Genomic DNA, 144,179 nt, shown 5'->3' with positions numbered 1-144,179 from the left:
GTAGAGGGTAGACATGAGATTTGAGCCCAGGTCTTCCAGGCTCCAAATTCCCTATTGTCATCCTGTTACATTGTCTGCTGTGAATTAAACACACTGATCTACACATACGGGCTTCCCAGGTGGCGCTAGTGGTAAAGAACCCCACTGCCAACACAGGAGACATAAGAGATGGGGATTCGACCCCTGGTCAGGAAGATCCCCTGGAGGAAGGCATGGCAACCCACTCCAGCATTCTTACCTGGAGAATCCCCATGGACAGAGGAGCCTGGTGGGCTACATCCATAGGGTCGCAAAGAGTCAGACACGACTGAAGTGACTTAGCACACACACACACATGCATCCGCACTTTAAAAATTCATTCATAAGCTGTTCTACGTGAGTTTATTTTCCAAATCACTCGTTTACTTATATTTTAGTTTTTCAAAATGTAGCTTTACCATTTTAGATGGAAATACTTCTAGAATGATTGAAAGACTACTCTTCCTTCCTGAGAACAATTACTGAGTACAAGTTTAAACTTTTTGTGATGATACAGTGTCATTATTATAACAACCTATCAGACTATTATGACTATCACTTAGAAAGCTCTATTATAAAATGGCTCTGGCCGCCCACTCTCTCCCCATTCACCCATCAGGCTCCCAGCTCTCGCCAGTGTTTGTCTCTTGCAGCCTTCCCCTGCTTCCGTCTGCTTTATCAATGATTCTCAGCATCAGTGAGGCAGTAATTATCTGGGAAGTTTGCTAGCCACTCTGATATCAGGACTCCACCTGAGAGATGCTGTAGGTCTGGGGTGAGGCTTAGAATCTCCCAATTTTAACAGGCTCCCCAAGAATATGCTGATGCAGGTGGTCTGAGAATCACACTGAAAATATATTAGGCTGTGGGCTGAAAACCAAGTTACTCAATCATTAATCTATTTAGCACATGTTTCCCAGACAAGGCATGAGTTTTGAGACATGGAGGTGAGACACACTGACCTCTCCACCCTGGAGGGTTTACAGTCTAGTGAGCTGACAATCCTTACAAGCAGTCATAGAGGCTGGGCTACGAGATGTAAGAAGTTTGCAAATGAAAGGGCTCTTAATCCATCAAGGGTGGCTTTGCTATGGCACAAACCACACAGCCCACGTTTGAAAAAGTGGGTTCCTGTTCCTGAAGCAGGAAGGTCACTCTAGGCAGAGGGAACAGAACTTGCAAAGCCAGGGGTACAAAGGGAGCCCGAAAACCAGAAGGATGTGCAAGTGGCAGGATACTGAGATCCTGTGAGATGAGACCAGGCTGGAACTGAACGAGAACTGGTCCTACCAGTGTGGGCTCTGAGAGGAAGGTGGGAGTGTATCCTGAAGGTGACCGGGAGCAAAGGAAAGGCTTTCCTCCATACTAAGGCACCATTAAAGCTCAGTTTTAGAAAAACCAAGTGTCTCCAGCTCCTTCATCTGGCTCTGTGCCCCTAAGCTCTGAGTCCCTTACTAGCTCAGAACCTCTTACTTAGAGCATTTTTGACCCAAGTGTGATCAGGCTTCCCCAGGCTTCCCAGGTGATGCTAGCGATAATGAACCCACCTGCCAATGACACAGGTTCAATCTCCAGGTTGGGAAGATCCCCTGGAGGAGGAAATGGCAACCCACTCCAGTATTCTTGCCTGGAGAATCCCATGGACAGAAGAGCCTGGCGGGCTACGATCCATGGGGTCACAAAGAGTAGGACACGACTGAAGCAATTTAGCATGCATGCACGAAGTATGGTCAGGCCTGTAAGCTTGGATATCTGGTCATCAACCATAATGACGTCAATGCTCACAATATAGAGGCCTTTTCTATAACAATTTTCCAGTCATCATCTTAAACATGTGCTAGTGTGTGTGTACAAGTACATGAGTGTGTGGATGTATAAATATACTAGGTGTGTCTCCAAAGTCCTGCCTGTGCTCTCATTTTCCCCAGAAAATGTAGGACCTGGACCCACCTTAGTCCTTGGAATGTCTTCCCAAGCCCCAGCTACCATCGTCAAGTGCTGTCAAGGTCACCATGACCCCACACTTCCATTTGGGTAAAATGGCCCACAGAACACTTCCCAGGAGAGTCTGGCACCAAATGCCAACAAGCAGCAGAAGAGTCCCATGACCAGCACTCACCCAGCCACCTGACGGAAGCTTCTCAGCCACGGCTTCAGTCACCCCGTGGCCTTTCAGCATGATTGCTTCCAGACCGGGGGCCCCCCAGAGTCAAGCAGCTCCCAGTGTCTCCACTGCTGCTTTCTTCTCCCCTCCCTATCCCCCCGAGCCTGAGTTCTCTGATGCTAAGTCCAAGCCTTCCTGGAAAACTGAGAAAGCTTCCCAGCCTGGACCCTCACAGCCTGCGTGCCTCTACATCTGTCAGTCATCAGCCCACTTCCCTTCCAATAACTTGCGCCCCTCCTTCTCTTCCTGCAGCCATGAAGCTGAGTATACTGCATTAATGATCATCATTATTTACTGGGGCAACGTCTGTGACACAAGAGAAAAGGCGCTTGGGGTGTTTCTCAGTTCCTCACAAACACGGTACTACAGATACCAGATGAGTGGGTTTTTTTCTCTACAGCAAGCACTCCTTTGAAAAGAGCTCTTACAGTCAACTCACCTCTCTCTAGTGGGAGCTAGTGTGGATGCCAGAGGAGACGGGGTCAGGCCCACGAGACTACCTCCCACTTCAGACACCATCCCCAAGTAGTAGGTCCCCCAAGTAGAAGGTTGCTCCCAACTTCTGTCTGATGTGGCTATAAATTGGAGGTTCTTATTCCCACCTGCTTAGATTTGATCCTTCGTTAGAACAGCCCACAAGACCCAGGGGGAAACTGACTTACATTTGCTAGTTTATTATGTAATAAAGGAACAATAAAGGATCAAGATGAACAGCTAGATAAAGAGGTCTGGAAGAATTCTGAGCACAGGGGCATCTGTTCTCACAGATCTGGGATCCATCACCCTCCCAGCCTGTGGGTATAGTCACCAACCTGCACACACTGAAAACTTCAGACTCCACACCATGGGGATTTTGTAAAGGCTTCATCACCAAGGTATGACCCATTATTCACTCCAATTCCAGCCTCTCGCCTGGGTTCTATCCCTGGGTTGGGAAGGTCCCTTGGAGAAGGGAATGGCTACCCACTCCCAGACCAGAATTCTGGTCTGGAGAATTCCATGGACTGTATAGTCGCAAAGAGTCGGACATGACTGAGCGACTTTAACCTCACTCCCCTCTCCAGAAAATAGCTAGTGAGGTTAAAATTTCCAAGCTTCCAAGCATGGCTGTGTCCTGCTAGTGATCAGCCCCAGGAGCCCATTAAAAAACACCTCTTGAGAGTAAAAAACATTCCTATGAACCGAGGAAAGCCCAGAGCACTTGGGAGCTCTCAGTTAGACTCTCCTCTCACTCAGGAAATCATATAGGTCTTAGGAGTTCTGTGTCGGGGACTGTGGCCAAGACTAAAATGTAAGAACAAAAGACTCTTCTAATACCCTTATTTATAGGGGTTTTAGAAGCTGTGTCAGAAATGGCGGGCAGAGAACAATGTAAATATTTCTTATTTCTTCCCTATGCTGGGGTCATTTAATACATTATCATTTAATTTAAATCTCAAGGCAGTCTGCAAAAAAGCATTATTATCCTCATTTTACAGAAGTTAAAACTGAAGCAGAATGATTCAATTACTTGCTCATAATCACTCGGTACCGTGGAGTATAGCTGGGATTCAAATGCAAGGTTGAAAGCTGGCCCCCACTGTAACCCTGTACCTTCAGCCTTTTTGCCAAAAGAATATTTGTACTTTGCCTTTCTGTGCACTGAGTACTGATGTCAAAGTTTTCAACATTTGGACTCATCTCTCTATATGTTATTCTATCCCCAGGATAACAGTGACCACCCCAGTGCTTCCCAGGGATCTATAGACACTTCAACAAATACACACATTTCTGAACCCGGAGACTTGTGAACCCCTTTTAATCCTGCATGTACCATAGACATCACTTGTGTAATGGCAAAGATGAAAACATAGCAACAATGGAAAGGATGTAGAAATGTCAAGTTCAGTTTTTGAAGTTGAAATGTTTATTAATACCATTCGGGAACTGGCTGTTAAATATGACCACGGAGGAAGGAAAAATCCCTCTTGTCTTCCGCCCTTCAAAGTCCCTCTGTGCCACAGCTGTGAAGTTTCAAGGAGGCGAGCGGGGGCGGGAGCGCCGCGCAGAAGACATTTCAAAGATGGAATCCGGCGCAGGAATGAGGCAGTGTGGTCCCAGCGGGTGATGCGCGGTCTTTCTTCCTAATTGAATCCTCCTGTTTGTCATGTTCAGCCTCCCAGCGTTCCTTTTGGACCCTCTACCAACCAGCCCCTCAAGAATGCAAAAAAAAAAAAAAAAAGAATATCTAGAGCCCTTGATAAGATACATATTGAGGGAGCTTCTTCCAGTGTTAAACACACTCACATTTTATAATGAAGGACCCTCTAGAAACAGATTTTAAATGGGCAGGCGCAGGCTCAGAAAGGGTGGAGCAGAGGAATTGCCCCTGGGGGTAACTTTAAGCTCCGTTTCTTTCTGTTCTCTGGTTGTAAATCACTTCACCATTCCAGGATGGTTCGTGGCACCTTTCACAGTATCTGAATAAACCGTAACTTACTAGAATGTCAGTCGGGTTTACTGATGCTCCTTTTTAAAGATTCTAACTAGGAAACATACAGGAGGCTTTCATTCACCAGCACAAGCCCATGTGCTCAGTCGTGTTCAACTCTTTGTGACCCCATGGACTGTAGCCCGCCAGGCTCCTCCATCCATGGGATTTTCCGGGCAAGAATGCTGCAGTGGGTTGCCATTTCCTCCCCCAGGGATTTTCCTGACCCAGGGATCGAACCCATGTATCCTGCAGCTCCTGCATTGCAGGCAGTTGCTGTACCATCTGAACAACCAGGGAAGCCATCATTCACCAACACTGAAGGGCAAATTTATTTAATCAATGTGCTTCCATCTCACACATGGCTCTGAGCAATCAGTCGAAACCATAGAGTTTAAGGAAGAAGGAATTCTAGGAGGGAGGGAGGAAGGGAAGAGGAAAAGGCACTAAGCTCAGAAAGAGAAGGAAAGATTCCTGAGATGGACACTGAGCAATCTCAGAAGGTAGATGTCTGTGTCAGAAGGTGATATTCTCTAGTGTAGGAAGGGTGAGATGAGAGTCCAGGAGGGGAGTTGTGGATGCAATCCATACTCCAGACTTTTCTAAGCTGGTGGCTTTGAACTCACGAGAGAATGGGCAGTCTGGCCTAAAGGACTCAAACCAGCGTAAACATGGAATTCAAGACACAGAGGTATAAACAGTACTTCTTTCAAATACAAGCTCTGAGCTCTTGGTTTGGGGTCCAAGAGGCTACATGTGAATACTCGCTAGGCTTTATAGTCGAAATGTGATATCCAGCAAAAACTAAAAACTGTGTGCCTCGGTGTTCTCATCTGTAACATGGGAATGAGATTATCTTCTTCGTAGGATTAGGTGATGATTCTGAGGTCTCCTTGTAAGCCGGTGGCAGAGGTGGAATTAGAAGAGCGATCTCATCATTCCTGGTCTGTTGTATATTCTCTGTATGCATGTGTGTGTGTGTCTACACCTGTGTGCAGTTGTGTGATATCACCTTCAGACAACTCTCCTGTATGAAATGACAGCTTCACACAACTTGACGACGTGATGCTACATTCTCCAAATCTCCATTCCTGCCTGCGTACCTAAAGCACATCAGGTGAACTTGCTTAGTACAAAACACTCTTTTTTAATTCTTGAGACTATGGCCAGATGGTATGAACAGCTGAACCTCCTTAGAAAAATTGTTAAGAAAAGGCAGAGAAATAGAAGAATACAAAAATAAGTGTCTAACTTTCAGGAGAGGAAACAAAAATTGTGCAGAAGCGAGTAACAACTATGCACTAAAAAACAAATTGTTGGAATTCAACTTGATAGGGACGAGTATTCAGAACAGGCTGTATTGACAATGCTTGAGGTACCAGAATGAGTGATAAGCAAAACTGCAGGTGAAGGAAATGCACAGAAATCTGGCAGTACGGCTAGTACATGATAGAGAGACACGGTCAAGCTCTTCGCAGGTGAATGAACATGACGGGGATTCCTTCATTCCTGATTATCACTGTTTCTCCTGAGTATATTTGCCACATCAAATCTGGTTTTGTTTTTCAAAATCAATTTTTCTAGGAATGCCTATGCTTTGGTGTCCCTAATACATGGGAAATATTGAATGTGAAGAAAAAAGTGAAATCAGATGTTTAAAGGGTGTGAGAGTCAACATTTGCCCAGCACCTGCCAGATGCCAAGCAACATGCCAGGGGGCAACCAGAACGTTTCAAACCCTCTAATTCTCACAAGTTCTACAGCATCACCTGCATTGTCCAGGTGGGAAGACTGAGGTTCCAAAAGGTTAAGTTGGTTGCTCAAGATGAAGGGATGAAGTAGAGTTTATATTCTTCAAGGTTGTATGATGCTAAAGCTCAGTATTCATTTATTTAAAAAGACAGTTTAATCATTTTCACAAAATTGATAAAGATAATTCTGAAGGAACTTTGCTCGGGGCTCTGTTATCTTCCTTCTCAAAATTATCTCAACCTCACCATTTCCTTATTTTGCCTAGTCTCTCTGAGCTCCTTACAGCGGTGGGAAGTCTGCCTGGAGGGCTCTGTTCCAGCATCCTCCTCCCACATTACCTCCACGTTCGCTGAGAAGTTCAAGTGCACAGACGAGCCTCGGGCAGTACAAGAGGTCAGCGATCCATCAGCCAAACCGTGTGTTCCAACAGCCCATGTCTCCAGGTACAGCACTGGCACGGGAACAAGTGCTAATTACTCCACCTCCAGCATCCTTCAGAAACAGCAGGGACCCGGCTGAAAACCAGCCAGGGCAGCCTGATCAGCTCCACAGCTACAGAAGTTCTTGCTCGGAGGAAGTCGTGGGGGGCACAGTGCTGGGGGGCGGTGAGCGGATGCCTGTGCGTGGGGGGGCGGCAGAACTCCAGTCTGGAAATGCATCTGCCCACAAGAAGCTCATCCGTCTCTCTGGTCTCCTTTCCTCTCTCTTCTCTCTTCTTTTTTTCCTGTTCATTTTCTCTTCCCCCTGTCTCTTCTTTGCATCTTTTATTTACAGCTTCCTTATATCCTTCTCTACAAGTTCTCTTTCTCCCTACTTCCTTCCTTCCTTTCTTCCTTCTTTTCTTCTACCTTTTTGTTTGCCTTCTTGCCTTCTGCTGCCCCACAACTAGATGCACAATATGTTATATAGTTATACGAAAATAAAATAAAACCTAATCATATATATATATATATACACATACATGATATCCTGAAGATCTTGGTTTCCTAGAAGCTGTGTCCTGCTCTCTCTTCTGATTCTGGAAAAGACTGAGGTCTCTCAATCTCCGAGTTAGGGAAAATCTCAGAGAACATCTGGTTCACTACCCCGTGGATGCAGGAGTCACATGGGTGATACACTCAATGGGTGTTCTCCAAATAGTTGCCGGGACCTCCTATCTTGTGGAGAAGAGTGGAGAAGATGAAGGGCCTGGGAAGCTCAGCACAGCGCCTGTGTCATCCTGGAAGAGTGGACACTCAACTGAAAGCAGCGAGCTCTAAGGGAAGCCTTTGTTGAAAATGACTTGAATCCTTAGGGAAACTGAGATATGAACATCGTAATGGCCAAGTGGCCTGTGCATATTGAGTGGTGCTGGTTTTCTGTAGGGTGTCATGATACTTGAGCAAGACATTGCTATGGAAGAGTCCCTGAGGAGGCCTTTGCACAGCCCTCATCTTCTAGAGAAATAGAACAATAAACGTATGCATCAGTTAGTCCAGAACTAGGACTAGAACCCAAATCTTTTGATGATAATTGCTCTCTTACCCCATTGCACTCAGCTCTCTCTATCTACAAAAAGCAAGCTGGTCTTTCTGGGAGATTTGGCTGCAGATCAACCACAAGGATACATCTCAGTAATTCTCCTCTGCTATCTCATACATCCTGTCTCCTCCTCCATCCTCACCTTGTCTCTCCCTGACCTCCATCACCTACTTAGTCCCCATGCTTATCCTAGCTAATGACTCAGAAATACCAGTGACATATGGTGTCCTTCCTGGTCTTGTGGCCAGATCCTTGTCCTGGAGAAGAAGAAAGAACACAACACTAGAACAAAGAGACAAGAGGCATTCCCTGTCCGCACCAGCATGGAATTCCAGAACGAACACTAGCACCAGGACTCCAGCTGCCCTTCTGGGAAGTGCTGAGACATAGGATGCTGTTCTTGGTAAGTCACAGTGGTCGTAGGAGGCAGCATTGGTCTATAAAGACTCTACATCCCCAGATGGATAGGCCTGGATGCAAGTTAGAGATCCTTCACCCTAACCCGTCTCTGAACTGAAAACCAAAGCCCAGAGAGGGAAAAGACTTCCCAAAAGTCACACATCATTTACCTATAAATCTGAACTAAAATCAAAGCCCTCGTTTCATTGTTTTCTCAGAGCACCCACCGTTGTGTGAGACACAGAAGAGTACTCAGTAAATGCTGGTTTTCTTTCATCTTTTTCCCCCTTCTCCATCCCTTGTTCCTTCATCTCCTTCCTTCTCATCAGAGTAAAATAATTTATAAGCACTTAGTGCTTCTTTTCCTGGGATTTTTTCCAAATTTGGTTAGATTTATAGATCTATAATTTTCTGTTTCCATTTATGTCTATAAATGCACTCAAAGGGGTTCTGGAATCCTTTCTTTGTCCCTCTTTTCCTCCCTCCCCAGACAGGGTGGGGGAGAACCTAAACAAATGACTTCCTAAAGTTTCCTCAAATCCTGGTGAGTTTCCCAGGGCTCCCTGCAAGCTGGAAGGAGAATGGTGGAAGCAGGCGCCCTCCTGGTCCTGCCGCAACTCCCATGCTGCTGACATTGCCTGGATGTGGTCCTGGGAAAGCACAGGACAGGCAGATAAGAGCTGGGGAAGTTGAAGGTGGCAGGAAGAGCAGCCCCCATCCTCATGGCTCAGTCTAGCTTCCTGAATATGAAATGTGCAATTGGATTTGCCAAAGACAAAGAAGTAACATTTGTTATAAATTCCAGCACCTCGAAGCTGTATAAAACCTCAGTGCTGGACCAGAGAGCAATCATTTTCTCCTCTCCATCCAGAGATGACTTTCAGGGGCTCTTTTCCTCTGGGGACTCGAGGAGGGGAGGGGAAAGGAGATGTCAAGTGGCAGGTGCAGGGTGAGAAACACAGAGCCTTGAGGTCTGAGATCCTCGAGTCCCATTCCATTCTGTCACCCTCCAGCTGAATGACTCTAGCCTAGGCAGTCAACTGGCTTTAGTGCCCCAGGTCCACTACTCACAACTGAGTGACCTTGGGCAAGCTATTTAGCTTGGCAAATCTCCTGACATGTGTAATGAGTATGATGACACCTACTTGGCAGAATTGTGATCAAGATTAGAAATGACTAGCACAGAGTCATTGTAGAGGTCCTGATTATTATTCTGATCACTATCAAAGAGAAAGGAGGGGCACTTCAAATATTCCTCCACTGAAGTGGGATTCCTCTGTGTCAAACACTCTTACAGGCAGCTCAGCAATGGCAGAGTGATCCCTTAGCTTCAGCCTCAGAACTTACTGGATCTGAGTTGTGTGTCTGGAAGGAAGCACCCAGAATGCTCACCAGATGGGTGTTGTATAAATAGCATCTTTGCCATGCTGTTGTTACTGCCCAAATTCCCTTACCAAGAACTAGGTTATGTCTGCACGTCTCTGTGCCCAAACCCCTCCCCCTGGCTGGCCTGGCCCCTGATTACCACTGGACAGGTCCCCATCTGTGGGTTCAGGGACCCTGTGAGCAGTGGGTAGATTCTTGGCACCTGCCCCCTCTACCATCTATTCAATCAAAAGAGAGCAGCACCAAGGATCTGGCAACAACCGGAGCCCCTTCCAAGCCTCCAGGCGCGGCTCCATCTGGCGGAGCGTCTTCTGTCTGGGACGCGACCACCCACGCCATATCTTCCCATCCAACTGTCGGGCTCTGGGTGATTCAGCTTCTGCTTCAATTCTGCAGGATCCACTCTGCTCTGAGGGATGGATGGCCTGTCTGATGAGTGAGCAGGAAGTGTGGGCTGGGTAGCACCTCCGTCTGAGGCTCCAGGAGAGCCTACTCACATCCGAGATGTCAGGGAAAATTCTCTCCTATCATTATTTTTAGCCTTATTAGCTCTGCGTTATCTTGGAGAGGCAAAGCACAGAGAAACACAAAAAGAGGGAGTCAGCTTGGCTCCTTGTTCTGATTTTGTCGCTCAGGAACTGTGTGACCTGGATTCGCTTTTACCTTTCTAGGACTGGGTTTCCTCATCGGTACAACAAAATATACATCTTTCTCAGTTTATGATGGTGTTCCATCCTGTCCTGAGAAGTGTATCATAAGTTGAAAATATTATAAGTAAAATTATAAGAAAATATTATAAATGTATTTCCTCTACCTGACCTAGCAAATATCATAGCTTAACTATGAAAGTGTAAGTCCCTCAGACATGTCCGACTCTTTGCAACCCCATGGACTTTAGCGCAACAGGCTCCTCTGTCCATGGAATTATCTAGGCAAGAATACTGCAGTGGATTGCCATTCTCATCTCCAGGGGATCTTCCCAACCCAAAGATCAAACCTCAGTCTCCTGCGTTATAGGCGGATTCTTTACTGCCTGAGCCACTTTACTGAGAAGCCTAGCCTGCCTGATATGTGGTTAGACATTTTCATTTGCCAACAGGTGGGCCAACTCACCTAACACAAACCTATTTTATAATGAAGTGTTCGAATAGCTCCTGCACCTGATGACTACTGTACTAAAGGGAAAAACAGAATGATTCTCTGGGTCCAGATGGCTGGAAGTGGTCACCAACTGGGGCGGGCTGACCTCAAAGCCCAGGCTCATGACTGTGTGGTGACTGGGAGCCAACGTTCACTGCCACTGCCAGCATCACCAGGCAGTGTCATCCTACATATTGCTAGCCCAAGAAAGATCAAAATTCAAAGTACAGTTTCTACTGAATGCATCACTTTTGCACCATGTAAAATTTAAAAATACTAAGTTGAACCATCGTCAGTCAGGGACTATCTCTGTAATGCTGTGGAAGTATTCATCTCTACATGGAAGGCTCGAAAGAGGTGATGGTGGTGGTGGTTTGGTTGCTAAGTCGTGTCCGACTCTTGTGACTCCATGGACTGTAGCCTGCCAAGCTCCTCTGCCCATGGGAATCCTTGGAGTGGGTTGCCATTTCCTTCTCCAAAAGAGGTGATAACAGAGGTGAAAGAGCGTTGTCAACTATAAACCAACGTTTAATTATCATAAACTTACTAATCCCCTAGTGAAAGATACTATCCTTTTTATCCTACAGCTGTTCCTTTTAGATGTCACCTTCTTATGAATTGGAGGCAGGAACTGGGACAAGGGCTTGGGAAGTTGGGAGACAAGAGAGGGTTGATTTATCTCAAAGTAAATGGGGGTCTCACTCAAAATGTTTGTTGTTGTTGTTCATTCACTCAGTCGTGTCTGACTCTGCAACTCCATGGACTGAAGCACACCAGGCTTCCCTGTCCTTCACCATCTACTGGAGTTTGCTCAAACTCATGTCCACTGAGTCAGTGATGCCATCCAATCAACTTCAAAATGTTTGGAGTTTGCTAAACTAAATCCATTCTTTCCCATCTTTTTTGGTTCCTACTCTTGCAGCATTTTTCTTTGAGGAGACTCTGAGAGTGGATCCTTTGCCAGACACAAATTCCAGAGATACAACAAGGTGAAATGACCAGAGAGTCAAAAAAAAAGAACTTGGAGATAATATAACCTTTATTCTACGGATGGGAAAGCTGATACTCAGGAAGCTAGGATATCCTGTTCAGGTCAAAAATCAATAAGTGGAAACTTTTTGAAAGTCCAGCGGTTAAGACTCCACACTTCCAATGCAGAGGGTGTGGGTTCAATCCCTAGTCAAGGAACTAGGGTCCCACATGCCTGCAAAGTGGCCCCCACAATTTTCTTTTTAAGTTTAAAAAATTTAGTAAGTGGTGTAGCCTGGGTTCAACTCAATTGTGTATGGCTCCAAAGATCATTCTGTTTTCATTATACCATTCTGAGCAACTATGGTACCATTGGCAGGTGTATGATGCCATGAAAAAATATTTTTTTCTTATATGAAGATTCTTGGAGTAAGGAATAATTAATTCACCATGAAAGGTCTTTATTCTAAAACCACCTCCCTAGTCTAAGGTTAGGAGAAGGGAATGGCACCCCACTCCAGTATTCCTGCCTGGAAAATCCCATGGATGGAGGAGCCTGTTAGGCTGCAGTCCATGGGGTCGCTGAGAGTTGGACACGACTCAGCGACTTCACTTTCACTTTTCACTTTCATGCATTGGAGAAGGAAATGGCAACCCACTCCAGTGTTCTTGCCTGGAGAATCCCAGGGATGCGGGAGCCTGGTGGGCTAGCGTCTATAGAGTCACACAGAGTCGGACACGACTGAAGTGACTTAGCAGCACCAGCTGCAGTCTAAGGTTTTGTTTTCTGACATTAAGACTCTATTACTGAGATGATTTTTCTGATGTTAATCCCTCCTCTTTCCTATTTAAATGTTCTTGCAACTCTGTCAGCTCCTGGACTTCCCAGGTGGCTCAGTGGTAAAGATTCTGCCTCTGCAAGGCAGGAGATACACGTTCAATCCCTGAGTAGGGAAGATCCCCTGGAGAAGGAAACGGCTGCCCACTCCAGTATTCTTGCCTGGGAAATCCTGTGGATAGAAGAGGCTGGTGGACTACAGTCTGTGGGGTCGCAAAAGAGTCAAACACGACTTAGCGACTGAACCAGAACAACTCCATCAGGTCAGTATCTCCAGGACACACGGCAAATTCTTAAGCCCCTTGTAGAATCTATCACTTACATTTCATTCCACCTAACTTTCCTCTGCTTTGTCCAAAGTTCACCCAAGCAAATTTGATCTCTGTTCTTATTCACTGAGATGCCAGTAGCAATGGGGGCAGGGAGTAAAAAGGACACAGCCTTTGGAGTCACAAGATCCGGGCTCAGCTCCCAACTCTGCCATGAATAGTCTGTGAACTTGAGCACGGTCATAGAGGTCTTTGAGCCTCTGTTTCTTTGTGTCTAAAATGAGAACGCTGACATTGACCCTACAAGCTTGATGGAAGCTTAAGTGATGTGATTTATTACTGACAGCCTAGGGAAGTGAAATGCATTTGATTGTTATCAGCATAGAGGGCAATCTGCAAATAGGCTTCTGATACAGAATTAGCTTCTTTGTTATATTGATATCCCCAGCTTTCTTGAGACATAATTGACATATAACACTGTATGAGTTTAAAGTGTCCAACAAAATGATTTTGATATGTGTATGTATTGCAAATAAATAAATTTAGTTAACATCCATTGCTCACATAGTTATCATTTATGTGTGTGTGGTGAAAAATGTTACATTTTACTCTTTTTGAAACTTTGAAGTATGCAATACAGTATGGTTAACTATAGCCTTCATGCTGTAGCTTAGATCCTTGCAAACCTCCAGATACAGGCGCTTTTCCTTTAAAGAAAGAATCATGTCAAATGACTTCGATCCTGCAGCCTTCAAATCATCTCTTTGGAAATGATCATCTTTCAGGCAGATGCTTGTTGTCCCTTAAACTCTAAAGTGTAAATCAATTCAGTCTCGGACCTGTCTGCTTGCAATCAAGCCATCACTTTTCTCCTTCTCCTCCTTTTTCCTGTACAATTTGTTTCTCTTTTCTAATGAAGTTTCCCTCCTGATATTAGCTGTTCAGAGCCCAAGAATACAACACTTGGAATGAGATTTTGTGAATCCATGCTGGGAAATGTGGGCCCTGTGTCAAGAATGAGTGCCTCCAGCTCAGTCTAGACTATAGAGCGAGGCTCCAAGGGGAAGCAGTGGTAGAGATGCTGCCTGACTCATTAAACTCTTGGGCCTGGACCCAGGCTTGGAGCAGGCAGCAAGCATGTTGTCGGCAGTGATCTCCAGCTGGCGGAACCCTGAGCCGGATGACTTGACCGAGGCCGGCTTTTGTCTCTAGTTTCTTCAAATTTTTCATTTGTGTGGCATCATAGGGAGCTCTGTTTTTCTCAGCGTGGCCCCCCTGGAAGACTTAGACAAAAGAGGGGAAGCCCTGTTCTTGCCAGATTCTTCATATCACCTGCCTAGTCTTTAAGTTCTGAGCACACACCTCCATCTCCCTGCCAGAAGTCTGATATCTGCTAGAGTTCACTGAACTCATTCTGGCTTCCTCGGGAGTCTTGGGGAGAAAGTCTGTGCAATTTCTTTTTGACATGAGGGTAGTAGAAGGTCAGGAAGACAGTTCTAATTACCATGTCTGCCACCTTAGGCTAAAGACCAGACTTCCCCGAGGAAATACATAATAATGTTGCATTTAATTGAATCCAAGATGCCATTATGTAAGCCCTTCTAAGAAAGAAAAAAAAATGCTGCCAATTAGACTGGCACACTGTTGACAATGAAACGCATCCTGGATTCAGAGATGTTAGACGGTTGGGGGTGGGGGTGGGGGGAGTGTCCTAGAGCAAACAAAATGTAGCACCTATCTCAGAAGACTTTCTGCGAAGATTAATTAAGACCATGCAACTGAAAGTGTTTTGGAAACTGTCAAGTACCATAGACACACTATTCAGCCCAGAGGTCAGTCCACTGGCCCAAACTCCAGTGATACCATATCCTGGCTGTTTAACCTCGGACAACTTCTCCTACCCTGGTGGGTCTCAGTTTTATTCTCTGTAGAATGGACACAGTGATTCCGGTTCTGCTTCCCCTGCAAATGTAACATCCTAAGTATATACAGGGCATGTTTATGCTCAATTTTTTTATTTATCTGAAATTCAGATGTCACTGGGTATCGTATATTTTTATTTGCTAAATCTGGTGACCCTAAGGAAGACAATAGGGATCAACAGATGTCAGATGGAAGACTTTCTGAGTCAGAGGGATAAGACCTGGGAATTTTCAGAAGGTCACATTAAAGGTGAATGAATGGTGATCTGAAAATAGAGATTCTCACCAGTTTCCCATGGGGGTGGTGGTTGGGTCTGGGAGGTAATATATGCATGATGGGTGAGGGGCATCTGGGAGACAGCAGAGACAAATAGACACTGAAGGCTTAAAGCTGGGGTGGCAAGAACATACAGACGGTGCTCAGATGGTGTCTTATGAAAAGCCAAGAGCAAGTCACCAAATGCATGTCTTTCTTTAAAAAAAAAAGCAAAGAAGTGAAGATGACTAAGTGAGTAATAGCCGCAGGAAGAGAACCCAAGTTGCACTGAGTTAAGAACATGTTCCAATGTTTTTCAATAAATGGAGGAAAAGCTGCAAATTATTCATTTGTTATTTTTGTAAGATTTTCAAATCTGTGATTTTTTTTCCTGTTTTGTCTCCAGTTTTTGTATCCACAAAAATATTTCTCCTCCTTCGTAAGTGACTTCTTTTTGCAAATGCAGTCTCAAACCACACCAAAATTGCAAATGTAAAGTTTGTTTCTCTCCTCTCAGGTCCCTGCTGGATAGACTCCCAGGTCAGCTCTGGGCTTAATACTACTCCCTTGTTCCAAGGAGAAGGCAGCACTTGTGTGCTGTTTGGTTTGTTTGGACTTTAGAAGCTGCTAAATTCGGGTCTTTGATATTTGACCGTGTTTCTGAGCTATTGAAATAGACTTGGGTTTTCGTCAGTAAGAACTGAATGGCATTCGTGTTTTCTCAGAACACACTCAGACCAGTGATTGAGGTGCCTGGGGTTACGATTCCTGGTTTACCAGTGGGGAGACTGAGTCCCAGGCCTGTGATGCAGCAGCCCACACCCTTGCCCTGGGTGGATGACAGCTGAATGCAGGCGCTGGTCCCCTCCTTCCCCACTAGCTGTCTTGCCACTTCAGTTAAAAACCATATGGGCCTCCATTGCCTTATTGAGGAAACACGATGAATATATACTTTATGCAAGATTATTCGTGAGGATCATATGAAATAATATGTATGAAAGGGTATTGTAAACTGCCAAACGGTATCTAAGTATTAGCAGTTCTTACATATTTAGCTTATTGGCAGAACCGGAAGAATTTCAGTCATCTTAGATGGAATCTTCATTCCTGTTTTCTAAACGCTGCTGCTGCTGCTGCTAAGTCGCTTCAGTCGTGTCCAACTCTGTGCGACCCCATAGACGGCAGCCCACCAGGCTCCCCCATCCCTGGGATTCTCCAGGCAAGAACACTGGAGTGGGTTGCCATTTCCTTCTCCAATGCATGAAAGTGAAGTTGCTCAGTTGTGTCCGACTCTTAGCTACCCCATGGACTGCAGCCCACCAGGCTCCTCCGTCCATGGGATTTTCCAGGCAAGAGTACTGGTGTGGGGTGCCATTGCCTTCTCCAGTTTTCTAAATAATGTACCCTTATTTAGGGAAGAAGAACCAATTTTCCAATGTTAAGTCTCACTCTCACAATAGAAATCTCCAGCCCTTTCTCCAGGGGCAGGAAAAGCCAACCTTGACTTTGGGATGTCCTCTTACAAAGTAGGGTAGGGGCAACAAGTCTCTTTGGTAACTGACAGAAGCAGGTGTATGTCATACAGGGAAGCAATGAGAAAAAAGAGCTTCAAGGAAACTTAGGATCTTTCATTGCTTTCTGTGTATTGTGGAAGAGGATTATTCATAAAAAGAAAACTGCTAAGAGCAAGAAATTATTCAAAATCTTTCTCAGCAAAATGTAAGTTTTGTTCAGAAAAGCAAGGATGTTCTGGCAATAGAGAGTTTACTGCCAATTAATGGGACCAATTTCCAAAAGCTACATGTGGAAAACAATATTGTCACTCAGTCTTCAAACAGGCATAGTTTTCTAGAATCTGTATTTTTAAAAATATAATCTAGATAAGGACATGTAGAGCCAGAAGAAATCTTGATATTCACATAAATCCATTCTTGTACTTTGCAGATTTTGAAAATGAAGTCTAAGAAGGGATTTTGATGGGGCCATGGAGCAAATAAAGACAGAGCCAGAAACAGAACTTCAGACTGCCTGCCTCTCAGGATCATTAATTTTCAGGTTCACCAAACTCTTTTTGCCTTTTTGCGGAATTTGCATGCAATCTCCTACCTGGAAAATAGGGTTAGGGTTATTTGCCTCACTTGTTCATATGACAATAAGGGCAGTAACAATGCACCCAGCATCACCACTGTTGACATCAAAATTTCCAAAACTGACTTCTTTCTTAATGAAACTGACCTAATTTTCATTGGCTCTTATGGTTCCCATCTTCTTACTGAGATCAGAAGGAAATAGTTCCCTCTGAAGAGAAGATGATTACGGCTGGTCCTTTCTATTAGCTCAGAAGCATCATTTGGTCCTGAGCATGTCCTTCTTTCCTCAGCCCTCTCTGGCTCTCTTAGCAGCATGATGCCATCATTTGAATGACATCTTCAAAAGATGCTGACTGTATGCATTTTCCACAAAAGGCTTAAAAAAGAACCATCAGGATTGTAGAGATTTGGTAGGAGGATTATTTGCTGGCTTAAAAAAATTTTTTTTAATTGTTTAAACTACACGAATGCCTTACAGACAAAAGTGTCTATAACAAACTAAACTCAGATTTCAGTAATAGAAGAAAGTTTGTTACCCCTTGGCAACTAGATTCTCATATTAGACAATGAGAATCATGCACCCATTTTTCCTTTTTTTTTTCCTTTGCCTAGAGCTCTAGAAACTTAAAGCTAACATTTTATTCTTAATTGTGGATGTCTTCTCCCAGCTAAGGCATCTAGAAACAGTGTTATGATCACCCCCCTTTTGCCTTTTATCTTGAGTTCAAGGGTTTGAGTTTCATCTTTCTTATATATATTTTGAGTTGCCTAGAATCATATTTTTGTAATTAGTCAATATTAAAAACAGAGAAGGCAATGGCAACCCATGCCAGTATTCCTGCCTGGAGAATCCCGTGGATGGAGGAGCCTGGTGGGCTGCAGTCACAGGGTCCCTGAGAGTCGGACAGGATTGAGAGATTTCACTTTCACTTTTCACTTTCATACATTGGAGAAGGGAAATGGCAACCCACTCCAGTGTTCTTGCCTGGAGAATCCCAGGGACGGGGGAGCCTGGTGGGCTGCCATCTATGAGGTCGCACAGAGTCGGGCATGACTGAAGCGACTTAGCAGCAGCAGCAGCAATATTAAAAGGAAAATATAATTAAAGGAGAAAGTGATAGGTTAACAAAGAATTTATCTGTATCAACTTAAAGATAAAGGAAGGGTCTAATAGACTTTGCCGCCTTTGCCTTGGTCTCTCCACCTGCACATTCTCCTTCTTTCTTTCTGTGAACTATTCCGCTGTTCTCTTTGATGCTGGTGGAACTGTCAATCATAGCTCCAACCGTCTCCTCAGGGTCAGCACCTGAGTATCCATGAACAATCAAGAGTATCCTTATGCCCTGGCTCCACTGATTTGTTGAACCTTTGCTAAGTCACTTCAGTCGTGTCCGACTCTTCGTGACCCCATAGACGGCAGCCCACCAGGCTCCCCGGTCCTTGGGACTCTCCAGGCAAGAACACTGGAGTGGGTTGTCATTTCCTTCTCCAATGCATGAAAGTGAAAAGTGAAAGGGAAGTCGCTCAGTCATGTCCGACTCTTAGCGACCCCATGGACTGCAGCCTACCAGACTCCTCCATCCATGGGATTTTCCAGGCAAGAGTACTGGAGTGGGGTGCCATTGCCTTCTCCAGATTTGTTGAACCTAGACAGATCCAAAAGTATGCTTCTCAGGGATGGCTATGTGGATATTTAGAGAGGACATGTTTTCTCCCTATAGATCGTGAGCTTCCAAAGGCCGATTATCTGCTATTTATGGAGGTAGCTTATGACTAATGAAGCCAAACAGAGGGGCTTCCCTAGTGGTCCAGTGGTTAAGACTTTGCCTTTCAAGGAAGAGGGAGTGGGTTCAATGACTGGTTGGGGAGCTAAGATCTCACATGCCTCGAGGCCAAAAAAACAGAACATAAACAACAGAAGCAATAACAAATTCAACAAAGAGTTTAAGAAAAACTTTTTAAAAGGCCAAGCAGAGATAAGCTGTGTGGAGAGTTAAGGAAAGAGAGGAAGAGAGACCAAACTCTGATGTTCTTATTCAAGTTCTTGGATCTGAACTGATCTGAAGCCAAACAGAGAAGGGCTCACCCTGCCAATGTTTGAGTTACCCGACCAGCTGAACCTCAAATTTGATGTCCAAAAATTTCCAATACATTCTATTGTTTCTGTTCTCAAGATAATGTCAGTTGAGCTTTTTCACTTACAGCTGAAGATTTTTGAATAAGAGGAGGAAGCAGCATGAATCAACTTAGTGGAAGAATCAAAAGAAGCCTGTCTTCAAGTGAAATCTTACCAGAAGCCCCAATGTAGAGAGGATATGGCTTGTAGAGACATGTTTGTAGCTGATAAGGGGATGGAGAAGAGCAGAGATGTGACTTCAGCAGGATCCTACCTGCAGCCTCAAGGAAACCTTGAGCCATCTCTGTGACATCTGAACACACCAAGTAACCAATTGTAAAACTACCTGTGTAGCTTAGACCCCAGAGCTCACGAGATTATAAACTCAGTGACCACAGGGATGGTATTTGTCTTATTCTCCTCCATATCTCAGTGTCTAATACAGTGACTGGGGAATCAGTACACAAATATTTTCTATGCAGAATATTTTTTTATGTAGAATAAATGATGTAGTTATTTTTTATTTGTGTCTCCTCAATTAACTGCTATAATCCCCTTCTTCCGTACAAATTTCTTCCAGAGCTGCTGAGAGGTTCAATTGGAACACAATATGCAGAGTATCTAACAAGATTCCTTCTTCCACCGATTTCCTCCAAAACTCTCTGAACGTCTGTTGCATTTAGTGGAATACACGCCAGACTTGGAATCAGGAGCCTTGTATTTTAGGTCTATTACGGTACGGTTGTATGCAAGCCCCTCTCCTCTTGGAGCCTTCCGTCAAATGAGGGGGCTGAGTTAGCTGAGCCCTCAGCTCCCTTTCAAGTCTCCCATTCCACAGCCGAGTGTGGAGCAGGATATTGATGACTCACTTAGCTGGATAAACAAGCTCTCGCAATGTGCAGTCTGCTAAAGTAATGAGCAATGTGCGGAACTCTTTCTAAACTGAAAAAATTTTCACACCAGACAGAGTCCAAAACCTCTGAGGGTTAAATGAGGGGAACTATAATACTAAGCAGATGAATCCTCAAAATAAGATTGCAACACCTCCTGGCGCTCCCATCCCTGTTTCCATAGGGTCTCTCCTGAGTGATTTAGCTGCCATGCCTGGGGACACCTGAGGTCACCTCCAGCCTGGCCCCACCCCACCCAGCCCAGCACACCCTTTGCACTGAGCCGCAAAAAGGAACACAGACTCCCTTCCAAGGCCTCCCAGGGAGTCCATGGGTGGACTCATTCGCTGCCAGTTGGTCATCACACTTCCTTTCTCTTTCCTCTAAGCAAATGTTGATCCCCGAGGTTCCTAGGGTTCATAGGAAGAGAATTAAGATAGGGAGTCCCGAACTGGCCATCTGATGATAAAAAGAAGCCACACTGCATCTTTTGCATGTACTACCCCTGTGGCGATCACTGTAGAGGTATGAAGTAGGTAATATCAGCCTCCAGTTACAGATGAAGAAACAAACACAGATTAAGTAACTCACCCGCTATCACTGCTTCAATAGGGTGAAACCAGATTCGAGCACAGAGCTTCTTACTACACTTCTGTGTTTTCAACTCCTATTATGCCTATAGGCACGTGAAATTGTTTTCCTTTAGTAAATGTGAGCAAGTAAGCTTTTTGAAAACCAAGATGAAACTCTTTTCTCCAGCTGGTACAGTACTGAGTGTGTAAACTGTGAGTCTTGGTGAAAGCAGGTCATTCATGGGGTGAGACCTGGGAGCCAGAAGGAAAAAGGGCCCCAGTGCATGAAGTTCTGTTTCACTCTCTGAGCAGATGGTCTGGGATGGGACCTGCTGTAGACATTCCTGAGCTGATTCAACCCAATCAGAGCTGTCCTTCTGGGTTCTTCTGCAACAGGAGCCTTACAAAACTAGAGGTGGAGGCCCAGCTCTCTGCAAATCCAATAGCAAGAGTCATTCATAACCCCATCTGGCAGAAGTTTTAATCCTAGGAAATCAATCAAAGCTTACATCTAAAGCTTTTTTTTTTTTTTTTTTTTGGTGAGTCTTCTCAGATGGCCTCAGCCCCATGTAAATCCCTTCATTGTAAGTTATGCCACCATGTCAGTGCCCAGTACATACTCCATGGAACTTTTAGTGGCTTGAGATGGAACTGGGCAAGATCTGTATCTATGTCTGTGACAAAATTGATCCAAAAAAATATTGCTTACATCACTTTATAACATATAAGGGAAAAAGTTATCTTCAGAGTTTGATAGCAGGAAAAGTGTCTTTTTGCTGACTAATGAATAGAGCTTCTCAGGTTGGGGCTAGTGATAAAGAACCTGCCTGCCAATGCAGGAGAGGTAAGAGATGCAAGTTCAATCCCTGGGTTGGGAAGATCCCCTGGAGAAGGAAATGGCAACCCACTCCAGTATTCTTGTCTGGAGAATCCCATGGACAGAGGAGCCTTGTGGGCTGTGATCCATGGGGTCACAAAGAGTCGGACATAACTGAGCTACTGAGCACACATGCATGAATACATACTATTTACTCAGACATGATGCATTTTATAATCAATTGTGTTTAGCTTTGGACATTAGCAGTCAGAAATATACCACAGGATATTTCTACATGTGTAGATATAATTGTTGTTGTTGTTTAGTTGCTAAGTCATGTCTGATTCTTTTGCCACCCTATGAACTGTAGCCTGCCAGGCTCCCCTGCCCTTGGAATTTCCCAGGCAAGCAACTGGAGTGAGTTGCCATTTCCTCCTCCAGAGGATCTTCCTGACCCAGGGATCGAACCTGAGTCTCCCACACTGGCAGGCGGGTTCTTTACCACCGAGCTACCAGGGAAGCCAGTATATATAGTATATATGCATGTATATAGGGACTCCTAGTGGCTCAGCAGTAAAGAACATGCCTACCAATGCAGGAGACACGGGTTTGATCACTGGGTCAGGAAGATCCCCTGGAGAGGGAAATGACAACCCACTCTAGTAATCTTGCCTGGGAAATCTTATGGACAGAGGAGCCTGATGGGCTACAGTTCATGGGGTCACAAAAAGTTGGACACGATGGAGCAAGCATGCACAGTAGCAGAGTGGTGGCGTATTTATGGTGTATATTGATGGGCCTTCTGATGACTCTGCCTAAAAATTCTCATCTACCTTTTTTGCCTTCACATATTCTTTCTCATTCTTCAGGACTCTCATGGGCCATATTCTTTCTCAGTGAGTCCTTCACCTCCCCTGAGGCTGGATTAGCTGGCCTTGTAACTCCTCAAGTTCACCTCCATCCCAACAGCGCTCAGTGGGCATTGCAACGGCCCAGTCTTATCAGCTTCCCCGTCATGCATTGAGTTCCTTATGGGAGAGAATAATCTGTCCTTCAAGTCTGTGTTTCTGGACAAAGCAGAATGCAGACAAAGTTATCAGGAATATTTGCTGATTTAACACCTGACTGAATAAATACACAAAGGCAGGAATGGAGAGAGAAGGGAAAGGAGAGATGGGAAAAGTGAAGATAAAAGGACAGATTAAATTCATGTTTGATCCTAAAGATAATCACCTTAGATTTTTACTTAGAAAAGTTAAAGTTATTCACTTTTTACTCCTTTATCCTTTTGTTCTTTGGTTTCTATCCTTAAAGCTGTATATAATTATTTCCTCAAGGAAGAAGTAGAGTAGCATAAGTAAATTTATAGATATAATATTATAAGCATATAAATATAAATTTGCAAGTATAAGATCTCTGTGGAATGACTGAGCTATAATAATACCAATACAACTGACAGCTTTGCAAACCCTGGGAATTTCCACAGCACTGGACTCACACAGATGTGAGTTGTTGGCCCATCTGTATGGTGGGAGGCAAGTGGGCTGCAAGGAAAGTGAGTCAGTAAGCTTCTTGGAGAACCAATAAAGTCTTTCTTACATGAGAGATGTAACTTCCAAGCTCTTCTTCCTGAGAAAGGCATTTGTAAGCCAGTGGGAATGCTGATGCCTTTAAGAGGTCCCATATCAATACGTCATAAGCTTCCCAGGTGGCTCAGTGGTAAAGAATCTACCTGCCAATGCAGGAGACACAGGAAACTCAGATGCGATTCTTGGGTCAGCAAGATCCTCTGGAGGAGGAAATGGCAATCCACTCCAGTACTCTTGCCTGGAAAATCCCATGGATAGAGGAGCCTGGCAGGTGACAGTCCCTGGGGTCACACAGAGTGGGACATGACTGAGTGACTGAACACACCAGCAGAATATGTAATAGAGAAGCAGTACTGCTCAGGAAGCCTTGTATTCTAGATTTCAGTCCCTTCAGTGGTATGGCAGTGGTGGTGGTTTAGACGCTAAGCCATGTTCAACTCTTGTGACCCCATGGACTATACCCTCCAGCCTCCTCTGTCCATGGGATTCTTCAGGCAAGAATACTGGAGTGGGCTGCCATTTCCTTCTCCATTCACTGGTGTAAAGAGTTAAAATATTCAGTCAGATCAGGGATGTAGGACTTTGCTTTCTAGCCCAGCTGCCAGCTGGATTCAGTATATTACAAAGCCTCCTATGTAATAAAGAAAATGGTAATTTTTAGAAAGGATGCTTTCTCAGGCTCGCTGGTTATTTCTTGCTGTCCTCTCCCCTTATTATCCTCCCCTCCTGGGCAAAATCATCTCGCCTGTGAGATTCACATTAGACTCCTGTGCTCTGAACCTAAGACGCGTCTCTCTGGTTTGGCCCTGAGAGCATCTCTGACCTGTCTTCTTTCATTCAACACACATCTGATGACTACTGACTGTTCTTGGACCCACATGGGCCACTGGGAATAAAGAGACACATTAGAAGGAACCCTGCCTTCCCAGAGACCACAGTCCAGAGTGGAGCAGGGCTCCTGGGCAGGGTGGGTGTTCAACCACTGCTCTCTGAAAGAGGTGACCCCAGGGCTGTGTCTTGAAGGATGATGTCTTGAAAACAGCTAGAATGTTTCAGCCCCTCCTTGACCTTCAGTGGCCTTCCTCCCCCATACAAATGGGGAACCAGACTGGATGATTCTTAAGTTTCTTTGCCCACCAAGTAGCAGTATGTAAAGATAGAACCTGTACAGTGGAAGGCATATAAAAGAAATGTGTTCATGTTAATAATTAATAAGGAACTTATATTTTAAGTATGCCTTTAAGATATTACATTTTCAGAGCCAAGAAGCTTCCTAGTTCTCTGATCATTCCTCACTAAGAAGAAATAAATTCTGCCTTCCAAGTGAAGGGCACATCCTCCCTGGAACATTCCACCCGGAGTATGGAGAAACAGAAGACTAGATCCTTAGGCTGGCTTCTCCTCCTCTGGGAAAGAAGCAGCAATCTATGGGGCTAGACAGGCTCTGAAGTTCTGGATTCCCTTCCACCCTTGCTGTGGAGGCAGATGCTTGGGGCTCTAGAGGAATCTGGAAAGGCGGTCTGGGAGGACTTCTGGGGTCGGGGGACCTGAGAGAAGTGCCTGAGGAGGAGCCCCCCCACCGCCTCAGGAACACTGCTGATACTCTGCTTCTGGCCCCAGCACCCTGTTCCCAGAGTGCCCTAGGAAGCTGAGATGGGGGGCGAGGTCAGTTCTGGGACACTGATTAGCATCCTTGCATAGGAAGGACAGTGCGATTGCACTGCAATTCAGAGGGACAACGGAAAGTTGAGGGTAGTTAACAATTTAAAACTGAGTGTGAAGACCAGAGGGCCTCTTTGGTAGCTTACAAAGAAGGTCATGCTTTCAGTGGGAAAACAGGAAAGGCTCAAAACTCAGGATGTAATACTTAGTGTAGAGCTTCAGACAATCGAGTATACGGCCAAGACAGCTCTGTTATACCAAAGTCAAGGCCTTGGTTGGGGAAATCTGGATCCCCTTGTACACCTTGGTGAATCCCCCCCAAAGATTTTGGCTCCCCAGAAATCTGATGCCTCAGAATCTGAAAGCACTCACTCCTATTAAGAGCTAATACCGCTCCTGTGTGGGAAGATACTGCAAGACAACAGAGTCCACTTTCGGATCCCAAGTCAGTAATTTGAGTTAAGTATTTGCATGACCCGTAACCCATATAAGTATATACTATCACCATTTCCTAAACATTTCAAAGATCTTTGGTCACATGATAAAATTAACACAGAAATCCAGAAACTCAAAGTGCCATCATGGCTCCATATAGCATCTGATAAGAAAGAAATGGACCTACATTCCAAAACAGCTCGAATAATCAGCCAGAAAGTCTTGGTGGGAATAGGTATTTGCAGTCTTGAATTTTACAGATTCTTGATCAGGGGATTAGAGCACAAAATTACATAAGGAAAACTTTGTTGACTTGGGGACACGCTCCTTGGTTAAATGATTTACTATCTGTTGTATGGAGAAGGCAATGGCACCCCACTCCAGGACTCTTGCCTGGAAAATCCCAGGGACTGGGGAGCCTGGTGGGCTGCCATCCATGGGGTCGCACAGACTCGGACACAACTGAAGCGACTTAGCAGCAGCAGCACCAGTGGGCAGAATATTGGTCCCCACCCCCAAGATGTCCAAGTCCTAATCCTTAGAATTCGGTGAACTTGTCAGTTCACAAGGCAAAAGGGAATTAAGGTTCCAGATGGAATTAGAATTGCTAATCAGCTGACCTTGAAATATGGTGATTATCCTGGATTATCCAAGTGGGTTCAGTGTAATTATGGAGGTCCTTAAAAGTAGAAGTTGAGGGAGGCAGAAAAAGGTCAGAGAAAGAGATGCAATGATGTGGGTAGAGAGACCTTGTGATCCTGGGGGAGGGGAGCTACCAGCTGAGGCTCTAAAAGCTGGAAAAGGCAGTGAAGTGGATTCTCCCAAAGCCTCCGGAAAAGAAAGGAGCACTCCATCATCTTGGTTTTAACCTAGTGAGGCCTGTGTTTGAGAGCTAACCCACAGAACTATGAGATAGATGATACATTTGTATTGTTTTAAACCTCTAAGCTTATGATAATTTCTTACAGCAGATGGAGAACCCTGACACCACTACAAGAAGGATCCTAGGGATGATATCCATATGCCTTTAGGAGATTTCCCAGAAAACTGGGGAAAGCAACGGCCAACACTGAGCCAGGCTAACTACCTGAATTAGTGAAGAAACAGCAGAGAAAGGGATTAAAATCACAGGGACGACAACATGCTGGAACAGATGTATTATGTGAGGCCAGGAGACCCACCCAAGGATTAAGTTTCATGGTAGCTTAAAGGTCACCAAGGCCATCAGGAATGTACTGGTGAGAGACAGCACCAAGAAGTTCAGTGCTGGCTCTTGGCAGAGGTCACAGCTAAGGAAGAGGGGTTGCTATGGAGACGGCTTGCAAGTAGCAATGGGATGATGAGGCCCTGAAGCAGTAAAGGTAAAATGTTAACAACTAATTGCCAAAATCAAAAGGCCAGAATTACCACGGAGTCCTCAGTGCATTAGAAAGGAAGTTAAGAATGATCAGGAGACTAACGGTAATAAAATGACTAAAATAAAGTGTCATATGCTTTGTCCAGTTTCAGATAAGGTAAGGAAACTGGAAGGAAGTTTTCAGACTCAGGCTTTTTGGCAATTAAGGGAGCTGATTTCTCAGGAGAAAGGACCTTGCGGCAGCAAAACAAGTGTATGTTATACAGGCAAACTTCGTTTTTTTGTGCTCTTTGTGTTATTATGTTTCACAAATATTGCATTTTATCAACTGAAGCTTTGCAGTGGCCCTGAGTCAAGCGAGTCTATCAGAGCATTTGCCCCCTTCATATCCCTGTGTCTCATTTTGGTAATTCTCACAATATTTCAAACTTTTTAAAATTATAGTTATATTTCTTGTTGGACTTCCCTGGTGGCTCAGACAGTAAAGAATCTGCCTGCAATGCAGGAGAGCTGGGTTCGATCCCTGAGTTGGGAGGACACAGCAACCCACTCCAGTATTCTTGCCTGGAGAATCTCATAGAGAAGCCTGGTGGGCTATAGTCCATGGGGTCGCAAAGAGTAGGACATGACTGAGCGACCAAGCACAGCACGTATTTGTTGCAGTGATCTGTGATCAGTGATCTTTGATGTTGCTACTATAGCTTGCTAGAGGCTCAGATGATACTTAGCATAGTTTAGCAATAAAGCCTTTTTAAATTAAGGTACCATATATATTTTTTGACATAATAATATGGTATACTTAATAGACTGCAGTAGAGTGTAAATATACTTCCCTGGTGGCTCAGATGGTAAAGAACCCACCTGCCAATGCAGGAGACCTGGGTTCAATCCCTGGGCTGGAGATGGCACCCCACTCCAGTATTCTTGCCTGCAGAATCCCATGGAGAAAGGAGCCTGGCAGGCTACAGCCCATGAGGTCGCAAATAGTCGGACATGATACTCCGCATAGCGCATAGTGTAAACATAACTGTTACATGCACTGGAAAAGCAAAAAATGTGAGTGACTCAGTTTATTGTGACATTTACTTAATTGTGGTGGTCTGGAACAGAACACATACTATCTCCAATAAATGTCCATAATGATTCCCCAGGACTTTCCTAAAGGGGCCTGCAGTCACTTACTTAGGTGGCTGTTGCTGAGGAAACAGGAATACCTGGCCATTTCGAAGACCTTTGAACACAAGGTAGGATTGACACCAAGACCCAGAAACCCAGAAGGTCATGATGGCTCCACATTAGACTGGAGACGTGGGGGTCAGGTAATGAATGGAGTCCTTGGCCACTTCACGTTGGGTCCATTGGGTTTGCAGGCATACCTGGCCATCATGTCCCCATCCCCCAAAGGTATAACTGAGTTTGATGAAGCAAAGGTATAACTGAGTTTGACTAAGCACATATGATAACTCCCACACTGGATCTCGATGTATGGGATAAGAACCAGCAGGGAGGAAGCAAAGGGGTCTTCTGAAACTGGTTTCCCACCTATTCCACTCCTGTCTGGAGAATAAAATAACAAACAGTATCACAGTCCTCAGGCAGAGGGGGTAATTAGTGCCACCGAACAGAGTCCGATGGTCCCACTCAGATTTCCATTCAGTACGGCAGTCTGCTTCCTACAGAACCAGAGGGACCCTGGGGAGTGCCTACAGACCACCACAAGCTCAACCAATCATGAGCCTCAATCAGAGATGCTTTACCGGTTGTCATATTGCTACAAGAGCAGATTCATATGGCCTTGGATACGTACTACGTGGCCATTGATTTGATAAATGTGATCTTTTTCATCCATATCATGAAAGACAGAAAAAACAGTTGGCCCTGAGGTGAAATGGACAACAACATACAATCACAGTTGATCCAGAGTCATATTAATGCTATTGCCTTCTTTCAGAACATAGTCTGAGGAGAGCAGAGCCGTCTGGACCTCCCACAGGGCATCTTGTTCATCCATTACCTAGATAGCATTATGATCAGGAAGGATGAGCAAGGGTTGGCTAGCCTTATTAAGGTGCGTGTAATGTTAAAGGGTGAGAGATACACCTTATGAAGATTCAGGGCCCTGCCACATCACCAAAGTTTTCAAAGATCCAATGGTTAGGAACGTCATCTTCAAAGAAAAATTACCAATGGCTCCGTCATTCATCCTGTGCTTACGAGAAGAAAGCATAGTGTCTTCTAGGTCTTCATGTAGAGGTAAGGTGTTGACAGCTCATCACGGGATGAATTAAGAAGAGTTATGATGATGTCTTGGAGGATCTTGCAGGCGTGGTCTGGGCTAAGGGTGTAAGAGATTAAGGCCTTAAGAATATAATTGAGGAGGCTCAGCCTGATGGTTCAGCCTCCTTTCTTCTTTCTCCCTCAAGTCTCTACCTACTTCTCAGCTTCACCTGAGGTCTCAGAACACCGGTTCCTGGATCAAGAGCGAAGAGAGGACCTCGGAGGAGTCGCCTCATTGATAGAGCAGCTGTGCCTTGGGTTGGGAACCTCAGGGGCCACCCTCCACTGCTGCTGACTCACCTAGTTGAGTCCTATTTTGCCTTCACCCTTAAAGCCACCTTAGAATGTTCATTTTAGTGCCTACAAGATGTAACATTGCTCAGGCCATCTGTCCTTATAAAAGCACATGCAGACTACTTTACAGCTTACACAGCATGGAAACTAATGAGAGATTAGTTATCCCCACAGTAATCCTTTGTTCCTACTTCACATATGAAGACTGAGATTCAACAAGTGACTTGTCATAGATCACACAGGAGACAAGGGACAGATTTTGTAAACCAAAACCTTCTAATTCCAAACTCTGTTTGTTTTTTTTTTAATTACATCTGTGCATGCTAAGTCATTTCAGTTGTGTGTGACTCTGTGTGATCCTATGGAATGTAGTAGCTCACCATGCTTCTCTGTCCATAGGATTCTCCAGGCAAGAATACTGGAGTGCATTGCCATTTCCTCCTCCAAGAGATCTTCCCAACCCAGAACCAACTTCTCATCTGTTGTTGTTTGCTGTTCAGTTGCTCAGTCATGTCTGATTCTTTGGGACTGCATGGACTGCAGTATGCCAGGCCTCCCTGTCCTTCACCAACTCCCAGAGCTTGCTCAAACTCATGTCCATGGAGTCAATGATGCCATCCAACCATCTCATCCTCTGTCATACCCTTCTCCTCCTGCCTTCAATCTTTCCCAGCATCAGGGTCTTTTCCAACGAGTCAGCTCTTCACATCAGATGACCAAAGTATAGGAGCTTCAGCTTCAGCATCAGTCCTTCCATTTCCTCTAGATGTCCGTAATTCAAAAACTTCCACACTGTTGGTGAGTAGTTTCTTTCCCTTTCTTTAAACTGAAGTATAGTTGATTTACAGTGTTGTGCTGGTTTCAAGTGTACAACAAAGCCATTCGATTACACACACACACACACACACACACTCTTTTTCAGATTTCTTTCTATTAGAGGTTGTATGCCTGCATGCTAAGTCACTTCAGTCCTGTCTGACTCTGTGCAATTCTATGGACTGTAGCAATCCAGGGTCCTCTGTCCATGAGATTCTCCAGGTGAGAATACTGGAGTGAGTTGCCATCATCTCCTCCAGGGGGTCTTTCCAACCCAGGAATTGAACCTGTGTCTCTTATGTCTCCTGCATTGGCAGGAGTGTTCTTTACCATTAGTGCCACCTGGGAAGCCCCTCATTATAGGTTATGACAAAATAATTAATATAGTTCCCTGTGCTACAGCTCCTTGTTGTTCCATGTTCCTATCTATTTTTCACATAGTACTATGCATAGTAGTGTGTATCTGTTAATCCCAAACTCCTATTTTATCCCTCCTCCCTCCCCCTAGAAGTTTCTTTTTTAGAAATGAAAGATATGCCCTTGAAAGTTTTCTGTCTGTCCACATCTGGTTGAATTGTGATTAAGTTCAGGGAAAGGTGTAAACTTCATTCAGCCTCAGTGATACTCTCAACCCTTCTGTAGTCCCTTACCTCTGAGATCTGCCAGAAAACATTCTCCAAGTGGTGGGAGGGGAGAGGCGGGTGCTGGTCACAACTCCCAGGCTTTAATATTCAGGTCTCTGAGCTGAAAGGCTTCAAGGTTTCCTCTGACAGCATGGAGTGGCTTTGGAGACTGTGAAACCAGGGTTCAAACAGAAGACTTGACATTAACTGGATGGCATCATTCAGTTTATCTCTTAGAGGCTCACTTGACTCATCTGTAAAACTTGCTGCCTATCTTGAAAGGCTTATCAATAGATTGAATAGGTGGTGTGTGTTCCTGTTTCCTCCTTCCCTTTGTCTCTAATTTGTTTCAAAGTTTGGTTTCTGGTAGTGTTAGTATAGATACAGACATAGATTAACAGATATAGACATACACACCCAAGGACTCAAGGTCATAGAAACAACAGACCCAACAGGAACCATCCATGGGCTTAGCAAGGGACTCCATCTCCAAAGCTGAGTTGTATGTGTGTGTGTGCTCAGTCGCTTCAGTTGTGCCAGACTCTTTGCGACCCAATAGACTGTAGCCTGCCAGGCTCTTCTGTCCATGGAATTCTCCAGGCCGGAATACGGGAGTGGGTAGCCATTCCCTTCTCCAGAGGATCTTCCTGATCCAGGGATGAAACCTGGGTCTCCTGCATTGCAGGCAGATTCTTTACTGTCTGAGAACCATTTACCTGGGAGTTACCTGGCCTTTATCTGCTATTACAACACTGGACAATTACCTGACTTGTAAATACGGAAGTATCTAAAGGCAGAGGTGATGAGTAACAAAACTTTGGCTTAGACATTTGATATCTTGATATACATATAATTCATAATTATTTCAGAGGATCATCTGATACCCATGAAATAAGGGTCACTATGTTAGTCACTGGAGAAGGCAATGGCACCCCACTGCAGTACTCTTGCCTGGAAAATCCCATGGATGGAGGAGCCTGGTAGGCTGCAGTCCATGGGGTCGCAAAGAGTTGGACACGACTGAGCCACTTCACTTTCACTTTTCACTTTCATGCACTGGAGAAGGAAATGGCAACCCACTCCAGTATTCTTGCCTAGAGAATCCCAGGGATGGGGGAGCCTGGTGGGCTGCCGTCTATGGGGTCGCACAGAGTCGGACACGACTGAAGCGACTTAGCAGCAGCAGCAGGTTAGTCACAGAGGAGAATGGACTGAGTTAGGGGAAAAGGCCACTGCAAAGGACCTAAGGTCAAGTGAAAGGAGCTGTGGGAATAATAAACCCCCTGAAGTTTTTAAGGGATGACCCACAAACCCAGCTCATTCATACATTGGTCCTGCAGTTGAGTCCAGTACCCACTCTCAGTGTGGACTCTGGGAATGCCTTTGACTTCTCTGGAACTTGGTTGCTTTACCAAAGCTGTGTTGGCAATTCTTACTCAAGAGCTAGACTTCACAATAATTCTCAAGCGCATCTGGAAGCCGAAACTTCATCCTCCTCCCTGTACGTCTTCGTGAGAAGTAGACACGTATAAGACTGTGAAAGCTGGAGCTGCTTTGGTTGTGGCAGGGGAGGGGCCTCAGTGGGTCCTTGTCACCTCTTTTTGATGGCACTTGATAAATTCTTGACTCCAGGGCCATCCCTAGTTGTAAGAACTCCACCTCATTATGCCCTTGGCTGCTATTACCACAGTCTCCGGGTCAGCCTGGCTCAGGACTAAGCCTCTGACCTGCCTCACCTCATCTCAGTTAATCCTCACAACACCCTTGGTCCTTATAAAAGTGATTTACCCGGTCATGGCTAATGGAAGGGTGAGGACACAGAGCCTGGTTCACTATCCCCGCAGCCTCCGCCTTCACTCCCAGTGGCCTGGGCCCTGGCCCTGCCCCAGGACTGGGTTAAGTAGCAAAGGCATGTAGTGTCTATCCCCAAAGGCAAGCTTGAATAAAGATTTCTGCTGTCTAAGGCTTGAAATGTTAAGAAAAAGGAAGCTTGCTGATTCTGGGTCCCTACCACGGTGGAAGCTTTCATCTAGAGGCTGGAAGTGTGTGTGCCAACAACTCTCTCCCCCCAGCAACCACGCATGGGGAGGTTTGACAGAACGCAATTCAAACAGGCACTCATTAGGCAGCAGGCCCACTTCTGCTTAATCACAGGCAGTGAAAGAGCAAAGAATTTGGATCAGCCTTTCTGGGTCCTAGCAAAAGCCACTTGTGGTGGGCTCCAGTCCTTGCAAAGGCTGTTTTCTAATGATGCACCCCTTAGAAGGGCTGGAAATAAATTTAGCAGCATATAGAGGCCCTCAGCATGGGCTTCCCATGCTGATAACCCCCCCAGGGACAGGGGTGCCTGGTGGGCTGCCATCTATGGGGTCGCACAGAGTCGGACACGACTGAAGCGACTTAGCAGCAGCAGCATGGGCTTCCCAGGTGGCGTTAGTGGTAAAGAATCCCCCTGCCAGTGCAGGAGACACAAGAGACACCAGTTCAATCCCTGGCTCGAGAAGATCAAATTAAACATCAATGAACCATTGTTTACTGAACACTCACCATGTGCCAGGCACAGGGCCAGGTGCTGCTGGGGATACAGAGGTGAATGTCACTGGATGATAAGCACTTTGTGAATTTAGAAGATGGGTCCAGCCATCTAGAAAGCCTCCTCTTCTGCCATGTCCTTCCAAATGCCACAAAACCACACCTTTGCAAGGACTTTGATGAACTCCATCCATAGCTTGGCACTGAGGACTAGATTCTTCTCTCGCACAGTTCCCTCTGCTTAGAGTAGTACTGTTTCTCTTCCTTCAATACCCAAAGCCATGTCCATCTGGACTGATTCAGCGGCCACCCCTTCCAGGACACAAACTGACAGCTTTAGTCAGGTGGGGGCGCCCAACCCGTGGGCTGCCATGAACCTGTTTACCCACCACTCGATGCTGCCTACTGTCTTTGTCTGTTTCCCCAACCTGCACTGAAATGACAGGAGGCACCTACTAAATGCTTCAGGATTGAATTGACCCTCTTTGGGCTGGAGGTACATCTCTTAAATCACGTCTACAGTGCATAGTGTTGCTGAGAGAGCCCACCTATCTCTGATAACCCTAACACATGGATCTTTGACCTAGAGAAAGGCTGCTGGCAGGACAGTCACTTCTGGGAGCCAGGTGGTCTCCTCCTTGATGATTTCCAATCAGGTTTGCAGGGGAATCCTGTTTTTCTTGGGGAATCATGTGGAATCCTGCATTATTTGAGACCGAGGTAAGCCTCATTCCTCCAGTTACTTTTACAGTTGCCCTCAGAACCTCTGGGCTTTAAAATCTTAGAGAGCACAGCCGGCTTGGGATTCACTGGACTTGGGGTTCACTCCTCACTCACCTAAAGGTGGTTTCACGTCGGGTTATAAACTGTCTGGGCTGATTTCCTCACCTGTAATAGGAACATAATTCATACCTGCGAAGTGTGAATACAGTGAGATATTCCATCTAAATCGGCCAGCACACGCCCACACCAGGTACAATGCTTTGCACACATAGTGATAGTGATTCACTCACAAAGGAGGGTTGACCTTAGAGAATGGGGGAGTTCCCGGCTGGTGGGAGGTTTGAGGTTGAGGCTGGTGGGCCTCAAATCCCAGACAGCAGAAAAATCATCATTTGCCAGACCCCACGAGTTTAGTTAAATACGCACAATTTTATTGATTGAAGAGATTAGGACAAAAACATTAAACCGAATACAGGACAAAGCACCAGAGGCCATAGATTCCCACCATGCATGTCACCAATCTTTCCTCCAACAAGGTACTTAAAAAATAAGGGAGAGGGAAGAAAAACAGGTCCTTCTTTACTCAGCCCCATCTTCAGAATGTAAAAAACCCTCTCTCCTTTTTTATCTCCTGTTACCAAAATAGAATCCAGAGCAAATCCATGGCCTCCTTGTCTCCTGACGATGAATGGTTAAGCCGCCCTCCTGGGAATGAGGCCGGGCTCCTGCTAAGTAGGAATAGAGCATCCAAGGTCTGCACATACATGCCACATACTATAATGAAGCACAGATTCAAGTAACATTTACATACTAGAGTCCACGTGTCACCTACCCAAAAACATGACCATTTCACAAAACATATACAGGCAGTAAAATCCGAACAACTGAGGTACTGGAAACACAAATATTGATGCCGAAAGAGTTCTGTATCATACAGCAATATAGAAAAGCCATAACAGAAAAAAAAAAAGAAAAGAAAAACATTTGCCACTCAAAATCAAATAAAGCTATCTAGAAAAGCCAAATAAAAGGTTATTTCAGGGACAGAAATACCCAAACAAAGAAAAAAATATATATATAAATGTTAACTACAGCATGTAACATGTTACCCAAGTTAACCCGTAATTGAAGTACTGGCTTAATACATCACAATGTGACATTTTCCTTAATAAATAGAAGAGTTCTTGAAAAATACAAAGGTGCATATGGGGATAGAGAGCTGTTTTTTTTTTTGTTGTTTTTTGTTTTTAATATCATCCTAGCTTTCAGCTTATTTTCCTTCCTGCTGTCTCAACTGAGGGTTTTTGTCCAAACCAGAGGGCCTCCCAAGCTACAAGGATTCATATTCTATAAAGAAAATGCAATAGCTGCCCTGTATTTCATACATGTGGGACAACCTGCTTCATTTCATGAGTTGCCAATAAAGCAAAGACAAAATGTTTAGTTGAGATCAGAGTGTTACAAGAGCTTCAGACTCCAACAGCATCTGGAATCTCACTCCATCACTAACATCTCAGCAAACAGGCATGCCTGTGATGCAGCCCTCGTCATTCACCAGCAAAAAAAAAAAAATTAAAAAAATAATAATAATAAAATTAAAGAGTTGACTTTCTCTTTTCCTTTCATTTTTCTTTCTTTAAACTATGATAGCAATGATGCTTCTGGAAGTTTGACTTCTAAGAGCTTCCTGCCACAAACCAATTGACAGAAAACAGAATACTGGGTTAAAGGACAGGTTTGTTTTTTTTCCCCCCACTTCAGGGAGCAAAGCACTAAACGTGTCATTTCCTGACCAGGATATTCAATAGTTTATTTAGAAGAAATGAGTTGAAGAGCGCAATTAGGAGACACAAACTGGACTTTTATTTTCTTTTAGTTTTAGCACCCAGGTTTCACATCAGTCTGTTGTGCACCGAATTTTTTTTTAATGAACCCCATGAATTATCAGATAGGTGGCTGGCTTGTTTAAAAAGAAAATTAAAAACAAAAAACCCTTGGCCAATGGTACCTTCCCTGAATCATGACAAGAAGTTAAATGCTAACAGTGCGATGCCAAGATGTGTGTTTGAGGCAGAGTTTTGATTCTATCAAGATTTGCAACTATTTGGAACAAAATGGAAAGGGGGATAGGCGGAAGCAGCCCAGCTGACAGGGGTGGTCTCCCGGGGGGCTCCGTCGGGCGAGAGAAGCTCCAGGGGGCTCCTGCCCACCCGACAGGACCCTGGAGCCCGCCTCCATCCCGCGTCTCTGGCCCCCATGCTACATGTTCAGTCAGCTCCTTGACGGTTTTCCTTCTTTGAACCAAGAAGCCTGTGAGTGTCCGTGTCCCTCTTGCTACCAAGCCAGGCGATACGTGTTCCCTGGAAGAACTCCTCTCCGCTGCCCTCTCTCTCGCTTCTGGTACCTGCTAAGTCCCCGTGGGGCATGAGCTCAGTTAAAGAAAGGGTCCAAGGTCTCCTCCATGTTGACATCTGGCACCAGCTGATCAGACACTTCCTTAGCACCATATCCTGAATTCGAGACGCTAAAATCTGTAGAAAACCAAGGATGGTCCAGAATCTCCTGGGAGGTCAGCCGCTCCGAGGGCTCCCGCCGCAGGATGCTCCGGATGAGGCACTTGGCCTTGGGCGACAGAGTCTCTGGAATGTTGAACTGGCCACGCCGGATCTTGCTGAAGAGGGAACTGGGCTCAATGTCATGGAAAGGGTACCGCCCAACCAGCATGGTGTAGAGCATCACTCCCAGGCTCCACACGTCAGCTGCTTTGCCCGAGTAGCTGCCATTGGTGTTCAAGATCTCTGGGCTGACATACGCCGGGCAGCCGTGCTTGTCGGAGAGCGAATCGTCATCTCCCCGCAGAATATAGGCGTCTTCCAGGCTTTCCAGCTTGACCCGAGTCCTGCAAGAAAGGGAGCAAAACACGAGCTTGTAAGGATGCTCTGAGCCCCAGGAAACCCACCATTATGCCGCAGCTTCCGTTTGAACGTTTCCAAAGACTCGTATTCATTCACTGAACCAGCCAAACACTGTTTACTGGGCACCTTCTAGGTGGCGAGACCCTGTTCCAGAGCTGGGGAGCCAGGAGGCAAAGAATTTGCCTGAAACTTTCGACCCACTGAGGGGACTGAAACCTTCAGCAGGTAGATAAATCACAAATAGATGATTACCACCTCAACATAGTCAGGAAGGAACAAGAGCTTAAAAGTCACACAGGGGTAATGCTGTGTGATGAGGAATTCACAAGATTTGCACTCAGATCCAACCAGCTGGGAAACTCACACAATCTCTGTCCATAGCTTCCGGCAAACTTGTGACTAACATAATACAACACAGGAGCCAGGGTCTTTCATACAACAGTTTTGCTTCCTTTCAACACTCCTTTACTTAGACATAGAGGATTTTCCTAACCCATTTTACAGAGAAGAACACGGATGCTCAGAGAATTTAAGTAACTTACCCAAAGCCATCTGGTTGGGAAACAGAGAAAAGTTGACCTCACATCCTCCTAAGTCAACGTGGTGCTCTCTCCACACCAAAATGCCTCTCTTAGGACACAGGCAGAGCCAGAAAACGTTCCCTAGAAATGCATTCCATCACTTTGTCCATCCAGAGCCAACATTCTCATCTTCTTTCCAAGCCCACCCTCTTCCCAAGATTTCCTGTTGAAGCTGTGTCCTGTCCCACCCATCACACTCCTAGGGTCTGGCCCTGGACCTAATATGCATGTGACTTGGGTTACCTAGATTCTCCACCTGGGCCACACATATGTGATTTTGCCTCACATGGGTACATGAGTTGTGTGTGTGTGAATCTTCTCCCCGTCGGTTAAGGACCACCGAGCTCACTGATGAATGCAGGACCCTCTTGGGTATGATGGAGAAGAACAGAGGTATAGAAATCTCGCATTAAACTCAGTCTCCGGAGCCTAGCACTCAGGGTTACACAGAAGGGCTTGATATCACCATTAAGTACCAAATAAATATATGCTCAGTACCCCCAAGCTCCTAGCTTTGCATTCCTTCCTTATTCCAGAGACCTCTGAAGAATCTCTGTGCCCCTGCCTTGTTGCTCTCTGAGTGCAAAGTTAGGTGTTATTACCTTTCAGTGCCTAAAACCAACACCCTCCTCCATTCTCCTGGCCAGAATGCCACCACTGGAAAGTTCCTGCAGTTCCCAGGCCCCATCAACTCAATTAATCCCATTCCATCACACAGATGACGCCATGCATGGAACCTGAGGCAGGGAGGAGGGGCTGGAGTTAGGGGTTGGGACCACACGGATGGTGCTGATGAGCACCTAGGAGGTCAGTGGCATCCCTATCCATTGTTTCTTTCATCGCTGAAGTGCCCACCAAAGCATCGCCCCTGTTGCCCTGAGGTGTCATGAGGCACAAATGAGGAGAGAATAGGAGAATTGGAGAAGGCACAATAAGGCTTCAGTCTTAAATCAGAGTTTATGACCAGGTCCATCCACTACTGTTTCTCTTTCTTTCTCCAACTCTAGGTCTTAGCCTTGCAGGACTGTCACCACAGCTCCTCAGAGAGCCACAGAAGGGAGGTGAGGCTCAAATTAATCCAAGGAGAACTGCTGGGAGCTGCATAGAGCAAAAGGTCGGCTAAAACCCTGCATGGATTCTCAGACGCCATATTTGAAGTCCAGGAGTTTCCAAGACCAAAGGGTGACTGACTTCTTCCCTGTTCTCATTTCCATCAACAAGGAAAACATAGTTGCAATCACTGGAAAAGGTACTAGACTAGGAGCTAGGGGAGCAGAGTCCAGGCCAGACTACATCTCTTACCTGCTGTGTGGCTGTGAGTGAGTCACTAGACTTCTCTGTTCTCAACCTTAAAGCAGAGTGTTGAACAGGACAGTCTTTTTTTATTACTATTATTTTAATTTTTTAAATTGTGGTATAATGTATGTAATAAAGAAAACTGAGCACCAAAGAATTGATGCTTTTGAACTGTGGTGTTGGAGAAGACTCTTGAGAGTCCCTTGGACTGCAAGCAGATCCAACCAGTCCATCCTGGAGGAAATCAGTCCTGAATATTCACTGGAAGGACAAATGCTGAAGCTGAAACTTCAATACTTTGGCCACCTAATGCGAAGAACTGACTCACTAGAAAAGACTCTGATGCTGGGAAAGATTGAAGGAGAAGGAGAAGGGGATGACAGAGGATGAGATGGTTGGATGGCTTACTGACTCAACGGACATGAGTTTGAGCAAGCTCTGCAAGTTGGTGATGGACGGGGAGGCCTGGTGTGCTACGGTCCATGGGGTTGCAAAGAGCCAGACTAAGTGACTGAACTGAACTGAGTGAATATATATAAGATACAATTTACTATTTTAACCATTTTAAGTTTACAGTTCAGTAGCAGTAAGTATTGATATATGCACACAGTTGTGTATCCATCTGGACAAGACAGTCCTGAAGTCTCTGCTAGTTTTAACATTCTGGGCTTCTATGCAGTACATTGCAACACATCTTCTTTATCTGCTCGCCCATATTCTATTTATAATCTGTAGTGTATGTGCCCTTCTCGTCCCCCTTTAGTCGATCTGTAAAAATAGGAAGGGTCTGGATGTGTTGATCCGGAATTGAGTGGATTAAAAGCAAATCTCTTCTTCCTTTTGCTTCTTCTAATCTAAGGTGGCAGGTGGTGCTGACTCACACGAGCCTCACTAGATGGTTGAGGACTGGAGGTGAGCCGGTAAAACCCACGGGGTGGAGAGGACGGGGCACAAACCACAGGCCCAGGTGGGTTCTCACCACAGGTTCCCCTGCCCCACCCTCACCAGCAGCTGCTCCTGCCCAGCTTCGGGACCCACCAGGCTCTCCACCTTCAAGTTCACAGCCTGGGCAGCAGAGTAGCTGCGGGGATAATCATCCCACTGGAAATAATAATAATAAGCCCTCACATCTGTATGACAAGGGGTGACAGTCCAGTGGAATGAGATTTGGAATCAGATTTGGGTTTGGAGCTGGGTTTCTCTGCCAAAACCCTCCAATGCCATCTCAGCTCTTTCAAGTGGGTGCCCATCTTCACCAAGGTTTCGGCCAAGCGGCCCCTCTCCCTTCCAGCCCCTGTACCATTCTTCACAGATACCAACCAACGACAGTCCTTCCTGGGGCCTCTGCACACAACCCCCACCTCCAGCCCCTTGTCCAGAATGGTCTTCTGTAAGACTCAGTTTTTGCAGGTCTTTGCTTAAATGCACTTTATTAAAGAGAACTTGCCTGACCCTCCTGTTTCAAAGGAGCACTCCCACACCACAATGCCATATCCCCTTCATTATCATCTGGAACTGTAGGTACTTACATGTCTACAGTTCTACGTGTATACTCTAGGTGTTATGATACCAGTGGTCATTTCAGGGTCATCCCCCACCTCCAGGGGCCCTTGGGCAGGTGGCTGGTCACTCTGAGTATAAAAAACACCACCAGTGCTTCCTGCGGTAACTCCAGCCCCTAGACTATTTTTTTTTTTTTTTGTACCTGGCACCCAACAGACACTCAGTCCCTGAATCCAAGAATGAAAGGGACCGTCAAGCTGTAGACCCCAGGAGTATCTGTGTGCAACCTTTAAAGGAACAATGGCCCCTGCTTTGGGTAAAGGAGGAAAACTTTCCTAGGAGTAAGTGGAGGAAAAGTGAAGACTATATGGAGGGCCGGCTTTATAAATTATTGGTACAATATCTCAGGTGCCTTTGGAGTAAGGCTGGGAGGGAGCTTTGGCTTCTTTCGGAAGACAGACTTAACTACCTCAAGCAGTTCATGCTAAGCCAACCCTAAAGCCATTTTTCATTATCATTCCTTCCCAGTCACAACCCTAGATTCTGACTTTCTCCTTCACCCATCATCCCCACACCCCCTCCTACGGGCAGCAGTGACCCCACTTTCATCCTCATCCCTCTTCTAGAACCCTCCTCCACATCACAGACAAGACCCACGCCTAAGGTCTCCATCTTGTCAATTAACCCCTTTCCCGGAGTTCACGTCTCTCCTCCGCCTACTCAAAAAAAGGGCTTGGAAGCCATGCAAACACCTCATGAATTTGAGTGCTATTAACATAGAAATAAAAAGGCACCCACGTGCTGCTGATTTCCGCTGCCCCTAGGCTGATCCACGGGCCACTTCATCCCCCTGCCTTCAGAGGCTGAGCCTCCAGCTGGGAGGGTCTGGAGCTGTGGTCACATCGGGTTCAGTGTGGCCTGTGGTGACACAGCCACAAGGAAGCCAGGCCAGATCAAGGTCTTAAAGCCAGAGACCTGGGTTCGAATTTTGGCTTAGGCAAAAATACTAAGTACAAAATACCAAACACCGTCTATGCATTGAAGCGTGAGTGGGTATCTACATATATTTTCTCTTCAAAATATATAAAGTCAATTTCCAAGGCAAGAATTATTCTTCCTTTGCGTGGACACTGAACGTAATGCTCAGAGAGGGTAGGTCAGCTCCTCTGGCGGGAAGGCTAGCTAAAGGCCGAGTGCTCGCCTCTCGCTGGGCTGGGAGCTCAGGTCAGCCACCATCACGTTAGCAACTGGAGGAGGAAACCAACCCAGGCTGGCTGGGTCAGCGAGGGGCCTTCAAGGCGGGCAGCACGCATGCGCCCCAGGGTCAGGAAGCCGGCTTCTTCTGCGCAACCGTGCAGGAATCCCCCAGGGGTAGGAAGAAGCCTAGGAAAGGATGGGGAGGAAATGCAGCAGTTCAGGCATTCTTCTGACCTTGCCTGCCTCTGGGAACATCCTGAACTTGTTTACATCACTCCCAGGCAAGGGTCGAGGCAAGAAGTCTGGATTACATCTATAAACAAGGACCTTCCGGGGTGCCCCCAGGTCGCGGGCCCGAGCTGGGCTAGAATTCCAACTCTGGTCCCCACCGATGCACGACACAACTACAGGGCCCTTCAGAAAGTCTCTGGGGCTCGGCTTCCCCCACCCCTGGGCATGGGGGGCGGGCCTCACCCTCTCCTCTCAGGAATGTTGCGGGAAGGCTTGGCAGAGCGCCGGCACCTGTCAGAGTGGGAGGAAGTGAATGAAAACAGTCATTCAGCTTCTGAGGTCCCTTGATCAATCTGGGCTTTAGGAATTTCCAGGCAGAGAAATCGATTTTCATGAAACTCAGCAGGAACATCGGTGACGGTCTGAGTTATTCAAATGAAACCACGCACTGTAGATTCATACAAGTCATACCCATAGTCTCAGTTTTTGTGAAGATTGTAAATCAAACAGTGCAAGTATAGTATCTATCAAAGAACCTAGCACAGTAAATCTGCAAAAAATGGTGGAAACTCTAACTGACCTCCTTATAAGCTCTCCCCCTCCTTTCAGCCCCAAAACCTAGAGGGAAGATAGATGAATAAGCCACAGGCAGAATGAAATGGATGTGAATTCTGTGCCCCATTCCTTCCCAAGCCTTTGCACTTTTTTTCCCCTCTTGCCTAGAATGTTCTTCCCACAAATATGTGCCCAGCTCACTCCTGCTCACATTATTCAGTACCAGGTTGATCAGAATGGGCTTCGTGGAGGTACAGTCTAGAGATGGCACACAGAGAATACGGAGAATGGTAGATATCTGTGTGACCAAAGAGCTGCAAATGAGAGTGGTTATCTCCTGCAGCTTCTTGGAGGAGGGAGCCCTGAGTCACAGGCCCCAGGGAGGGTTGATCTGGCCAACAAGCTGCCATCTCTGTGTGCATTCAGCAACCTGTCCATGGTGTAGGCGGGAAAAGCCTGCTTTGCTTGCAACCTCTGAATGAACAAGGCTTACGGGGGGCAGCCTGTGTTGAAGGAGCAAGCCCAGCCCAGTATCAGGGCTACGTACTCAGATGCTGAGCCAGGTGAGGAAGCCAGAACCAGCAGGGTGCATGAGGTTCCACGCCCCACCCCCATGGAGCAGCAGCACCAGCCTTGAAAGCTCTGACCCGATGTCCTACCCACACTCCCCGGAGGCTTGAGTGGCTCTCTCTGGGTCACTAAATCGACCTCAGCTTCAGTTTCTCTTCTATAAAATGAGAACCAGTCGTGTGTGTGTGTGTGTGTGTGTGTGTGTATGCTCAGTCATGTCTCACTCTCTTGTGACCCCATGGACTGCAGCCCGCCAGGCTCCTCCGTCCGTGGAAGTGGGTTGCCACTTTCTCTTCCAGCGGATCTTCCCAACCCAGGGATCAAACCTGTGTCTCCTGAAGTGGCAGGTGAGTTCCTTACCACTGTGCCACCTGAGAAGCCCAAGAACCAATCATACATGGCCTACAAAGGGCTCTTCCGGCTTCAGAATTCCTGATTTTATAACTTTCCTTTAACTCTTAACCTATAGGGACTACAACCCTTCCTATCTAACATCCTGACACTAATCTAGTATTTATATACTAATAACAATAGCAACCACGAATTAAACAGCTACAAAACACTGAGATTATTTTTGGTCTACATGTTTATTTTTCATAACAAAACTGAAAGGCAAATATTATGATATGTGCTTACTTCCTAAAGATTAAGGAAACTGAGGCACAGAGAATGAAATGTTTTAGGTCACACATGGAATAACTGAAACAACTGAGCTCTGATCCACGTCACGAGGATTCTAATGCCAGTGCCCCTCCAAAAGACACCCTGGTGCCAATATCACAGATTTACTCAGTGTAAAGAGGACTAAGCATAGTAGAATTGATGCCTTCAAACTGTGGCATTGGAGAAGACTCTTGAGAGTCCCTTGGACAGCGAGGAGGTCCAACCAGTCAATCCTAAAGGAAATCAATCCTGAATATTCACTGGAAGGACTGATGCTAAAGCTGAAGCTCCAGTACTCTGGCCACCTGATGGGAAGAACCGACTCATTGGAAAAGACCCTGATGCTGGGAAAGATTGAAGGCAGGAGAAGGGGACAACACAGGACGAGATGGTTGGATGGCATCACCAACTCGATGGACAGGAGTTTGAGCAAGCTCCAGGAGATGGTAAAGGAAAGGGAAACAGCATGCTGCAGTCCATGGGGTCACAAGAGTCAGACCGAACAACAAAAGACAAAGTAATTTTTAAAGGAAGACCCTGGGTTTATGGAGACAGATATGGCCCCAGGTTTATTTAGCACTGGATCACATACAAAACCATTACAATACACGATCTAAGTGCTCTAGCTCATGAAGTGGATGGTGGTGGCAGGACCTGCCCATTTATTAGATGGAAAGCTGAGGTACAAAAGCAGATGTGACTTGTCCAAGACCACCTGGCTAGTGAGTGGCTGAGCTGGGTAGCTCAGATGGTAAAGCATCTGCCTACAATGCAGGACACCCGGATTCGATCCCTGGGTCGGGAAGATCCCCTGGAGAAAGAAATTGGCAACCTACTCCAGTATTCTTGCCTGGAAATTCTTACGGATGGAGGAGTCTGGTGGGCTACAGTCCGTGGGTTCACAAAGAATCGGACACAACTGAGCGACTTCACTTCGCTTCACTTTTCAACCTCCATGTTCTGTGCTTCACCCAAAATATGAAAAAAAGGCATACACAAGCCAATCAGGCTTGGCTTTTAAACCCTGAACCCCACCCTGGGCTCCCAACAGGAAGAGATCAGGACAGGGTGGGCCAGGTGGGGTCAGGCTGGGAGTTCAGCCAGATCAAGTGGGCTTGGCCTGGACGGGAAGTCCGGGGGCCTGAGGTCAGTGGAATCCAGAAGTCACCAAAGGCCATTCAGTGGGGTGGGTCCAAACAGGAGAAGGATCAAGGGCGAAAGGTTAGCTGCAGCCAGGTCTGACCTTGCTCTGGCCGCTACTGCAAAGCTACCCTTGGCTGCCAGGCCAGGGTCTCAGCTGGAATTACTGCTGGGAGGCCAGAGGAAGGCTCCACCCACCCACCCACCAACCCACCCACCCCAGCAGCATGGGCTGCATTGTGCTAGCCTGGCAGGCACCACGGGGACTCCACAGGCCACTAAACTGCCCAATAAATCATCACTGCTCAGAGCCTCTGCTTCCTGTGTGTATGGATCTTTCCAGCAGTCACCTCTGAGCGCCACTGATGCCCCAGGTCCCGCTGACTCAGGGAACAGACCCAGCACTTTAGGTCGAGCTGCTCACAAATTAGCCAGAGAACAGCAGGCAAACAGTAAGGGAGCCACTCAGGGTTGGGTAAGAGAAGTCAAAGGGGAAGGGGACCCAGGGGAAGTCTGGTAAGTTCCAGAAAGCAGTATATCCTCTGATTGCCTTACAACACCATCCCACACTCTGCACTGGTTATACAGAGAAATGTGCAGTTGGAAAGATAAAGCCACCTGCTGAGAAACAGCACAGTTGGGAGGAGGAACCCAAGCCGACTCTAGCAGACAGTTGTTTCCACGGCACCGGCTACCCAGCCAGGATGCAAAAGCCCCTGAAACCTACATGCAGGTGCACGTCCGTGCCCGACTCATCAGGGCCACGGTGGGAACAGGGAAGCCAGTCCACCTCCAAGACTTTCCCGCAACCCCACCCCCGCCCTGCAGGAGGACCCCACACCGAGGCAGCCAGCCTTCCATTGTCATAAGAACAGCCAGGAACTCCAAGGGAGGTGGTGCAGCTGGGACTCCTCGTCGAAACTCTATCCACCTCTCACTGCTCTGCGCCAAGACCTGGATCCCTGAGGTTCCCTCGAACCCAAGTCAATCAACTGTGCCTCTCAGGAAAGCTTCCCAGGTGGCCATCTCACTCCACGCTGGACCGCACTGCCCCGTTTGCTCACCCAGCCCAGATCCTTCCAGGGAGAGCCAGGCACCCCTAGGTGCTGCTCCTGCCTTTTTTGCCCAGGATGATTCAGGGCCCAGAACATTCCTCTCCATGCCTCATTGGTGGGGCAGGGCAGGGTTCAGGCCAGTCCCTCCAACCCCTCCATCCCCACCCCCAGCAGCACTGGGCCACCCAGGTTGGGGGTTTCACTTCTGGCTTCCCCACGTGGTCTAGGCAGAGACTGAACAAATTCGGGGAGTCGGAAGTCTGAGTTCTGTTCTTGGTTGTGTCACTTACACCTTACAGAACTTTGAGGAAGGGCTTTCCCTTCCTGGTAAAGCCCCTTCCCCTCTTAGCCCTCCCTCTTAATTCTACGGCCTGGGTCGCGATTCAGCTTCAGCATCCTGAAGTCCACGTCTGTCCCCAGTCTGTCCTTCACACGCACATCCAGAATCACAACCTGACCTGTCCCTGCCGTGTCTAGAGAAAACCTTAAATGGCTCCTGCTGAGCTTCAGATCAAGTTCAAGGTCCCAGCCTGTCTGTGTGTGCTCATATCCAACTCTTTGCGAACCCATGAACTGTAGCCCACCAGGCTCCTCTGTCCATGGAATTCTCCAGCAAGAGTGGGTTGCCATTTCCTTCTCCAGGGGCTCTTCCTGACCCAGTGATCGAACCCAAGTCTCCCGCATTGGCAGGAGGACTCTCTACAACTGTGCCACCTGGAAAGTCCTCAAGGTCCCAGACGTGAGACCGTGGCCCTAGACCCTCTTCACCTTCATCTCCAGCCCCACCTCACAATACCCTCCCCGAGCAGTCCCTCCTTACCCACTGCTGGCACTTTCTGGACCTTTCCCCTTCCCTCCTGCATCTCTCGGAACTACCCTGTGGGGAGCCCAGCCCCTCCCTAACGCAGTCCTCCTCTACAGCCCACTCCATTGTTGGGGTACCCTCTTCCTGCTCCCAGATAGCTCTCTAATGCACAGCCTTCCTCTCAGATGTGGTGTTAAAAATAACCACTGCACTGTGTCTTCCATTAGGTGAGGACTCTCTGCTATTAAGTCTTGCATCCCCAATACTGAGCACTGTAAGTAGTGCCATGACAGGTGCTTAATACACGTTTGCAAGATAGTGTGATCCCCATGTGTCCAACGCTCTCAGCTCCAACACGTGGTCTAGCACTCAGAGCATCTACGCATGACTCTGCTTAACAACTGCAATATCTAGAATCCAGAGAAATTTCAGAGAGACTGGATTCGTCTGTGGTTTAGAGAAATTGCCAAGAGCATTGGCTAAGGGATGTTTGAAATGTGTTTCCATCCACTGTCTTCTACCATCAGTCTATTTAGGGGGGTTTTCTTATAATATTTATGACTCCAGGATATATGGGGCTAGTCATATTCCCACTGAGTCAACTGTCACACATTCACTAAGTATGTATAATGCTAAGTCCTAGGCTAGGTATGAGGGATGAAAAGATAAATGGACCCCAGCTTACAGTCCTGTAGAGGAACCTAAACCCACTCCATAAAGTGGAAGGGCAGGATGTACAAGGACTGCCTGTGAGGTTTGCTTAACTGGTGGCCGAGTCTACCTCTGCCAAGACCGCTCTGGGAAAACCAAAGACTGAGCTTCACTTAGACTCCAGTCAGCCAAGTCCTTGTGGGTTCACTTGTTGCCTAGCTGCATAAGAAAATTCCTTCTATGGGTCCAGTACAAGGGTGGCACTTTACCTGGCATTTAGCTTCTGTAGCTAACGTGGCATTTGAGAACGTAAGCTTGGGGGCCAGGTCTCTTTCTCTGGGTACCACCCCCAGATTTGCACTGATTGGCTGTACAACCCCAGGCCACAATTTCCTCATCTGTATAATGGTGATACACATAGCAGGACCTGAAATCAAATAGCTTGATTTAAATCAAATAACTTGATTTAAATACAGTAATTCTACCCCTCTAGGTCATCACAGAGGACCAGAATGGGCTTCCTGTGATATACAGAAGCTTCCTGCTAGTTATCTATTTTACAAGTATAGTGTATATTATGTCAATGTTACTCTCTCAATTTGTTCTACCCTCTCCTTCCCCCAGAGGGAGGGAGGCTCTGCAGGGAGGGGGATATATATATATATATGTATATATATATGTATATGTAAAACATTATGACTCATTTGAGTTGATGTATGGCAGATGTCACCACGGCACTGTAAAACAGTTATCTTCCAATAAAAAAAAAGTAAATACATAAATAATTATAGTAATTAATTTGGATAAAATTCGTTCATTTATGTGTTTTGGTTAGAACAGGGCCTGGTACATGGTGGATCCTAATTATTTCACTAAAATGTAAGTCCCGTGAGAGCAGGGCTTCTGTTCCATCCAGTATTTCAGTATGTCCAGCACCTAGACTAGTGCCAGGCACATATAATGCCTTGTACTCCAAAAATATTTGTTGAACAAATAAACAAATCTCCAGCTTGTTGCAATATGAGGCTCAAAGCTACAGAGGATTATGGAGAGCAGTAATGACAGGTATCCTAAGTCCCTGAAGTATATCTGTGCTGGATACTCTAGGTTCATTATCCCCAGTCCATGTCAGAGAAGGCAAGCCAAGGGCAAAAGGCCAAATGGAGGAATCAAAAAAATCTCACCACTGAGCTCTCTGCTCCACTTGCTTGTGGTTCCCAATCTAGCCCGTCAGGTAATTTATTAAGCCCCAATACCCTAGCCAGAAACCCTGCTGAAGAATACCTACTATTTAGTCTATCTTTAAGCACAGAACCTTGAGGAAGTCCTCCCCTCTAATCATGACCTGAAGCCCTTCATAAATAAAAAGACACCTACCACAGACATAAATAATGGTGTCTTAAGTAAATGTCACTTTTGCATAAATCATTAATTCAAAATGGGAATGATGGGTTTATCTGTTACTTGACGTGGACCTTTGAAAACAGTTCTCTTTAAAAGGTGTCTACGATGATGAAAGAAAAAGTGTTAGTCGCTCAGTCGTGTCTGACTCTTTGTGACCATGGACTCTGTAGCCATGGTCCAGTCCAGCCTCCTCCATCCAAGGAATTCTCCAGGCAAGAATAGTGGAGTGGGTAGCCATTCCCTTCTCCAGGGGATCTTCCCAACCCAGGGATCGAACCCGGGTCTCCCACAATGCAGGCATATTCTTTACTATCTGAGCTACCAGGGAAGCCCATCTACAATGATACAACATTATAATTCAACTGTATTTCAATAAATAATAGTTTTTTAAAAAGGTGTCTACAAGGGAGATTTGTAAGTCTCAGTCTTTCTGGGCTCCCACCTGGGCAATGACTGAGATGATCATTAAATGAATACATTCCCTGCCTCTCTCACTCTGACATGAGAATCCAATCTGAGCTGCTCCTGGTCCATAAAAGGAATTCTCATTCACTCAATGCCCACCAGGCTCTGGGAACAGTGCACAAGAGACAGCCTCCGACCTCGATGAGTTCCCTGACTAGGAGATGAGGACAGTCTGGAGATGCTCATGGACAGTAAGAGGAGAGCAAGAAACACGCTGTAACAGATCCAAGTGTGAGCACTCCTGACACGTCCTGAGAAGAGTGAAAGGGGAGGAGCTTTCCCAAAGGATGGACAGTGCCTGATTACATCCAAGGGGTCAACATGAACAAGAGAATTCTAGGAGCTCCATCGCCTTTAAAGCAGAATGGCAATTCTCCTAAAATTCAACAAACCTACAACTCAATGGATGCGTGGGAGTACAAGCTCAGTCGTGTCCGACTCTTTTGCAATCCCATGGACTGTATCCCTCCAGGCTCCTCTGTCTGTGAAATTCTCCAGGCAAGAATATTGGAGTGGGCTGCCATTTCCTCCTCCAGGGGATCTTCCTGACCCACGGATCAAACCTGAGTTTCCTGCATTGCATGCAGATTCTTTACCACATGAGTCGTCAGGGAAGCCCACAACTTAATATATATTGCTATTAATGAAAGAAAGCAGAGTCTGGTCTCCAGGACTCCAATGCCTTGCCCTCTGTACTTTATTAGATATGGGAGTATCTCTGGAGCCAAGAAAAACCTTAAAGATCTAAAGGGAGAACTAATACACATACTAACATCTGCCTGGGGAAGGGAGCACTGACTTCGTCTGGTGTGGCAGGGAAGAGGCCTTCCCCCTGCAGGGAGGTGCAAGTCCCCCTGTGCCCCTGAAGAGGGCTTTTGTTCCAGGGAAATACTGCCCCTCATCCCCCGGGTTCTTACACAGGGTCCCAGTTCCCCTCCAGCAGAAGCAGGCACTGATCAGCTTCCACAAAGCAGAGGAAATGAGACCTGTGACGTCAAGAGATAAAGATCTTCAAACCAAAGAAGAAACATGTTCAGAAGCCGTCTCGTTCACATGGGGGTATTTCTGGGCAAAAAATGTCAACACCGAATTGTGGTTGGGGGCAGGGAGCTGGGTTTGGGGAGGGAGGGTGGCAAGGAGCCCTGTTCCAAGGGACAGGCAAGATTCGGCTGGCAAACAGGGACTGTTGTAGGCACCATGTTCCCCCACCTCCCTACATGCTTCAGGGGGCCCCCCTGCAGCCACAGCTTGCAGCAGCTTAAAGTGCTCTTCAAGTTCTAGGTCAGCAGGCTGGCCCGCTGTCACCCAGAGGCCCAGACATGAATCAAGTCCAGGAGAGGTTAAGAGCAGCGGATGGCCAACTGTGCACCAAGCAACAGGTTCACTTTCGTTAATTCATTTAATTTCGTGAGCCAAGTCTTCCCGTTATGATGAGCCAATGGGGCAGAAGAGGTTAGGTAACTTGTCAACGTTAAACTGACTAAGAAGTGCAAGTGAAAAAGACTGGAATCCAGAGAGGGGTGGACTCCAGCGGAGCAATCAGCCTTGTCCCTTAGAGGCTGGGATTGAAATCCGGGGCCTCAAGGAGACCTGACCAGGAGACCCCTTTAATCCCAGAGCAGGATGAGAGGGGCTGGAGAACATGGGCACAGCTTCTGGGAGTTCTCAGATTAGAGGCTTCAGTCCTGCTCAGATTTTACTACATCACATGTACTACATTTACTACACACAGACCATCTCAGATTTTACTATAGGAACTGGGGATGCAAAGGGTGTGTCCAGGGTGAGTTCAGTTAGGGTAGGGCTTTAACGTCCTCAAAACACAGTGTGGCTAAGGCTCAGCCCTAAAGAAACATCCCGGCCCAGAGGAGAGGCAGCAAAACAGGGGTGGGAGCACCGTGGCCGGTCCAGGCCCGGAGGGGTGGAATCCGCCCTTCTCTCCCACCCTGCCAGGGCCCTTGTCCACCTTCCCTTTCTGACTGCTTGTGAACCGCTTAGCCCTTCTGAGCAGCAGGTTCCACACCACGTGTACTTGACCTGTCAGTTGCCCTCCTAATAGGCATCCAGCGATTATAATTAAACAAAGGAGAGGGGAGGATATGGCTTAAATCTAACCTTTCTATCCCAAAGGATCAACCTTCAGGGACAAGGTTGCTACATTCTCCATTCTCTGGGAACTGCTCTCCCATAAAGTGAGTGAAAGTCGCTCAGTCATGTCCAACTCTTTGCGACCCCATGGACTATACAGTCCATGGAATTCTCCAGGTCAGAATACTGGAGTGGGTAGCCATTCCCTTCTCTGGAGGATCTTCCCAATCCAGGGGATTGAACCTAGGTCTCCTGGGTTCAATTGCAGGCAGAGCCCTAAAGAATTGCAGGCAGATTCTTTACCAGCTGAGCCACCAAGGAAACCCAAGAACACTGGAGTGGGTAGCCTATCCCTTCTCTATCGGATCTTCCCGAGCCAGGAATCAAACTGGGGTCTCCTGCATTGCAGGCGGATTCTTTACCAACTGAGCTACCAGGGAAGCTCTCCCATATGGGTATCATTTTATCAATGACTCTAAGTAGTTGGTGTGCTCAATCGTGTCTGACTCTTTGTGACCCCATGGACTGTAGCCCTCCAGGCTCCTCTGTCCATGGAATCTTCCAGGCAAGAATACTGGAGCAGGCTGCCGTTTCCCTCTCCAGCGGATCTTCCCAACCCAGGGACTGAACCCACATCTCTTACATCTCCTGCATTGGTAGGCAGGTTCTTTACCACTAGCGCCACCTGGGAAGCCCCATGGATGACTCCAGGACCAGCTACTGACTGTGAGCGTCTGCCCTGCCTGTGAGTCACAGGATCATCTAACTCTCATAACCACCCTCTAGGGATGCAACTATTATTTCTGCTTTGAGGAAAGTGCAGCACAGAAGTATGAAATGACTTAATCAGGTAGTTAACAAGTGGTAGACTCAGAATTTGAATCTAGTTCAAATAGAATAAACAGGACTTCCCTGGTGGTACAGTGTATAAAAATCTGCCTGCCAATGCAGAGGACATGGGTTCGATCCCTGGTCTGAGAATATTCCACATGCCAAGAAGCAACCAAGCTCAGCACCACAACTACCGAACCTGCATACTGCGATTACAGTAGCCATGAGCCTAGAGGCCATGCTCTGCAACAAGAGAAGCCACTGCAATGAGAAGCCCGTGCATTGCAAAAACAAACAAACAAAAGAGCAGCCCAGCAGCAACAAAGACCCAGCGCAGCCAATAAGTAAATAAAGTAACAGGAAACAAATAAAACAGGAGCAGAAGAATCTGAGGTGCAGCGGATTCAACCCAGAGGCAGAAGGCACCCTAGCATTAAGTCTTCATAGAATAGCAGGTGTCATCCATGTATAATGTGTGCAAAATCACTAGTAGGAAGCTGAACTTAAGGGTGATGACAGTTCTATTAAGCATGTTTCCATGGATGGCCACGGGCTTGAGAGTTACAGATGGTTTAGAATGGGAAATCTGTGCATAAGAAGTCAACCCAGAGTCAGGTCTCTCTCTGAACCACCTGTCGTTCACTCTTTGCGACCCCACGGACTGCAGCACGCGCCTTCCCTGTCCTTCACTATCTCCCGGAGTTTGCTCAAACTCGTGTTCATTGAGTCAGTGATGCCATTCAACCTCTCATCCTCTGTCATCCCCTTCTCCTCCTTCCCTCAATCTTTCCCAGCATCAGGGTCTTTTCCAATGAGTCGGCTGTTTGCATCAGCCAATTTCACTATGTAATGCTTTCCCCTTTGATCACTTTCAAGATCATCAAAGAACAAGAAGCACATCCTTGAGAGAGAGAGACTGATGGAGACGAGTGCAAAAGAGATGTCTGGTGACTTGAAGCTTAATAAAGCAGTGCTTCCTAAGGTCTCTTCTATGCAACCCCCACCCCGGGCACCACAGAACCAATGCCTTAATAATCAGAAAACAGATCCAGATTCCACTGTTTTAAGTTTTCAAAGTCTTTCAAATCAACGCATTGTTTCTCATACCTCCACGTTGTCATGAGAGGAGGAAATGTTCGTCCTATTGAAATACCTATTCATTAGGTCCTATTGATTGGGACCAAAAGTGAAGGTCACAAGCAGCAAGGCCCAGAAGAGATCCCAGAGCCCCTGGATCCTGTCCCTCTCGGAAATACAGGCATGGTCGCCATACAGCCACCATGCAGGCCAACGAAGAGTCTACCATGAAACTCAGTGGCCCCTGGGAACTAGAACATCCTGAGTGACAAAACCAGCCTTACAGTCCAAAATAGAGAGGTTAAAGCCCAAACAAGATGAAAGAAGGCTGCTAAGCATTATTCATCTTTTACCAAAAGTTGATGGTTGGGTGATAATGAGAAAGGTCCTATTGCCTACTGATGAAAACATAGAAGATGTCCTTGAAAAGGAAAGCAACCTTCTCAAAGCAAATCCACTGGGGCCTCCCCGGGGATCAGGGCAGAGAAAGAGCTCTGGAAGGAAATGACAGGATTTCTAGGCTGCCTCCATCATCAGACTGACTGTGGGATCTTGAGCAAGGTCACCTATTGCTGTGCGGCCCATTGCCTCCCCTATGGCTGGGGCAAAGGGTTCTCCTTTCTCTATGGCCCCTTGAGGGGCAGGGCTGCTCTGACTCAGGTTCTCAGATACGGTGGCAACAGACGATGGCCAGCTTCTTACCTGCCACTTACACTGTCTTTTTCAGAAGGAAAATGCTCTTCAAAGTTAAAAAGGATTGAGTTTTTTTAAAATTAATTTTTGTTGGAGTAGATTTGCTTTACAGTGTTGTGTTAGTTTCTGCTATGCCGCAAAGTGAATCAGCTATACACATACACATATCCCCTCTTTGGAGTTCCTTTCCATTCAGAGTTCCATGTGCTATACAATGGCTCACATCAGTTATCTATTTTGTACATAGTATCAACAATGTATATACATATCAATCCCAATGGCTCAATTCATCCCCCTGCCCCCACCTCAGGACTGAACGTTGACACCACCTTTGAGCGTGACACCACCTGCTTCTGTGGTGTCCTAGCTTCACATTCACACCAGATACTTCTTTCTAGTTCTTTCTAGAAAGGGTCACACTCTTCTGCATGAGCCAAATGTAACTCCAGACCAAGCATCAGAGCCCTGCAGGGCTCATGTTAGAAGTTTCTTATGTGTGACCATTTCTTCCTCGGCCCCTGTGACATCAAGGACTCTGGCTTTGCCATCACGTACGAATTATCTTACACATTTCCCCATAAAGGACAAGCCATCCTGGGGGAAAAGTTCACACCCTCAAACGTGAGGTCAGTGAAAGTGAAAGTCGCTGAGTCGTGTCCGACTCTTTGCAACCCCATGGACTATACAGTCCATGGAATTCTCCAGGCCAGAAGGCTGGAGTGGGTAGCCTTTCCCTTCTCCAGGGGATCTTCCCAACAGACTCAGCCCATATTTGCTTCCAGAAGAGCTGTGGGCTCTTGGACAAGCACCCTTACCTCTGGGGCTCTGCTCACTGATGGCAAAACGAACAGGTTGAAGTACAGAATCTCTAACGCCGACTTCTGCTCCCATAGCCTGTGACCCGGGAACGTCCAATCTACTCGGACCCACCGGACGCATCTATATCTACCCACGGCTGTGCTACGACCTGACGGGCTACCACCCCACATCCTAGCCAATATGCCTGCAATTCCTCTCTAAAGAGACACAATCAAAGATGATGCTTAAAAATGAGGATCCCCAAGAGAGAGGGCATTGATTGTCCTGAATCCCTGTGGTGGCCAAATGAATTTCTTGAGAGTTGACTTAACAGAGAATGGGTCTTCTAACTTTGAGACTTCTCCAGCTACACTTCGGAGCCCTCATCTACCCAATGACACGCTAATACTCACCTCTCCAACCTGCAAAGAGAATTAAGTGTTGAAAGATAACCTTATAGTAGGCTCTTCCGTGTGTACGTGTTCAGTCGCTCAGTGGTGTCCAACTCTTTTCGACCCCACGGACTGTAGCCCGCCAGATTCCTTTGTCCAGGGGATTTCCCAGGCACGAATACTGGAGTGGGTTGCCATTTCCTCCTCCAGGGGATCTTCTTAACCCATGGATCGAACCTGTGTCTCTCGTGTCTCCTGCATTGAAGGTGGATTCTTTACCACTGAGCCACCATGGAAGGTTCTTAAATAGGTCACTAAATAATATCTCTTATTTTTTAGTTAGTTATTAGATCTTCAAGGAAGATAGAACACTGAAGGGCAAAAAGGATATCTCTGTCAGTATCTTGCTGGAGTCAGGTGTATATCTTTCAGTCAGGTGTATATGAGAATATTCAAAGTGGCACATACTTGAGTGTTTGAACTCAGGAAGACCTTAGAGCCAGTGCAACAGAGTCAGGACAAGAAAAGGATGAGGAACTTGAGGCCAAGGGGAAGGGACCAATCTAAGGTCACAGAGAGGAGAAAGGGCAAAAATAGGATGAGGACCTGGGTCTCCAGGATCCAAGGGCAGATGGAGGTAAGCAGAAAGAGAAAGAGAACCATCACTCCCACACTCTAGATCTTCAAATAGTGCCCCCACCTTCTTTAGCTTGTTAATGAGGGTAAAAGCCATCCACTGTCAGAGACCAGGATTTTAATCACCACAGAGGCCCATGGTACTCCCTTATGGGTAAAAATATGGAACAATAACCAACTTCTGTGGGTCTGGGAAATCCAGTGGCCCTCTGCACTTTGTCTACTCTGCTGGATTATAAATGCTCGTGAAATTATTCCATTCGGACTAAGTAACCACAGGCCCTTTGACCTGGGCTAATCCTCAAATGCTTCCCAGACGTTTACTGCCAGATTATCTCGGACCACAAAGATAGAAAAGCCAGAGCACACATCACTAGATCTCCCTCATTTGGATGCCATCAGGCTTCCATAAGCAATCACCTAAAAACATCACAGGCCACTGGGATAGATGGGCTAATCTAACTGGAAGATGGAAAGGTTTGACAGCAAATCTGTACCAGACGCATAAAAGGTACTTGCAGAATGTTTGCTGGGCCAGTGAATGAATGATGCACACTAGCTTTGTAGTCAGATGGTCCTGAATAGGACTGTGACAATGGAACCTTCATTTCACTAAACACTTTGCTAATAGGAGACAGGAAAGCCCAAGGCAGTCACAAGAATTCCATGACATCACGTATGTAGAGCCCCTGCAGTAATTCTTGGAATAGTCAGCAATGAATATGCATCAGTTGCTTCCACTCCTCTAAAAAAGCACATTATTAAAAAGAAAAAAAAAAAGGAACTTGAAAGAGGTTTTACAATCAAAGTCAGCTGGAGCAGAAAGCAGGGTCCCAATGGGGGTCTGCTAAACATGATGTAATGACTTAATGGAAGGACCATGAATGAAGCCCAGATGCCCAGCCTCCTGTCCAGCTGTCTCTTAAAACAACCAAGACTTTCATATAGCCAGGCACGTGCCCAGGCAGGTTCCTCACCTGGAACGCCGGTCCCTCCCATATCACCTACAACACATTCAGCTTGGCTCCAAATTCACCTCTCCTATAAAAACTTTCCTGACTCTTCAAGTCCTTGTTAGAACTGACACCCCAGACCCCAGTTCCCATCTGACCCAGCACATACCTGTATGTGGGCCAGTAACACTTCCTTTATTAGGTCATTGACTAGCTAATGCATCTTGATATTCACAGTCCTGAGACTTGTGATTCAAACTTAGGAACAGACTTAGAGAGTATCTCTTGAATGAATGAATGATAAACAACTGATGCCAGGCATGGACACTACCAAAGGCAGAATTTTCAAAAGTTTGCCTTATTCACGCTGAAAGTGCCACAGAGGCTGGCAGCCACCTTCAGAGTTCATGACACCAAAACAAAATTAATTACGGGATCACAGAATATCCTGGCACTTGTGAGCCTCTGATAACCATCTCTTAGAGGAGCAGCAAACCGCTTCTCAGGGGCACTTAAAAGACTGCAGTATTTCTCCCTTTGTCCTTCCACAGTCCCTCCTCCTCACCTAGACGACAGGCAGCCCAAGAATGTCCATTCCAACCTCTCCGCAAGCTGCTCTGAGCAGCCTGGCATAGCACAAGGGCCTGGACAGGAAGGAGACTCACCTTTCTTCGTCCTTAAAGATGAATTTCCGAAGCTTGAGGTCCCGGAGCACCAGCCCCCCGTCGTGGCAGTGGGCCACGGCCGAGGCAATCTGGTAGAAGAGCCTGGCCGCCTCCTCCTCCCTCAGCTTCTTGCAGGTGCGGACAAAGGAATGCATGTCCCCATAGCTCCGCTCAAAGAACACATAGGCTTTGGTCTCCCCCAGGATAATTTCGGTGATTTGGTTGATGTTGCTGTGGGCAGACAGGCAAAAGCAGGGGGCCAGGGACTCCTGGTAGCAGCTGATATCAAACACCTAGGGCAGGATGAACAATATCAAGAGTCAGAGATGCCTCCTATACAACCAGATCACAGAATGCGGATGAGTCCCGTAGACACGGGTGGAACTTGAACCCCTGACTGGCCCTGCCTCCCAGCTGTGCAGCATTGAATAAGTCCCTTGACCTCTCTGAGCCTCCAAATCCTCATGTGCAAAAGGGCAAGTGATTGACTCACAGTGTTGGGAGGATTATATGAGAAAATGAAGGTCAGAATGCTTACCAAGATGCAATGCAATACACAAATCGTAAGTTTTGTTATGTTTTTCTCTCTATCCTAATGGCCTCTGTTTATAGAAAAATTAAGGCAAAATTTGAGACATCCCAAGCTGCACAGACAACACCTTATTTACCTTCAAAGAAACAAAAAAAAGCATCCATACACCAACACAACACAGCTCTAGCAACCATATATAAAATATTTTTTGCTACAGAATTGGATTGTATAGCAGTATACAACATAATAGCAATTAATAGATTAAATGTGTAGACTGAAGGTTACATAATTCACTACCTTCATCTCACAGATGTGGAAATCGAGGCTCGGATAACAAGTCGAATCAAGCCCCCAGCGGCAGAGCTAAGAAAGGACACAGTCCTTCTGATTAAGAAAGCAGCCACGCTCCTTTCTCTCTTCCCTCCACACATATCTAGCTCAATGAATCAGTTATGCAATGATTTTCTATGAATCAAAATGAGCCTGTGAAATGCCACCTCATTGTGGGGTTATTTCGAAAGCAAATCCACCCTCAATACTTTTTGGGAACAGATCTAATAAGAATTAACACTACAGAGATTTTTCTCAGGTTAAAAAAAAAAAACAAACGTTTTCATTCATTTCAAGACCTCCACTAAATCAGGGATACAAATCTCTGGGTTTGGAATGTGGCTTTCCTATCTGCCCGGGGAATGTGGCTATGATGAGTCTATTCCGTGTCTGCAAGAGTGAGGGGCGGGTGTGGGTGTTCCTTGCTGGGAAGCATGGAGAGCCAACACTGCTCTAACAGCAATACGCTGAATGTTAACAGTTCACCATCATTTAGCTTCTTCAGTCTCTTTTTCATTAGTTAGAACACACTCTCCTCGATCATCATTTTGTGGTGTGTGGTGGGGGGATGATAAACGCTGGCCTAGAAACCATCTAATTTGAGAATATAATCCTGGCTTGGCCACCGATAATCTGGAGGAGGTGGATAAAGCGTTCAGGATCACTCGGCTGCCCTCCTTTTCATAAACTGAAGACACTGATTGGAAACACTGTTGACCTTTATGGGTCCGGACCCTACCTGAGAATCTGATAAAAGCTCTGGCCCCTCTTAGCTGACGATGCCCATTTTCAAAAGCATGTACAATAATAATAGATTTGTCTTACGGGGACTTACAGGCTTTCTATAACCCAGCCAGGGACATAGGCTGCTATTTAAGAATCCCTGAGTGAAGCCTCTTCATTTCAAAAAACAAAACCCCCAAATCTGTGAGTCAAACGGCCCGGTAAGAACCTTGGGAGGGCTGGTGCGAACGCGATCAAGGAAGCAAAGTAACATTGTGAATGAACCATAATGAGGCATCTCAGGAAAGCAGCGCAGCTGCTGCCACTATAACCTAGAATTTAAGAATGAATACTTCCGTGTCCCCAGAGACCACAAATCACACCCTGATACTGTCAAATGATGACCTGCCAGCAGTGACCTCAGAGGTCCGTTCAATTAGGCATCTGAAATGCTTGAGTCAACTTTAACACCCAGACTGCAGAAACCCAGGAAAGCCTCAGAAATTTCCCAGAGTAATAAAGGCTTTGCAGTGACTAATGTAAACATTGCGTTATATAAGGAGGACGCTGGGATCTGAAGCACCAGGCTGCAGGCTCTATAGCCGATGCTCATGGGGTAATGATTATTTATATTTCCTGCTTTGAGTTGCATTTTTAAAAAAATAAAAGGTGATTTTTTTTTTTTTGCTCAGTACCCTTAGTCTATTATCCTGTCCCACTGAAAACTGAATGAACATTAAAAGTCAAACATATTCATGGCACCTTCAAAATGTAGCCATACCCTTTGTAGGAGAGACCAAATTCCAAGATGGTGGACATAGTATGCAAAATAAAGCAAGTACTTATGTTTTCCCAAATGGGTAGGAACCAAACTTTTATTACTAGCTGTAACAGGCATTTATGAGCTTGGATTGGTATTTAAACCATCACCTTCAAGTGCAAAATCAAGCCATAAGCCTCAGTGCCAGCCTCTTTTAAATGTTTAATTTAGATCCTTGGTTATATAATGTGACAGATCAGATAAGGCAGTGAGATTAGGCCATCATTCATAGTATTTGCAAAAAAAAAAAAGTGCCCATTTTGCCAAGATAGTAATTATGTCAATCTGCACAGTGACTACAAGCATTTCCATGAAAACGATAAGCTAAGGACACCCTAAAGTCCCCTTCTTTCATCTGCCTAGCTTAACACAGACACAGGAAGACAATAAACAGGCATGATTATTTTGGTTAAATGATGCTCCAGTCTCTCTCTCTCCCAAAATAATGTCCTATAGAATTCCACAGAGTTCCTGTGAGTGGCATCTTTGCACTGGATCTATTGTTATAAAGACTTTTTTCCTGGGTCAACACAAAGCTAGGAGACAGGAACTCTACATTCTAAGATGTCAAAAGGAACTGGATTCAATGTGTAGACTTCACTGAGCCTGCAGTAAGCCAAGAGTCCACAGTGTATCTATGAGGGTAGTTCATAGAAGCAGCCTTATAAAAACCACTTGGAGCTTCCTAGGATATATACAACTATACAACTATGCTTGCATAAAAAGTCACCCACATCACCTCTGGTGAAAAGGCAGGCAAACAGAGCTGCTGTGTCTTAAAGGGATGACCTCTGTCAAGCAGAACAATGATACTGCACTTAAATCCACTTGCAGCAGCACAGTAATTGGTGAGGGGCTGATTCAATCTTTGCAATAACTAAACCAGCAGATTAAGTACAGTTTCAGGCCAGAGAGCAAGTCTACAAATGACACTGTAAGGTCAGTCTAAAGTGAAATATGTCTTGAAAAAATCTGAAGGGAGAAAGAAACAGCAGGGGCCAGAGTCACCTCTGTCTTTAAACAAAGAAATAACAGGGCAAGATGTTCCTGCAGAATTTGGCGGCAGACTCCTTTTACTTAAAAGCATCTCCAGCCTTTGAAAAATATTAAAATGCTCTACTGAAGTTGAGTAAAAGGAGTGAAAACACACTGCTGGGTGATTGTGCATATTTCATATGACAGTGGCAGCTCTGTGGAATTCATTCATTTCAGAGGATGACTACCCTATTGTACAACGTTGTAGGTCTTCTGAGAATTCAACCCAGCTCTGAATAGCTTACTGAATTTTGGTTAACTGGGAATAGCTGCTCTGAGTCTCAATAACTTGGAGAAGGTGCAAAACACCAAATGCTCAGTCCAAGCAGAGAGCAGTATTTAAAGAGTCTCTGATTTCCCCCTGAGGTCTCAACTGAACAACTGCACAACAGACTGGAGACCCTCCACAAAACCCATTTTTCACAATGAAATACTCCAGTCCCCTGTGAAAGAAAGCAAGTTCACAAAGCAGCCTATGGTTGATGGTAAAAGTGTGATGCATTATGTGTAGCAGTTATGCAGAGTGCCCGTTTCAAACGGGGGGGGGGGTGTCCCCACTTCTAACTATCTCCTTAACCCCTCCCCAAACAAAACCAACACTGAGCTAAGCTAAAATTAAGTGACAATGAATTCTTTATCTATGTCCCATTCCTGGGTAGCCTGCTCTACCATCTTCATATATATATATATATATTTTGCAACTATTCCCCTGCTCATCCCCTTGTCTTAGAGCCCTGTGAACGCACACAAAGACACAGAGACACCAACCAGTTCAGGGTCAAAGACGAAAAGGAAGCTGAAGTACCCATCTCTGTATGAGCACTGTGAATCCCCGAGGCTCCAAATGCTGGCCTCTAAATCCTACAGGCAAAGGTGTATGTTGGGCGGGTTGGGGGGTAGGTAGTGGGGGCAAATGGGGGGGCGGTTCAGGCACGGAAAGCTGGAGATGAGAAGAAACGGAGACAAGAGAAAAAGACCCAAAGGATTCACAATTTCCAACACCCAGAGGTGCGCTGGTGGCTTTGATTTCCGCCCCCAACCTTCCTTTCAAGGCTCCAGGCAGAAGGAGGCTCTTTGTAAACTCCTTCCCCACCCTGGGCCCCTGGGCTCAGCCAGAGAAGACACCTTTGTGCGTCTCTTTTAAAGGGCACCTACGGAACAAAGGTTCCACACCTGCACGCTGCCGAGAACAATGGCTGCAAAGGAAGCGAGGCATCAGCGCCTAGAAATTAGCGGGGGGGATTCCCTCCTCGGTGTTGGAAGAGGAGGGGGCTGGACCCAGGGAGAAATCCCCGGGCCGCGGGACCCAGCGTAACGGAGGGGCTCCACGAGCCGAAGGGACCACGCATGGCCGTGGCCCCCGCTCAGTCCCGCCGCCTTCTCCGCGGCGGGCTCTCCCCAGAACGCCCCCGCCGCAGCCCGCCCCATTGTCTGCAACGCTCTAAAAACTTCGCGACTAGTCGAATGCGAACAAATAAATTCAGAACCCCATTTAACGAGCCCACGGATAATTAACCAGGCGAATCTCCCTCCCCCGGACCGCAGGGCTCGGTAACCTCCCGCCCCCTCCCAAAGGCCGGGGCATCTTTTCAAAAAACAAAACAGCCAAAAGCAAACCCCGGGCTCTTTACCTTGCACACCAGCTCCTCTCCACTGTGCAGATGCACGGCCCGAAAAACGTGGTCTCCCTCCAGGGGTTCCAACAATAAGTATTTCCCAATGCAAGAAACGCAATGCGACAAGTTCGGAGTCTCAGGCGGGCTCGGGGAGCCGAGGTTCGGGCTGAAACTCTGGCTGGGTTCGGCGGACCTTATAGACGACAACTCCTCGAAATCCTGGGTTTTGTTCCGCGATCTCCCATATCTTGCTATTGTGATGGGGGTAGACCTGTGTATGTTCATGAGTGTGGGGATCGCACTCGACAAACAAAAAAAAACCGCTGGAGAGATGAGTCGCGGGCGAGTGCGGCTGCAGGCGCCTCCGTGCCACGGATGTTAAAAGGGATCGAGAGGGGAGGGACGGGAAGGGGGCTACGTGGAGAAAGAGTTAGAAGCCCCCCAAAAGGGAGACGCCGGGCACCTCGTCTGCTCCGAGCCCGACTCCCGGGGGGTCCTCGGTCGGCGGCAACTCGGGTCCTTTTGTTACCCCCAAAGCCGCCAGCGATTTGCAGAATCTTCGCACTTTTAGTTTCTCTCTCTCGCTCCTTTTCCAACGTGGATCTGGACTTGTAACCGGATTGCTAAGGTGGGGAGCTGCAGCCCTGGGGCTCCCAAAGCAGTCCCCACGCAGGCTTCCGAAGCAGACGGGGCGAAGGAGCCTCGCTGTAGTTTGTGCAGTCTTCGGGGAGCGCACACGGCCGCCGCTTGGTCTCGGCGCGTTAGAAACCAAACAAAAAGAAAAAGGAAACAAGCCCGGGTACCGGCTCGCGCCGCACCGCAGACTGAATCCGCGCTGCACCCCCTTTTTTGGTGGAAAGGGTGGGGGGCGTGGAAGGGGGGGGGAGGTTGCCGGAGAGGGTCCGGAGAGGGTAATTACCTACGTTTTAACTGTAGATGGCGTCTGAGGCTTTTCCAAGATCGCTAGAGCTCTCCAAAATTTAAACAAACAGACAAAAAGAAAGAAAAAAAAAAATAGCAAGGGAGCATTTAACTTAGAGCGGTCAGCGCTGCCAACAAAAGATTGCAAAAGCCGGTCACGGAGTTGCGGGCCGGGCGCAGGTACGCGACAAAGCCCAGGGCTTGGCCCGCCGGGCGGAGGTCAGCACCGGCTCATGCCGTCGCCGCTCCCTCGCGCTCTGGATCGGCCTCCGGAGAAAGCGAGAAGCGCGCGCAGGGAGGACGAGGGTAGATCAATGGTCTCCGGTGTCCCCGACACGAGCTTCCGGGGGTCCTCCCGGCGCAGGAAAGGGATGCACCCCCAGCCCAGTAAACCCACGCCGTCTCCTGTCTCGCTCTTTTCACTGGATCGCGCCTTGGAATAATTTGCCACCGCTCCGTCACCCCCTACCCTCAACCAAAACTGCCTGGCGGGGTTGTTTTGGAGAAAATTGACGGCTTCTCTTCTTCTTTGATTTTTGTTCTTCCCCGCACCCGGAGGTAAGAGAAACGTGTATTGGAAATGGAAGGGGACGGCCGACGGTGCCCGAGGCCAATCCCCGAGCTCAGCACGCCCGCATCTCTCGGCGAGGCGGTATTAATAGTTACTTACGTGGCCGGGGATCTCTGCGCGAGCGGGGCTGTGTGTGTGCGCGCGCGCGCCTCGCTCGCGCTCGGTCTCCCCATTCAATGTCACCGACACATTTCCACTGAGCCTCCGCCCCCCTTCCCCCCCCCCACCACCCGGCGGCACGGGCGACTGGCTGAGCGCAGCGTCGGCCCCGCCCCGCCCCCGCCCCGGGGCCCCCCCTCATTGAGCCGGAGGCCCATCAATCAGCCTCGCCGCTGCCAGTCCTCGGGCAGCTCCCCGCGCCCGCAGGCGGCTGCCACTGCCATTGCAGCTCCTGGCTCCGGGCGCGGGCGCTCGCCTTCCCCCTGCCCCCCCAGGATGGCTCAGCCCGGGTGAGGTAAACAAAGTACTTTATCCAACTGGGGCCCGGAGCAGGGGAGGTAGCGCACCCAACCAGGGAGGGACGGTCCCGGCGCCGCCACCGGCTACTGCGCGCCCTGCTGCAGGCGGTGGGGCGACTCCTGCCCCACCACCAAGTCCCCTAAGAAGCTCCATCAGTGACGAGTGGACTTCCTAACTCGTTCATCTTCCCGGGCGCTCCTCCCCAGCAAGCTGGGCATCCTCTGAGCGTCCGGACACCGCTGCTCACATAGCTCTTGTCCTTGGAAGATGTGCTTGCCATGCGGGGTGCCGCACCGAGTTTCAAAAATCAGTTTCATTATCTTTTTCCAACACTCTCCTCCCCATATAAAAAGGAACGGATTACTTGCTTTTAGTTGGTGTCCTCCTCAACCCTCCACCTACCGTCAAGGCTTTTAGTATTTTTCTGCCTGCCGAATACGAGCTCAAAGACATCTTTTAACTCAGACCGCAGGTAATCACTAATTCTTCCGCTCCCAAGACATGCCCAGAGGGTTTTGGCCCAGGCAAACAATGCTGGCGCACACCTCCTGCTAAGCGTGGGGCTCCTTCAGTCCGAGTCCCTTTCTCTTGTTCTCTTTATGCTTCCTCCCTCAACACACGTGGACCACAGAGTCACTGGGCACTGGGAATCAGGTGAGGGCTACAGGTTCACTCCAGTTATTCCCAATTTCCGCAAGAGGTGCCAGTCCTTTGATTTAGGCTAGAACTTGGACAGAGGCCTGGACTGCCAGGCCTTAACCTAATGTGTCCTGGTAAACCAAGCAATCTGATTGGGGACCAAAAAAAAAAAAAAAAGCCCAAGGGGCTGAGAAAGGGGAGTTTAGAATACTCTGAACTTTTATACGCACGTATGCATATTTTCCGGAGAAGGCAATGGCACCCCACTCCAGTACTCTTACCTGGAAAATCCCATGGACGGAGGAGCCTGGAAGGCTGCAGTGCACGGGGTCATTGAGGGTCGGACTCCACTGAGCGACTTCACTTTCACTTTTCGCTTTCATGCATTGGAGAAGGAAATGGCAACCCACTCCAGTGTTCTTGCCTGGAGAATCCCAGGGACGGGGGAGCCTGGTGGGCTACCGTCTATGGGGTCGCACAGAGTCGGACACGACTGAGCAGGCACATGCATATTTTCTAGTCTGGGAGGAAAAGCGGACTATATCATGTATTGCCCATGGTAGGACACTTTTTAAAAAACTATTTATTTACTTGGCTGTGTCCGGTCTTAGTTGTGGCACCATGTGGGATCTTAGTCCTTCCCACCCACCCAACCAGGGATCCATTCCCCCCACCCATCCCCTGCGTTGGAAGGCAGATTCTTAACCACTGGACCACCAGGGAAGTCCTTGGTAGGACACTTTTGAGTCAAAAAAAGAGGGCTCTGTAGGATTATGCCCACATATTTGCAGTTTATGATTATGCACAAACTCCAGAGATAAGCCATTCCTGGGAGGCTGGCAGAAGAGATCACAGACTGTATGACAGGCCACCACAGGGCCACTGGGTTTGAAAAAAGGGTCAAGAAAGTGCTCCCATGTCTCCCGACTCCCTTTCGCCAACTGACTTCTGGCAGACCTTCCTGGCACTCAGTCCCTCACCCTAGGGCAACTTGTGTGTTCCCCCAGACCGTCACCACGAGTGGTGAGCAGGATCCATTCATGAATCTCGGCCCATCGAGGGTCCTCTGCTGGTGCTCATCTCGGGAACAGTCCTCTGTTCCTCCGCTGAGGAGTCAGAAAGAAAGGCACCAGCCTCCCTTGTCAGTGGCCACCAACAGTGCTTTATAACTAGGAGTTTAGGAGACCCTGTTCCAGGCCTGTCTGGGCCTCTGATTTCCAATGAAAATTGAGTCAAGACATTTTTTTTTCTCCTCCCTGACTACCCCTTTTTTCAGCTGTAAAATGAGAAGCCTAACAACCGTCCAGCTCAGCTCACGTGACTGCTTTAGAATTATATTTTTCAATTCCAGGAAATCTATGGTGGTTTACTATAAGCCCAGCCTAGGATGGGTGTTAAGGATCCAAATATGAGTAAGATTTAGTCTCTGCCACCCAGGAGCTCAGAGTCCAGCTTCAGAGAAATACTTGGAAATACATCGTTTCATTGTATAACAGTATGGCTATTAGATATCAAGGCATCCACTTTTCCTGGGCTTCAGGGAGTTTTCCAGAAAAAATTATTTTTTTTCGCCTTGAATTTATCCAAAGCAAATATTTAATTGAAACCTACTATGCACCAGATGGACAAGGCAATGGCACCCCACTCCAGTACTCTTGCCTGGAAAATCCCATGGATGGAGGAGCCTGGTAGGCTGCAGTCCATGGGGTCGCTAAGAGTTGGACAAGACTCAGTGACTTCACTTTGACTTTTCATTTTCATGCATTGGAGATGGAAATGGCAACCCACTCCAGTGTTCTTGCCTGGAGAATCCCAGGGATGGGGGAGCCTGGTGGCTGCCGTCTATGGGGTCACACAGAGTCGGACACGACTGAAGTGACTTAGCATAGCATAGCATAGCATGCACCAGATACTGAGTTTCGAGATACAATGATTTTAAAGAATTTATTTCCTATCCTCATGGATCTTGAAAAAGTTCTATGAGTCATACAATAAGATAAATAAGAGATTGTCATTGGCATTTCTGGTGGAGAGAAAGAATGTACAGAAGCAAAGAAGTGGGATGTTCTGAAATTTCTAGTGACTCTCCACAGCTTTGGTACTGGCAGCTTAGGAGCAGTGGCCAGGCATGTGGCAAAGTGAACTGGGATTAGAATGAGAAGGGACAGACAGACCAGCCAAAGTAGAAGAGATGTAGAGTGAATGCTACCATTAAACGGGGAATTGACATGGTTGATTGGGGTTCTAGAAAGATCATAGTGGACGTCATATGAAGTAAATATCAGTGGGCTTCCAAGGAAAGAGAAAGCCCTGTCACCTGGAGAGACTGAGAAAGTGGTCAACATAGTGGTACATCACAGATGCTGTGAGCTTCCCTGGTAGCTCAGCTGATAAAGACTTCGCCTGCAATTCAGCAGACCCTTGTTGGATTCCTGGGTTGGGAAGATGAACCAGAGAAGGGAGAGGCCACCCACTCCACTGTTCTTGCCTGGAGAATCCCATGGACAGAGGAGCCTAGCAAGCTACAGTCCATGGGGTGACAGAGAGTCAGACATGACTGAGTGACTTAAGCACAGCACAGCAATGGATGCTATGCATGATTGATGGTACATTCATGACTTCTGATGAAATTATATGGTGGCCACAGTCCTGCCCATTCTTAAAGGCCAAATTCATGATCTTTGGAAACTACTGTAGTGCAGGATAAATTACATAATTTATACCTAGTGCCTTAAATCTTTTTATCCGAATTCACAGTAATTCTTCTTAGATTGGAAAAAAAAAAAAACATGTAATAGGAAGATCTTTGTGGGAATCTTCATTCATTCACTTTTTAGGTATATGACCTTAGATGAATTTGAAATACTTCAATTATAAAATGGGTTTCCCCGGTGGCTCAGTGGTAAAGAATCTACCTGCGATGCAGGAGATGGAAGTTTGATCCCTCAGTGGGGACGATCTCTTGGAGAAGGAAATGGCAACCCACTCCAGTATTCTTGTCCATGGGAAATCCCATGGACAGAGAAACCTGGCAGGCTGCGGTCCCTGGGGTTGCAAAGAGTCACAACTTAGCGACTGAACAGCAGCACATAAGGCAACTAGCATAATGTCTTGCATATTTGTCATTATTTGAATATGTCCGTAGAAAACAATTCAACATGCAATGATAATAATAATAATAATAGACAAAATGCCTAAAATATCTATAAAATGTATAGGAGTTGTTAAAGTAACAGTTGTAGGTATGCTGCTGCTGCTGCTAAGTCGCTTCAGTCGTGTCCGACTCTGTGTGACCCCATAGACGGCGGCCCACCAGGGTCCTCTGCCCATGAGATAGGGTTGTAGGTATGGTTAAATACAAATTATGTAGCTATGATAAAAGATGATATGGCAATTAAACTAGGGATTATATAATTACAGAGGAATAGTAACCAGTCCCTGGGCTTCCCATGTGGCTCAGTGGTAAAGAATCTGCCTGCCAATGCAGGAGATACAGGTTCAATCCCTGAGTCAGGAAGATCCCCTAGAGGAGTAAATGGCAACCCACTCCAGTATTCTTCTTGCCTGGTGGGCTACAGTCCATGGGGTTGGAAAGAGCTGGACATGACTTAGCGACTGAGCACAGCACACATTAACCAGTCCACTCTGTGGAACAGTCAGATCCAGCTGCCATAGGTTGCTAATCTGCTGTGCATGTTTTCCAGAGTGTCCTCTATCTTGAAATGCATGTAACTGCTCCTTAATTCACTTCTTCTCTCATTAGTTCATTCATCTAGTAAATGTTCAGTAGGTACCTGCTAAATGTGAAGCCCTAAACTAAGTGATGTGTTTGTTGATCAGATAACAACTCTTGAGACTACTATGTCACTTGAAGGCTGATATATACCATGGATGATGATAGTCTTCTTTCTTAACTCTCACATCATACCTAGGCTCAAAAATCTGTGACAGGCTTCCAGGACAAATTGTAGATGTGGCTACCATATGCTGATCTGCACAAATGCAGAATGTTCCATTCCCCTCTGAGGTCTTTGTGAGTGTCACCCTTGGAATTGTGCAAAACATGACCTTCTTGGCCATACCTGAAAACCTGGGCATAGATAAAGGGAGTTGGAATTTAAGAAATTCCCAGCAACTTCGTCTCCCACTCCTCTTGGTTCTGTGCCCACTGGCCCACTCACACCACTCTGTGGACTCTACCTCTATGTCTATGACTTGACATAGGTGTCTGTGACACCTGCTTGATGACTAGGACCTCTGTATTTCCCTGAAGTTACTCCTTTCCAAGGTGTTCCTTCTAGCTTGTTCATATCATGTTCCCTACTTCTCTTATCTGGTTTTATGGCTGCCTCAGGTTTTACAAATGGTATGTTCAAAATCAAGGTGGCGTGGATGTGGTTGGTCAAGAATGAGGTTTGTGGTGTAAAGACATGAGTTGCAATCTAGATATTCCTGATGACAGTATCTGCAGATCACCTGGCATCAGAGTCAGTACCAGACGCCAGGAAGGTAAGTGCCCCTAATTACTCCTATAAGTTAACTCTAGAAAGAGATTCCATCATTCCTCTGTGCAAGGAGGAAGGGAGAGATCCAGGGGAGAGGGTACACAGCTTCACTGCTGCAGTCCTCCGAGATGCATTTGGCCAAGTTCACTGTGACCCTGGGGTTTGGACACAGTCATGATGAAGAGGGCAATGGCACCCCACTCCAGTACTCTTGCCTGGAAACTCCCATGGATGGAGGAGCCTGGTAGACTCCAGTCCATGGGGTTGTCAAGAGTCGGACACGACTGAGTGACTTCACTTTCACTTTTCACTTTCATGCATTGGAGAAGAAAATGGCAACCCACTCCAGTGTTCTTGCCTGGAGAATCCCAGGGACGGGGGAGCCTGGTGGGCTGCCATCTATGGGGTCGCACAGAGTCGGACACGACTGAAGCAACTTAGTAGCAGCAGCAGCAGCATGATGGAGAGATGCATTTCCAGTGGTATGAAACTTGTGGCTTGCTTCCAAGCTTCATGTCATAAATTGCCCCATTACTTTGCGAGTCTTCTCTTTTACTAACTTTGATAATAATTATACTTCAATTATGCCTTCTGAGCACTACACCAGCCACTTTCTTTCTCTCTGCTTCTTATACAATCCATCAAAATAGATATTATTACCCCCACTTTTCAGATGAAGGAACCAGGACCAGGACCCAGCAAAACTCATTACCTTTTTCCACAGTGGCCGGTTACTCAATGGCTGTGCTGCTCACGTGTGTGTGTGTCTGTGTGTGTCTGTGTGTGTGAGGGAAGAAGGGGGCAGGGGAATGAATAAGGTTCACGTACATCACGTTGCCCGTCATCAGGCTATTTTAGATGTCTAAACCTTTGGCTTGAATTGCTCACTTGTAATCAATCCTTCCATAATAGTGTTTCTTTTCTCAATTTGTTCTAAACAGTTTGTCTTTGAAAAATGGTGGTTTATGTCCAAGGTGATTCCTAGCAGTACCTATTAAAAAGTGACTTTGTATTTGTTTGTTTTAGCATGGCAAGGTAAGGGGTCTGTTTTCTTCTTTGAATAAATGGTCTACTAGAAGAAGACCAGTGTATAAATACAAAAGAAATTGGCATGTTGAAACAATTTTTTCCCCACGCCCTGGTTTTGTTGTTTTTCTTCCCGACCAAAGGAATAGTTGTTGAGTGCTTACAAGTGAAATGAATATAGGAGAATTTTGTTGCTGTTGTTCCTTTTAAATTAAATTAGAGGAGGATGGGATACCTAGTATATGGGAATTTTCTGAATATTGCAAATTGCCTGCCATCCTGTTACATATTGCAGAGCAGCTAATAAAACAAAGTGAAAACTGGTAAAAATAATCCAGCTAGTCCAGCAAGTGCTACAAATTTACATTTATCTAGAAAGCAATGGCACCCCACTCCAGTACTCTTGCCTGGAAAATCCCATGGATGGAGCAGCCTGGTAGGCTGTAGTCCATGGGGTTGCTAAGAGTTGGACACGACTGAATAACTTCCCTTTCACTTTTCACTTTCATGCATTGGAGAAGGAAATGGCAACCCACTCCAGTGTTCTTGCCTGGAGAATCCCAAGGACGGGGGAGCCTGGTGGGCTTCTGTCTATGGGGTTGCATAGAGTCGGACACGACTGAAGTGACTTAGCAGCAGCACAGTGCTAGGTTACTGTAAAAATAGATCCCGTTTGAAGGGTGTTCTGGTAAGTCTAGTGTGTGTTTCCATACCTGGCACACAGACAAATGTCGAGGGAGAAGATTTCCCACCCTCTGCCCCCACCCCTACCCCCGCACCCCGCTCTGTTTCTGAGTTTTAGGCCTTTGAATGACACTTCAATCCCCTACCATTTGTGGAGTGGAAGTAACCGATACCCTCCTTACAAAGGGAATAGGCTGAACTGAATGATCATTTACATCCCTCTTCAGCTTTTAAAAGCCCACCTTCAGTTTGGGAAAAACAAGCTGGTCACCAGTAGACCAGGGTCTGAACAAGGACACGTTGAGCTTTTATCCCATTTGGGCCCCAACTTGGCCAATTAGTCACATGATCTTGGACAGCCCTGATTGCTCAGATTAAGGTCTATTAAGAATATGTGCCATAGCCTCACCAATTTGCAAAGCATTCTTATGTATTTTGTGCCATTTAATCCTCACGATAGCTCTATAAAGGAGATTTCATTACAAACCTCAGCAGAAGAAACTGAGTCTCAAGGAAATTAGCTCATGAGCACAAACCCAGTACTGTTTATTTGTCTGTGTCCGTCAGGTCTTTTAGTTGTGGCACACAAGATCTTCGTTGCGGGGTTATTCACTGTGGCGCACAGATTTTCTAGTTGTGGCACACGCACTCATTAGTTGAGGCAGGCAGGCTTAGTTGCTCCACAACATTTGGGGTCTTAGTTCCCAGACCAGGGATTGAACCCGTGTCCTCTACATTGCAGGGCAGGTGTTTTTAACCACTGGTCCATCAGTGAAATTCCACAAACCCAATACTTCTGATACTTTACAGCACAGCTCTCCTTCCTGCCACTGCCTTCTCCTCTGCCTTGTCCTTGTGTCCTTTCCTCTCCTCTCCTCTATTTCCTTCTGTGTCCAAATATTGTTTTAAATTTAAAACAATTTGAGGGTCCTTACCTAGAATTTTGTTTGATGGTTTCACTGGATAGTTGCAAACCAGGAAAGTGCATTTAAATAAAAAGGCAGTATCTATATTATAGTGGTTTCCACCTTGTGAGCCTTGGATCCTCAGGTGGGCTTGGAGCAGAGCGTGCACAGTATGGAAACTCAGTGCTATGTGGCAATCTGTTTAGTGAGCTATAGATGGAATGAATGATATGTCCCATTCATATCTGTGTAATTCACATTCAAATATACAAGAGTGCTTTGAGTGTTAAAACTGTGAACAAATAACTGATTTCATAGTATTTTTCCCATATATCTAATTTGTATCCCTTGGAAGAACATGAAATTTTATATCTTTTACATTTTGTTCCAAAACTCAGAAAGATTGAGACTTGTTCTTCACTGAATAGGTAACTCCTAGCCATGAACCCAACACTTTAGAAAATGGGTCCATCTGTACGTGTGGACCTGAGGGATGGTGTATGATCCTGGGTGGGGTGTAAACTGGAGGAGTGTTGAAGAAATACAGTCCCTTGTTCTAAATATGAGGTAAGCATCAAGCCTCAGTCTTCATTATCTTCATTTGCATAATAAAAGAGTCTGCTAGCAAATATGGTTTTAGGCTATTTTGCTACAGGGAAGTAAGCTGCTTTCTAAATCACACAGTTGTTCAGAGACCACAGCCCTTGACCCGTGACAGACTCTGGAACTGCATCTAGAAGAGAGTGAGATACAAAAGTCAACCAATCATATTCAAGAGGTCAGGAAAGTGTATATGGTGCACTTTTTCTGAAGTTCAGTAGTTCTGTGACCTTCAGTCAATTCCGGAATATCCCTAAACCTCAGTTTCTGCTTCCTTAAAATGGCACCGTCATAGTACAGATCTTGTAGGGTGTGGTGAGAACTGCGGACAGGTGAATGAAGCTCTGTGTAGGGCCTGGAGGTAGTGAGGACTAGCCCTGACCACAGTACAGTTAGCCCTCCATATCCACAGGTTCCACATGCATGGATTCAATCACCTGTGGATCAAAAATAATTGAGAAAAAAAAAATACAGAAAATCCAATAAGCAAAATTTGAACTTGCCGGCATCAGCAACTATTTGCATAGCATGTGCATTGTATTAGGTATTTCAAGTAATCTAAAGATGATTTAAAGTATACAGGAAGATGTTCATAGGTTATATGCAAATTTAAAAAAACTATATGTATATATGGAGCATCTGTGGATTTTGGTATCTGAAGGGCAGTTGGGGAGGTGTCTTGGAACCAATCCCCTATGGATACAGAGGACAACTGGGAGACAAGGTTACTGTCAGACAGTGGGGGAATGTGACTGCTGAGCTAAGTGCTAGGACTTCATGCCACTGACCAGATGTTGCCCTAGCCTCAAGATGAAAGATCCTCATTAGCCAGAAATCACATGGTGTAATAGGAAGAGAGATATATATATATATATATATATGTATATATATATATACACTTCTTTTTTATATACTTGTATTATTCAACCATTGCTGCATAACAAATTGCCCCCCAAAGCTTCAGCTTCCAAGGTCACTCCTTTAGGTATTGATAGGATTCAAGTCCTTGAATGCTGTTGGGCTGAGGGTCTCATTTCCTCCCTGGATGTTGACTGGAAACCACCCTCCAGTCTGAATCACATGAGCTTCTCCAAAGGGCAGCTGACAGCATGGCATCTTGCTTGATTAGAGCAAACACCAGAGAAGACCCAGAGAGAGGACAAGCCAGACAAATGTCCAAGTCTTTTGTAGCCTAATCCTGGAAGTGACATCATTTTGCCATAGTCTGCTTATTAAGAGCAAGTCACCAAGGCCATCCCACAGAACAAGAGAGGATTCCACCAGGTGTGAAGACCAGGAATTATTAGGAGCCTTTTTAGAAGCTGTCTGCCTTTCTGTTCTCTAGGGTAGGATGCCAGATTCTTGGGGTAAATATAATTCTGTTTAGTAGGAAGGGGTGGAAGCTAGCTGCTGCAGGCCTACGTTGAGAGAATATATACAACTTCTGGTATTCTTCAAGAATTCTTCCCTCTGGCATGGTGGCTCCATGGCTGGGCAATGGCAATCTCATCCTCTCTGCCCCCTGCCATCTTGATCTACCTTGAGATGCCCAAGCATTCCCCTGGAATCTAGGGGTGGGTAGAGAATGCTTCCATCTGGAGACTTGGAGGCCCTGGAGATATAATGCCATGTTTGAATTTCCCTCTATAACTACAGTTACTATGCTGAAGTCTTTGACTGTGTGGATTAAAACAAACAGTGGAAAATTCTTAAAGAGATGGGAATACCAGACCACCTGACCTGCCTCCCGAGATATCTGCATGCAGATCAAGAAGTAACAGTTAGAACTGGACATGGAACAGACTGGTTCCAGATCTGGAAAGGAGTACATCAAGGCTGTATATTGTCACCCTGCTTATTTAACTTATATGCAGAGTACATCATGAGAATACCAGGCTGGATGAAGCACAAGCTGGAATCAAGATTGCTGGGAGAAATATCAATGACCTCAGACAGGCAGATGACACCACCCTTACGGCAGAAAGTGAAGAAGAACTAAAGAGCGTCTTGATGAAAGTGAAAAAGGACAGTGAAAAAGTTGGCTTAAAACTCAACATTCAGAAAACTAAGATCATGGCATCCGGTCCCACCACTTCATGGCAAATAGATGGGGAAACAATGGAAACAGTTAGAGACTTTATTTTCTTGGGCTCCAAAATCACTGCAGATGATAACTGCAGCCATGAAATTAAAAGACACTTCTTCCTTGGAAGAAAAGCTATAATCAACAGACAGCATATTAAAAAGCAGAGACATTACTTTGCCAACAAAGGTCCATCTAGTCAAGGCTATGGTTTTTCCAGTAATCATTTACAGATTTGAGAGTCAGACTATAAAGAAAGATGAGCACCGAAGAACTGATGCTTTTGAACTATGGTGTTGGAGAAGACTCTTGAGAGTCCCTTGGATTGCAAGGAGATCGAACCAATCCATCCTAAAGGAAATCAGTCCTGAATATTCACTGGAAGGACTGATGCTGAAGCTGAAACTCCAATATTTTGGCCACCTGATGCGAAGAACTGACTCATTGGAAAAGACCCTAATGTTGGGAAAGATTGAAGGCAGGAGGAGAAGGGGATGACAGAGGATGAGATGATTGGATGACTTCACCAACTCGATGGACATGAATTTGAGTAAGCTCCATGAGTTGGTGATGGACAGGGAGGCCTGGCATGCTGCAGTCCATAGGGTTGCAAAGAGTCGGACACGACTGAGTGACTGAACTGAACTGAACTATAACCGCTGTGCTGGAACAGTGATGGATGCATGGTGGGTGTTACCACTGTTTTCTGGATCAGTCTCTTAGAAGCCTGGTGTGATGGACCTTTGGAGTCGGGCAGGGAGACCTGAAACTGTCCCACATCTGCCTGGACTTCCGGGCCCACCCTTGACCCTCAGTCTGTGTTTGAATGGAAGAGGCTACATCTTGTCATCCAACCTTCAAATGCTTCTTGGATGTTTCTAAATGATTCCTTTTTAAGTCCACATTTCACAACTAGAATTATCCCATTGTGTTCTGCAAAATCTCCTTAACTGAATGTTCTCTTTGTCAACCCAATAAATTGCTAGTTTTGCAATAAGATTCCCCTGGCACCTTTCCTGGAAGGTTCAGTGTGAGAAAGTCACTCATATAACTAGAAATGTAGTAAAAAAACATTGCCTGTCAGTTAACTGAGTTCTGTTGATGGATCACTTTCCATGTTTCTAGCACCATAAATAGGTCTGGAGCAGAGCATAGTTGATCATAGTTTAATGAACTCATAGTATAATGACAGATGTCTCTCATACACAGCCTTATTTCCTCATCTGAGGTTGCTTTTCTTTTCCTATCTCATGTTTACTTGGGCCGTAAATCACCAAGATTGCATCACACACATGAAGTGACCTTAGTGAGGGGTAAATGTACCAAACTAAAGACGGACACAGAGTCTTGTAGAGGGGGCTTCCCTGGTAGCTCGGACGGTAAAGAATCTGCCTGCAAGGGAGGAGACCTCGGTTCAATCCCTGGGTTGGGAAGATTCCCCTGGAGAAGGGTATGGCAATGCACACCAGTATTCTTGCCTGGAGAATTCAAGAGGAGCCTGGCGGTCTACAGTCAATGGGGTCACAAAGAGCTGGACACGACTGAGTTACTAACGCTACTACTGCTACAGAGTCTTGACACTCCTCCCAATAGGAGGTGGGTTCCAGTGCCCTGCCACTGAATATAAACTTGTGTGGCCCTGCCACTGAATATAAACTTGTGTGGGATTGTTTGGATTAATAAAGAATTGTGGACGTGATGCAGACTCAGTTTTAGGTCTTGCCTTTGAGAAGGCTGAAAGCTTCCTTCTTAGTCTCTTGGAGGTCTGAGCTGCCGTACAATAAATCCAATCAACTACCCTCCTGGAGAAAACCCACAGAAAGACTCACATGATGACATGGAAAGGGAGAGGGGCTCAGTGTAGCCAAACCTTAGCAAAGCTCCAGGCAGGAGAATGAAAGCCATCTTGATCTCTCCAGACCAGACCAGTAGCCAACAGAATACCACTGAATGAACACAGTTATGCCAGCTGCCCAAATTACTGCCACACAAAATCATAATGTAATAATGTGGTAGTTGTTTTCCACCATTAAGTATCAGGTCAGTTTTTTGTTCAGTAATATAATAGAAGGAGAAGGCAATGGCACCCCACTCCAGTACTCTTGCCTGGACAATCCCATGGACGGAGGAGCCTGGTAGGCTGCAGTCCATGGGGTCGCTAGGAGTCGGACATGACTGAAGCAACTTAGCAGCAGCAGCAGTATAATAGAAAATTGGAATGAGGTAGTATAGTCATCTTTCTGGGTCAGCTAGCCAGCTCCTCTAGGAAGTCTTTCCCAGAGGAGTAAAATAATTCCTATTGTCAGATGATACGTAATAAACACAGGTTGAATGACTCCCAAGCCCTCCTTCTGATGCATCTGGCTAAGGGAAGATCCTCCTTCCTGATGGGCATGGAAACATGGGATGATGACTGTACAATGAATTCAGATTAATCTGCCATGATTATACGAGGTGAGCATGACTTTTCTCAATGGATCCGGAGCTCCCCAAGGGGAAGGGCCGCACCTTCTCCTTTCTCTTCTGTTCTGTTCTTGTCACAGCGCTGGGTGCCTGATGAGAAAATGCAATTCCATCCAGACAACAATGGATTAGGATGGTTCCTTTCCTTTAATTCTAAGATCAGCACTTAACAGCAAACTACTTCCCATGAAGATGAGCCCAAGTGTTGCCATGGATGTGAGGAAAGGCACTACCACAGCATGAGGGCTCTCCAGGAAATTCCTCTCTTGATTTTCAAAAACCACCAGTGCTGGTGGGCTTCCCAGGTGGCACAGTGGTAAAGAGTCCACCTGCCAGTGGAGGAGACTTGGGAGACGCAGCTTCAGTCCCTGGGTTGGGAAGATTCCCTGGAAGAGGAAATGGCAACCCACTCCAGTATTCTAGGCTGGACAATCCCATAGACAGAGGCATCCATGGGGGTCTCAAAGAGCTGGACAGGACGAAGTGACCAAGCACCCACACAGCAGTGCTTGTAGTAAAATTATAACAAATATTTCTTCATAGTTATTAATGTAGCCTTGTTTCCGGCCACTCTGTGTGATGCACTCTATTCTCCAGTAATTACAACTCAGGCTCTTGACTGTCTGGAATCCCTTTGTCATCTCCATAAATCTTGGCAAGATTCATCTTGGGCACCAGCTTTTTCAGGAATTCTCAGATTAAGCTGACTCTCCACTGTGCAAAGCTCTATCTTAGCTGAGCCATATTTCATTAAAATAATCCCTGCATATTCCTATTTTCAACTGGTTAGTTCATTGAAATAATGGATTGTATCTGACTCTTACTGCTGTTTCTGATTACATTTTTTAATTGAAGTATAGTTGATTGACAATATTGTGTTAGTTTCAGATGTACAGCAAAGTGATTCAGTTTTTTATCTATATTCTTTTCTGATTCTTTCTCCATATAGGTTATTACAAAATACTGAATATTGTTCTTTGTGCTATACAATGGGTCCCTGTTGGTTATCTATTTTAGTACCTAAAAGGCTCTAACAGTGCTTGCACATTATAAATGGTTGAGGTAGCCTTTGCCTGTTGTCTTCCAGTTTATCAAATGTTTGTCAAAGGTTCTTTATTCTTTATTATGTCTCAGAAAGAAAAGTGATTTTCAGACTCACAGACTTAGAGAATTGCTGGGGGGAAAGTTGGGGGGAAGGGATGGTTAGGGAATTTGGCATGGATATGTACACACTGCTATATTTAAAATGGATAACCAACAAAGACCTACTGTGTAGCATATGGAACTCGGCTAAATGTTATGTGGCAGCCTGGATGGCAGGGGCCTCTGAGGGAGAATGGATACATGTATATGTATGGCTGAGTCCCTTCTCTGTTCGCCGGAAACTGTCATAACATTGTTAATCAGTTCTACCCGGATGTCTCAGCCTGTAAAGAATCCGCCAGCAATATAAGACACAAACAGGAGATGTACATTCGATCTCTGGGTCAGGAAGACCCCATGGAGGAGAAAATGGCAACCCACTCCAGTATTCTTGCCTGAAAAATCCCATGGACAGAGAAGCCTGATGGGCTATATAGTCCATAAGGATCGCGGAGTCAGACATGACTGAGCGACTAAACAAAAGCAAAAAAAAAAAAAAATACCCCAATACAAAATAAAAAATTTAAAAAAAGAAAGTGACTTTCTTAAGATCACCTAATGGTGGTTGAAACTGGAGCCGATTATACAGAGTGAAGTAAGCCAGAAAGAAAAACACCAATACAGTATACAAACGCATATATATGGAATATAGAAGGATGGTAACTATAACCCCGTATGCGAGACAGCAAAAGAGACACAGATATATAGAACAGTCTTTTGGACTCTGTGGGAGAGGGAGGTGGGGGATGATTTGGGAGAATGGCATTGAAACATGTATAATATCATATAAGAAATGAATCGCCAGTCCAGGTTTGATGAGAAATACAGGAAGCTTGGGGCTGGTGCACTGGGATGACCCAGAGGGATGGTATGGGGAGGGAGGTGGGAGGGGGGTTCAGGATTGGGAACACATGTATACCCGTGGGGTATTCATGTTGATGTATGGCAAAACCAATACAATATTGTGAAGTAATTAGCCTCTAATTAAAATAAATAAATTAAAAACAAAAAAGATCACCTAACCACAAAATGAAAAATTTTAAAAAAGAAAGTGACTTTCTTAAGATCACCTAACCACACCACCACCCTTCCCCCACCACCCCCTCCCCACTCCCCACCACACACACAGAGGTTTGCTAAGATTCCTCCCCAGATCCTGAGACTGTGAATTCTCCCTGATGGTAGGGAAAGGCTCCAGCCTAAACCTCCCCATGGATACACATCCTTTGTTTTCTGCGTCTGGGAAATGCCCCAGGATTCCCTGCTGTGTTACCCCGGGAGACTGTTGCTCAATCCCAGCAGCTGCTCTGAAGGAAAAGAAAAAGCAGACATGCTGAATGTATCATACACACAACGTAATATGGAATTGAAGATCTCTAATGAGCGAGAACACTTTGATGGTACAGTCTCCCTCCAGTGAGGTCTAGTTCTTCATTTCCAGTGGGCATTGCAGGAAGTCCTCTTTAAAAAAAAAAAAAAAAAAGAAAGAAAATATATATATTACTAATGCCGTGGCTATATGAAACAATATTTGGCCAAGATGGCTAAGATATGATTCATTCTTTGTTCATCGAGTTGCTAAGTATTATTCAGAGAGTGGAGTCACCATATGGTAGAACTGAGTTTCCTTGGGAGGCTGGGTGAAATATGGTGTTGGCTATAGAATGTGGAAATGTGCGTGTCTCTGGTGGTTAGAGTCTGGATCAAGCTATAGACAGCAATTAATTCCATTAAGTCCTTGTGCAAACTCCACTGCACACGGCAATTGGAAAAGGCATAGCCCAGCACAGATCACTCTATGAGGCTGGATTCTCTCTGAAACTGCTAAAGAGTGGGCAAGCCACACAGCTAGACCCAGATGTGGTCTTGAAAGAAAAATGTGTGTGGGCAAATGCAGTACCGGCTGGGAAAGTCTAAGTGGCTGAAACCTATGACTCAGAAATCTTAAATTGCCTTGAAATTAATGAAGCTCTGTGGAGATGACTCAGTTCATTCATGTCCTTAGCTTGCAGGACTCAACACTGGCAGAAGGGAACACTGTCCAAAACTTGGAAGATCACCCCTTCAGAGGAAACAAGGCCAGGAGGTGGTCTGGGATGCGTTGTCACAGGAGCCAGGATAGGCAGGTGAGCTGGTTTTATTCTTCCCGTGGGCAAGCTCATTCAAGTGCCATGCTGTCTGGACCTGATTTCTGTCCCTGTAAAATGGAAAGGAGATTAGATGATTCCTAAAATGTGGTCAGCTTTGATATTCCGATTAGCTAGGGTCCCAGTAAGAAACAGCGTTTACCCCAGATGTTTCAAATGAGGAAATGTTAACACAGAGACTCTTTACAGCTGTCTGTGCCAGGTTAAGAGAATAAATAAGAAAGAATAAGGCACCCAGAGACCCATAAAGTCCGGAAGCCATTGTCACTCCCACGGCAGAAAGGATGCAAAGGAAAAACAGTATTACTGGAGCCTATTGAGAGTTGGAACCCTGGAGGAACCCACCCAGGGGTCTGGAGGAGGCCACCAGTGGGAGCCATAGTCCCCAGCAGACACAGTCCCTCCTACACACACAGTGGTGACTCAAGAGGGAATAGAAAAGAAATGACTTATGCTGTGTCTTATCCCCTTCCCGCTCTAGTTTCCCACTGGTGAGTCTCATTGGCCAAACCCAACTGGGTGCCATCAGGCAAAGGAATTCAGATCCAACAGGCCACAGGGGTTGGAACAGTGCAAAGAAGCCTGAAGAATGCAGCTGGAGTGGGTGAAAACAGAAATACCAGCACATATTCTATGACTTTATACATGTGATTATGCTCTCACATTAGGGAAAAGGGCAGAGCACACATTTTTAATTTATTTTTCTGGAGTGATTGAAGAATGATTCTCAAGTCACAGAATTCCTGAGGGCAGGGACCAGGTTTTGTTGATTTTTTTTTTTTTTGAACCTATCAGAATCTATCACCACATCTGGCACATAGTAGAAAATCAGGAAATATTTGGTAAATTAAAGGCTGATCACAGATCCACATTTATAAACATCTATAAATGTCCAGGGCATGCTCTGTTAATATCTGCTGAATGAGTAATGAATGTGTAGGTTCAAAACAAATTACATAATCTTTCAGATGAAAGGTTCTGCAGAGCTCAGGCAAACCCTTGGTATTTTTTGTTCTCATAGTTGTTTCAAGTATGATTGATGGTTATCATTGCACAAGCTGTGTAAATATCCTGAACTAGGAAGATGGACCACAATGTGAGACCCCATGATATAAAAAGTGAATAAGTAAGTGAGTGTGCACTCAGTTGCTCAGTTGTGTCCAACTCTGTGACCCCATGAATTGTAGCTGACCAGGCTCCTCTGTCTATGGAGTTATGGAACCTGCATCTCCCGAGGCTCCTGCATTGGCAGGCAAATTCCTTACCACTGAGCCATCTGGGAAGAGGGGCCCTTAAGGAGACATCTCCTGCTTTCCTCAGTGCTGAGATTCCCAGCAGGAGTGCTTGCAAAAGAAGAATGTCTCAGTTCAGTTCAGTTCAGTTCAGTCGCTCAGTTGTGTCTGAAGAATGTCTAGCATATTTAGATACATGTGGAATCACCTCCTGACAGGTGGATGTTCTTACAGAAGGATGCTCTTTAATGAGCCATGGATGGACACTCAGCTCTACCGGCACTCAGCTCTCTGACTTGAGACAAAAGTTGACCCAGTGAGCCTCAGTTCCGGTCTAATGCTGCTTCATAGGGTCAGTGTGAGAAATGAATGAGTTGATGTGTGTCACGTTCCTGGTAAAGAGCCCAGCATGTAATCGATGTTCACTTGCTCTCAGCACCATCTTTATAGTGGAAGCATTGATTTCCTCAAAGTTGACATAGGTGGAAGACCAGTGACGAGAAAAGATGTTTTCTGCATTGCTATCTATATTCCCTTTAACAGAAAGTCACTTCTTTTATTATGAGACCAATCCTGTGCCTAAGAGAACGTAAGACATAGTATTAGTTACAGAACACATCTAAATGATTATCCCTTACTATTCATATTTAGGAACTGATGTACGTATGTGTCTTATTGGGATGTAGAGGGTATCACAGGTACGTGCTGGCAATTCTTTAGTATTCACCTCACACACTTCTTCTATGATGGTCAAATCCAATTCCCTCTAAACAGACTGAAATGCCAGATGCTTTTTTTTCTCAAGGCTTAATTGTAGCTAAGCAGGGTCATGTGATACAGTCAGGCCTAATGGAATGACAGGTATTTTTTGTTAGAATGTTTCTTTTGGTTCTCAGTTGCTGAAACTGCATAATAGCTGTGAAATGAATGTCTTTTGTTGCATATAGCAAGTCCCTTTCATATACCTGAGTTTATGATAATGAAGTGACTTTTGGAAAGCCTCTAAAGATAGGGACTGGTGCCAGGGGAACCAACTTTGACTAGAGGATTGGGAATTTCAGCCGCATCCTCTAACCCCCAGGGAAAGGAGAGGGGCTGGAGATTGAGTTCAGTCATCGCTGGCCAATGACTTCATCGATTATGTCTATGTAATGAAGCTGCCAAATAAAACCCCAAAAGGACATTTCAGAGAGCTTCCAGGTTAAACCAGAAGGCAATCTTGTATTTGGAGAGTGATGTACCCCAGGCTTCGTGAGGACAGAAACTCCTGTGCTCAGGACTCTTCTAGTCCCCACCCTACATATCTCTTCTCCCACCTGTTTATTAGTAGCTTTTAATATCTTTTGCTATAAAATGGTAATCTAGAAAGCTGAAGCTCCAATACTTTGGCCATCTGATGCAAATAGCCGACTCAGTGGAAAAGACCCTGATGCTCGGAAAGATTGAAAGCAAAAGGAGAAGAGGGTGGCAGAGGATGAGATGGTTGGATAGCATCACTGACTCAATGGACATGAACTTAGGCAAACTCCGGGAGATAGTGAGGGACAGAGAGGCTTGGTGTGCTGCAGTCCGTGGGGTTGAAAAGAGTCAGACATGACTTTGAGACTGAACAACAACAAATCTACTGAGTAGACTGGTTTCCTGAATTCTGTGAGCCACACTAACAAGTTAATCAATCCTTGAGAGGGGCTTGTGGGAACCTCTAATTTGTAGAGTATTGATCAGAAGCACAGATAACAACGTGGCCTTGTAATTGGTGTCTGAAGTGTGTGTGTGTGTGTATGTAGTAGGAAGAGTGTAATCTCGTGGGATGGATCCCTTGACACTGTCTTCAGTAGTTCCAGGTAAAAAATGTCAAGTTTTAATACTTCTGTCACAGAATTGTTTGATGTGTGGATTTTTCCATGCATGTAGTGTCAGAAGTGAGTAGTGTGGTGGAGTAGTGTGAGAATGGAGGAAACACACACCAGGATTGTTGTTTTTATACAAGACAACTAGAGAGACATTGCCCAGAGGCCTGATGTGTAACTGACCAGTGAAACAACCCAAATTTCTGTCTTAAGAATTTGCATCCTTAGAGATTCATTTACTATGTATGCCTTGTTTTGTCCTATATTCTGCTGCTGCTAAGTCACTTCAGTCGTGTCTGACTCTCCGTGACCCCATAGATAGCAGCCCACCAGGCTCCCCCATCCCTGGGATTCTCCAGGCAAGAACACTGGAGTGGGTTGCCATTTCCTTCTCCAATGCATGAAAGTGAAAAGTGAAAGTGAAGTCACTCAGTCGTGCCCGACTCTTAGTGACCCCATGGACTGGAGCCTACCAGGCTCCTCCGTCCATGGGAGTTTCCAAGCAAGACTACTCGAGTGGGGTGCCATTGCCTTCTCTGTATATTCTGCTACATGCAGCCAAAAGCATTCTAACAGAGAAGTTCTCTTTAGATTTGTTCTGGGAGAATAATTGGATCCCTCTGTTTCTATCTCTTTTCTCCAATGGCTAATTAAAAGTCGAGAGGTCAGAACTTAACAGACATTTTTGATTCCTCCATCCTCTTACTTATTGATCCATTCAATCAATCATTTATTACTTATTCAGTCAATTCAGTATGTACTTATTCAGTCTGTACCTATTCTTTTCTTCCAATGGTTGACTTCTGTTGGCCTTCAGAACCCTGCTCCGGCATCATGATTTTCAGAAAATCTTCCTGGGATCCCTACATCCAGCTAAACGCTCTTCCTCTGTACATCGTTAGCAGCCAGTCATTATATCATTTTTAGCATCTATCACATTGTAGTGAAGTAATTTGTTTGTGTACCTGTACAACTAGAATATACTTCTAAATGCAGCAGTTAATCAATAGTCTTCCTTCCTCTCTTCCTTCCTTCCTTTCTCCCTCTTCCCTCCCTTTCTTCCTTCTTTTCTTTCTTCTTTCCCTTTCTCTTCCTTCTCCATCTCCTCCATCTCCTCTTTCTCCTTTTCATCTTTTTTTTTTCTTCTGTGTGCTTTAATACGGTAAAGTTCTCGGCCATAGTGACTATCCAAAACTCTGAAGATGAAGCTGGGTACTATGGGAAACATGGAAGAATAACAGAGTTGGTCAATAAAGGCAGAGACTGTGCTGACTGACTGCAATCCTAGTGCATGGCCCAGTGAAAGTGCTCAGTAAATGTTTGGTGAGTGAAAAAATTAGACTCAAAGAGAACCAGTTTTATTGAAATGACAAAACTGACATAAGACTCATTTTGGATATGAGTCAATGCTTGCTACGTATAGCATTAGGTAATAGTGATATTTCATAAATATGTATTAAATAAATGACATATACACTTAATGTGTCCAGAATTTAAAATTTAAAATCCTGTATGTTGTGAAATATGACTCTATTCTCTTGGCTAATGTTTTTGCCTCACTTTGGAAATAATTTATTCTTTCTCTGATGATTTGAATTATTAGCTTCATCATATACTAAGTACTCATAGATAAGATGGGTTGTTTTCTGTAATCTTTATTACCTTGCACCTTACAATACTGCCTCACTGTTTTAATTAGTGGGTGTGAATGTGTGATGTGAGTGTCTCACTGTTGTCTTCCTTTTATTTTCAATTTTTTTTTTAATACTTCTTAGACATTTAGGGATCCAAATAAACTTTGGCCTCAAATGTAAAAGCTCCGTAAATGTCTCAAATGATTCCTTAAGGTTTAGATAGTATTGAATTTAGACATTATCAAATGCAATATGGCAGAGGGAATAAAAGCATGGTTTTGGAACCAGTTGCCCAGAACAAAAAGAATAACTTCACAACTTTCTAACCTGCAGTCTTTGACAAGTCAGTGAATCAGTTTCTTCGTTGGTAAAATAAGAATAATAATACTATCTACAGATTTGTCAATTAGACAAAATTTTAAAATATATATATTAAATATTTAGCCCAGTAACTGGCACATGGAAAATATTAACAGAGGTTAATTAGATGTTTAATTTTCCAACATTGTTCTAAAACTTCCCATTGCCCTATCCATAGCCGAGGATGGAAGATGACACTTTGTCCTGAGGGAACCTCCTTTCAATTGATCAAGTTTGCACAATTTCATTTTCCTTTGAACTTCAACAGCTTTGGGCAGAGAAGGAATCTAACATTTATACTGTTTTTCCTATTAGATCATACTTAGGATAAAATGGGGGCGCAGAAAACTTAAAAAGGGGAAATATGGCTCTTTTTCAATTTTTTCTATAGAAATCTTAGGAGAATTGTGACCTTGCTCTATCCTCCCCACAGGTGACTCTGTAAATTCAAGGAAATGATACATGGAGCAGTGTCATCTAAAATGAAAAGGGTCACAGTCAGGTACGAACGGTAATTGCACTGCTTACACATATCAAAGTTGAATCTGGAAGGTCATGTCCTGAGAACTACATGAATGATTGCTACCAGATATGTGATCTTCAAATTGCCCCCATTTTAGCTGCACAATTCCTGGGAGTATCTATACATATATATATAGAGATACTAAACTACGAAACTAAATACACTAAAAAATAGATACTAGTTTTCAAAGACCCCTGCATGACAACTCATGTATTGTCACGTTAAATTGACCGCAGCATTCTCCTCTGAGTGATTTTTAAAGGTCTTAACCCTGAAGCATTAACAGTTACACCTCCAATAACGATAGACGTGACTAATAGAGAGATGCAGCAGAGAAGCACACTCTTGTACCACACATGAGTCAGTTTATAGACAACGCTTTGTAGCATGTTTGTTGGCCATGATGCATCAGATTCACGTTGAACAATGAGAAAACGGTGGTCTTTGCACCAGAAGCTAATTATAACTTTCTCAAAAACTCTTTGTGACCATTTCACCCTGACTTTCTACAGTTGCATGCTGCAGAAAGTCCCTGAAACTTATCACTTTTGCCCTATATAATCAAGAACAGGCACAACACTGCATTGTCACTTGAGATACGACTTCAACACTTTCCACTTAGTTGGTAGCTGGCACATAGGTAATGATATGGCCTTGAAGTAAGTTTTCTAAAAACTTTTCTTGGCTTGTGACACAAAAGAGCATCTTGTTTTTAATGCATATTGTTGGCATTTCTCACTACTGAATAGAGGTTCTTCTAAGTCGATGTGAGCCATGATGTTTAAGGACGTTTAAAAGAATGCAAGTTGTGACCTCATGAGAACATCAAAACACTGCATCATCGCAGATTGCCATTAAAAATATTTAACGAGAACCTTCTTGACCCAAACCTTGGAGTCTTAAGAGTCGCAGTTAAAGGCAAGTTTCAAGGGATAAGGCAAAAAGTCCAAAAAAAAAAAAAAAAAAAACCACGGAGATAGAGAAAGAAAGAAATTAGAAGCTGTCAGGGACAGATTTCTGCTTCCTTCTCTGGGAGCATTGGTCATTTGGGGTTACTGGGCCCAGAATGCTGGACACCCAAGGGGAGAAGGGAGAGATAAAAAGAAGGGAGAGAAGAAGAAAGGAAGAAAAAGAAAGAAAAGGAAAAATCTAAGAAAGTGTTAAAAAGATTGATACACTGAAAAACAGGTGTAAACCATACCACTTCCAGGTAAACTGAAACCAAGATCACCCCATGGAGAGAGAAGATAAGTTACTTAATGTCACAAAATTACTGCCTAACAAACTGCTCCCAAGCACAGTAGCCTACAGCAACAACTCTTTGTTCTCATTGTCTGTGGTCAGCTGAGGGTCTGATGGGCATCCACATGCTTATAAGAGTTATCTAGGATCAGCTCACCGTGGCTTCTGTGATCCGTGTTTCTCCTGTCTTTGCCCTGGGACCGGCCGAGTCCAAAGCAAGGCACACGGCCAGTGTTAGGTGGAGGGGTGGACAGATGGTCTACTCTTGAAAGGAGAAAGGAGAAATTTAGCATGTTTTAATAACAACCTAGTCTCTCACCTAGGGACTCTCTGGGATCCTCAATTAAGACTTTTCACTTTTCACTTTGTGGATATTTCTTACACACCATTTTTTTATGATACACTTTACAATATATGTGATGATGTATTTCTCATTCAATCATCACGATTATATAAGGTGGATATATTATTATTTCTAATTTAAAAGTAAGAAACCACTTGTAAAAGAATGAAACTAGAACACTTTCTAACACCATATACAAAAATAAACTCAAAATGGATTAAAGATCTCAACATAAGACCAGAAACTATAAAACTCCTAGAGGAGAACATAGGCAAAACACTCTCTGATATACATCACAGCAGGATCCTCTATGACCCACCTCCCAGAATATTGGAAATAAAAGCAAAAATAAACAAATGGGACCTAATTAAACTTAAAAGCTTCTGCACAACAAAGGTAACTATTAGCAAGGTGAAAAGACAGCCTTCAGAATGGGAGAAAATAATAGCAAATGAAGCAACCGACAAACAACTAATCTCAAAAATATTCAAGCAACTCCTCCAGCTCAACTCCAGAAAAATAAATGACCCAATCAAAAAATGGGCCAAAGATCTAAATAGACATTTCTCCAAAGAAGACATACAGATGGCTAACAAACACATGAAAAGATGCTCAACATCACTCATTATCAGAGAAATGCAAATCAAAACCACTATGAGATACCATTTCACACCAGTCAGAATGGCTGCGATCCAAAAGTCTACAAATAATAAACGCTGGAGAGGGTGTGGAGAAAAGGGAACCCTCTTACACTGTTGGTGGGAATGCAAACTAGTACAGCCACTATGGAGAACAGTGTGGAGATTCCTTAAAAAACTGGAAATAGAACTGCCTTATGATCCAGCAATCCCACTGCTGGGCATACACACTGAGGAAACCAGAAGGGAAAGAGACACGTGTACCCCAATGTTCATCGCAGCACTGTTTATAATAGCCAGGACATGGAAGCAACCTAGATGTCCATCAGCAGATGAATGGATAAGAAGGCTGTGGTACATATACACAATGGAGTATTACTCAGCCATTAAAAAGAATACATTTGAATCAGTTCTAATGAGGTGGATGAAACTGGAGCCTATTATACAGAGTGAAGTAAGCCAGAAGGACAAACACCAATACAGTATACTAATGCATATATATGGAATTTAGAAAGATGGTAATGATAACCCTGTATACGAGACAGCAGAAGAGACACTGATGTATAGAACAGGCTTATGGACTCTGTGGGAGAGGGAGAGGGTGGCAAGATTTGGGAGAATGGCATTGAAACATGTGAAATGTCATGTATGAAACGAGATGCCAGTCCAGGTTCAATGCGATGCTGGATGCTTGGGAATGGTGCACTGGGACGACCCAGAGGGATGGTATGGGGAGGGAGGAGGGTTCAGGATGGATTTTCTTTTAAAAATTTAGAAAAAAAAAAAAAAAGAATTACAAAATATTGGTCTTTTGAGACTGTTTTCTTATACCTAGCATAATGTTTGTAACACGTATTAGTATTGTGTTCCTTTTATTGTCAAATAACATTCCATTGTATGGATATAATCACTTTATTAATTCATTTATCAGTTTACGGGCATTTGGGTTGTTTCCACTTTTTGGCCACTATGAATAATGCTACTATAAACATACTTGTACAAAAAAAAAAAAATCCTGTGATAAACTTTAATGGAAAATAATATAAAAAAGAATGCATAAATATGTATAACTGAATCACTCTGCTGTATACCAGAAATGAACACAACATTGTAAATCAGCTTACTTCAATGAAGAAAAAATAAAGAATAAAAAAATGTCAAAAAACTTGAAAAAAAAATAAATAAATAAAAGTAAGAAACCTGAGGCTGACATCCAAGGTCAGGAGTGGCGGCCTTGAGGAGCAACCCCCTGTCCAAGGTCAGGAATGGCGGCCGTGAGGAGATACCCCACGTCCAAAGTAAGGAGCTCTATGCTAGAGCAGCTGTGAAGAGATACCCCATGACCAAGGTAAGAGAAACCCAAGTAAGACGGTAGGTGCTGAGAGAGGGCATCAGAGGGCAGACAGACTGAAACCACAATCACAGACAACTAGCCAATCTGATCACATGGACCACAGCCTTGTCTAACTCAAAGAAACTAAGCCATGCCATGTGGGGCCACCCAAGATGGACGGGTCATGGTGGAGAGGTCTGACAGAATGTGGTCCACTGGAGAAGGGAATGGCAAACCACTTCAGTATTCTTGCCTTGAGAACCCCATGAACACTATGAAAAGGCTTTTAAAAAGATAGGACACTGAAAGATGAACTCCCCAGGTCGGTAGGTACCCAATATGTTATTGGAGATCAGTGGAGAAATAACTCGAGAAATAATGAAGGGATGGAGCCAAAGCAAAAACGACACCCAGTTGTGGATGTGACTAGTGATAGAAGCAGGGTCTGATGCTGTAAAGAGCAATACTGCATAGGACCCTGGAATGTTAAGTCCATGAATCAAGGCAAATTGAAAATGGTCAAACAGGAGATGGCAAGAGTGAACATCAAAATTCTAGGAATCGGCAAACTAAGATGGACTAGAATGGGGGAATTTAACTCAGATGACCATTATACGTACTACCGTGGGCAGGAATCCCTTAGAAGAAATGGAGTAGCCATCATAGTCAACAAAAGAGTCTGAAATGCAGTACTTGAATGCAAGCTCAAAAACGACAGAATGATCTCTGTTCATTTCCAAGGCAAATCCTTCAATATCACGGTAATCCAAGTCTATGCCCTGACCAGTAAAGCTGAAGAAGCTGAGTTGAACAGTTTTATGAAGACCTACAAGACCTTTTAGAACTAACACCCAAAAAGGATGTCCTTTTCATTATAGGGGACTGGAATGCAAAAGTAGGAAGTCAAGAAACACCTGGAGTAACAGGCAAATTTGGCCTTGGAGTACAGAATGAAGCAGGGCAAAGGCTAGTGGAGTTTTGCCAAGAGAACCCACTGGTCATAGCAAACACCCTCTTCCAACAACACAAGAGAAGATTCTACACATGGACCTCACCAGATGGTCAACACCAAAATCAGATTGATTATATTCTTTGCAGTCAAAGATGGAGAAGCTCTATACAATCAGCAAAAACAAGACCAGGAGCTGACTGTGGCTGAGATCATGAACTATTTATTGCCAAATTCAGACTTAAACTGAAGTAAGAAGGGAAAGCCACTAGACCATTCAGGTATGGCCTAAATCAAATCCCTTATGATTATACCGTGGGAGTGAGAAATAGATTTAAGGGACTAGATCTGATAGAGTGTCTGATGAACTATGGACAGAGTTTCATGACATTGTACAGGAGACAGGGATCAAGATCATCCCCAAGAAAAAGGAAATGCAAAAAAGCAAAATGGCTGTCTGAGGAGGCCTTACAAATAGTTGTGAAACAAGAGAAGTGAAAAGCAAAGGAGAAAAGGAAAGATATACCCATTTGATTACAGAGTTCCAAAGAATAGCAAAGAGAGATAAGAAAGCCTTCCTCAGCAATCAATGCAAAGAAATAGAGGAAAACAATAGAATGGGAAAGACTAGAGACCTCTTCAAGAAAATTAGAGATACCAAGGGAACATTTCATGCAAAGATGGGCTCAATAAAGGACAGAAATGGTATGGACCTAACAGAAGCAGGAGATATTAAGAAGAGGTGGCAAGAATACACAGAAGAACTGTACAAAAAAGATCTTCATGACCCAGATAATCACGATGGTATGATCACTTACCTAGAGCCAGACATCCTGGAATGTGAAGTCAAGTGGGCCTTAGGAAGCATCACTAGGAACAAAGATAGTGGAGGTGATGGAATTCCCGTTGAGCTATTCCAAATCCTGAAAGATGATGCTGTGAAAGTGCTGCACTCAATATGCCAGCAAATTTGGAAAACTCAGCAGTGGCCACAGGACTGGAAAAGGTCAGTTTTCATTCCAATCCCAAAGAAAGGCAATGCCAAGGAATGCTCTAACTACCGCACAATTGCACTCATCTCACACACTAGTAAAGTAATGCTCAAAATTCTCTAAGCCAGGCTTCAGCAATCCGTGAACCATGAACTTCCAGACGGTTTAGCTGGTTTTAGAAAAAGCAGAGGAACCAGAGATCAAATTACCAACATCCACTGGATCATCAAAAAAGCAAGAGAGTTCCAGAAAAACATTTATTTCTGCTTATTGACTCTGCCAAAGCCTTTGACTGTGTGGATCACAATAAACTGCGGAAAATTCTGAAAGAGATGGAAATACCAGACCACCTAATGTGCCTCTTAAGAAACCTGTGTGCAGATCAGGAAGCAACAGTTAGAACTAGACATGGAACAATAGACTGGTTCCAAATAGGAAAAGTAGTATGTCAAGGCTATATATTGTCACCCTGTTTATTTAACTTCTATGCAGAGTACATCATGAGAAACGCTGGGTTGGATGAAGCACAAGCTGGAATCAAGATTTCCGGGAGAAATATCAATAACCTCAGATATGCAGATGACACCATCTTTATCGCAGAAAGTGAAGAGGAACTAAAAAGCCTCTTGATGAAAGTGAAAGTGGAGAGTGAAAAAGTTGGCTTAAAGCTCAACATTCAGAAAACAAAGATCTTGGCATCTGGTCCCATCACTTCATGGGAAATAGATGGGGAAACAGTGGAAACAGTGTCAGAATTTATTTTGGGGGGCTCCAAAATCACAACAGATGGTGATCGCAGCCATGAAATTAAAAGATGCTTACTCCTTGGAAGGAAAGTTATGACCAACCTAGATAGCATATTCAAAATCAGAGACATTACTTTGCCAACAAAGGTCCATCTAGTCAAGGTTATGGTTTTTCCAGTGGTCATGTATGGATGTGAGAGTTGGACTGTGAAGAAAGCTGAGTGCCAAAGAATTGGTGCTTTTGAAGTGTGATTTGGAGAAGACCCTTGTGAGTCCCTTGGACTGCAAGGAGATCCAACCAGTCCATCCTAAAGGAGATCAGTCCTGGGTGTTCATTGGAAGGACTGATGTTGAAGCTGAAACTCCAATACTTTGGCCACTTGATGTGAAGAGCTGACTCATTTGAGAAGACCCTGATGCTGGGAAAGATTGAGGGCAGGAGTAGAAGGGGATGACAGAGAATGAGATGGTTGGATAGCATCACCAACTCAATGGACATGAGTTGGGAAAACTCTGGGAGTTGGTGATGGACAGGGAGGCCTGGCATGCTGCAGTTCATGGGGCTGCAAAGAGTCAGACACAGCTGAGTGACTGAACTGAACTGAACTGAACCTGAGGCTTTAGGGACTTAACCCTTTAGCTCATGGATGACAGGGACAAAATTCCTCAGATCCAAGAGACCTCACAGCCTTCTTTTTTAACTTTTTCACTAAAAATGCTCTATCTAATTATTTTACACAAAGAAATTGTTTTCCTGATGGTTGCTAGAGGTTTCCCTAGGAGCTTGGAACTCATAATCATTCTCATCTGAGCAGAATATAATCACTGATATAACTATGAGCTGCTGTCATTTCATTCTGCTAAAAAAAAAAAAATCACAGCGTGAATCTGAAATATTAGGAAGACTTTGGGGCTAAAGAAAATAAGATGTCTGTAAAAAAAGGTGCCATATGTACAGGATTCAAGTGGCATCTGTGTGTGCACATTATAGCCCATTGCCCTGTATCTGCTCAATTTGTTCATCAGGTAATTCAAATGACTCATGGGGTTGGAACTGTGTTGTGTCTACAGTCTTCTGTTTGTTTCCAGCTTAGGCCTAACAAAGTGGTTTGTTCTCTTATTTTGTATCATTCAAGGAGACAGCATTTGCCCTCTCATCCCACTGAATAAATAACTAACCAAGATAAATTTTCTTTTCATCAAGAGTGCATGTGTGCTATGTCATGTCAGTCACGTCCCACTCTTAGCAACCCTATGGACTGTAGCTCACCAGGCTCCTCTGTCCATGGGATTCTCCAGGCAAGAATACTGGAGTGAGTTGCCATGCAACTGACCCAAGGATCTTCCTGACCCAAGGATCAAACCTGCATCTCCTGCATTGCAGGTGTATTCTTTTACCCACTGAAATGCTCCTTGAGAGTGGCATGTTTATTATGATCCATGTCAAGTCTCCCCACCTCATGCCTCTGAGTGTTAGCTATAGTGTTAGCTAAGAAGTAGGCTTAGAGGAGGGAGGGGGTATATGGAATATGGACAGGAATGATAGTGAAATCAATGACTGATGGACAGAGGAGCTCCAGAAGGAAGGGGAGCAGTTCAGGGCAAGCTGGAGTCTACACTGTATAAAGTATAGATTTTAGAGCTCGATGGGATTGTCTGGAGTTGCTCCAAACTTTTCCCTTTTACAGTGGAGTAAACGAAAGGCAGTATGAATTAGCAGTGATTCCAAGTAAGTTAATGACAAAGGTAAAAACTTAACCAGGACTCCAAGCCCTATGCAATAGTTAAGTCTGTGTGACTACTTGATTAGGTTTTGGTGCCAGTTCTTTGATCAAACACTAGTCTAGATGTTACTGTGAAGATATTTTGAAGATGTGATTAACATCTCTAATCAGTGGACTTAAAGAAGATCACCTTTGATAGTGTGGGTGGGCCTCATCTAATAAGTTGAAGACCTTAGGAGCAAAAACTGAAGTTTCTTGAAGGAATAGAAATTCTGCCTCAAAGCTGCAGCCTAGAAATCCTGCTTGAGTGTTCAGGCTGCTGGGCTGTGCTGAAAACTTTAGACTTGCCAGCCCCACAGTTGCATGAACCAATTCCTTAAAATAAATCTATTTATATATCTGTTTATCCATCTATCATTTATCTATCTACAGACACATACATACAGAGAGACAGACAGATACACACATGCTGTTGGTTCTCTTTCTCTCAAGAATCCTGACTGATTCAGAGTTTGGAATCAAGAGTAGTGTGCCCTGTAACAGATACCTAAAACTGTGGACATGGCTTTGAAATGAATAATGGGTAGAAGCTTGAAGACTTTTGAGATTCATGCTAGAAAAAGCCTGGGTTGCCTTAGAGACTATTTGTAGAAATAAGGTTGTTAAAGATGATTCTTGTGAGGACTCAGGCTTGCACACAGAGAGAATGCCACGTGGCAATAGGGATAAAGAGGACTGTGATACTGCTGTAAGCCAAGGGATTCCTGGGGCTACTAGCTGGAAGAAGTAAGGAAAGGCCCTCCCTGAAGGGATCTTTGGAAAGAGCATGGCTCACCTTGTTATACTTCTAGCCTCTTGAACCAAACAGTGAAAGAATAGACTTTTAGGCACCCAAGTTGTGCTACTTCGTTATGCAGCCCTAGGAAATTTATGCACCTGGGATTCTGCTATGATTCTGAAACAGTGCTAGACTCTAGGACTTCAGAGAATAAGACACAGATCTGCCTCTCAAAAAACATAGTTTACACTAATTACAGTATTTATAAGTAGTATGGCTGTGGGCTGATCTAGCATGACTAGAATAACAAGAGAAGGGTAGGGAGAACAAATAAAACATGGATGGCAAGCCTGCTGCCATCTTGAATGTCACATACCAGTACCTTTCTCTAATCTTATAAGTAGGTAATTCTAACATTACGTGCTAGAAATTCGAAGTGCCAGGTCTGTATGGACTGGGAAGTGTCCATACACTTCCCAGGAGTGTATCCAGGAGGATGCATTGCCTTAATCTGATCTTGAAAAATAAATGGCATTTAGATAGAGAAGAGACATGAACACATTCTAGAAGAGCTAATTCTACAGGCAAAGAGAAAGAGGCTAGGATGAATAAGCCACTATTATTATGCTTCCGCTACGGGGTTTCCCCTGTGGTTCAGCAGTAAAGAATCTGCCAGCAATGCAGGAGATGCTAGAGATGCGGGCTTGCTTCCTGGGTTTAGAAGATCTCCTGGAGGAGGAAACAGCAACCTGCTCCAGTATTCTTGCCTGGAAAATCCCATGGACAAAGAAGTTCATAGGGTCACAAAGGGTCGGACGCGACTGAGCCCATACAGCACACACGAGCTGTATTGGAAACTGTACCGTGTATTGGAAACTGTAAGTTTTGTCCGACTCTCAAACATCCTAGCAAGGTGGATATTGTTTTTCCTGTTTTAAATATGAGAACATGGAGATTCAAAGCCTTGCCCAAACAGGCACTGTAGGAAAAAAATAGAGTTCCAGAGCTTCTCTGGCCCAGAGCTGGTGAAATACCCAAAGCTAGGTGAGGAAGACGGTCTGGCAGAACCAAAGGTTCACGGCGACAAGGATTGAAAAAACTCTCTTTTCCTTACAGTTGCACCGTTTTTGTCTTTGGTAGGTTAAGTTAGCATGGGAGGTTATCTGAAGATAATAAGAAAAATAAAATCAAACTCTAGGCTGTCTGATTTTAATAGTTTGGTGACTCTGTCTGAAATATACATAGCTATCACTGCAGCAAATTGGACATTTTATCCATCTATATTGATCCATTGTGCTGGAACCAGGAGGATCATATTAGGCCCAATCTGATGTGTGATTTTCTCTGTAATGGAATCATTGATTCTCTAGTACAGAGCCAAGTTGTGTGTCCCAGCTTTATTTATTTATTTATTTTTTTAAGTAAATTTGTCCTGTGTTAACCACTATTATAATAGATTCGCAATTCAAATTGATACTTTTGAATTGTGGTATTGGAGAAGACTCTCAAGAATCCCTTGGACAGCAAGGAGATCAAACCAGTCAATCCTAAAGGAAATTAACCTTGAATATGCATTGGAAGGACTGACTGATGCTGAAGCTGAAGCTCCAATGCTTTGGCCACCACTCATTGGGAAAAAACCCAAAACCTGATGATGGGAAGGATTGAGGGCAGAAGGAGAAGGAGGTGACAGAGGATGAGATGGTTGGATGGCATCACTGACTCAATGGACATGTGCTGTGTGCTGTGCTTAGTCACTCAGTCATGTCCAACTCCTTCCGACCCCATGGACTGCAGACCGCCAGGCTCCTCTGGTCACAGAATTCTCCAGGCAAAACACTGGAGTGTTTTGCCATGCCCCCCTCCAAGGGATCTTCCCAAGCCAGAGATCAAACCGAAGTCTCCCACATTGCAGGTGGATTCTTTACTGACTGAGCCACCAGGAAAGCTCCAATGGACATGAGTTTGAGCAAGCTCAGGAAAACAGTGAAGGACAGGGAAACCTGGCATGCTGCAGTCCATGGGGTGGCAAAGAGTTGGACATGACTTAGCAACTGACCAAGAACAATTGCTACTATGTAACCATAAGAGTTTTCCAATCAGTGATTCACTCAAGACCTCCCTTTGTAACTGGAAGCTGATGGAGTGAGGGCAATAGTTCAGAGTTTGTAATCCCAGTATCTCAATGGCTGGGATGTTAGATTCTTCTGCTCCATCACAAGGGCAAAGAATGTCATGCTGAGAGCCCGGACAATGGAAACACATAGCTGACACTCCTTAGCTTGGCTAGATGGCATGAATTACACTGAAGGCTGCACGGGTCAGGTCTCATTTGGTCATTAGGACAACCCTCTGAAGTGCGTACAAGGATCTACATTGCATGGAGAGGAACATACATCTTGGGTCAGGGCTGTCTGAAGCCACATTGCTACACCGTCCTTTCCATAGTAGTCAGTCAGTTCAGTCACTCAGTCGTGTCTGACTCTTTGCGACCCCATGAACCACAGCACACCAGGCCTCCCTGTCCATCACCAACTCCCGGAGTCCATAGAGTCCACCCAAACCCATGTCCACTGAGTCAGTGATGCCATCCAACCATCTCATCCTCTGCCGTCCCCTTCTCTTGCCCTCAATCTTTCCCAGCATCAGGGTCTTTTCCAGTGAGCCAGCTCTTTGCATCAGGTGGCCAAAGGATTGGAGCTTCAGCTTCAACATCAGTCCTTCCAATGAACACCCAAGACTGGTCTCTTTTAGGATGGACTGGTTGGATCTCTTTGCAGTCCAAGGGACTCTTCAAGAGTCTTCTTCAACACCACAATTCAAAAGCATCAATTCTTTGGCGCTCACCTTTCTTTATAGTCCAACTCTCACATCCATGCATGACCTCTGGAAAAACCATTGTTGACGAAGTAATGTCTCTGCTTCTTAATATGCTGTCTAGGTTGGTCATAACTTTCCTTCCAAGGAGTAAGCGTCTTTTAATTTCATGGCTGTAATTACCATCTGCAGTGATTTTGGAGCCCAGAAAAATAAAGTCAGCCACTGTTTCCACTGTTTCCCCATCTATTTCCCATGAAGTGATGGGACCAGATGCCATGATCTTACTTTTCTGAATGTTGAGCTTTAGGCCAACTTTTTCACTCTCCTCTTTCACTTTCATCAAGAGGCTCTTTAGTTCTTCTTCACTTTCTGCCATAAGGGTGGTGTCATCTGCATATCTGAGGTGATTGATATTTCTCCCGGCAATCTTGATTCCAACTTGTGCTTCCTCCAGCCCCAGCATTTCTCATGATGTACTCTCCATATAAGTTAAATAAGCAGGGTGACAATATACAGCCTTGACGTACTCCTTTTCCTGTTTGGAACCAATAGTAGTAGTTTGATTTTTTAAAAAATGGATTATTGAATAAAGTATGTTATCTTTATAAAGGATATACTCTTTGACGTACATTCACTCCTGACTTTTGGGTGAGTTTTTTCTGGTATTTAGTTTTTATATTCCCATCCTTAAATTGCAAATATTAGTTTGCATGCTCAGATGCTAAGTCATGTCAGACACATCGTGATCCTATCCGCTAAGCTCCTCTGTCCATGGGATCTCCCAGGCAAGAATACTGGAGTGAGTTGCCATTTCCTTCTCCAGGGTCTCTACCTGATTCAGGGGATCAAGCCCATGTCACCTACATAGGTAGGTGGGTTCTTTACCACTGAGCCACCAGGGAAACCCCAAATGTTAGATTAGGAAACCTCAAAATTCCCTTCCATGGCTGCCTATCTGTGATTCCAGGATTCATTTATGTGTCTGGTTATCTGATTCATTTCAAAGTTCCCAATTAATTTTCATCTCAGAGACTTCTTAGAGAATATAGAATGTCATCATGTTATGGCTAATCTCCATTGAGTCTAATCATTCCATTTAATTGATTTGCTTATTTTTAATCCCCCTTCCTAAGGATTTGAGAATTCAAAAATTAGACAGAAGCAAATCATAACAGAGTAAGGCAAAACAAGTAGAATGAGATCAGGGTAAAGTAAGTGATCAAGACACAAAAAGGTTTAACTCCTTTGCAAAGGGTGGAGTTGGGGGGTGGGAGGTTGTTCCATCTGGTTGTAAGCTTCTTAGTGATCAGTTTTTCCAAGAGATAAAAGAAGGAGCCGCCCAATTTCATAGACAGGTATCAGCTTGGTTTTGACTGGAGCTAGGCAGTGAGCCTGGGCTTGATGCCACCTCTTGGGCTAACGACAGCTTCAGAGAGAGACACATCTCCCCATTGGACAGAGGCCTTGTTGGACTGGCACAAATTAGACAAAACTCAAAGTTCAGTGGAGTTTGGGCATCCTGCTACCGTGGTTTTCACCTGTGAAACCGGGAGGCAGAGTCTGGTGAATATGGGTGGCCTTGCGGCTGTTGGAGGCATAAGTGGGAGGCAGGCTGGGTGAGGGCAGTGGGTGGAGCGGTGGCTGCTGAAGCTGAGAAGACCAATTTGAAGCTGAGTTGTTGATCCACACAAGGTGAGGAAGAACTGGAGCCAAAAGAGGACAAAATCTGGAAAGAAAGCAGAAGAGACGAAGCAAGAGTGAAATGGGCAGACGAGAACTGGCCTAAACAATTCCGGAGGCAGAATGTGGGTGAGAGTAGTGTCTTTTAATGCTCTCACCCCCTGGACTTGAGGGAGGAGGCCATGCTGGGGGTGTTTCAGGAGCTGGGCTCCTATTTGTCCAGGAGTCTCTCTGGGGCTCAGGCGAGGAGGCCCTGTCCAGGAACTGCCCTGAAGCCAGTTCTCCTGTGCGAGCATGTGCGTGCATGCCAAGTTGCTTCCGTCGTGTCCAATTCTGTGACCGCATGGACTGTAGTTCACCAAGCTCCCCTGTCCGTGGAATTCTCCAGGCAAGAATACTGGAGTGGGTTGCCATGCCTTCTTCCAGGGGATCTTCCCGACCCAGGGATCGAACCCTCCTCTCTTATGTCACCTGCATTGACTGGCTGGCTCTTTACCTCCAGCACTACCTGGGAAACCCAGTTCTCCTTCTGTGTGATTCCCAATTCGGTACCCCTCACCTCTTCCAAATGACTTCACTAGAAGTCTTGGTGATGGGCCAAGACTCAAGGTGGACACTGAACCCCCCTGAGTGCTCTGGGGTGGGACAAACTGGAAGGAAACAGCCTTTTGTGCTCAGGATATGACTGATCTGGGAGAGGAGCCTGTGCTCACAGATAGGAACACCACCACCCGTCCCTTTGCATGGCCAGAGGCACATTTGCTAATTGTGCTAACCTTTCCTGGTAAAGCCACCGGGCTTCCCTGGTGGCTCAGATAATAAAGAGTCTGCCTGCAGTGTGGGAGACCCAGGTTTGATCCCTGGATCAGGAAGATTCCCTGGAGAAGGAAATGGCAACCCACTCCAGTATTCTTGTCTGGAAAATCCCATGGACGGAGGACCCTGGTCAGCTACAGTCCATGGGGTCACAAAGAGTTGGACACGACTGAGTGACTTTCTTTCTTTCTTTTCCTTGTAAATGGCAGAATTCCGGGATTTGGCTTGGAGGAGGGGGTGGCTGAGGTCATGGGGTCAATCACACTGCAGTGGAAGGAAGTTGGTCACCCTCTCTGCCCCAGCACATCTGAACTCATCCTCCGTTGCCCAAGTTTAAAAACCAACACCCTCCCCGCCTCCCCCCGCCCCGCAACAGCTGTCCTTCCATTGCAGACCTTGGAGAAGAGTAGCTCGTTTAAAATTGAGTCAGGGTTGGCAGGAGCCCTCACAGGAAGGACCACTAGAGCCGTGTGAACTTTCTTACCCTTTTATTCATACCATGTGCCGTTTGAAGCATGTTGTAAACTGTGAAGCACTCGTAAATATCAATGAATGTGATTTACTCATTCGTTCAACAAATATTTGCTGGGTATCTAATGTGTACCAGATGCTGGGCTAAATGCTGGCGACAAAGACTTGAATGAGACAGTCTGTGTGCTCAGGACCACAGACCATTGTGGCGGGTGAACATATAAATACATCGTCACGAACAAGGGCTGTCAGAACAAACCCAGAGTGCCAAAAGGAGCCCGGAGGACCCAGGCCGCCTGGGAGTGGGGTGCGGATGGAGAGTTTTAAGTGGGGAGGGTTCAGGAAAGGAGATTCCTGAGCCAAGTGTTGATAAAGTAGTCCAAGTGGGTCCACAGGGAAGGACACAGTCCAGGCAGAAGGAACAAACAGGAGCAGAAGCCCTAAGGCAGGACAAAGGCTGCTGCAGGAGAGAGAGCTATCCCCACGTCAGCATGTACACAACAGAAGGAAAAGGATTAGCTTCTTTGCTAGTGAGGATGGCAAAGGCCATGACAGATCACATAACGTGTTTAAACTTTTAAAAACAGGTGATGTTCGGACTCCCCTGGTGGTTCACTGGTTAAGACTCCACACTTCCAAAGCAAAGGGTGCAAGTTTGATTCCTGGTCAGGGAACTAAGGGGCTTCCCCGTGGATCAGTGGTAAAGAATCTGCCTGCCAATGCAGGAGCCACAGGTTCGATGCCTGGGTCGGAAGATCCCCCCATGGCAAGCCACTCCAGTTCGATCCCTGGGTTGGGAAGATTCCTCTGAAGGCAGGCATGGCAAATCACTCCAGTATTCTTGCCTAGAGAACCCCATGGACAGAGGAGCCTACTGCACTACAGTCTATAGGATTGCAAAGACTAGGACACGACTGAACCAACTTAGCACGCTAGGGGAACTAAGATCTCACACGCCAAGCGATGCAGCCAATAAATAAATAAAATAAAATAAGCTACAAAGGCATAGTGTACAGCACAAGAAATATAGTCGATATTAAAAAAAAAGTGATGGGGAGACACTCAGTTATTTTCAACAGGGAGAGGGTTTGTTTGCTTGACTCTTGATTGATTTGTTATTATTGTTGTTATTTCAGAAAAGACAGTCTATCCACACCAGAAGGTTCTCATTCTGAAGAGATATGAAAGTGACCTGTGGGATTTTTCTGAAGTGCTGCTGGCTGGGAACTGCTGGAGGTGCAGTGGGTCTTACCCTAGTGTGTGGAGCTAAGTGATTTCTGATCTCTGAAGGCAAGGAAGCTCCTGGAGTGGCATCAAGCGTGGGTGACAGGCAGCGTGGACGAGCAGTGGGCAGTGAGGCCTCTTCCCTGATGGTTCAAGTGCACATGACTGATGAATGGGTACCACGGGGTCGGAGCATTGCAGAGGTATATTTAGCTGTTACCTAGGACTCAGTCCACTCATCTCCCACCCACTGGGACACCCATTGGATGGCATGCAGTGGATACCAGGGAAGGAGGCTGTGGACCTGCTCTCAGGGCCTGGGGTAAGGCAGAATCCTCACTCCCCTGCATATGAAGATCATTCTAAGAGCATTTAAAGTAAGTGTGATTTTCTGAGCCCCACCCTAGATCAGTTAAATTAGGATCTCTCCTGGGAAGTCTGTCATCCTAACTGAAGTGCAAGGCAGGAGAGGAGAATGTGTCAAAGAAAAATGAGGTGGTGTGTCTTGAGTGTTCAGAGGAAGGGGCTCAGGACAGGGGCTGGAGAAAGGGGACATGTGGGGTGTGGATGGAGACCATGGCAACCAATATGTTACCTGTAGACAGCAATGAGGGTTTTCATTCCAGAAAGACTCACACTAACTGCAGCGTCGTCCGGCTCTGCCTCCCTTGCTGTACTGTCGTTCCAGTGGAACGTCTCTGTTCTCAGTTTCAGCGCAGGTAAACTATCACAAACTGGGTGCTCGAGCAACAGGATTTCATCAGCATCTCCCGGCTCTGGAGGCTGAAAATCCAAGATCACTGTGTCAGCAGGGTTGGTTCTTTCTGTGCCCCTGAGGGAGACTGTTCCATGTTCCCACATGGTTTTGCTGGCTTCATTAGCATCTTTAGCTTATAGAAGTATCACCCCAGACTGCCTTCTTCTTCACACGGAGTTCTCCTTTGTCCATGCCTGTGTCCAAATTTCTTCTCTTTATAATGACACTATTTATACTGGGTTAACTTCGCTGGGGGCTTAGATGGTAAAGAATCCGCCTGCATTGCGGGAAACCTGGATTCTATCCCTGGGTCACGAAGATTCCCTGGAGGAGGAAATGGCAACCCACTCCAGTATTCTTGCATGGAGAATTCCATGGACAGGGGAGACCGGAGGGCTATAGTCTATGGGAACACAAAGAGACTAACACACACAGGGCCTACTTTAGTGACCTCATTTTAAGTTGATTAACTCTGTAAAGACTCTCCAAATAAGGTCACATTCTGGAGTTAGGCCTCCAACATATGAGTGGAGCAGGGCGGATTTATAATTTGATCTTTAACAGTTTGGAATAAAAATATATTATTATTGTTATCATTTCTACCCATTTTGGGGTATTAGGTGCCCGATTCTGCGTTAACATTGTGTTATTAATCCTTCCCAAGCACTGTGCAATTACATGGCATTGACCTTATTTTGGAAATAAAAAGGCCGAGCTGCCATGAAGTATAATAGCTGGCCTGGCATTGCAGGAAGCAAATAGTGAAGGCTTTCCTGGCCTAGTTCTGGCTGAGTGTTATCTACTCTGTGTGTGTGTGTGTGTGTGTGCGCGCGCACGCGCGTGTGCTTTGTCCGACTCTTTGCGACCCCGTGGACTATAGCCCCCCAGGCTCTTCTGCCCATGGGATTTCCAAGGCAAGAATACTGAAGCGGGTTACCATTTCTTTCTCCAGGGGATCTTCTAGACCCAGAAACTGAACCTGTGTCTCCTGCATTGGCAGGCGGATTCTTCACCACTGAGCCATCTGGGAAGCCCCGTGTTATCCATTACATTCCCATTTAGGATGAGACAACCCTGGCCGACCTCATAAAGCCCTTTCAGGTTTCTGAGTCCTATCTGAGGCCTGTTAAGCTTTGCCATTCTAAAGAAAATGCAAGTCTGCAGGGCTCCCGGGAAAGGTATGCACGTATTGAATTTGTAACGGGATCCTGGAGTCCCGGCTGTCTTTCTTTATTCATGGGCTTCAGAGCTGGAGGTGCAGCATGGGGAGGAGGACAGGAGGTTGTGTAATTCTCTCAGGAAGAAAGCCAAAACGAAAAGGAAGAATGCAAGCAAGCGGCGTCGGTACACAGGCAGTTTTACAGGAGAGAGATGAATGTTCCTCTGTGTCCTGAAATGGTCACGGAGCGCGAGCTGGAGGAGCTGCTGCCTTTTGCAGTTTTGCTGGAGGCACGATCTCGACTTCAAAGATGATCAGCTGCTCTGGTCAGCTCCCTTCAGCTGTGTTCAAGGAACAGGGACAGAGCAGCTGTTGAGTATACATGCTCGCATCCAGAGACAGTCCATACTCTGCAGGAACTCGGAGTCTGCAGGTAGCTGCAGACCCACAAGGAGATCATCTTGGAATTATGTGCAGAAGGAAGCAGAGGAGCTGCAGGAAAGCTGGGGTCAGGGTGTGTGTGTGTTGGTGGGGAGGTGTTGGGGGTGGGAGAGGAATCAAAGAAGGCTTCCTGGAGGAGGCAATGGCTGAATCTTCAGAAAAGAATACAGAGTAACAGGGGTGAAGTGAGGAAAGCAACAGCTCAAGCAAAGACACATATGCACACAAAGAGACACACAGAACAAGCAAAGACAGTTTGCATGGGAACCAGCAGGCAGGGGTGTTTAATTCAGGCTAAATATGCCTCTTCTGGGGAGGTGACGACTGCCAAGCTTCTCTTCAAGGGTTAAGACAGCACATCTGAGCTTCTTCCACTAAAATCTCATGGGGCCTGGAATCTTACACCTGATCCCCCACCAATGGGCTTCCCTGGTGGCTCAGATGGTAAAGAATCCTCCTGTAATGCATGAGATCTGAGTTTGATCCCTGGGTTGGGAAGATCTCCTGGAGGAGGAAATGGCAACCCCCTCCAGTATTCTTGCCTGGAGAATTCCATGGACACAGGAGCCTGACGGGCTACAGTCCATGGCGTCTCAAAGAGTCGGACACGACTGAGCAGCTAAGCATCCCCCATCAACATTACAATTTTGTTTTGGCACAACAGGCTTAGAGTTGCCAAATATATACTCAGCCGAATCTGAAAAATCAAAGCACTTTAAGGAAAGGATTAATTATTAAGAGCAGATCTATTCAAGCTTAGCACTTAGGAACCTGACACAGATTTGTTCTGAAGAGAGCAGTGAAGAGATTCTGGAGGCAATGATTAGATTCTTGTGCCATGACATCTTGCAAAGTGTTAGCTGAGCCAGGTAATAAAAAGAGAGGTTCACATACCCCCTGCTAACTCTTAACATTCTTCCACTAGCTCCTCTTGAGATCACCCAAAGATTAGCCAAATATTAGGGAACATATCCTGCTGCTGTAAAGTTTTGTGTACCGTGTCTTCCCGCTGGTTAAATGATGCTTAGTTTGTAAAAGTAGCCAAGGGCAGAAATTCAGAAACAGAATCTGTTGTGAGTACAAACACAAATATACTCCCTTCCACTGTATTATGCTAACAGAGGTGTCAGATAAAACCACTGCATAGCCCTGATACATTTTTCCTTAGAACAAAAGCCTGTTTGCTTTGTAATGTTAATCCTAATGTGATTTGGAGAAGCAAATTAAATATTGATGAATCTTTTAGAAAATTTGTGGATGATAATGTGTCTTAATTCATCGTGAAAACTTTTAAAGGCACTGATGATCATTCTTTCAAAATTGCTTTTCTCACTACAAACAGTTTGACTTCTATTCAAAGGGAATTTTTTCGGGTAGCATTATCAATCTGCAGTGGAACTCATCCTTAAGGCAGGTACTTCAAAACTGGAGTCCTGTCTCCTATGGTTTTGAAATGGCACACTTGAGATTGCACGGTTGTCTGTTGGTGGAAAGGATGTCTGTCTGTCATTCAAGAGAAACAGAAGTCACTTTCGGTGTTTAAAATGGGAGGAATTTAATCTAGGGTGTTAGCTACATTGGAGAAGCCAAATAAGTAATAAATAGAACAAAGCAACCCAGAGATTCACACAAGAGGGAAAGTCAGTGTCATCTGATACTGGATGGCAGTGGGGTGAGGTGAGTTTGCCCAAGGCCAGGGGCGAGGTCACCAGCTGGGCTGGAAAGGCTGCAGCGAAGACAGAGAGGGAAAACACCCCAGCATTCCCGTCCCCTAGCATTCCTGTCCCTCCTCCAGGATATGCGTCGGCGGACTAGAGCCCAAAGCCAGCTGAGAAAGGAGCCTGGAACTGCAGCATCGACCCCAGCGCAATGCAGGCTCTAGCAGATGGAAGGCCAGGGGTCTGCAGAGCTTATCAGCTTTTCACCAACTTTACTAATCTGCAAGAGGGACGGGGTGAGGACCCTCTCTGATGAAGACAGGTGCAAGGAAAAAGGGGAGGAGAGAGTTTCAGATGGAGAAACAGAGAAACGAGCCTGAATCAGGGTCCTGCTCTTCCTCCCCATCTGTTCTTCTACTCTCTGGTCTGATGAATTTTCCTAGTTTTATTATTTTCTTCTGACTCTTCATATCTTACTCCATGCTTTAAAAAATTACCCCTGGGAGAAGAATGGATGCATGTATGTGTATGGCTGAGTCCCTTTGCTGTCCACCTGAAACTATCACAACATCGTTAATCGACTATTAACAATGATTAGTGTTAATTAATGATAAGTTAGAATCTGAAGCGTGTCTCTGCCATTAACTACACCTAGGTATGTCATTTGTGACATTGGGGAAGGTCTTGCCTTGTCTGAATTCTGGTTTTTCTTTGTATCATCTGAAAAATAGAATTAGAAGTTTTTAATATTTACTCTGCTTAGTTTATAAGTGATTAACGTATGCAATCTATCAAGCCTTTGCCTGGAGCATTATAGTTTTGATTATGAATTTAGTGCATCATTCTTGCCTAGGTCACTCCCATAACCTTCAAATGGTCTCCCCACATCTTACCTCTCAAGGTCTATTCTCAACCGAGCAGCCAAGGTGATCTTTTTGAAATGTATTCTCCACGTCACACCTTGTCTTCGAGCCTCTCATTGACCCCGATAGTGTCTTCCCTTGATGTTTACATGGTTCACCTCTCATCTCTTTCAAGACTTGGCTCAGCGTCACCCAGCTCTTGCACCTTGCCTTCCGTGCCTTGCCAGCATCCCAGCATTTCTGGTCCCCCTTCACCTGTTTAGCCTTCCCTTTTCCCCATAGCACTCAGCACCTGCTCACACACTCGCTCACTCTCTCATTTTAGGCCTGATTCCCTGGCACACACTTCAGCTGGGAGAGACCAGGGTCCTTGTTCTGCTCTTATCACATGGGTGGCGGACCCCATCCCCACCCCAGGGTTTCGGAGTCCTCATCATTTCCATGAATGGGGGTCCAGATAAGCTCTACCTTGCTTTCAGAATTTAACTTCTATCCTGTTAGCCTGTGCACATGCTTTGAGAAGCCATTGTCTGCGAGTAGAGTACACCTGTTATTTCCCTTCACTTCTCTATCCTGTGGTCAGGCTGGAGGCAGCAGATAATGACATGAGAGACTAACTCACAAATGAATGAAAGCAAAGTCAAAAGGCTTCCTAAGAGCATCTCTGGAGGGCCAGACTCTCAAGGGGCATCCAGCCTCTCATCCCTTCATTCGGGGTTCCTGCCTTTCTGTAGTTCCTCATGTGTCCACTTCAAGATGGGTGGGGAGAGATGTATAGGATGCTGGGAGGACCGGCATCCCAGTTCACCTTGCACCTCTCTACAGAAGAATGTCGCAGGTCCTCAGCCACAGGTGCAAATCCATCTGTCCATTTATCTGCCCACTCAACGACCTATCCATAACTTTCTTCAGCCTATTATCCTTGAGGGACTAGATGCCTCTATAAGATATCTCTTCATTTATTATAGTTCCTCCCAAATCATTGTGTGTGTATGTTTCAGTCACTCAGTCATGTCCAACTCTTTGTGACCCTATGGACTGTAGCCCACCAGGCTCCTCTGTCCATGGGGTTTCCCAGGCAAGAATACTGATGTAGGTTGCCATTTCCTTCTCCAGGGGATCTTCCTGACCCAGGGATCAAACCCGTGTCTCATGTGTCTCCCGCATTGACAGGTGGATTCTTTACTACTGAGCCACCAGGGAAGCCCCCAAATCATTAGTGTTTTGTTATTATTATTTCTTGTTTCCCTCCCCCAGCCCTTGCTCATGCTATTTGCTTGCCTCCCCCACCCATGTCTTTGCCCATCAGCATCCTCATCGTCCTTTTAGGTGCCTGTGGCCGATCCTAGCTGCATCCACTTATAACAGAGGATCACCCCTCTATTCTCCAGCTGCCCTTCCCCTTGATGAGTCATGTGACTAATTCTGGCCAAAGGATGGTGGATGAGCAAGACGTGCGTCCCTTCCAGACCGAGGTGTCCACTAGACACGTTCTGCTCTGCATCTGCCAGCTGACTCAGTCCAGAAGATGGCAGAGTCTCAAGCTGGACGCAGCCCAGGCCCCCTGAGAGGGCCCTGGAGGACAGCCACTCTGAGAAGGGCTGCAGAGAGGAGTACATGACTACGTGGTGAGTAAGAAACTTCGACTGCAGAAGCTACTCTCGATTTTGTGACTGTTTGCAAACAGGTTGGTAGCTCAACAAATACATATCGATCATGATCGATCTGATGATGAAAAGTGAAAAACTAAAAGTGTTAGTTGCTCAGTTGTGTCTGACTCTTTGTGACTCCATAGACTATAGCCCATCAAGCTCCTCTGTCAATGGGATTCTCTAGGCAAGAATACTGGAGTGGGTTGTCATTTCCTTCTCCAGGGGATCTTCCCAATCCAGGGATCAAACCCAGGCCTTCTGCATTGCAGGCAGATTCTTTATTGTCTGAGCCACCAGGGAAGCCCCTAATGTGATGCTGAAATGCATCCGCATATGTAACTCCATGTAGGGAACATGTCACCAGATATATTCAAAATGTAGGAAGTTCTGGGAGAGGTTGGACAGAGGAAAATGAGAGCATGGAGTGTGTACATTGGGTGTGGGGACACCAAAGAGGTGGAATCCAGCTTGATGATCAAAAAGAGTCCCCAGGTTGGTAAAATCTGAGCTAAGATCTGAAGGATAAGAGCACTGGAGGAAGAGAAGGCTTTCAGGAGAAGGGGCTCAAGGTGCCCAGGCTGAGCTGGAGGAAGGCCAGTGGCGTTATCTACACAGATAGTGAGTTCAACCCATGATAGGCATTAATACATGTTTGCTAAATGAATAACCAAATGAATGATCATTATTAACTGATTATAGGAAAAGATTGGAGGAGATAGAAACAAAAAGAGGAATAAAAATTTGGGCCTGAAAAATGCCTTTCTAGAAAGGAAAATACCTTCATTTATAAAAAAAAAAAAAGAGAGAAAGAGGTATATGAGTTGTTTCCCTATTGAGAAATCTCCCTCAACCTCAAACCTATTGCAATTAAAGGGAGGAATGTGAAGGGCTTTCTCAATCTATCTGTTGTAATGTGAAGCTTTGTAAGGAATTTATTCTGTATTGTGTTGGGAAGATTCCTCTAAGCCTGGCTGTCTCTCCACAGGCCCTGGGAAGCCATGCAGGACCCATCAGGTAAAGGAGAGGAAATTCTGCTTTTCATTCTACAGGATGGAAAACAAACATTGATTAGTGGATCTTTATGGCAAATGTGGACAGAGTGTTTGGGAGAAGCTGCAGATATCTATTTCTAGTCTCCTGCACTAACACAATAGTCATACTGTGTGCTCTTCACCAGCTGATGAACAGATAATTTATGGTTTATAATCTAAACTGTCAGAGTTTCCTTTATGTAATGACTACAGACTATACACAGCTACTTTTGTGGAACCTAAAAACATCATTGCTTCAGGCAAGATGGAATGTGCAATAAATAATTTAGCAACAGACCTCTCTTCATTCTATTTATAGTAAGTTAAGATTCATCTCCATGGCCAACGTGAAGCACCCCTGAGTGGATGGTAAAACCCAAATATATCTCCCGTGTAACCCGATTCATGCTGAAAGGGCTCCAAGAATTCCAAAGATACTGCAGAGCTTGGAATTCCTTCTGCCCTCCAAGTCAACATATGTCCTTTTCTCCCTCCTGGTTGCTTTTGCTCCAAATAACAATGTCTGGTGTATAACTCTGTCTTGGAGGCCATTTTTCACCTCCTAAAATGCTTTGGATAGAAACTGTGGCACCTCAGTCCCTGCTTGCTTGTTCACTTTTTGTGCCATGAGAGCTCTCACTGCAGTATCCACTGCAATCACGCCATGGCCAAGCAGATTCTTTGACAGACGTGGAAACCAAGGCTCAGAGAGCTTGGGGCTTCCCCGAAGTGGCCAATGGGTGCTTTCTTTCACTCAGAATATTTTAGTGAGCACCTTCTGCAGGCAAGCTGTTGTAGTTAGAAAGGGCCCTGGGTTCCAATGCTGAAAAAGATAGAGATGGTCTCTGGCTTCATCCAACTTATATTTTAGTGGAGACAGATAGTTACCGTTTATGCAACTGATGTCTGCATCAGGGCTGTGGCAGTGCCAGTGGAGATGTGTGGGCATGGACTGAGCAGGGAGTAGGGCATACGTTCTGCCTGGAGGCCTGAGGGTGCTTCTCTGAAGAGGCAGCGTGAGCAGTGAGAACTAACTGGTTCCTAGACAGAAGGGGAAAACATTGTCCAAAGAGGGCAGATGGGGAGAAAGGCCTCGAGGCAGAACTTGGTTTTTAAATTTTCTTTCTTTCTTTCTTTTAGCCTGTGCTGGCTTTTTGTTTCTGCTTTCTCTAGTTACAGTGAACGGGGGCTACTCTCCAGATGCGGTGCTCGGGCTGCTCATGGCGCTGGCCCCTTTTGTTGCAGAGCACAGGCTCTAGGGTGCTTGGTCTTCAGTAGTTGTGTCTCATGGGCTCTAGAGCTCAGGCTCAGAAGTTGTGGTGCATGGGCTTAGTTGTTCCACAGCATGTGGGATCTTCCCGGATCAGGGATTGAACCCACTTCTCTGGCATTGGCAGGAAGATCCTTTACCACTGAGCCACCAGGGAAGCCCCAGAACTTGTTTTAACACTAAAGAATCTTCATCAGGTGGCAGAGGTCTTTAAATTCACACCTTTGATGTCAACTAACCAGACTCTCTTGCTTTTAAAATGAGGAGATCCTGTAACGTTTGGCCTGGCTGTGGGCTGAGACCATCTCTACCTCCCAGAAGATCTGAACCTCAACTCAGCTTGTAGGCTGCTCGGGGACACGAGAGACAAGTGAAAACAACTTATGCCCAGGATGTATGAATGAATTGCCAACTAGAGCAACGTTTATTTCCTGGAATGAGATGGAGGCAATCATGTAGTAATTATAATAGTGTCATAACATTGAATGGGATAAAAATATTAACATCATATGTTATCCAATGAGTAACAGTAGCTCATGTCGTGTTCGTTTGTTTGTTTTTGGCCAAGGCCTTCAGCATGGGAAATCTTAGTTCCCTGACCAAGGACTGAACCTGTGCCACCTGCATTGGGGGCACAGAGTCTTAACCACTGGACCACCAGGGAAGTCCCCCTAGAAGCTCTTGTTTTGACTGCACTTTCACGTATTCATATAATGACTGTCAGCCTCTCAACAACCACGTGAACATGTACCATCCTCCTCATTTTCCAGGTGAGGTTATCGAAGTTTAGAAAACGAGGTTACTTGAACATGTGACTCGGTTAAGTGCTTGAATGCAAGCTCTTTGCTGTGTTGCATTTCTTCTGTTCTACCGTGACCTCTGGATTCCCCACACTGCAGCTCTGTAACCTCAAGTGAATTGCTTAACCTCTCTGCAACTCAGCGCTCTGATTTGTTAAATGGGGAAATAATAATACTAATTGATAGCTCAGTTGGTAAAGAATCAATGCAGGAGACCTGGGTGTCATCCTTGGGTTGGGAAGATCCCCTGGAGAAGGGAAAGGCTACGCACTTCAGTATTCTGGCCTGGAGAATTCCATGGACTGTATAGCCCATGGGGTCACAAAGAGTTGGTCACGACTGAATGACTTTCACTTTCACTTTTCACCATGACCTCTGGATTTCCCCACACTGCAGCTCTGTGACCTCAAGAGAATTGCTTAAGCTCTCCACACCTCAGTGCTCTGATTTGTAAAATGGGAAAATAATAATACTAACTAATGGGGTTAAAGTGATGATTAAATGAGTTAATGCATGTCATATGGGGACTTCCCTGGTAATCCAGTGGCTAAGACTCTATGCTCCCAATGAAGTGGGTCTGGGTTTGATCCCTGATTGCAGAACTAGACCCCACAGGCCACAACTAAAAGATCCCTCATGCCTCAATGAAGATGGAAGATGTCAAGTGCTGCAACTAAGACCCGGCACAGCCAAATAGATAAAAATAAGTATTAAAAAAATAGCAAAGCAAAATAAAACATGTCATATTCTTGAGACAGAGCCTAGCCCATAGTAAAAGCGGTGAAGTGTTAGCCTTATTATTGATTCTCTTTGATATTATTACTAGTTTAATATTTGAATTTTATATCAATGATATTTGATCCTTCCATTGGTTTAGTCTGAGATAGTAGTAGATAAGATGAGTATCTAATGAGTAGATAAGATCATCAAAAGAATATTCTTTGTTTTTTTGATAAATGGAATCTATTAAAATTGGTTTTATGGACCTTGAACTTCAAAGGAGTCGTTAGCCTTAGACTAAAATGATCACTCCCTTTTCTAACAAACCTGTCAGCTACGACAAGAGTCATGAATGCTTGACATTCATTCATTCATTTTCAGTATAATGTGCCCTGAGTACCTGAAGTACATCAGACATTGTTCTTGGTATAGCAATAGGCAAAGCAAACAAAATCCCTGCCTGCTCAGAAAGTAAAGAGTCTACCTGCAATGCAGGAGACCTGGGCTCAATGCCTGGGTTGGTAAGATCACCTGGAGAAGGGAATGGCTACCCACTCCAGTATTCTTGCCTGGAGAATTCCATGGACAGAGAAGCCTGGTGAGCTAGGAGTCCCAAGGAGTCGAACATGACTGAGCAACTAACACTTTCATTCTCACTTTTCCATGATGACAAGGGCTTTAGAGAAAAGCAGGAGGAAAGGGGGTGGGGAGTGCAGAGTGAGAGGGTTTAAATTCAGTGATCAGTGACCACCTTACTAAGAAGGTGGCATTTGTGCCAGGACTTTCAGGGAGTAGGGGAGCCACCCCCACAGTCCTCTGGGTTAACAGCATCCCAAGCAGACTGTTTCCTGTGTGCCCTCTAATTCCTTACCTTCACACTTGATTAATTCAGTAATCATTCTCATTCATTTATTAAGTATTTTTTGATCATTTGCTTTGTTCTAAATCCTATTCTGGGTGGTATGACTTCGGTGAATGGTGCTCCCATCCTGGCAATTACTGTGTGTTTCACAGTGTAACCAGGGAGACAGGAAGACCATTCACAATAACCATACTGGATGATAAGGGCTGCAGCTTGGGGAATTATGGTAGCAAAAGGAGATATGCCTAAATACCAGAGGCAAGAGAGATAGGATCAGAGTCTCAGGTCTAGGGAAGAGTCACAGAGCAGGTGAGAGTCGAAAGAGCCTTCAGACAAAAAAGCAGGACTCTGTTAGGAAGACCAAAGAGGAAGGGCATTCAGGCAGAGGACTGTGCAGTCAGTTATAAGCACAGCGGTGTCCTCTGGGGGCTGGAGCAAAGGTTGGGAAGAGGCAGGCTGGTGAGGCCAGGAGGTTCCCACGCTGGGATGGATTGTGACATTTTTCCTGGAGCTGGCAGGGGTCAAAGAAGGGTTTGCAAAGTGGGGCGTTATCCTATTTGTTTGTGAGAATGACTCTTTCCACAGCTATGTGTGGGAAGGATCAGCTTTCTGATGGTACCCAATCAGAGGTCTGGAGATGGACCAGCCACCAACGTGAAGGATTAGGAAGCCTGTCAGGCAGAGGGATTTAAAAGCTGGTGCTGAGTCGTAGATGTCATAAAAAGGGCAGTTTGACAGCCCTTGATAATGATGTGGCTTAGAGCATGAGGAAGGAGGTGAGGAAGCTTCACAGGCTCCTGACATGGGTGACCTACATGACGATGATGATCAAGAGAGGGCCTCTAAGAGTTATGGGTTCAAATTTAGACATGCTGACTTTGAAGGTCTCCAGGAACATCGTTTCAGCAAGCAGCGTCTACTGGGCACAGCCTGTGCCCATCAAAATCAGATGACCTGACAGGTCTGGATCCAGGGTTCTAAGACTTTCAGAGACTGAGGTGGCTTGTGTTGTCTCCTGTGTTTGGGAGATGCTGTCACTGTAACAGTTCGGAAAGCACTAGCCACAGGCCAGATGCTGCTGGGTGAGCTGGATAGTGACTTTCACACTGTCATCCTTAACTGCCCTCCAAAGGGTAGGTACCATTTTAATTATTTATATTATTTCCTTTTTTGTGTGTTGCTATTTCTATTTTATAGAGAAGGAGGAAACCAAGACTCAGAGAGGTGAATCAACCTGCCCAGTCACCCAACGACAGAGTTAGGACTTGAATCCAGATAAAGTAACAGGACCTGCATTCCTAGTTACCACTCTGCCCACTTAGGGTCACGTCACTGCTTTGCATTGTTGGTATGTGGTTATGGATGCACATAACCATCTGTTTTTTTGATAACTTCGCTTGAAAGAAGGGGATAGGGAAGAAACTTCAATTAAGTAAAAGTAGACTCTTGTGGAGAAAATATTGACTGTACAAAGAGAGCCTTATGTGTATAACTGAACCAACTGACCTGAAACTAACACAGCTTTGTAAATTAACTACACGTGCTAAGTCGCTTCAGTTGTGTCTGACTCTTTGGGACCCTATGGACTGTACGCTGCTAAGCTCCTCTGTCCATGGGATTCTCCAAGCAAGAATAGTCATTTCAATTAAAAAAAAAAAAAAATTAGAATAAAAAAAAAGAAAGAAGTTGAAGAAACATGAGTCTTACATAAAGTGGATTCAATAATAAGCTTTTTGGTACAAAAAAGTCATGCTGTCTTTGAGGTTCCCCCAAATATATAGTTATTAATCAGCAATCATTTACTGAGTATCAGTTGGCACTAGAAATGTTCTGAGAATGGAAAGTAAACAAGATAAAGGCTAGTCATGCCCTCAAAGAGCTCACCAAAGAGAAAACCAAAAATGAGGCTACTGTATTGCCCCAAGGTGAGGCTCTTTCTACCAAATTTTAGAAACCGAAGCCTCAAAGGCAGCTTGTCTCAACTGTGCTTAGTAACCTAAGACCCCAGTGCCCTGTATAGAAAAGGTGATATTCAGACTGGTGGCTAGCACTTCCGGATTTTTGGCTGTGCTGGGTCTTTGTTGCTGGGAGTGGGTTTAGGAGAGCAGGAGCTACTTTTCATCGGGGTGTGAGGTCTTCTCATTGTCGTGACTTCTCTTGTTGTGGAGCACAGATTCTAGGCACATGGGTTTCAGGAATTGCAGCTGCAGGCTCAGCAGTTATGGCGCACAGGCCTAGTTGCTCCACCGCATGTGGAATCTTCCCAGACCAAGGATTGATCGAACCCATGTCCTCTGCACTGGCAGGAGGATTCTTTTTTTTTGTTTTTTGTTTTTTTATTTTATTTTATTTTTTAACTTTACAGTATTGCTTGGTTTTGCCATATATCAAAATGAATCCACCACAGGTATACATGTATTCCCCATCCTGAACCCACCTCCCTCCTCCTTCCCCATACCATCCCTCTGGGTCGTCCCAGTGCACCAGCCCCAAGCATCCAGTATCGAGCATCAAACCTGGACTGGCAACTCGTTTCATATATGATATTATACATGTTTCAATGCCGTTCTCCCAAATCATCCCACCCTCTCCCTCTCCCACAGAGTCCAAAAGACTGTTCCATACATCAGTGTCTCTTTTGCTGTCTCGTATACAGGGTTATTGTTACCATCTTTCTAAATTCTATATATATGCGTTGCTGCTGCTAAGTCACTTCAGTCATGTCCAACTCTGCAACCCATCGACGGCAGCCCACCAGGCTTCCCCATCCCTGGGATTCTCCAGGCAAGAACACTGGAGTGGGTTGCCATTTCCTTCTCCAATGCATGAAAGTGAAAAGTGAAAGTGAAGTCATTCAGTCGTGTCCAACTCTAGCGACCCCATGGACTGCAGCCTACCAGGCTCCTCCATCCATGGGATTTTCTAGGCAAAAGTACTGGAGTGGGGTGCCATTGCCTTCTCCAATATATATGCATTAGTATACTGTATTGGTGTTTTTCTTTCTGGCTTACTTCACTCTGTATAATAGGTTCCAGTTTCATCCACCTCATTAGAACTGATTCAAATGTATTCTTTTTAATGGCTGAGTAATACTCCATTGTGTATATGTACCACAGCTTTCTTATCCATTCATCTGCTGATGGACATCTAGGTTGCTTCCACGTCCTGGCTATTTTAAACAGTGCTGTGATGAACATTGGGGTACATGTGTCTCTTTCAATTCTGGTTTCCTCAGTGTGTATGCTCAGCAGTGGGATTGCTGGATCATAAGGCAGTTCTGTTTCCAGTTTTTTAAGTGGCAGGAGGATTCTTGACCACTGAAACACCAGGGAAGTCCAAGATTGGTGGCTGGCCCTTTAATTAACTTTTTAATGGTCCCAAGCAAGGGCATTGCTGCAGGATTATGATCACTTCCATTCCATAGATGAAGATGGTGAGTGAGGTTCACAGAGATAAAGCAACTTGTTTCTTGGTAGCAAAACTGGGATTCAGATGCAGATATCCACCTGCAAGGTCCACAGTAAACTGTTCTCTTCTATCACATAAGCCAGGAAGGGAAGCAGCGAGAGAGTGGTAAGGGGTGATGCATCGTTCAGGGAGAGCCTGGTTATAGCAGATGAAATTCATCATCTTATTTTTTTGTTTACACTTTCCTACCCAAATGTATACCAAGAAAAGTCCCATCAGTGGTTATGTTCCAGACAACAGGGTGATTCCCTTGACCTTCTTCATTCTCATGTGTCCACTGAATTAATCCAGCAATGGAGTGTTATTCCCAGTTGGTGAGAACTCTCTGCATACCGTCCACATGCCTGGAAAAGTGAGAATTCCATGAGCTAGTTAAGAAATGCAGCCCAGAGCCCCTTGAAACAGGATTTGTTGTTGTTGTTTAGATGTTAAGTTCTATCCAGCTCTTTGTGACCCCATGGACTGTAGCTCTCCAGGGTCCTCTGTCCATGAAATTCTCCAGGCAAGAGTACTGGAATGGGTTGCCATTCCTCCTTGGGGGGATCTTCCCAATCCAGGGATTGAACCACACATGTCCTTCATTGGCAGGTGGATTCTTTATCCCCAAGTCACCAGGGAAGCCCCAATAAAGGATTATAGATGGTTAGAATTATACAATGTGCTCTTACAAAGTCATTAAACCAATTCTAAGACCCTGGAGGTCAAGATTCACATGATATTTGCATTTATATTCTTGACACCTAGGGAGGAAGCTAGAATTTAGTACACATTCAAGGATTACTCCTAGAATAAATATATAGTGAATGAAAACATAGCCTGTTAATGTTACATCTAATACTATTTTCTACTAGTACATTAAATTGCTAAAATATGTGGTCTGATTAGAGTATAGAGCACTTTAGCATAAGACACATAATAGTTCTTTGATTAGAATCTTTGTGGAGTGGCTCTCAGGAAATGGGATATTTGAGTTGAATTCTGACAGGTTATGTGGTCTATTCTCCTGGTACCCTACTCCAGTTGGGGTGGATTTCTGTGTGCTTGCCTGCCTCACTGGACTATCATTTCCTGGGGGGGGCAGGAATCAATTATGACTTAACATTTTTGTTTCCAGTAGCACTTTCCAGCACCTTCCAGAACAGCTCTAGGAGTCAGCACATTATATTAGAAAGCTGCCATTGGAATCCCACTCTCATCGATTCTTTGAGCAATTTCTGAAAAACACTTGAAGCCTCAGTTTCTCATCTAAAATAAGAGATCGCCCTGCCGAGAGATGGGCCAGCCCGGCAGCGCGCGGGCAGCAAGCGGCGGCGGCGGTGGCGGCGGCGGCCCAAGATGGCGGAGCTGCAGCTCGACCCGGCCATGGCGGGGCTATGAGAAAAAAATAAAATAAAATAAGAGATCATTGCCATCACCTTCTAGACATTATTTGTTATAAGAATTAAATATTGGTAGTGATGTAAAGTGTCTAGTATAGAGGCTACAACTACCAGCATATGGTGAATGACAATATCTCCTCTCCTTCATCTTCCTTGGTAAAGAGGAGATGCTGGAAGAGGTAAAACCAAAGTTACAGGGCACCAATGCTGGTGACAGTGCTGAGTATTTATGGTGGAAGGGCCTTGTCCTCTAAGAAAACCCACAGAAGAGAAGACAAAAGGGTCTTAGACTCATAGACAGGACAGGTGTGGGCTGAGGACCAGGACTCTATCTGGGTCCTGCAGGAGGAGAGAGGGTGAGACCAAGGTAGGATATGGAATCCTTTGCCTGAGAAATCCTGATTCCCAAAGCAGGTGGTGCTTTCATTCTGCTCCCCATGTGGAACACCAGCCCTTACTTACAGCTCTATCAAACCTCACCTCTCCTGGCCTTGAGCAAGCTTACAAACATCCCCCAGATTCAACTCTTCCCAGGGGGGATCTAGTATTCCTTTGGCCTCACTGATGTCTTTGCTAGCTTTACCCATTTAGTACCAAATGCCAGGACCAGTCCAGGTCCCACCCTATATACAGGGGATCAAGAGCATTGAGGATGGGCTAGAGCAAGGGGAAGGGGAGACTTTTAGAGGCCTTATGCATGGCAAAAGCTATCATGACCTCATCTGAAATTAAAACAAAAACCAAAAATGAAGCTGTAAAATATTAACGAACTCAAGTGGGTTGATGGGATAAATATTTTATAAAAACCACCAAAAATCAGATTGTTTTTAGAAAAATTTCCTTGTGTGGAATTCTCCTGGTTAGTGCTTAGCCTGCCTGTTGGGACATTTAATCCCAAATGCTCAGCTAGGATGGAGGTCCACTGAGTAAGCTCTGGCTGTCAAAGGAGTCTTTTCCAGGACAAATGGGTCTAAAGCCCAAGGAAGAAAGCTGGTCAGACGTTAAACCTGAAGGAGAGAAGGCAGCAGGGAGGCATCAAGACAAACAAGTCTAACCTGAAAGCAGGTGAGGAATGGGACTATTTCCTGCCACTTCAGTAAACAGACAATAGCTACTGCAGCCCTCCACGAGGGAGTGGTGAGTCCTGAGGAGCTCAGGATGTGAAAACCGGACACTGGCTGAGATGCGCATCAAAGGAACGATTTCAGTGAGCTCAGACTCTTGCATCTTTCCATACACAGGCTTCCCTTTTGGCTCAGATGGTAAAGAATCTGCCTGCAATGCAGGTGACCTAGGCTTGATCCCTGGGCCAGGAAGATTCCCTGGGGTGGCTATCCACTCAAGTATTCTTGCCTGGAGAATTGCATGGACAGAGGAGCCTGGCAGGCTACACACAGTCCATGGGGTTGCAAACAGTTGGGCATGACTGGGCGACTAACACTTTCACTTTTTCACACACACAAAAAAAGTGCAAAATTCCTTAACTTGGGATATCTGGTTTTCTTTAATTTACAAAAAATCTACCTGCCCTTTGTTGCAAAACTTCTATATAACCTGGCTCCTCCTCTCACCTCCTCAGAGCAGTTCTCTTGGGATCACTTGAGATGCTTTCTCCAGGGCTTAAAGTCCTAAAAATTCCCACTGCATAAAACAACTCTCAGCTTTTAGGTTGTGAATACTTTTTAAGTCGACACAAGCAAAGTGAAAACAGCAGAGAGAGCTGCAAATTTCCACCTGCCAAAGACTTAATGAATTACATTTCCATTACATTTCCAGATGGGACTAAGTGCAAATTGTAGCAGGTAAGTAGGATGTCCAAGTAATTTATCATTCAACCCATTTTTGAGAGAGAAAGGAGTCACTATTAGCAATTATATTGAGAAAAAGTATAGGAAGAGGTTAGAAAGTATGTCTACCTATTTAAACAGACAGCAATAGATCTGAAGATCTTACTATGGGTTCCTTGGATAAGGAAAATAAAAAGAAAATAAAAACAAACCTTTGTATTTGGATGTACTGACTTAAGGACACGCTGGATGCAGCATTGTAAAAATTCAGCAAGTAAAATACAAATTCCTTGGCTTAGTATTCAAGGTCTTCTGCCCTCAGGCTTAGCTTATCTCTTCCCACACTCTGGCCTAAGCAAAATCAAACTTTTTTATCATTGCCCTCCAAACACTACTTTTTCTCACTTTAAAATTCTATCCAACCCTCAAGGTCCCAGTCAAGGTTAATATCCCGCACCCCTGCTCCCACTTCAGGCAGATGGCTGTAGCAGTTTCTTTCTTTACTATCATTTAGGTTTATATTTTATTTTCCCTCTAACATTTTTTTTTTTTTTTGCTCATAGCTATCCTTTCTAACATAGTTTGTACACTAAAATTGTATCCTGGGGCAGGATTTGAATTTAGCTTTGGAGTAACATAACTTTATAGTTCTTCTCTCATGCTGCATGGTAGGTACCCTTTCTGCAGGGTCCTCAGGACTCAACCTTGAAACCGAGATGAATCCAGTGGGGCTCTTGGGTATGCAAGCCCTTTCAACAATTGTTAATTAGGGAAGGGAGGGGATGCAGAGACTACGGGGGAGCAGCCAAGAAACAAAAGTGCAGCCTTGGGGGAGAGTCCTGGTTCTACCTCAAGGGATACACGATACAATACCTTTGCGCTCTTTACAGAACTCATATCCTCTACAAGTGGAAGATGTTAGTGTTAGGTAGGTAGAATAGGGAAACGGAGTCCAAAATGGCAGTGGCTAAAAGACAAGGAAGGTCAAAGGAGGGTCCAAGGACCAGAGTGAAGACTTCAGGTAGAACAAATAGCACTTCTGGCTAAGCCCAGTTTGCATTGGGCAGGCCCAGGTGGAGGAAAAAGCCTGTAAAAGGAAGAGCCAAAGCGCTTTCTCTCTTTCTCTCTCTCCCGCCTGCGTGCGCTCTCTCCCCCCGCCCCCACACACCGCGTGCGTGTGCCCTATCTCTCTCTCTCTCTCACTCTCTCTCCTTTCCCGCGCACTCCTCCACTCTCTTCTCTTCGAGTCTTTGGGTTGGCACGCCCTCACACTTCAAGGATGGATTCTCCTGCTATCTTCTAAATAAAATAGAGCTGTAACACTGATTTGCCTAAGAGCTATAACACGGTTTGTTCAAGACCCTACAGCTGTGACGCCGAGGGCTTTAATGTCCATCGCTCCAATTCTTTGTTGTGACGAGACAAAGAACCGAGGAACATACACTCGCGTGACATTAGCATTCATCATTTCAGAGCAGACTATCTAGGGCCAGATTAAAAGAACCAGAGAAACTCATCAAAAGACTGAGACCTAGATTTCCCTGGTGGTCCAGAGGTTGAGAGTCTGCCTGCCAATGCAGGGGACATGAGTTCAATCCCTGGTCAGGGAAGATTCCATATGCAACTAAGCCTCAGAGCACCATGACTATTGAGCCTGAGCTCTAGGGCCCATGAGGCACAACTACTGAGCCTGTGTGCTGCAACTACTGAAGCTTTGAGCCCTACAGCCCATGTTCTGCAGCAAGAGAAGTCACCATAATGAAAACCCTGCCCACAACAACTAGGGGGGAACCCCTGCTCCCCACAATCAGAGAAAGTCTGTGCACAGCACTGAAGACTCAGTCTCTGGTTTCAGAGAGACTATCTGAAACCAGATTAAAGGACTGCAGCAGTTTTGAGGGTCACTGTGCCCCTCTGTGATCTGCTTTGCCTGGCAAAGCAATAAAGTTACTCTTTTGTACTTCACCCCAAACTCTGTGTACAAGATTCAATTCAGCACTGGTGCCCAGAGGCTGAGCTTTTCAGCACCAACCCCAGTATCTCTTTCTTGCCTTTCTCTCCAACTACTCTGTCCCAAACTTGGGAAAATTTTCTGTCCTCCTTTGCAGATCTTTTACTTTCTTCATCACCAGGGACATTTATTTATTGATCTATCTTAAACATAGCTCAGAACTCCTCAAAGGTGGGAAGACGAAATCTTCTTAAACTTTGCCGACTCCACCCTCTACTCTGTCCAGGAAAGGGCCCCCATCCAGTAAACCTGCTCAAGAATTTAGTTCTTCGTATCATTACATCCCAATTTACACATAAAAAGGTTTCTCTGGTGACTCAGATGGTAAAGAATCTGTCTGCGGGGCAGGAGACCTGGATTGATCTCTGGGTGGAGAAGATCTCCTGGAGAAGGGATGGCAACCCATCCCTTACCTGAAGAATCCCATGGACAGAGGAGCCTTACCTGGAGAATCCCATGGACAGAGGACCCTTGCAAGTTACGGTCCATGAGGTCACAGAGAGTCAGACAGGACTGATGGACTAAGTCTTCCACTTTACCTACAGAAAATGATAAAAGGAGGAGCCAAGTCCTCAATTTCCACTCAGAGAACTAATTGTAAGGGAGTTTGTGTGGAGAGGAGGAGAGAGGGAAGGGAGTTGGAAGGACAGTAGCTCCTTGGCTAAGTTTGGAAATAAATCCCCCAACACTCTGTAGATGAATGATTTTTGGTAATAATGAAAGTTCTCCACTTTTAGATTGGATAATATATAGTTACCAACAAAGAGAGGTTAAAAGTGTTAATTAAAACCACATCTAGATAGTCAATCAGATAGCTATTATGTAAGCTTAATTATTTAACTTTTTTTAGTTATCTCCTGCTGACTCATGTTCTCCAGCTGCTTTTCAAATCACAAACTCTTCTCGCCTGTCAAACTTTTCAATGCCTAGAGACATTCCTATTTTGTCTGCCCTTTCTTGTCAGACTCTTTGTGGTTTCCTCTGTCTTCCAATTAAACGCTAACACTGATTCTTAGATAATTCATTCAAATCCACAGAAACTCAGTCGACAAGGAAGAAATTTTAATGACAAAGGAATTCAGGGCTCATTTTCTTCTTTCATCTCTGAACATTAGGATTTACCAGGTTTTCTTGGGGACTATAGGTGACTTCACTCAGTGCTACAAAGTTGGTCCCTGAACACATGGGCTTGAAGGGAAGACAAAGATGAAGATTTTAAAATAGTTAAAAATTCAGAGAATACAGTTCAGTTCAGTTCAGTCGCTCAGTCGTGTCCAACTCTTTGCAACCCCATGGACTGGAGTTAGCCAGGCTTCCCTGTCCATCACCAACTCCCGGAGTTTACTCAAACACGTGTCCATCGAGTCGGTGATGCCATCCAACCATTTCATCCTCTGTCATCCCCTTCTCCTCCTGCTTCAATCTTTCCCAGCATCAGGGTCTTTTCAAATGAGTCAGTTTTTCGAATCAGGTGGCCAAAGTATTGGAGTTCAGTTTCAGCATCAGTCCTTGCAATGAATAGTCAGGGTTGATTGCCTTTAGAATTGATGGGTTGGATCTCCTTGCAGTCCAAGGGACTCTCAAGACTCTTCTCCAACACCACAGTTCAAAAGCATCAATTCTTTGGCATTCAGCTTTCTTTATAGTCCAAATCTCACATCCATACATGACTGCTGTATACAACTGTTGGAAAAACCATAACTTTGACTGAATGGACCTTTGTTAGCAAAATAATGTCTCTGCTTTTTAATATGCTGTCTAGGTTGGTCACTGCTTTTCTTTCAAGGAGTAAGCGGCTTTTAATTTCATGGCTTCAGTCACCATCTGTAGTGATTTTGGAGCCCAAGAAAATAGTCTTCCACTGTTTCCATTATTTCCCCATCTATTTGCCATGAAGTGATGGGACCAGATGCCATAATCTTACTTTTCTGAATGTTGAGTTTTAAGCCAGCTTTTTCACTCTTCTCTTTCACTTTCATCAAGAGGTTCTTTAGTTCTTCACTTTCTGCCATAAGGGTGGTGTCTTCTGCATATCTGAAGTTACTGATATTTCTCCCAGCAATCTTGATTCCAGCTTGTGTTTCATCCAGCTCAATATTTCACATGATGTACTGTACATAGACGTTAAATAAGCAGGATGACTGTATAAAGCCTTGATGTGCTCCCTTCCCTATTTGGAACCAGTCTGTTGTTCCATGTCCAGTTCTAACCGTTGCTTCTTGACCTGTGTAGAGATTCCTCAGGAGGTGGGTCAGGTGGTCTGGTATTCCCATCTCTTTCAGAATTTTCCACAGTTTCTTGTGATCCACACAGTCAAAGGCTTTGGCGTAGTCAATAAAGCAGAAGTAAATGTTTTTCTGGAACTCTCTTGCTTTTCCAGTGATCCAAGGCATGTTGGCAATTTGATGATCCATTGGATGTTGGCAATTCTTTAGCAGCACAATTCAAAGTGTCTCTGTGGCAAAATTGGTTAACATATTTGGCTGTTAACCCAGGGATGTTCCTTAACCTTTACCCCCTCATGGGTCACAGCCTTGTCTTGTCATAGTGAAGAGGCTTGCATAACTCAATGAAGCTATGAGCCATGCCCTACAGGGCCACCCAAGACGGATGGGTCATAGTGGAGAATTCTGACAAAACATGGTCCCTGGAGGAGAAAATGGCAAACCACTCCAGTAGTCTTGCTGCAAGAACCCCATGAACAGAAGGAATCTATTTTCATTTAAACAGTTCCAAACAGAGTTGGCTTGGGATAAATGAAAAGTGTCATTCATCCATGTGTTACTGGCTATTGGCTGTGATTGCTTGAGTAGGAAATATTTAGAGAAATCCAAGTGATAATAGCTATGACTTTGGTTATGAACTGAGAATTCTTACTGGGGGCATTTCTGAGTAAGACCAGAAAAAGCCGTTTAGCTAAAACCAAAAGTAAGACTACTTCAACTTACTACTATTTAATTTTTCTCAACAATTTACATCCTTTTATAAAGACAGATTCTGATTTAACACTTTTTAAGATCATTGAATGGATAGAGATAATTTTTTTAGTCTTTTATATCTGGGCACTGTTTGTGCTTAATATGAACATGAATCCTTATATAACCTTTGAGGTAAATATTTTCTTTCACACTTTATAGATGAAGAATTTGAGGTCCAGAGATAGTTGATAACTGTTCCAGAGTGAAAAGCATTGGTGAGTACCTTACTAAGCTGGTGCTCAAACTCAGATCTGAGCTTTCTCCAAAATTATCTGATGTCAGCGTTCTTTCCAAGGAACAGACTGCCTGTCTTAGAGTTTATCTCAAGACAAACCCTGTACAGCTCTGAAATTCAGTGCAGATGGTTCTTCCCCAGGAGAAGCATCTCAAATGCGTACTTGGGCCACTTCTGTACTACTTAACACAAGCATTGACAAATCATCCATTCATTCACTGTCCATAGAGTGTCTGCATGTTCCAGATGCTGTGCTAGGTCCCAGAGATTAATCAGAAATGATTTCTATTTTTCAAGGAGCTCAATCCCTTAAGCTAGATTATATCAAGTTTTATTCATTTATTCACTCATTCGTCTGCTTCCTGCCTATGGATGTCCAATTGCTTCAGCATCATTTAGTTACGGAAAAGTCTACCTCTTTCATTGACTTGCTTTTATACCTGTGTCAAAAATCAGTCAGTTCTCTTGGTGTGAGTCTATTTCTGGGTTCTCTGTTCTGTTTTATTGATCTGTATCATGAATTCTGTACTGATTTGCTATATATATACAATATAGCTATATTGTAAACCTGCCAATTGGGAAAAGTGATCCCTCCACTTTACTGGTCTTGTTCAAGATTGCTTTAACTATCTTGGGGCTTATTCTTTTACATGTAAACTTCAGAGTAAGTTTGTCTATATCTACAAAAACTTTGCTGGAATTTTGATAGGAATTATATTAAACTTCTAGATCAGTTTTGGAAAGTTGGTGCTTATACTAAGTTGACTCTTCCAAACATTTATTCAGCTTTTCTTTGATATGCGGTTGGAGGTAGAGGGAGAGGTTAGAGAGGTCTGCTGGAGTCAGCTATACTTTCCCGAGGACGCTCTGGACACCCCCAGTCCACGAGGAAAGATGTTGGTGGAAGGTGAGCTCAAGCTGCCCATCAGGAATTAAACCACATGAGGGCCACTAACAAGGCTTCCCAGACGTGTCCTCCCTGAAGTAGGAAAGGTAGGTGCCAATTCACAGAGGTGCACATGCGTTCAGAGGAAGAATCTGCTAGGTAGTGTCCAGTCGGATGATGGAGGCCAAGAAGTGTGGGCTTTGGGAGACAATGAGGAGACACTAGGGCTGTTATGCAGGGAGGGACCCAAGGCAGCTACATTTCACACTGTGCTGTGGAGAAGGGAGAAGAGGTGGTCGGCAACAGGTCTGGAGGCTGGATCATGAGCCAGGGGTTGTGCTGAGTCCAGGGAAGAGATGAAAGGAGCCAGATACAAGGCAGGGGGAGGAGGTCCCTGCTGCAAAAGAATGAGGCTCCCTTTTTTATATAGGTGTTTGTAAATGAATAAAGGAGAGAGTTGGTCTATTGCAGGTTGAAGAGATTGTCTGGGGTTTCTTACAAAGTGGGAGGGAGGATTCAAGAGGAATCCATTAAAACACAGGTATTAAAGAAGTTTGGGGCTTCCCAGGTGGCAGTGGTAAAGAATCTGCCTGCCAATACAGGAACCATAGGAGATGCAGGTTTGATCCCTGGGTAGTGAAAATCCCCTGGAGAAGGGAATGGCAACCTACTCCAGTATTCTTGCCTAAGAAATCCCATAGATGGAAGAGCCTGGCAGGCTAGTCTATGAGGTCGCAAAGAATCTGAGTGTTAAGTCTGTGGCCCACCAGGCTTCTCTGTCCATGGGATTCTCCAGGCAAGAATACTGGAGTGGGTAGCCATTCCCTTCACCAAAGGATCTTCCTGACCCAGGGGTCCAACCACCATCTCCTGCATTTCAGGCAGATTCTTTACCATCTGAGCCACCAAGAGAGCCCATTTAGTAAGAGAGGTAGATACTTAATGACAGGATGGGCATCCAGAGTTAAGAGGCCAGGTTTATTTAGACAAAAAGAGTGTCATCTCTTATTTTGAGATATACAGGATGCATAAACAATGAAAAAGTAGGCATCAAATGGGATTGAGAGTCCAGGACAATATTCTCCTTCATCTGTTCTTCCAATGGCAGAATGAGTTTCTTCAATAGTTCTCCAGAATATTCCAGTCCTGGAATACTCTATTCAGAGGAAGGGAAAAAAAAAAACAAACAAAAACATCACAAGAGAAATGACTCCCAGTAAACAAGGATGATTCATTTTTTCTTTTTTTTTTTTTTATAAATTAGCTTACAGTTTGTGACGTTAAGAAAATCAATGCCATTTCTCATATTTACACAGCATTTGCTTAGCTGAATAATTCTCCCTCAGGGAGTTAATTTCTTTGTGATGGGTTTTACAGGAGACATCATTAATTCAGAAAAGCCTTTCTTTACCTGTCTGATCTCCTCCAATTCATAAATTCATCCAATATTGAAGCAAAAATTCAAGTTTCCCTGCCTCCTTTAACAGATGAAGAAAACATAGATTAAGATAGAAGGCTTACCAAAGAAAGCAGTGGGGCCAGAGTCCGAATTTCCTGGTTACTGCTGTGATTCTCTTTTATGAGTCACATAAAAGAGAATCATTTTACTCTTTTAAATGGGTAGTGAAAATCCCCTGGAGAAGGGGATGTAATGACTCTAGTTTAATGTAGTCCTGCCCAGATCAGAGTTGTTGATTCTCTTCAGTGAGTAGGTTCTGGAGTTTCTGGGGTCTGGATAAAAAAAATTGAACTAACAGAATCACTGTTGGTAGACATCAAGGTTCAAAATAAGAGAAATGGGGTAGCATCATTAAATCAGGAAAGCCATTTAGGGAGTGTAGTTGGGGAAAAGGAGGTGAGGAAGATAGAGGATGGCATAGAATGGAGTAGACAAACAGGTATGGGACTTCATGTGGCTTGTGTATACTGTCACCCTCTTTTCTTTTTTTTGTTAAATTTTTTGTTTTGTGTTGGAGTATAGCCAACTAACAATGTTATGATAGCTTCACATGGACAGCAAAAGGACTCAACCATACATATTCATGTACTCGTTCTCCCTCAAACTGCCTCTCATCCAGGCTTCCACATACATTGAGCAAAGTTTCCTGTGTTATACAGTAGGTTCTAGTTGATTATTATTATTTTTATTTTTAAATCAACATGGTAGACCATGCATGCATGTCCACATGCTACTGCTGCTTAATCGCTTCAGTTGTGTCTGACTCTGCAACCCTTTGGACTGTAACCCGTCAGGCTCCTCTGTCCATGGAATTCTCCAGGCAAGAATACTGGAGTGGGTTGCCATGCCCTCCTCCAGTGACCCTTTCCCACCCAGGGATCGAGCCTTGGTCTCCTGCATTGTAGGCAGATTCTTTACCACTGAGCCAGCAGGGAAGCCCACAAGTCCATATGTGCGACTGCAATTTGCCAGTTTTGTTAAAGATAGAAGGAAATAGAAAGCTTAACTCTATAATGCATTGAATACTTCACTCTGAAGACCTGATACCCTGTTATTGGCTTCATTTTGGCAGATTTGAATCAGTTATGAGCACTCTGAGAAAATGGGACTGGACCTAACTGCCATAGATTCACCAGGTGACCTTAGGTATTTCCTTTTTCTTCTCTCGGCAAAGGAAATGAAGGTATTAAACAGGTCTCTGGGGACAAATTCATCTCTGGAATGTTGTCATTATTTCTGGACAGGATAGATGGTCAGGCTAGGCGAAACTGGTCAATTTCATTTCCTCTTTCACCTCGGCCCCCAAATATTTCAGCCTCCCTTTGGGGTGAGTTCCAGGTGTCAAAAAAATATTCCCTCTTCTCTCATTCTGATGTTCCTCTGGGAGATGCAGCAGCCGGCATTCCTTCTCTAGATGCTCACTCACTCGATCAATCACTAAGTCAATCTGACTCTTTGTGACCCCATGGGCTGTAGCCTGCCAGGCTCCTTTGCCCATGGGATTTTCCAGGCAAGAATACTGGAGTGGGTTGCTATTTCTTTCTCCGGGGAACTTCCTAGTCCAGGGATCAAACCTGCATCTCCTGCTTTGGCAGGTGGATTCTTTACCCCAGAGCCACCAGGGAAGCCCTCTCTCTAGCTGCTACCAGGACACATCTTATTTCCCCATGCTATTAAAATTCTCAGGGCCAGCCTCCTGAGCCGGGATGAGAAGCGGGCATGGCAAACATCACATAGAGGTAGTGGTTTGTGCCCTCTCTTGCCTCTGTCCAATTTACACAAGATGCCCTTGTCTTGACATCACTATAGTGAGTGACCTCTGGGGTCTCACCAGGAAGGGGACAACTGCACAAGTGGAGCAGTTATGCTAAAGGAAACAAAAACATACGGAGATGAGCCTACAGCCTAGAAGAGAGATGAACTAGTGAGCACAGCAGGGAATGCCACACGTTCCACCGTGGACCCAGCATCACAGCACAGCACAAACATAGGAAACTTTCCAGCTTATGCAAACTCAGTTTTCTGTCATACTCCACTACCTTCTTCCCAGACTACAAACACGGTGATTTTGAGCTTCTGCCACACATATTTTATTTATATTATAAAATTTAATAATTTAAAACTGTCCAGGTCCTTATACAAGATACATTTCATACCACTTAATGTAACTGAAGAAAACTTTAAAAAAGAGATTTGGTTAAACATTGTCCTCACAGTGGGGCATCTGGAAGTGAATCCTGGCCTGGCACTACTGCCAGAGCCACTCTGGTCACCTGGCTTTCTCTCTCTGGACTTCCACTCCCAAATTAAGGAATTGATTTTTATCTTTTATTTGTTCATTAAAATTCTGGAAGTGTCACCCAAGTGCTGGGAAAGTAAAATGAAGTTATTCCCTTCAAAGACAAATTGTTATTGTCGCTTATTAAATAATAGACATTGAGTGCAAGCTTGTGTGCCTCTTCTCAATTCATGCCATCAAAACATGGATGGTGTTATGATGTTGCTAGGGCTATGTCATCAGCAGCAACTAAATACATGGAAAGAAGAAAACTTTTGTCTCCTGGAGGGCGTGGGTTCCATCCTGGTCTAATCTCTACCAGCAGTGTGACCATGGACACCCTGACCATGGACACCATATGTGTATGGCAGCATTTTGTTAGTTGCAAAGTTAGAAAGTTAAGTTACTCAGTTGTGTCTGACTCCTTGTGGCCCCGTGGACTGTAGCCTACCAGGCTTCTCAGTCCATGGAATTTTCCAGGCAAGAGTACTGGAGTGGGTTGCCGTTTCCTTCTCCAGGGGATCTTCCCAACCCAGGGATTAAACCTGGGTCTCCTGCACTGCGGGCAGACGCTTTACCGTCTGAGCTGCTTTGTTAGTTGCAAAGCGATGGCCAATGTCAGGGATGATCTGTACAGGAAGAACTTGCTTATAGTAGAGAACAAATTGTTATCTGGAAAACTAATCTCTCCTTGATTGCTCAGGTTCAAGATGGACCTAGATTCTGTATCTAGTTAAATCTTTTGTTGAATGATATTTTTAAAGTTTTGTTTGGACTTTGAACGAAGAGTCAGTGACTGGACGACGTAGTCATAGAAACAAACTACAACTTAGTGCAAAATCTGGGCTCCAGGTGTGTGCAAGAAATGTCCCTTCAAGTAGTTCTTTGGTATCTCATTGGAAGACCGAGTAGACATAATGGATTCCGGCTGCAACATTTTCTGGTGAGGAAAATGGCATCCAGGAGAAAGTTAATGATTATCTCTGAATCACATAAGAATTTGCTACATCTGGCAACTCCCAGGTCTTCTGGTTCCCAGTTCAGTGTCTGTTGGATTATCCTACATTTTCTTGTTGTGTAGCTTTTTCTTTTGTTACTCTGGAGGAGATCTAGAGTGACCTATTTTTCTTTAAAAGTGGAAAGTGCCTAGATAATTTCTGCCTAGATAATTCAGTTAATGTTGAACCTACAAGCAGCTGCCGTTTATGGAGCAATTGACATGAAGATGGAATTCTGCAGGTATTGTCTGACTGAATCCTCACAACTGTAAGATTAGAAACTGAGGTGCAGTTAAACTCAACCCTTTGGGTGAGCTCAGAGTGGCAGAGCCTGGAGCCCCTCCGGGACTGGACTGCCTACCCCCTGTGATGTGCCAGCCTCTCTTACACTAGGAAAGTAACTAGCTGAACAGACCCATTCATGTTTCTAAACACTCTTCTCCCTGAGGGCAATAAATGAGTGTCCACAGCCTGCCTTTTCAATCTGAGTCCCAGGCCATCTCATTCTAGATGGGGAAAAGGCCTCTGAAAATATTCTGAACTTTTTTTCCTGCCATGTATCTTCTATTCTGAGTCATCTGTATATGCAGTATGATTAGACTATTCATCAAATTCTTAATAAAAAAGTTTTCTGAAAGGGTGCACACCATGAATTATGGAATACTTACTTTCACTCGCCTCATTTAAAAACATGGAGTGCCATGATTAAACACCTCTGCCATGAGCATTTGGGCTTTTCAGAAGAGCAGTCCATTGAGATTTACTGAAATGTTTGGAGAAAGTTCTAATAATATGGTAGACTGTGGAATCTGCAACTCAGTGCACTGAGCTGATGGAAAAAACATTCAGAGGTCTGTGGGTTCCGAAGCTGGGAATGAATTTCACATCTGATGAGTCTCCTCCATTTCGATATGCCTCATTCTCCCTGTGGGGCCCCATGAGTGTCAGGGAGGTAACTGGAGACAGAAGAAGAAGGCCACTTTAGACTAAAAATCCATCTTCCTGGTATCTTCTTGGCCTGAGTTAGGGACCGTTGCCCCAGACTGAGGCAGCAACAGGTTGCTTGGGTCTGTATCGGTCTCCAAGACTGTGGATGAGTGCATGTGAATCTGAGCACTGTGCTCTGCAGGAGCTTGAAGAGTAGATTATTCAGAGAAAAGGTACCAGGATTGGGTGGCAACTGGAAACCTAGTTATAGGAGATGCTGTTGAAGAGCAAGATGGTGTGCCTCCAGGGTTCAAGTTCAGGAATCTGAAAGAGGAGACAATCTGCTAAATCACAGGAGGTAAAATGAGGACTGAAAAGCGTGAAAGATGCAAGAAGACCACAAAAGGTAAGCATCAGCATCCAGCTTGGTCCCCACAGCTGGATCCAATAAATATTTGTTCAGTGAATAAACAGATGAACATAAATGGAAGAGGCTTTGGTGCGGAGAGATTGGATTTTGAGTCAAATAGACTGAGCTTCGATCTACCATTTCTTAGCTGTGGATACTTGGTTGAGTTACTTTCATCTCTTTCGGTGGATTTCTATTCCTTAAAATGAGGACGATGGAACTTGCTTCCTGATACTGTTATGTGGATTAAGATTAGACAAAATAAAACACTTTTTGAGCCCTGGTTAAAAGGGATAAAGAAGAATATTATGATCAAATTAGAGGAGATGTGGCCTGTGTAAGAGCTGTGTCGTCAGGGATGCTTCACAAGTATCAAATGGCTGAAACCCCCTGCACCAATGGCACCACAACATAACCCATGTGTGTGATGAGTAATCTGTGTCATTCAGAAATGTGATAATATGTTTTTTGTTTTTTTTTTTAAGCAAAAAGTAAGACGTGTGGAATTCACCAGGGGAGTGTTATTTAAAAGCTGGGTTTAAATTGTTTTTAATATGCTTCATTTATTCTTCTATTCATGCTTTAACCCTAAACAAGATAAAAATCAGTTTTTAGGAACTTTTCTTCAGTGTAGTGGCTCCTTCCTGAGATGAGGAGTAATACCTTAATTCTTCAACTGCTTAATTCGTGTTCACTGTGCTTTTATGAGGAGAAGGCACTGGCAACCCACTCCAGTACTCTTGCCTGGAAAATCCCATGGACGGAGGACTCTAGTAGGCTGCAGTCCATGGTGTCTCTAAGAGTCGTGCCACTTTCCCTTTTCCCTTTCATGCATTGGAGAAGGAAATGGCAACCCACTCCAGTGTTCTTGCCTGGAGAATCCCAGGGATGGGGAGCCTGGTGGGCTGCCGTCTCTGGGGTCGCACAGAGCAGCAGCAGCAGCAGGATGTAGCAGACACCACTTCACAGGCTCTATATTGACTCGTGACATTCTTTCAACGACCTTAACCAAGTTCAGTTCAGTTCAGTTCAGTCGCTCAGTTGTGTCCGACTCTTTGCGACCCCATGAATCGCAGCACGCCAGGCCTCCCTGTCCATCACCAACTCCCGGAATTCACTCAGACTCACGTCCATCGAGTCAGTGATGCCATCCAGCCATCTCATCCTCTGTTGTCCCCTTCTCCTCCTGCCCCCAGTCCCTTCCAGCATCAGAGTCTTTTCCAATGAGTCAACTCTTCGCATGAGGTGGCCAAAGTACTGGAGTTTCAGCTTTAGCATCATTCCTTCCAAAGAAAACCCAAGGCTGATCTCCTTATTATTATTTTCATTTTACGTATCTAAAGCTTCCAGGGCTTAGGAAGTGTGCTAATAATCCCTCCATTGAAAGGCAGAGCCTGAATGGAGGGTTGGCTGGATCCAGAGTTGCTTTCCTCCATGTTTACATGGCATTGTGTCTCTTCCCACTAGAGAAATGTGAACATTTTTCAGGGAAGATATGGAGTGTAATTTACTTCTGTGTCTTCACTGCCTTCAACAGAGCTATACTAGGTGCTCAGGAAATGTCTTTAGCATCATGAAAGGTGCTTCTGAAACATATGGCTCCCAGGAAGGGACTGAGCTCAAATGACACATGGATACAGGGAGGCAAACACACACACACACACACACACACACACACACACAGACACAAACACACACACATACCCAGGTACACACACAGAGAACTACACCCAGAAGCAGAAACACAGTGATACAAACACACACACACACATAGCCCATTTAGGAAATTTTTTCTCAAGTAACCTAACATAATGAATGGAGACAGTCCTTGATGATTGTCCAAAAGATCCCCAGTGACTCAGTGACGTGGTTTCTGACCTGTTCCACACCTTTGATGGCTTCAAGTCCCAGCACTGATGAAGCTGCCCAGTCAGCCCACTGTGTCCCCAAGGTCTGTTTTCATACAATAACCGGGAGTTTCCCCCTGAACATTGGTGAGTGTGGCTTCCAGCAAGACCAAAATAGGTTGGTTTGGATTTAAGGTTGTCTACCCGCTTAGCCACTTTCGGGCCCATAGACAAAAAGCAGGACACATAGGACTGAGGCGCAGGGTGGAGGGGAAGGGAGAGGAGTGCTCTGTTCAAAGCTTAGCCTTGGACTTCCCTGGTGGTCCAGTGGTTAACACTCTGCATTCCCAGGGCAGAGGGCAAGGGTTCGATCCCTGGTCGGGGAAGATTCTGCATGCCGTGCGGCCCAAACTGAAACAACACAAAGCTCAGCCTAGGTCAGGCTTGCACTGTAGCTCAGACTGAAGTTCTGTTTTAGTGATATAGTTTGCTATGTTCTTTCTCAACAAACTCTAACAGTTTATTAGGTTTTTTTCTCAGTCTGGGCCACATTTTTCCCTCCTTCATGAAACTAAGAAAACGAAATTGATACTAGTTGAAATATCAGTTTCCCAGGGCTACTGGAACAAATGCCCACAAGCTGAGTGTTTTAAAAGACTGGAAATGAATTCGCTCAGAACTCCAGAGGCCCGAGTGTAAGATCAGGGAGCCTGCAGGACCTTAGGCTGTGGGAATGCTTGAGGGGACACAGTCCTTGTTGCAGGTGGACTAGGCGGTCCTTGCCTTGTGCTCTATCACTCCAATCTCTGCTGTCAAGGTTACATCACATCCTCCTGATCTTCTGTCTTTCAGATATATGTAGCTGCTTTTAGGGCCCACCCATATAATGCAGGATGAGGTGCAATGATCCTTTCTTCAAATAAGGCAACATTTGTGGGCCAGGGGTTCAGGATACAGACATGTCATTTCAGGGGCCACCATGAAGTCAACTTCAGTTAATAGCAGCTTCACCTGAATCACCTGTAAGCATCTCCAAAAGATGCATCTCTTGACTCAGGTTAGAAGACACGGAGTCCAGGAATCTGAATTTAGCACGTTCTCCCTGAATGAATCTCATAATTTGGGAAACCCTGCCTCGATCTTAGACCAGTACATCATTAATTTAAGAAATCTCCAGAATAGTCTTTCTAGAACACAGATCAATAGCACGTCCCTTCTCAGGCTCAGTCTTCCACTGCTCCCCGTCCCTCTTAACCTCCCTCTGGACACTCCACGTGCAGAGGGTGCCATGGCCACGCAGGACCCCTGAGAGGTGCAACACCTTCTCTTACCTCAAATTCACACTGCCCTGCCGTCTATTCAGACTCTCCCCTCCCCGCCTTTAGTTCGGCTTACTCCTCTGGGTGTGTCAGTGTCTATTTCAGGTGAGTCCTCGCTCATCACAGGCAAAGTTTGGTGGTCTTGCTGTTTACTTTCACCAGCTCTGGGTTCACACTCCATCACAGAAATGAGCACCCTGGACTGGGATTTCACAGTTATCTCTCTCTTTCTCCTGTTAGATTGTGAGCTCACTGAGGGCCAGAACCTTGTCTCACTCCCCTTTCTTCCTCCAGTACTTCACAGAGCGTGTGTGACATCAAATAGGAGTTCAGAATACGTTTACCACAAAATGAAGAGTGCATGATTTCTCCTAATATCAAATTTCCCTCTCTCTCAAAGTCTTTACCAAATTTTCTTAATATGTTCATTCCAACAAGGATTTGTTTAAAGAGAAAAAGCCCAGAGTTTCAGATTGCATTGCATTAAAAACAAAAGTCGTGGTGTTATTTCGCACCCCCCCACCCCCGCCGCCCATTGGGGGCCTCATATCCCTTTCATTTGGAAGGGATTATTTACAAAACACATTTACACATTCATCTCACATACCATTCAAATGAGGTAGGCAGGGAGGTTATTAGCATCTTCATTTCACAGATGAGAACATTGACCCAGTTAGATCAATTGACTTACCCAGGGTCACCCAAGCATTCAGTGGTGAAACCCACATTATCTGACTCAAAGCCAGCAGAATTTGTACTAGCCAAGTCTGGAACTTAAGATGCCTGGCAAAAAGTATACTAGGAAAATGTTACTGGAATCGGGCTGTTCTGCGGTGGATATAGAATACGCAGTAGCAGAGATCCTTCTGGATGATGCAAAGGGAAGGACTGATGGTGGGACTGGAAGCAAAGTCTCCCTGAGTCAGCTACCCAGGGGGCACAGCCAAGTGCCTCTGTCAAGATGCAGGGTCCGCTCTGCTGGGTACAGCTCTAGTCAGAGCTCAAGTTAACTCTGGCTGAAGATAAACGCCTTTAAATCTCAAAAGGTAAGTCTGAATATCTGGAATTAAAGAAAGAAGGTCCAAGGGCATAGGGTTGGTCTGTCCTGAGGTCAGTTTCCCCTCTAGCTAGATGTGGACAAAGCAGGAAGAACCACGCCCATGTGTCTGACCTTTGCAGGCACAGTGACCTACCCACTTGCAGATGTGACTCAATGCGTGACCAATTAGATTAGTGCCGCTCCCTGGGGGAAGCCACAGGGAGTGGGGGGTTTGCAGAGCTTCCCCAAGTCACACTGGGTCCCAATGACCAGTCTGGTGATTCCTTCAGTTGGAGAAGCCAGAACGATGAGGGTAACAAGGCAGGTTCTCCTTCACAACCACGCATTCGGAAATGATGGAATAGGTCAGGAGACTGGGAAGCAGGGGTTTGATTATGTGCTCCTTGGGGCCTCGTAACAAGCAATATCTTGTTTGTAGAGCTGTAGTCTGGAAAAACAGGCCACGCTCAGCCAGGCGATGCTCAAGATGACCCATTATTAATGGAATGATGATACTGGAACCTTCACTTATGTTGATCTTGTACCCCCTCCTTTTTGACATTTTTACTCTTTTTTTGTTTCAGTTCAATAATGAACAGGACATTTTGAGTACAGTAGTTGGGAGTATATAATTTGTAAACAAATATATGTATTAAAGAGGTAAAAATAAGACCATTTATATATTTCTAGTCTAGAGATACAAATCTAGTCAACCGAGTATTCTAAGCCAGGGTGGAATACTCTAATCCAGTGACTCTCAAACATCTTTCTATGAATCTGCTTTGATTTGGCTTTGTGAAAATGAATATTCAAAACACAAAATTTCAGGTGCCACTTCTGGAAAGTGCTTAAGTTCAGAGTGAACAGCCAGGAGTACTTCTTTCTGGGTGTTAGTTCTCCTGCTGCACAACAGCGAAATTGGGCACAAAAGAGTGTAAACCATTTCTCTCCTTGACAGTTGGTTTGTGATTCTTTCAATTTATTTGGTGTGGAGGAAAAGGCGTGGCAGCCGGAATCGGAAAGCCTGATGCTAATTTCTGCATTTTCATTAATTCACCTTCTGACATTGCCTCTGGGCATCTCAGTTTCCTTATCTAGAGAATAGAAACGGTAGTTAACATTTACTCAGTGCTTACTAAAGCTGGGCATTCTAACCATTGAATGTCTAGTAACTCATCTAATACATCAACTTTATGAGGGCAATTATGGTTATTATCACTATTTTGTAGATGAGGACATTGGGGCAGAAAAGATGAAGTAGTTCATCTAAGGACACACAGCAGGTAAGTGTTATGACCAGATTACAAACCCTGTCAATGGTCCCTAGAGCCCGCACTCTTAAAACACAGGGTATTAGCAACAGGTAATAAATAAGCCTTTAGGAAAATGCCACACCAAGGGCTAGAATCCAACGGTTCAAGAATTCCGTGATTCCAAACTAAAGGGAAGCAGGGAAGTACAATAGTCCTTTGAGATTTGCTGAGTCAGATTCATCTAGTGGCCTGAGTGCAGTGTTGTGGGGAGGATTCAGAGCTGGACATCAGGGATCTGGGATCTGGCCCCACCCTGTCATAAAATCAAGGAGCCGATCGCTCCCTGCCTCAGATTCCCCATCTGTATGACATGCTAAGGTGCCTTCTGGCACTAAGGATTTATTCTGCGTCTGTTGCCTGTAGGGAGAAATGTTGAAAAGTGTGTGTATTTTTGACAGAAACAGTGACAATGCCAGTCACAGCTGAGGGTGCTTAGCTGCTGGAAGGATCTGAAATGACTGCATAAACCCACAACGGAGGCCAAGACAGCCCACATTTGAAGCCTTGCCCATTTGGATCCTTTGCATCATCAGCTCCCACGCTGTCAGTTTCCATGGAGCCATGGGGACGAGAGGACTTGAGGCAAGTTCAGCTAGTGGAGCTCTGGGTTTGTTGGGAGATGGAAGGAGCCCGACAGGTGTCAGCCAGGTAGCCCCAGAGCCTGCAGTCCTGGGTGCAGCTGCCAGTGGCTTGACAGTGATCTTGCTTTAAAGTCCTCCCTCTATTTAACAAAACCCTCTCCTCTTATTGTTTTGAAAATGCCAAAGGGAGCTTGAAACCTGTATGAGGGGTGAGGGAGAATCACAAAAATAATGTCGTGACTTTGAAGACAGAGATGTTCTGAACAGGACCTTTAATTTGCTCAGCGAGCTTGGAGAGGGTTTTTTTTTTTTTCTGGACTCATTGCCCTTATGAGTTAGTGCTTCAGTCGTGTCCGACTCTTTGCAACCCCGTGGACTGTAGCCCACCAGGCTCCTCTGTCCATGGAATTCTCCAGGCAAGACTACTGGAGTGGTTTGCCATGCCCTTCTCCGGGTGTGAGTTAGTAGCCTCTTTTAAATAAATGAAGAAACAACCGACCACTCCCCTCCGTCATCTCACATACCTGTCAGGTAGGTGTTAAGATGCATGTTTCTAAGGACCAAAGGAATCTCCTGGAGGTTAATAACTTAGCCCAGGTCACCCAGCGTATAGGCAGAGAGCTGGAGCCAAGTTCAGCTCTCCCCAGATTGCCTCTGGGGCCTCGTCGACAACCTTCTGGCTGCCTCCCTGGAGCTGGATAACTCCATTAGGCTGTAACTGTGCATTAAGCCCATCCTCCTTCTCAGGGTCTGAGGGGGCTGATGTGTCACTTGACACAAAGAGCTCTTTCATCAGCTGCCCCCACTGAGGACCACCCAGGACAAAGTCAGCTTCAGCCACAGCTGGACAAATTTAGGTCAGATCTGCAGAAGAATTTCCTGGCACGGCAGTGAGACAATAGGACACGTTCTTGAGCAGAGTTGTAATTTTCATCTTCGGAGGATGAGAAAATCAGAGCCAGTTTCCTCTGCGTCAAAGAAGCTGAGGCTTTAACTTTGCAACCTCTTCAGGTCCCTTTATACCACATGGATCCTTGAAGCCCAGGAGACAAAAGTCTTGCTGCAAAAAGAAAAGAGATCTCCTGGAGCAGCAAACAGAGGTGGTCAATCTTTGAGGATTTATCAGACCCTCGTAGTGTATCTCACCTGATCGAGGCACCTGGGTTAGCAAAAAATGAGATGGAGTCTTTCTGCAGATAGAGATTTGATTCCTGTGATGGGAGATAAATCCCCAAATGAATAAGGTGATACTGCATACAGATGAGACCAGGAAACTAAAGCAGGAGGAGAAGGGGACGACAGAGGACAAGATGGCATCACCGATTCAATGAACAGGAATTTGAGCAAGCTCCAGGAGATGGTGAAGGATGGGGAAGCATGGTGTGCTGCAGTCCATGGGGTCGCAAAGAGTCGGACATGACTGAGTGAGTGGATAACTTGGAAGGGGAAACTTGGCTTTGCCTTAGCAGGTTGGTCCAGGTCCACATCCTCCACTTCTGAAGAAATATCTTTGGAATTGTGTCCCGGAGGATAAGAAGTAGCAACTGGGTAGATGTGCAGAAAAAGAATATTCTCAGCAGAAGAACCAATAAAAATTCAGAGGTTGGCAGTCAAGGAGACCTGGTGCAGTGTATTCCACTTACTAGCTGACTGCCTCTAGAGCTTGAATTTCTTCATCTGTAAAATGGGGACAGTATCGGCACCTATCCATTGGTTTGCTGAGAAGATTAAAAGAAGGGAAAAAAGAAAAAAAAGATCCTGAAAAATAAAATAAGACATAGCTCCCACCCTTTGGGAGCTCACAGTACAGATAATGAGGAGACGTGAGCAACTCAGTTTAGACAAAAAAATTAAGAAATATATGATCAATAATAACCAACATCTGGAGAAGGAAATGGCAACTGACTCTAGTATTCTGGAGAATTCCATGAACAGAGGAGCCTGGTGGACTGTAGTCCACTGGGTTGGGGAGTCAGACACGACTGAGAGACTAACTCACGCACACAATACTCAACACCATCAAAGTCCAAAGTGCTGATCCCTGCAAACATACAGACCTGCTGTTGTTATAATCTATTGTCCAAATCATAAACCCTTAAGGAGAGTGAACCAGTCTCTGCTGGAAAAGCTTTCTTCCCTCTGGGGCCAGTGTATATATATATATATTAATAGCATACCCCAGTGTCCTCTCCCCTGAAGAAGTAATTGGCAACCCACTCCAGTATTCTTGCCTGGAGAATTCCATGGACAGGAGCCTGGCGGGCTACAGTCCATGGGGTCGCTAAGAGTTGGACACGATTAAGTGAGTATCACTCAATCACTCCAGTGTCCCCTACACCCAGGAAACACCATGACAATTTTTAAGATATCTATCAGCAAGAGTAAACTAAGAGAAGAAAAGAGGTGTCAACCACAAGCTCTGATGTTTTCTGTCATAAATAATAAACACGCACATCTTTGTCTTGGGGACTTTGCCTGAGGGACTATGCTCCTATGGATGATAGTAACTATTTAGTGTTTCATTTTAAAGAATGCTGCTCACCTTTCCAGACAATTAAAGGCTATAGTTCCAGCTGACTGTAGCTTTCTTCTGGGGGCTCCATTTTTTTCGCTACTCAAAACTGTGCTTATTTCACCTTTGGATACAAATGATACAGTTTCATTTGATGGCAATGTCCAATGTCTTTATAAGAGCTTGCTTGCTGTCACTGCCAGGAGGGTTATATACCAGAGAGGACTGTGAAATCAATTGAAGAATAATCTCCTTGGGAAAGCAGTGCTGCTGTAGAAGGCGGTGAAATTGACTGTTCTATAGTAAGGAGCGGAGCTCAGGCAGCATTTGGATGGAGATCGTTTAGCCATAACCTGCTGATATGTCTCTGAAATTGGCATTGGCGCTTTGTCCTGCTCACGCTGTGTGTCGTGTATTGTATGAAGGCGTGGGACTGCCTCCATGGTGGGCCACATACTGTCCTCTGACTCTACATCACCCGTGACCTTGACAGCAGCCCTTAAATGGATGCTTTGGATCATTCCTTTGTTGTTGTTTAGTTGCTCAGTCGTGTCTGACTCTTTGCGACCCCATGAACTGTAGCCCACCAGGCTTCTCTGTCCATGGGATTTCCTAGGCAAGAATCCTGGAGTGGGTTGCTGTTTCCTTCTCCAAGGGATCTTCCTGACCCAGGGATCAAACCCGTGTCTCCTGCATTGCAGGCAGATTCTTTACTGCTGAGCAACCAGGGAAGCATCCTCTGGCTCATTCCTACTGAGCAGTAAATAAATGGAGTCAGAGAGGTTAACTCGACCATAATCACGGGGCTGGTAAGGGGTGGAAAGAATTCCTAGCCTGTGTTCTTTGCTCCCCCTGAAGCTATATGTCCCAAAGTGTTTTGAATAAAGTGTAAGATTCAATTCAAATCCACATAAGGATGGTGATCATTTAATAGGTACTATGATTGCCTTGATATTTGATCATTACAAAGATAACTCAATCCTTTTCTGAGAATGGAAATCCTTTTTGACATGCTTAACCAGAATTGCCTCTTTACAGGAAAGTTTACTGTGCACTTACTCATATCATACACTCTGCCTGACATGATCTTTTCCTTCTACCCCTGCCTTCTGGTAAATCCCTGTATCCTTTTAAAAATTTCCAGGTATAGGTAATCACTCTAACCTCTGCTCCCAAAGAGCCTGCACCTCCCATGACCCTGAACTGTGTAAATCTCTCTCACCATCTACTTTGAATTTCAGTTCCATCTCAACTGCCAGTCTGCTCGGGGGGCAGGACTGCTCGGGGGATGGTTCATCTTTGTCTCTACAATCTCCAGGTCTGCACACAGTAGGCACTCAGTGTGTGCAGTACTGCTTGTACTTCAGTGCCTATTGAAGCAGAAAGGGATGGCAGAGAGAGAGAGGTAGCACCATGTGTACCTCTCCTTCACCCGTGTGGATTCAGATAACTTGTTTAGTTGCTAAGTCATGTCCGACTCTTTGTGACCCCATGGATTGCAGCACACCAGGCTTCCCTGTCCTTCACCGTTTCCCGGAATTTGCTCAGATTCATGTCCATTGAGTTGGTGATGCCATCCAAACATCTCATCCTCTGTTACCCCCTTCTCCTGCACTCAATCGTTCCCTGCATCAGGGTCTTTTCCAATGAGTCAGTTCCTTGCATCAGGTGGCCCAAATTATTAGAGCTTCAGCTTCAGCATCATTCCATCTTTGTTTTCTTGACAATAATAAGCCATTTGGCTTTTGTGATTTACATATGTATTCTTTTTTCTTTTAACAAGGAAAATACAATGTCAGTCTGAGACTGTCTTCAAAACTTTAAGAAGTGACTTCGAATTGTTCTGGGTTTTGTTTGGGTGGCCCTAAGATTTGGCATGTCTTTGTGGATTGTTGCGATGTTGGGTTTATCTCTACGCAGCTGCCACCAGGACAGGAAGTGGGAGGTCCCCTGAGGGCTCTGCCCGAGCTTTAGATATAATCTCATCAATGCTGGAGTTGGAAGGTCCCCTTAGAGATTAACTTCAGTTCATAGGTGAGGGAGGCTTCCCAAGTGGTGCAGTGATAAAAGAATCTGCCTGCAATGCAGGGCACGTGGGTTCGATCCCTGGGTCAGAGAAGATCCCCTGGAGGAGGAAATGGTAACCCACTCCAGTATTCTTGCCCTGGAAAACCGTTTGGACAGAGGAGCCTGGCGGGCTACAGTTCATGGGGCTGCCAAGAGTCAGATGCGACTGAGTGTGCAGGCAGGCACACACGCATAGGTGTGGAAACAGCTCTGGAGAAATAACTGGCCTGAGATACTTCAGTGAAAATTTTTGGATCCAATCTCAGCATTTCCTATTGAAGAAACTGAGGCTCCAGGAAAATGGATATGGCTTCCAGGTAGGTCTTGGTTAGCACAATGCTATTTGCTTGGTCATCTAAATTGTTAAATATCATTGGAATTTAGTGTGCTGGAGTAAGAATTCCCCATGTCAGTTTCTGAACTATTGGGTTCAGATAAATATAATGTATCTATGAAATTTCATTCAAAAGTTTTTTATGGATTCAGAACTAATCCACTCACAAATATAAAAAGCAGCCATAGTAAGAGCTTTTATGGCTGCAATGTGCCGTGTGTTATCTGTGCTATGTGTGATATTCTGGGGCGGGGAGAGGGAGGTGCTTCTGGATAATTTTCTTGAAACTTTGATATGTTCATACTTTTTCCTCAGGGTAAATAAAATCAATCAACTCACACTGAAAAAAATACGCACAGTTTTAAAATGATCATGGATTATGGGGTTAGACAATTCTAGACATATGGACTCTAGTAGAACTATGGCCAGAAAAGTCGTATTCCTGGAGCTCTCTTGTCTCATATGTAATGACCACTTACTGAATGAGAGCCATGGGGGTAGATACTGAGCACTGATTTGAAGAAGGATAAGAGGAATGGATGGACTGCCCAGGTGACTCAGTGGTAAAGTCCTGCCTACCAAGCAGGAGATGCAGGTTTGATCCCTGAGTTGGGAAAATCCCCTGGAGGAGGGCATGGCATGGCAACCCACTCTGGTATTCTTGGACAGAGGAGCCTGGGGGGCTATAGTCCATGGAGGCATAAAGACTTGAACGTGACCTAGCAACTATATAACAACAGCCAGGAATGGATACTGCTCAGAGTACTAAAGAGAAGAGAGCATCAGGTGATCGAGACCCACAATGCAGCAATAATATAGTAGTAAGTGATGCAAAAACATCAATCTTTTCAGGTTAATTTATAGACTTACAATTTATATTGAAATTCTAGAGTTTTTAAAAGGCAAAGTGTTTCTGAATTTCATCTTAAAAAATTAACAAGAGCAGGAGAGAAATTGGAAAGCAAGTGAAAATGTAGAACTTTATCATATGCAATAATGTGTTATACAGCTACAAAATTAAAGAGTAGCTGCACAAAACTGGCTATAAAAGGTAGGGCACAAAAAAGTATAGCAGTCAAATGACTCCTGCTGCATAGAAGACTCTAGTATGTAATCAAGGATATAATAAACCCAGAAAAGGGATGTGTTATTCAATAAGATAGGCTTAGAAATGTGGCTAAGAATTTTTCTCTAATTACAATGAATTCTTACCACATGCCATATACTAAAATACATTCCTGTTGAATAATTAGGCCAATGAACACTTATAATTTAATTGTTACTGGGCTGGGAAAGAGGAGCCTGGAGGGCTACGGTCCATGGAGTCCAAAGAGTCTGACAGGACTGAGCGGCTAAGCACAGCACAGGACTGGGAACGAGCTTCTTCCATCTTCCTTGTTTCAGCTTTGCTTCTCTCCAAGTCCACCTTCCTGAAGGCTCAGAGAATCCCAGAACTATCCTCTGGAAAGGAATAGCCTGACTTGGGGTGAAACGAAACAAGGCTCTTCACTCCTTACACCC

At 45.1% G+C, this 144,179-nt stretch overlaps 1 protein-coding gene and 1 long non-coding RNA gene across 5 annotated transcripts; one reads left to right on the top strand and one right to left on the bottom strand.

The window, feature by feature from the left end:
* Nucleotides 1-34,711: 34,711 nt before the first annotated feature.
* Nucleotides 34,712-63,779, bottom strand: TRIB2 (tribbles pseudokinase 2). Its single transcript, XM_005903205.3, has 3 exons — nucleotides 62,133-63,779; nucleotides 57,062-57,354; nucleotides 34,712-36,796 (listed from the first exon to the last, which is right to left on the bottom strand). The coding sequence occupies exons 1-3, from the start codon at nucleotides 62,400-62,402 to the stop codon at nucleotides 36,328-36,330; spliced, it is 1,032 nt and encodes a 343-aa protein (XP_005903267.1). The 5' UTR covers nucleotides 62,403-63,779; the 3' UTR covers nucleotides 34,712-36,327.
* On the top strand, nucleotides 63,458-114,437 carry LOC138989871 (uncharacterized). Of its 4 annotated transcripts, XR_011465996.1 has the most exons (8): nucleotides 63,458-63,596; nucleotides 80,122-80,242; nucleotides 85,773-85,841; nucleotides 101,531-105,929; nucleotides 107,888-108,124; nucleotides 109,134-109,162; nucleotides 110,717-111,219; nucleotides 114,029-114,437. It is a non-coding gene; the product is annotated as an uncharacterized lncRNA (long non-coding RNA). The 4 variants fall into 4 exon arrangements; XR_011465993.1 differs by lacking the exons at nucleotides 110,717-111,219; nucleotides 114,029-114,437 and having other exon boundaries at nucleotides 109,134-109,712; XR_011465994.1 differs by lacking the exons at nucleotides 110,717-111,219; nucleotides 114,029-114,437 and having other exon boundaries at nucleotides 107,826-108,124; nucleotides 109,134-109,712.
* Nucleotides 114,438-144,179: the final 29,742 nt, after the last annotated feature.

Source organism: Bos mutus, chromosome 11 (genome assembly GCF_027580195.1).
Source record: "Bos mutus isolate GX-2022 chromosome 11, NWIPB_WYAK_1.1, whole genome shotgun sequence".
NCBI classification, from domain to species: Eukaryota; Metazoa; Chordata; class Mammalia; order Artiodactyla; family Bovidae; genus Bos; species Bos mutus.
Note: the sequence above shows the minus strand (reverse complement) of the source record. Positions and strands in the feature narration are given on the sequence as shown.

Bases quoted from the DNA above. Each gene is read 5' to 3' on its own strand.
- TRIB2 (XM_005903205.3), bottom strand. From the start codon at position 62,402: ATGAACATACACAGGTCTACCCCCATCACAATAGCAAGATATGGGAGA. The intron at 57,355-62,132 runs GTAAAGAGCCCG...ATCCTGCCCTAG, and splicing joins GAGAGGAGCTGGTGTGCAAG to GTGTTTGATATCAGCTGCTA. The intron at 36,797-57,061 runs GTGAGTCTCCTT...CCTTTCTTGCAG, and splicing joins ATCTTTAAGGACGAAGAAAG to GACTCGGGTCAAGCTGGAAA.